Below are 143,608 nucleotides of genomic sequence, written 5' to 3' on the forward strand. Positions count from 1 at the left end.
ATTCCTGTTGAGACTATTTCCCATCATGCTTCTGGTGGAAATTTACGTAATCTTTTGTTTCTGCTCTGATCTTTAGTTTTTGAGTTTTCTATTTGACTTTGAAGAAAAGAGTGAGATTGAAACTCAGGTCCCTGGAGTGTAATGTTTGAAAAAGAGCTCCTTCTTTGATTGAGCCATGATTTCTAAGATGGGAAGCTGTGGTATTCAATTCAATCTTTGCACTTTGAGAGAAACCGTGTTGCTGTTGCACAATATGTCACAAAAGTTTGAAAATATAAGCAATGATTGAAACTGCTCGCACTTTCAGGTTAAAAAAAGACTTACATGTGGATACAAGCCATAATATTGCGACTTCTCAATACAACCAAATGTGACAGTAAACCAAAATAAAGGCCTGTGTAAAAGTGTTTGTCCCACATATACCAGCCGTTGGATATTTTGTACTCATTGACCGAAGTAGCCTCCATCATTTTCCTGCTCTTTATTCACAAACAAGCATTTCTTTGTTAGCAGCCTTTAAATCACACACCTTGTGGTTTTGCTGCTGCCTGGAAAAGTTGATGTGAGTTTCTAATTTGAGGATTATTCCAGGAGGCTTCTCCGCATCCTTTCCTTCTCATAACATCCTGAACAACACATGGACCCTCTGAGGCTGTAGAGTTTGACCTTTACATGTGTTTGGCAGCCGCCTCCCAGTGTGCAGCCCTCCCCTTTATGCTGTGTCACAGGTGAATAAGCAGACCTTACCACGCGATCATACTGTGCACAGGGCGATCAACAACACACTGCAGATACCAGTCATATCCCCCAAAGCTGAGCTGGTGGTTCACTGACTGACTTCATCAGCTATTTATTTTCTTATTTTTATACTTAAAGAGGCTAAAAAAAAACATAATAAAACCAAAGACGTCGTAACTTAAAATGCTGATAATGTAATGTTATTGATAGATGGACTGGTAGTGTTTAATTTACCACAACATTAGATCTAACAAGGTAGAAACTGAAAATGAATCATCAAGTATAAAAAAAAAACCCTGTGTCATCACAAATTGATGACGCATGCTGTTCAGTTTCAAGCATTTTGACAGCTTGGATCTCTTTCTTTAGCCGTATTCATATGCACTTCTTCAATCCTCCTGATCTGGTCGTTGACACATGCATCTCACAGGGAGACTAACCAAGTCCTGAGGCAGGATATGACTTCCCTTAAAAAAAAAAAAAGAATGATACGGAAGAGGCGGACAAAGCAACAGCTCACTCATATTTTCTGCATTAAAAAATACTCTGTCAGGAGAAACTATGGAGAGAGAGAATACCACAGTTTCATTGGACAGGATTGATTGATTATGACTTTACACTTTAAGACTTTTGAGAGAAAGCCCTCTCACATGAAGAGAGTAACATTAATTCCAATAAAACTGGATGGAAAATGGAAAATTACACATTAAGACATTTAGTGACAAATATGAGATTTTCTCTATTTACAAGACTACTAATAGATTCCTGTTGATTTTACTTCTGACTGTACTGGTGAATTTGACAAGACAAATAAGCAATGGGGCAGAGACAGAATCAGCTTGTGGACACAGCTGTCTTTAATCTTAGAGGTTTGTGTCATCTGTGGTAACTAAGGCTGTTTGCTGGGTTAGCATGACAAGCTACGGTTCCCAGGAGGTAAGCATTTCTTACACCGTGTCCCACAAGCAAACAAGCATCCAACTACAAATGAGCATCCAGTTAGGACATGATGAACTAAAGCCCTTGTGGTTGCAGTAGCTCGCTCGCATTTACATTTTCCTTGTTGTTGAAATCAAACGAGGAACGAAACATTGAATTCTAACAGTCAGGGTATATAACACGCTTTAACGGCATCGAAGGTCATATTTTAGTCTGACACTGGATTATTGTCTGGGAAATTGAAATCACATAAAAAGTCCTTTGGTGTTAATTAGTATTACTAATGTCTTACAAGCCTATTAGCATGTCTTTAACATTTTCCAATATTATGTATCAATCCTTTGACTGAAAACAGCTAGCAGTTACAAAAAACTGAAGCAGGACTATACACAGGAACATATTGGGAAACACATAGGAGCAACACAGTCCAGCAGAGAGGACATCAGTCTCTTGTCAGTGAGAGATATCACTAACAGTTTGACTTGGGAAACTGTCTGCATACTCCATATGTTCAAAAATGTAAAACTCCTTTAAACACAATCTTTTACTGGATAAGGCACAGAAGTCTAAATTTCCATTCGGTCTGTGGAGCTCTGCACATCTGCAACAGAGACTTTTAACAGTTTAATTAAAGAGAGTTGAAGCGCAGCAGGAAGTGAGCCATATTTGGTATGGTGCGTGCCGATAGAGAGCATGCCCTGCAGGGTAAATGAGGGAGCAGTTGTCTGACTTAGTTGGCAAAATCAATAAGCTGCACGTCACATTATTTTCCATAGAGTGACCACAGCAAAAGTTCATCTCCTCACTATATGAACACTTTGTTAGTGTCTGTTTTTACAGAGGTACTACAAATACAAATTCTGCAGCAACATAGTCCAGCTTCACTGTACTTTCTCTCTGTACTGTTTATTCTGGACTAGTGCAAATACTGTACAAAAACCTATTGAAGTAAGAACATTTGTAGGTGTTTTTCTGTCTGGTTTAAATGCTATAAATTATAATTTCCACATTAACAATTAACTGGGTCGTTTTACTGAAAATAATTGTCAGAATAAGAAATCAATGTGCATTTGTTTATAGACTAAGTGGTCAGGATGTTGAAACTACACAAAGTTGTGATGTTACAGCCTCATTGGACGCATAAAGCTTATCCTTGGTGCCTACGTTCAGTCCTAACCCAAATGAAATGACATTTGCTAATATCAACATGTGCACATTGGACATCTTCTACCTGGCTCTGATCAGCTGACTCTGGAGCTGACTGAAGTAAAATCTGTTAAAGGACCTGACATGGCTAATCACAGGTCAACTTAACTGGCCTGACAATTCAGTTCAACGGGCACACACACACACACACACACACACACACACACACACACACACACAATGTTAACAGTACAGAAAAAAAGGATCATAGCATTTTAAGAAGAGGAGGTTCACATTTTGAAACAGACAACACACAAAAAATGTGTCATTATGTTGCTTTCATAAGTATAGACGTCAAACTATATCTTTAAAATAGAATTTGGTTTGATGATGTAATTTAGGATGGACCTTGTCTTTGCTAACCTCCATGGGCCCCTCCATGCAGACGGGCCCCAGAAAGCTTTCCCCTTTCCTCTCGTTATGTACAGCCTTGCCTACATTACCTAGCGAGAGAACCGGCAGTTAGCTTAGCTTAGCTTAGCTTAGAGAGTGTAAGCAGGGAGAACAGCTAGCCTGATTCTGTCTGAAGGGTAAAACAAACATGCTTAGAAGCACCTCTCAAGCTCTCCAAGAACTTTAAAGTAAAGTAAAACTGATACCTGTGTGCTATACATTTGGCCTGATAAAACCTTCATAACCTCAGTTGTTACATCTAACTTAATAGATTGATAGATTTAAAGTATTTGAACGTTAGATAATCTTTTATTTATCCCCAAAGAGGTAACTTAAGTGTTGCAGCAACACGAAGACAGAAAATATACCGGTAGGGTAATAAAAATAAAAATAAGAAAAGTTAAATGAATGAAAATAACAGGTATTGCCTATATAACTGGTTACAAGTAAGTAAAACTAACTTTGAAAGACAATTTCAGACATGTTACGCAGTTGTTGACAGGTAAGTGACATGATTTATAGCAGGGAGGTTTGCATTATAATGACAAGTTAGAAGTGGCAGTTATGGGATAATTAAAAATACAACTAGAAATAATGAGCTATAAATGAAACATTATGTAGTACAGTGACATGATAAGCCAGCGTAACATTTGAACATGGAGTGTGAGTACAGACTGTGGCTCACTGCTGTCAAAGTCTGACAGCAGTAATAAATAATAGAGGTAAAAATAATTGATTAATTAATTCAGAACCTCTAAAGTTGTTTGATTTATGGTTTCTCATAGTAAGAAAAAGCTTCAGCAGTAGCAGTTTAGTGTCTATGTTAACATGCAGCTCCACACCACAGTGTTTGTCAGAATTCACTGACCCACTTCTGCACACATAGTGAAGAAATTATTGTACGGTGTGGGTGTGTCGTTTGGGAATGGAAAAAAAGAGTGTGTGAATCAAAACATGTAATGGAAGCAGAACCAGCAGGAAGGTTACATGCCATGCAAGTTAAAAATGAAATTGCGGATAATTTGTAGCAATGATACTCAGTTTTAATGGTGAAGAAAAAAAATGGTGCGCCAGTTTTAATAAGCAGCTCTGACCATGCTGGAGCTCAAATGAAGAGTAATCAGAGAGTAAATGCATGCATGAAAACTGACCTTGGACATGCTTCACCTTTGATGCTCACATTTCAGAGTTTGATTTGAATTTCAAAAATGCCACAAAAAAAGTAGAGCTGAGCTTATTAGAGAATAAGGTGATTAGTGATGAAGCTTGTTTTCTCTAATTTCTGTCACAGTCATTTGAATTACATCAGAGGCTGAAAAACACTCCAGCAGTAGCAGAGAGAGAATCATTTACCACATTTTCTACTCCACTGTGTGATTTATGATCACACTTCTCTCCGCTGCAGATTCGATTACCGATGCCCGGCCTGTTTGTGACAGATATTTCATTAAATTAGAGGAAGCGGTTAATTGTACAATAAAGGAAACAGAACACTCAACAAACGTTCATTATAAAACACTTATTTCAATGACCATGCCCCCTGTCTTTTCTCCTGAAGAATGTACCATGAGAGCAAAAATTTATGAGAGTGACTTGACAAAAACATGTTTGTTGTTTCTGATGTTGCTAAACTAGCTGAACTTTCCGCCGTTTTTGAGCTTTGTCTGCCATTTTCTGCTTTCCAGGGGATATGAATCCTCACAAATGTCAAATTTTGTAAAGGACAGACATTTTCAATCTCTAACTGTAAATAACCAAAACATTGAAGGCTTTTGTTGGTAGTCCAGATTATCTTCCACTTTTGATTAAATGCTAGTTAGTTAGCCTTCTTTGCTACTTTACATTTCGAAGCAAATTAAAAACCCAAATGCTGAATATAGTACATTAAAAATCTCTAATGGTACATAACTGCCACTACGATGGCTACTGATTGTAAGATAAGTTTACTATCTTAATGGGCATCAGAAGGAAAAAAAAAATGGGTGAGGCACTTTAATGGGGGGCCTTGGGCTCCTCTCAAAAACATATTCTTCACAGAGCAGATGTCATTTCATGCATTCCGATTCATTTTAACACAATTTTATGCTTTATTTCTGTCCATAGCACATTTTATAATTCTATTAAGATTAAAGTGTTTGTAGATTCAAATACAAGAAATATCAAAAAGCTAAGAGTATGTAAATTAAGTCAGTGATTAAATCAGAGGATCTCTTTATGCTTACATGCAATTTCAATTTCTGTTGATATTATAAAAACAATGAGTTAGTGGAGAGAAGTGTAGTCAAAGCACATTTTCCACCAATAAACCAAATTGAATCTTCCAGTTGTCCCAACGATCTGAGGCCTCTGTGTCAAAACTGTATTATGTTGAAATCAAGTTATCTATGTGGCATTGACTCTGCTAAGAAGCTCTCCACATAAATATTGAGGACAACATTTTATATAAACATTCAGATGTTTGTATAAAATATAAAAACACAAATGCAAATTTTGAAAAGCATATACTGGAGCCATGGCGGATGCATGCCGGCTGCCAAATAACTGACTTCAGCAAGCAGTGCTCAGCAACACTCGGTACCTTCGACCTTGAGCAGTCGTTTGCGGTCTCCAGAGTGAACTACACTCACATTCTCGTTTACAAGTTGTTAAATAACTCGTTCAGTTTACTGTTCACTTTAAATGCGTTCAGGCACAGTGCTCTGAAAAAATAGATTTTTTGATGTGGTGAAAAAGAGGGGATCCAAATGAATGATTTCAAAAAGTGGCTGCTGCTTGTTCCACCTGTATACAATGGATCTGACGCCCATGACTATCTTCCTCTTTTGGGGAAATGCTTCTAAGCTTTGTTTGCTAACGTCCCCTGCATATGTTTTTCATGTCTGCATTAGTTACATTATTTTAACAGCGGAGGTTGCCTCTTGGTTCTCACAAATGTTGAATTCTGTAAAGGACAGATGTCTGAAATCTCTAATGTTACATCAAACATTATAAGGATGAATGTAAATAAGCTAGGTTAACTTTTTTGCCACTATTTGAGTGTAAGAAAGGTATAGCCTTGTTAGCTAACTTACACTTTTCTTCATGCACATCAGAGAAACAAAGCCTACACTAACCAGTACAACGAGTCCTCCCAATGCTAAATGTTTTAAGGAGAGGACGTCTATCTCTACTGGCATATAACCAATGTGGCTTTTTCAGGGGAGCTTTGTTAACTTTCTTCCACCTTTAGAGCGGACGCCAGTTAGCCTTGTGTGCTAGCCCCGCTTTTGCTATCTCTCTTCAGCTGTCCAATCAGTAAAGGGCAAAAAGGCAAAAAACAAATTCTACTCCAGTTTTCATAATAATTTCTGTGATGCGTTGGTGTTTAGCTGCTTGAGATATGTTCGTTCTCAGTTTGTTTGACCATCTTTCCAGGATCTGTCAGATATTGAACTGTTCTGGTTCTTCATGCAGAACTCAAATGTTCAGTCAGTTTGTGTGTGAATGTCAACATTTGAAACACAGATTTCTGAAGATACACAAAGATATACATGCACCTTGCTCTTATCTTTAAATGATTGGACCCTTGCATGATCTTTCCAAGATAACCTTGAAGCCTGAGCGAGAAGTTGCATCATTGATATATTTAAATAAATGAGAACAGGGCATCATACCTCAAATACTTTGGGCGGGATTATTTTCTGGGCATTCCTTCCCGCTCTCCCATTATCACTACTGTCAGTGAGGCTTATCTCTGCCCGCCTGCCTCAGCAGCCCCAGATCAGACACATCCTCTGAGCAACCACGATGCATTGTTCTAATGAGGTTACAGCCTGAAGCAAAGTGATTTGTTTTGTAGACGTTATTATGGTGGCCTTTTGGGTGACCCCTTAATTTCATCAGTGAAGCACTATTAAACAGCAAAGGTCTTATGGGAAAATGGACCATGCTGAGGGACCTTTTGCCATCCTCAAAGTGCCAGTTGTGTAACCCTGCATACCAGAGAAACTTGTGTTTTTGTAAGTAATGTATCACACCATTAAATCATAATTAGAGCTTAAGATACCTTTGTTGAGTTTTGACAATTTGCTTTGTAAAAAGACACTCTCTGTTCACATTTTGGTTCTTCTTTGGTTCATGGTTCTGCTTTTTCAATGGCATGCCAAACTAGTTTTTACAAAAGTTTGTTGTTAAGGCAATGCAGAAGTGCATGAAACTGCAGTTCCTCTTTTTTACATTTTAACTTTTTTGGAGAAGCTGACTCAGGGAGAAATGCACAAAAATTCCAATGTACCTGTACTGTCCTGTACCTGTGCAAATGGCAATAAACATCTAATCTAATCTGATCTGGGGTGTCCACTTGAGTGCTAGCTCTAAAAGATCAAGTCCCATACAGTACCCATATTAACATGTAAGATTTGACAGCAGAAATAAACATGTTTACTGCCTGGTACTACAAAAAGATTTTGGTCTTATTAGTTAATGTCTTTATCGACACATTCTATGGGGGGTGAACTTATTTATAACTCACCCGTTTAGATGTTTTGAAGGATATAAATTGTGCATAATTAGTTGCATGACCGATTTGACTGTAGGCAACCGCGTTTGAGCGTTTTGTCAGGATGCTTAAGGCCCGCCTCAATTCCAACTCTCTGCAAGGCGTTAGGTTAAATTAATGTTTTATAGAGTCATCATTTCCAATATGGCAACCACCATGGATGGGCTTCAAAAAGCAGCCCTTCAAGGAGACGTCACTCAGACTTTTTACATGTTTATTAACTGCTGTTAGTTTAAAGGCACAGTGAAGGGATATTTTTTTTTTATGAAACCATTTTGTTTACCTCAAAGAGTTCCTTAGATCTTGTGGTTAGAAGAATGGGACAAACATACAGAAAATAAATTAACTCCAACTCCATAATGACATGGCTGTCCTAGGCAGCAGAGGCGAAGATATCCTGACTTTTACTTCAGGCTCAATCTCCAAAAAAAAAAAGATGTTCCTACACTTTCAATAATGTAAATACATCTTATTTCAATCAGTAGAGACCAGTGAATGAAGAGGAGATTATTTATTTAACACATTTGATAATAATATGATGATATGGCTTGACAGAAGATATTTGGCGCTTGGACTCTACGAGGGAGGTTTTGTGATGTATGGATGACTGCATAAAGCAGCAGCAGGATAAAACTGGACACTGGTGGTGGTAGCTGATGATTTGCTGAGCCCGGGTGGATGATGAATTCATATTTGGTGGGTTTGTGAAGATGTCATTTTCTTAACTTAATTTCTTCATGTGTGGATGTGAGTTAGAATAAAGTCATTAAAAAACCCCACATTTCTTACAGTCTTTTTATGCATGACAGGTGTTAGTGTCTCCCACCTGTAGAGGAAAGAAAGATGTGACGAAAGAGTAGTCAAGGCAACAATGAAAGAAATCTGCTCCTTTTGAGCCGTTAATTAAACAAATGTGAGTTATATATTGTAGCACAGCTGCATTTTCCCTCCATTGATTTTATTATAGCTTACAGATGTATTTAGTACACCTGTGCATCCTCACTTAAGATGCATTAAGGAACTGAGTCATCCTACATGACAGTGCACTGAGATTTTATTTCCAGGTCCCAGGCAGCAGGATGAAGAAAGGGAAAGGAAACAAGGAGGCACACAGCAAATGACCAGGTCATGATGGACGCACAAAGACACGCTCATATGTTCTGTCAGAAATCAAACACTCATTCTCTACTCCCTACATATTGAGTTCTCTGTAGTGGACTATAAAGTGCACAATTCAGCGCAATAAAAAAACATTTCGGACACTGCTCGCTGACCTGCAGGCCGCCGACAATGACGCCATTTCTGTAACACAACTAAATGTGCAGCTTAACACTAGCCAATGATCAATAATAACGGTCAAGTAACCATCAATTTCAGTGATAACTAATATTATAATAAGGTTATATTCACAAAACAGTTAAAAATACTAAATACATATGAAAACACTGAATTTTTAATAAGTAATAACACATATTTTTATTAATTGTGCTTTCAGACTCTGGTCTCGTGCCTGTCGTCATCATTATAAATAACTCACATTACTCAGTTGATAATCCTTTACTCTTTATTTAAACAGCTTCTAAATCAGTAGAAATGCCTCCAGTTATTCACTTTTTTGTGTTTCTGTGCTCACGCTCAAAAGCCCCTTTCTGCTTGCAAAGGCTTTAACTGCAATGCATGATGGTATAAAATGCTTGAATACTGACCCTCAGTTGTGCACTTCTTTTCGGAGTGCGTTGTGGGATAAAATGAGTGAGCTATATAGGGTATGATAATGCTCACTCAGAATTCGGACACCACTACAAAACAGTGTACTCTACATAGTGAGTAGTGTGTGATTTTGATAAAGCCAAAGTATTTTACTACAGATAACTTCTTTTCACTGTCATCATTTGAGAAATCACAATAAACACATAGCAGAAGTTTTAATTCATCACAATAAATAAGACAAATTGCTTTATGTAAACATGTTTTCCTACTTAGCATGTGTACATTTTAGCCATAATCTGATCTCACATGGCATATGTTTCTCATATCACACAGTCAGTTTCTCATATGGATTATGAGATGCATATATTACATACATAAAGAGTTCATGTTGAGTTTGACCAGATTTGAACAGGAAATGTTGATTTTAAACAACTTCTGTTTAATGTCTACAACTTCTGCATCTTTTAACTGTGAGACCTTACATTCAGTTTCTACTCTGTGGTGAGGACTGATGAGAGAGGACTTCCTACTGTGTGAAACTAGAAGTCACCTTTGACCTAAATTTCTTAGCCCAGCTGCGATTCTTTTTCTATCCCTAAACATTAGATTGACCCCTCCCTCCTCTCCCATCACCTTTATGCACTCTGTAAGTTTACAGTGAAGCAGAGCTACGATTATAGCTTGATTAGTCCATTTAATTGGTCTACTGTCCTTGTCCCAGCATACATGCACTAAGGGGAATCGATTTATTGATGGAAAAATCTCCTCTATGCTATGTGGCGATAAGTCCCCTTTCAGCTAGTTACTATTGGACCTTCTTTCAGTTGACTGTACGCACCTATACAGTTTGACTTCTGGGTCAAAGCCCCCACGCTGTGGAGTATTCACAGAACACCTGATCCACTTTGAGTCTGGTTTAGGTGTGCGACAAGAGTTCATCGATCTCCAACTACTTTATCTAGTTATGTTAGTCCGACTTTGAGAAATTCAGATTAGTAATATTTCAGTTGGACCAACATGTTTACACATAATTTAAAAGTCCAGTTTTAGTCGACGAACACAATAAATCCACTTTTTCTAGCTGCATGTAAATGCACTGTTGCTATCTGGACTTAGGCTTCAGAGCATTTGTGCAAGGCCTCGCTGACTGAGCAACACTTTTTTCCCCACAAGCCGTCAGAATAACCTCCCAGTGCTGGCCCCCTCCTCATGTATCTGACATCACGAGATGATACAGACTAGTGTACATATGCATGCACCTGTACTCTCTTTTAATAGTTACAAAGCACAGTTACTGCACTTGTTCACTTAATGCATTAGCACATTGTCTCATATGTTGCTCTTGGATTTGGGTGTTTTTTTTACTGTCATGTGTCCTTAGCTGTAATGCAACATCTCTTTTAAATATGCATGTTTTTTTTGTTTTTTTATGTGCCTGATTTGAGGAGAACAGTATGTTGCTCCCATGTGTGCTGTGTGTGTTTGTATTATGTATTGACAACAATTGTAATCTTAAGTTTTGAATCGCTGTTGGCAGGGGCGGGTCCAGTGGAGTGGCCACCCTTGAAATCTCATTGACCACTCCAGGTGCAACCCAAAAACTGTTATTGCCAATATCTTGTCTGGACATTTATTGGGACCAACACATTGGCAATTTATGTATTGTTGTAAGTTAGACAGTGTGCAGGAGTTTGTATTTATTTTTAAGCACTTTAAATTGTGAACATGTCTTCTTTATTTGTCATGAATGAATTAAGCTAAGAGGATATGTTGTGTGTGTGTGTGCACATCACACTTCAGTTTGAACACGCCCCTGACTGGAGGGAACAATTAGTGAGGGTTTTTTGTGTGCAAAAGTGCCAAGTATTAATGTCCGTTGAAGCGAGATAGATGCTGTTCTCTTGTCCTTTTGGAAAAAAGTATGAAAAACATTCTGTAAAACATCTACTGTATGTAAGTGAGAGAATCAGTGAAGCATCGTATTGAGTTTTTATGCCTCGTCACTTTCAGTCTGTTGACACTCTCCCATTCAATCTTTAAACACCACCATATCCCGTATGTGTTCTGTTTATGTTTTACTTCATGTGCCACCTTCGATTTTGTAGATCTCTCTGTTGTAGCCGACAGTGTTTGTGTGTATTTCAAGCCCCCTGTTTTCAACTCTGTTCTGTTTTTCCCCCAAAGTAAACAAACCAACTTCTTTCTGCTTTCTTGGATTGATATGATTTGAGTCAGTCCTCCAAAGCTTAGACCTTGAGTCTATTGACCAATCAGAATCAAGTGTTTTGAACTGCTGTGTAAAATCATTTTTAACTTTCTGTTGTCTCCCCTCTCCATTTGAAAGAAACTATTCAGCTGCCTGGTGTCACACATTCTGGACTGGATTGATACTTACAGCCTTTTTTTAAGTATCCTTATTAAATATGACTGAGTGTCGTCCTGTGAGCATTGCCTCAGGGCAGGACCTGGTGAAAGCTGGTGTCTGATTCTATGAAAAGCAGATGTGTACCGTTCATCCCAAATGTTTATACAAGAAAAGACTGTTATTCATTTGTGCACATATGACCCAAAGATGTTTCTGCATTTTTAGACAATTACCTGTCACTAGTGCACATTGAAAGAAACAAAAGTTTGCGTTCAGAAAAGTTTTCTATTCTAAATGATTAAGATTTGTTTTTTAAGTGTTAGTGATGTATGGTGGATTATTTTTTCAAAACGATCAGCATCTGTGTGAAACGATGTCGAGGAAGTTAAGATCTTTTTTTTGTTGATTTATACAAAGATATCGTGGGCGGCGTCCTTCAGTGAGCGTCCTCTCTGTGTGATCTCTGTCTCTCCGTGTCACAGTTGGATCAACGTTTTGTGAATGAGGCCGTACATTCTCAAAGAGCCAACAGCTGCTCTAAATAGAGATTTTAAAATAGACAATAGCGTCTATAAATACCCGCCAGATCTGCTCCATTTTGACTTTTGTGGAACTCCTCCATGCAGTGGCTCACTCTTCATTCCTGAACGTGGTCTGTTATTTATTTTTAGAGGCTTTGAGGATGATCTTTCACATGGGATCAGATTCTCCTGCTCACAGTGATAAGACTCAGCTCGGTCCTCACTTATCAAAGCCAACGAAAAGTTTCTAATAAGTTGTCAAAACAAAAACTGTAAGACTAGCAGTGAGAATGTGCTCTTATCAGGGTTTACTTTATTATAAACATTTAGGATACATTTCCACAAATCTAACCAAACCTACCATGAAGGTGTTCAGACAAACTCTGAAGTTGAAGTCATGATGGATTTATCAGCAGAAATGAGACTTCAAACCTGTCACGCTGAAGAATATTTTGCATTATAAAATGTTTTGTTCGGTGTAAATTTAAAAAGGGGGCTTCACAGTGGTGCAGTGGTCAGCCTGTTGCCTCACAATGAGGAGGTTCCTGATTGCTGGTTTGAATCCCTGTCGGACAGGTCCTCTCTGTGTGTTCCCCCCTTGCATGCTTGGGTTCTCTCCAGGTACTCTGGCTTCTCCCACAGTCCAAAGACATGCTGGTTAAGTTAGTTGGTGACTCTAAACTACCCGTAGGTGTGAATGTGAGTGTGGCTGGTTGTCTGTCTCTATATGTCAGCCCTGTGATTGACTGGAGATCAGGGTGTACCCCGCCTCTCGCCCAATGACAGCTGGGATCGGCCCCAGCCTCCCCCGCATGAAGATAATGGATGGATGGAATTTAAACAGAGTATTTTTGTAAACAGGGGCGTGTCCACATTTATTTTTGACTGGGGTGGCATTTTGAGTTTGTGTGCCCAAACACATTAATTCATAGCATTTACAAACCGCTTCCATTTCAACTAACCATATCAACATAATTGTAGCATACAGATTTTAAACTCCTGTGTTTTATATCTTCACTTAAAAAAGTAACAGTAAAGTAGCAACATAAAGCCTACATTTTGTGCATGTACGAAGTCACAATCTAAAATACTTAAAAAAAACTCCTGTCCAACTTTCAAAAATACATTTATTGACAACATTCTGGTACAGAAACAATGCCAAGAAATATTTATTTTAGCAGATGTTATGTTTAGAGAGTGTGCAGGAGTTTACTTGCAATGTTTTATGGACTCATTCTTCTCCTTATGAAAAAGATTAGCAAACTATATATTTTTTATTTTAATTACTAACAAAAGACACAGCCTTCACTTAAATGCAAAGATAAATAGTGTACCAGCAACAAGTTGCCACACAGCAAAAATAGTAGATTTCAACATAAGTCCCACTCCTGCCAATCATTGTGAAGGATTTGGGAGGGGCGTCTGGCACCGATTAGATTTCAAGAGGGGCTTGTGCCACCCCTGACTTCCCCTTTAGACACACCCCTGTGTGTAAACAAACATGTTTATATCTTGGGTGCAGCAGTAGCTCAGTCTGTAGGGACTTGGGTTGGGTAAAACATTTGAGTTTACAATTTTACATGAACAACATATCTTACATAACATAAGCCATCACTAAATACATGGCCTATAACTATATTAACCATGGTGACAAGGCTTCTCACAGGAAAATGTAAAACAGACATGTATCACCTACACTAATGTACGAATGTATGTGTCGCTGTCAGACGACCTTCTTAACATATTAAAATCTAAATATCATTATAACTCTACTGAACCTCTTTGGAATCATCTAAATCTTTTATAAAGACATAAATATGCAAGCATTACTGAAAACCACACTTTCACAAACTACTCTAACACCACAGCCCATAGATAACATGATCTCATTCTCTAACAGAGACTAATTTATAATGTATCAAAGATCTTTTTAAAGAGCGTCGTTTCACAGGAACGGGAGAAGCTGTGGAAAATCTAATGGTTCTGTAATCGTGTGATGCAGAGAGGAAGATGCTTCAGAGATTCTGCGTGCATCCATTTGTGCGGTTTCTGCAGAATGTAAGGATCATGTTAGCACTTAGTAATCGATATCTGTGAAGAATGGCTTTTTTTATTTGTTGTTTATTGTTTGTAATGGATGACCCTTTGCCGCTGGTGGTAAAAGTAAAGTTCGATGACATTTCTGACCCTTTTGTATATTTATTGTATATTTCAGTATTTACAGTATATTATTGTACACTGTAATAAATGTCTGTAGTTTTCACAGCATTATTACTGTATAATGACCAAATGCTTACTGTAGAACCTGTATACAGTATGTTGCTGTAGATTTGCAAAGCATCATGGTTAAAATTCATTGGCGGGTGAATTCTACAGTAAATATATTTTTACTGTGAATCACAATACAGTCATTTTGAGCGGGATTTTTTTCAGACAGAGGAGGACCCAACATCTTTATATCCTCTATAATGGCTACCTGAATGTTTACACACAGTTTTGTTGCAAGAGGTTACTGACAAGACTCCACACTTTCTTCAGCCTTTGACATCAGCAAGGTAAACTCATTATTTTGCAACTGTAACATTACCTTAGTTTAGCACAGTTGATACAATGAAACAAACAGAATGTCATATTCCCATTGTGTGTTCTCTGTTTTCTACATGCTACGTTTTCTACGTATAATGGTTTTATATATATTAATGGCTTGTATCGATGAACCAACTCCCAATAAGTGCATAACGGTAGCGGATTTGCGCTACATTTGGATGGAAACCCAGCTATAGTGTTGTTTACAAAATAAAATACATTTAGTGCCTATGTATATTCACATTTTAAATGTTGAAAGTTTAAATAAATGAGATGTTTTATGACAAAAACAGTGTCTTCATTTTACAGTACGTAATTACTTTATAGTTATTAATTTACATTATTAAAATTAATGCAGTAATGCTTGTTACAGTAGTCTACTATTTGCTGTGATAAAAAATACAGCACCATTTTACAGTAAGAACAATTACAGTACTGTGATTATTGCTGTAATAACAATTACAGTATTTTACAGGTACTGTGATTGAATATACAGTAAACATACTGTAGAATGTACTACAGCAACTTACTTGCTAATTGCTGCCAGTCAGTTACTGTACATTTCACAGTGTTCTTGTTACAGTGTATGGTAAGGCATGTATTGACATCGACTCACTCTGATATAGAGTTACTTATTACACAGACACAATACCTCACAGAAACTCAGGTGATAAAATGTGACTTCAGAAGAAAAACAAATATATATCAAACATGTTTAATACCACACACTTGAGGATTATTTGGATGGTGGAGAAATGCCCCAAATCAGGCCACTCCCCCATACCCAGATCGAAAAGGGAGGGGGGAAAGTCACGCCCAAAATCGGGCCTAAAATTGTCTAGTGTGTAGCCAGCCTAAGTGGACACCAATCCCTGGTGCAATACTGCACTTCTACAGAGTCTCATTGGAAGTTTTCAGGTGTATCTTCTTTCTTTCTTCGTTCTGGTGTGAGCTCATCACTGCCCCCTGAGGCCAAATGATGTAAAACAGCCACCAGTTTTATACGTATGGTGAGAACCAAAGTTGGATTACCCACAGTGGCCACAAGAGGCAACAGTGAGCCCATTCAAAAACATAAACGTACTATGACGAGCAAATGTAGAGTCAGCTTAACTATTTAGGTGTCAATCTTTTCTGTGTTCATTTCCCCCAGTGGGAGATCAACACACATTATGTTATGTTATCTTTTCTGGTTTTATTGTATGTTTTATGAAGGCCTTGTCACTCTTGGCAGATCACATTAAACTGTTGTTTTATGATACAATGAAACTGTTATATGGTCCTAAATACCACAAGATTATCTGCAATAAAGTTTACAGCCTGAGACTGGATGGTTAAGACATTCTCCGGAGTCAAGTAAAGAGTCACAAAAATGTTTGAATTACATGTAATCTGAAAGTGCTGTCTTTTAAGGAAACGCCATGTCGTCAGTGAGACTTTGGTAATGCTCTATCTCAGAGTCCACCTTAAAAATGTCAAACTGAGGGCCACTTTTGGATTTGTACCATAAGCACCAAATTACACATCACTCCTGGAAACCAAACATCTGGACAACAAAAGGCTTGGAGGAGTTTAAATTGAGGCAGCTGCGAGGAAACGCAGCAGACGGACGGATTTCTTCAACATGATTCCTGCTCTGGTGCTGTTGGCGTCTCTGCTGTCCGCAGTGGGGGCTCAGTCTCAGGACCACCACGACATGGGCTGGGTCAACGGGTACCGGCAGAGCTTCAACTTCCAGTGTCCCCATGGAGAGGTCCTCGTGGCTGCCAGGAGCTACTACAGCGAGGAGCATGGCATGGACCGCATGTGGTCATTTGAGTGTCAGCCCACACCTGAGGGTCTGGGGCAGCCGAGTGACTGCTGGTGGGACGACATCAGCCGAGCTGGGATGGAGTGGTGGGTCCTTTATTAAGTGATTTATTTACTGGTTTCTTTCATTCTTTGGACTTTCTTTGACTCTTTGTGATGCTCGCATTTGTAGGTTTTTGTCTATATTGACATTTTAAATACCAACTTGACTTGATTTTTTGGAATCAATTTCTGTCTTTTCTTTTCTTGTGTTGTTGCACAAAAATAGAAAGAATTCACTCTGATGAACTGTTTGTTCATCCTAAATCATTATTTAGTCTGCCTCAGTCTAGAGAGATTTAACCAATAATGATATGAATAAATGATGCTGTTTGCTCTATGACTACATAACTCAGAAATGCAGTGAAAGCCAATGAGCAAATCAATCATTCAGGAACATCTGAGTCACATTACACGTGTTCAGTCAATGTTGAATCTTACAGCATTTGTCTGCACCCTTTCTTTTTCTCTTCAGAGTAGCTGCACACATCTGGGTTAGTTAATTTTGTTCATCCAGGCCCAGATTAGCACTGAGAAGGACATTTGATTCAGATGTGAAAGCCACGTAGCAAACACATCTTTGGCCCATTTGTGGCTAATTGTACCAAACAACAAAAAAGAACACCGATAAAAGCTAAAAAAAAAAAAAAAAAATTATTTAAAAAAGGCCAAATTATTCACTCCAGGACATAATTTGACCACAAACACACGCTGGTAAATGTCACTATTAGCAGAAAACAAAGGCCCATACAAGGTCTGTGTAGAAGAAACTGTTGTATGAACAAAAGCACATGTGGTGTTGGCAGGTGTGTGATTACGTAAAATGTAACACCTCCAGTTCACATCTAGTGTAAAAAAAGATGACGCTTCAACCACCGGATGCACCAGCTGTTTGCATGGTCAAAGTTAACCTTATTATTAAATGTGTAGCAGGTGGAAATAAATTAAAAAAATCTAATATTTTGTGCCTGACAAGTTGTTCTCATGTGTAACTTCTGCATAGCTCATCAACCAAGCTAGATTAAACTTCCAAGCTAATGTTAGCCTGTAAACATCCTAGTTGGTGGACGGTATTGAACATGGATTATTGTCACACATTGACCCTTTGCTGTTTAATAAAAATGAAAATAGAGAAAAAATAAATTCTTAATTAATCCCTGAGAGGAAATGTAGTTTTGTGAACATGTTTTACAAATATAACAGGAATGTACTCATGCATGAACAGGATGCTAAAAACAGACGAGCACCTGAGCGGTTTGGGGTTTGGCGCCTTGCTCAAGGGCAGTGCACAGGAAGTGAACTGGAATCTCTCCAGGAACCAGACCAATTTCCTGACTTTAGTCTGTTTTGGGACTTGAACCTGGCGACGCTCCAGTCCTCAGCCCAAGTCACTACAGACTGAACTACTGCTGCTGACAATAGTAAAGAACAATAAACAATAATAAAAGACTTAATGATTTCACAAAAAGTACAACAATAAATGAGAAATGAGAACATTTCCAACCAAGAACATTTCTCTAATGAAGAAATGGTGCAGTTTGGACGTTAGATGCAACAAAACATGTTAATCTGTCTATACACTAGACGATTTTAGGCCCAATTTTGGGGCCAAGATGTGACCCCCCCCCCCCCCCCCAAACGATCGGAGGGCGTGGCCTGATTCGAGGCATGTTGCAAGCCATTATTTGGCGTCATGTTTGGGGGACATTCATGACCGACTGAAAACAGGAAACCCCTAACACATGACTAAAGTTTAAGCTTTGACTTTAAATTAACTTCAGTAAATCCCTACTTTTTTTCATTTTGAGGAAATACGTCTTCCTGCGCCCATGAAGCACCGCCTCACTGCAGAACAGACATACTTCAGCTCACAGTTCCTGGGGACATCACTAACTATAAAGATTCATCCAAAATCCAGGGCCAATGGCTCTTTAGAGAGAGATATCACATCCAATGTCAAGGCGCAGCATTTTCCTGAACTTCTGCACCATAAGGTTCACACAGTGGTATCTATTCCTCCCTCTGAAGAAACAAATTCTTGTCTCTAAATGTCCTACTACTACTGGCCTTTTTAACATGTAGCCACTTCATCTACTAATGCTACAAAATCACATAAACATGTTCTACCATTAACCAAGTGCACAGAAAGGTTGATCCATTTAAAGGATTTGGATCAAGCTTATATGAGAAAGTCTTGCAGCATAACTCCTCTGTGTAAAAATCAGCTGGAATCAAACAAGTTAAACAATCTGACTCTTCTGTATCTGCTTCAGTTGACTTTGCAGGTGAGAGAGTTTTGTTTTTCTCCACATCTATTTGGTGCTCGGCTCCACTGCACTTAGCTCAGAGACAAACACTGTGAATGCTCCATCACTGCCACGCCTGCCTCTTTAACATAGCTGTCTGTTTGAATTACACTGCTGAGGACATTACCCTGCAGGGAAACTACCCCCATTGGCTGAATGGCTGACTGTTGCCATGACAAGCGTCTACACATTGTGAAGCTCCTGCTGCCTGGGCCTGGTATCTGTTGTGGTGACAGGGAAGTCTAAGGGCCATAAACAAATGGCACTGTCATCAAACCTGTGTTTACTCAAACAATATCGATGCATTTTTCTTGGTCTATATGGTTTTATAATGACATCGATAGAGAATCCTGTGAACGTTATGTTTAAAAGCATAAAGGGGACTTGAGAGGACAAGGCTTATCTTAGATCTTTATAGAAAACTTCACCATTGTAAAATACTATAGATTTTTAATAACTCAATGAATCTTGTGTGTCTTTGCAGGACTTCAACTTGCACTCGAAACGGGCTGGTAGCAGGTGTACAAAGCAAGTACTTTGAATCTCTCCTGGACCGGGAATGGCAGTTTTACTGCTGCTACTACAAACGCCGCTGTCCCTACTCCTGCATGTAAGTTCTAACGGGACTTCAGACATTCATGAAAATATAATTTGTCACTTTTTCTGAGAGTTACTGTATATAAAAAGATAACTACTTTCATATCTGTCTGTTCAAAATGAAGCTGAGCCAGTGGACTGTTAACTTAGCGTAGCATTAAGACAGGAAATAAATGAGAATACGCCTTACAGCACATCTCAAGATAATTAGTTATTACCTAGATATTCTCTTTAGGTGAGTCTGTACACAAACAGATGAACAAAAATGACAACCTCCTGGTACTCTGCTTGTTATTTTCTAGACTTTTTCTTAGCTGTGAATTTGTAAGCAGAGACTCCAAGAGGTCACTGCTCTTAGTCAAAGGGTGTCTGGGAAAGTAGTTCTACGAGTAAACAAATGTAACTTAAGACATGATAAAGATAAGAAGGAATTACAATGTTAGTTTCCAATAACATCAGGCTAGTTAAACCCTGCGACACATACCAGCTACAAGTTAAGGTGCAAAGGTTCAGGTGCTGTGGATTTAATGTCTGAAATGAGAATGTTAGCTGGGCTAACGTCACATACCGTTGAGCATTAAGGCTGGTGAGCTAAAGCTTGTTTTTCAAATAAAAAAAACCCATTACATTGTTAAAAGAAAGAAAATGTTTTTATAATCAGTGTCATTGGCAATGCCAAAGTGCTAATTAAGGTTTGTTCTCTGGTTCTCCCCAAAGCAGACTGAGATTACATTTGGTAAATAAGACTAGCATAGCAGAAAATGTCAGACGGTCTTGACCTCTGTCTGTATGTGTTTTATTGAAAGTTTGAAACAGGAAATGAATCCAGAAACAAATAAGCATGCCAATTCTGCTTGTCACTATCTCCATCAGTTGTCAGTCACGAGTAAAACAATGAGCCTCAGGGGTGTTGGTACACAGATTTTTTTCACCTTTGGAAAATCCGGCTAGCTGCACCTTCATTCAATGTTTGTATCATGTTAAGCTAACCATCTCCACTCTTTAGCTTTATACTTCACTAAACCTGGAAAACAAGTATTTCCGTTAAGTATCATTCAAAGGGATATTGATCAATACTTGACTACCTAAAGCATGAGTGCATCTCTCTGCTCTCCACAGGAAAACCAATGACATTCCTGAACACCACAGAGAAGAGGCAGAGATGATTGTCCCCAGCTATGGATACTTCGTCCGAGGTGCCCAGACAACTTTCAGTGGAGTGCTAAGGTTTGCTCACAACATCTGTTTTATTCCTTCATAACTTTGTCATCCCATGAAGCATCCATTTGGACACAGAACCGATCCAAAAGTAGTTGAATTCCTCCCTGGGCTAAGTTGGACGAACAAGTCCTCATCCTACGGGAGCAGAATTTATTGCTTGTTGAGACCTTAAAGTTTGGTGATTTACGATCATTGAACTGACAGTATTTTGTGTTTTTGTTTCAGAGATCGACAGTGGAAGTACATCCTGTGCAGGTGGACAGACTTTGATTGTGATTTTGAAAATTTGTAGATCGTAAGCAGCACTTTTTCCCTCTCCATTTACAGTTTGAACTAAAACACATACTTACTCTTACATGTAAACAGAAACTGACTTAATAGATAAAAATGATACTTTTTTTTACTTGTGTATATAGATCAACAGGCACGTGTTATGAACCTGTAAAATGTTTTTCTAGCATGGAAAATATCTGCTCTGAAACTGTTAGAATAAACATGAACACAAAGGGTCTGCTGGGACTCCTTTGGACTCCATCAGACATATTGGAGAGCTAAAGTGTTTTCAATTAGTTGTGGTAGAAACTAGAAGTCTTTTGGCAGCATGTGTGAAAGTCTCTCTCCAAAGCAAACAATTATCCGAAGCCGTGTTCATGCTGGTGGAAAACACTGCGTCAGGCTGCGCTCCAAGATCTCTTCACGTGACGGCGCTGGCCGTGCAGAATGGTTCTCACCATCCACACGGTCATAAAAGCATCCAGTGTTGTGAGGTGTGACTGATGGGGATATTGTGTTGGAGTCAACACTTGGAACAATTGTGTATTTGTTGGAAGTAATGAGAAGCTCTTTCAGAATCACAGGGCTTTGCATGCAATGAAAAAAAAAAACTGCATCTGCTTTCAATTGATTTTGCTTCCATTCTTGATTATGTTTCTTCTTCAGTTATGCAATATAATGTACGGGAACTCATGTAACTACAACGTGTGAAAATGGGAATAAAACCATCCACCTCTTTTGATTATTGTCAGGTCATTTATTCAAAGATGTGTCGTGTGTAAAAACACAAAATATGGTTAGAATCAAAGTAAAGTGTATTAGTTTAAGCATAAAAAGGTTAAAGTCATCAAAGGACAAATTGGGAACAACAATAATCTAGCATTGTGAGAGTGTAATCCTTCCAAGAGCAGAGAGGATGAAATTACCCGTAAAGATATCAACAGCTTCTTTGAGATTAACTCGGTTGAAGTAAAACTCAACGGAGCTTTATATTGCCACAACACGCTGCGAGAAGGGTCTGACATCAGGGATTACTGTTTTCAACAGCTTATCAGGTTTTTATTCACAAAATGTAAAGGTATCACAAAGAGTTATAAACACATGTATCGCATGAAACTTCTAGGAATTATTACAAATTTAAATAGAATAGTATGAATGTAATAAAGAGAGTTGGAAAAAAATAACGATATCACTCTCATGTCTGCCCTTTCAGTTCAAGCTCTCAACAAGCAGCTAGACAATTCAGCTGTGAATGAAGACTTAAAGCAGGCGGAAACAACTTAACCTGTCCAAAAACTATTCTGAGGTGAAATAAAACCAGTTGTATGTCCCTACAACCAAAGTTTAGAGGAGAAAAAGATGTAGTTTTATACAGCATTATGCCTTCTATACAGTAGAATACTTTCAGAAAATCCAGAAAATAATAATTCAGTTCATATCCCTGCTGGTGACAACCTAGGAAGCCCCTAGTGAGTATGATATAACTATCTATGATGTATTCACTGGCGATCTGAGAGCAAAACCCAGGGAAGACAGAGGATTTCCCTGGTATGGCATAGTCTCAGTGGAGATTTCGAGGGTCGCAGCAGTTTCTTTCCAACTGTTTACCTTGTCCACTCTATCATGGTACAAAGAGGACACAACAAAAGAGGCATTCTTGCTCTCTCCACAACTCCACCGGTTCCTCCTCCTTTTCCACAGTCTAGGAAAACGGCACTTCCTTAACCTCCCGGCCATGTTTACCAGTTTCAACTTCGTGTTTGCTACTGATCAATCCACCCTTGTTGTTGCTGTCATTGAATAACACATTTTGCACAAGACAACACTAAAGACCTGCGACTTTGAAAATGTGTCTGTAACTTGCCTGTTAAATACCAGCATCCTTGCCAAATGTTCTTGTTTGCCCTCTGACCTCTTTCAAACATGCGTTGTGATAGTCTAAATTTCCCCATTTTTTTTCCCCAAAACTTTTTCCTATCAGACCTCTTCAGTAAAAATCCTGCTAGAAGTTGTGGTTAGATGACATGTTAATGCAACAGGTTCTATTAAGGGAATTCACTGGTGGGATCATAATGTAGCTGCTTCATACTCTTTGTATCGTAACATCGATAAAAAGGCAAAACCTGCCATGTTGTTCACATTTGACTTCTGACTTCTTATGTTATCCTTTTTAACGTTATGTCTTGCCTCATTTGCCACATCAATCCATCAATGGCCCAATCCCAATCTCTACTCTAATAACCCTCAAGGACTGTAGTGCCGTTAGATCTGCAGAACGTGAGTGCGTAATCCCACAGGGGCTTCAGATGATCTAAAAAATAAGTAATGGGACAGACTATCACCATTTCACATGTAACCTGAAAACAAAATACACCATTAAATAATCAGAAAAAAGCCCACCTCAAGTATAAATGATAAACTCTGCTACTTTTACCTCAACAAGTTTGTAATGAACATGCGGAGACACAGAAAGTGTGTAATTCCATCGGAGCCCACACACATTTGATGAGCGCCTCAACATCTGTAAGTCCAAGAGTGTGGAGTTTGGGATTCAGCCTTAATGAATTTGAAACTAGTTGTTGAAAGAAAGAAGAATTGTTTACTCAAGATCCATCCCACAAATGAACACTGGGCTTCTGGCAACAACAGTTTCTGTGTTAAATCAACTAATGCCATCCTCTTTGCAACCCCTGTCCCATTAATTCAACTAAGTAGATGCTTGGACCTGACCTTTATGTGTCTGACCTTATATGATAGGATTTGTCACAGTTATTGGAAATCAGTCCATAGCCTAACCCCATATTCCAAGCAATGTTTATACACTAACTAACTTCACGAGTCTTAAAAGCGTTAAGAAATGAGAGCAGATACTGAGCTGGAAGATCAAGTAAACTGGATGAAGGTTCTTGAAAAAGCTCCTTGGACCTTGAAGTGGAAACTTTTTTTCCTGATTAGGTGAGAGCTTGTGCAACAAACGTTTTCCAACTTTTCTACTTCATCACCAGACTTAATGTTCCTATGAACTTTGCCAAGTACTGAACGTGTTTTATTTCCTCCAAAAATCAGGTATGGGACTTCTAAATAACCAGTAACAGAGCAAAATGAGAAAAACATGTTGCCTAGCAGCCACTTTTGTCCTCATTCTTTCTTATTCCACGCTTCATGAACTGGCCACATTTCTTTACCAGATCGACCCTCCACAGTGCCGTTGTTACGTTCCCCAAGATGGCTAGGAGATGAGGGGAGTAACAATAAATTATAACCCAGGGGAAATAAAAAGGGACTAAATATAAGCAAAGTTTAAAAGGATTTATTAACAACTCTGAGGCTGAGGAGCAACACCTGGGGAGCACACACAGGAGAGAGAAAACAACAACAACACACACAAAACTACGGCACGTAACAGCCGTTAAACTATTTTCTGACTTAATGTCCTGAGCTGGGCAGAGGTCAGCCATCTTGAATAGAGCTGGGGACCGGGCCAGTAGCTTTCAGCACTGTTTGTTTATGGCAACTGCTGCTCCGAGGCACAGGGCCAAACAGCGCAGCGCGACACAGCTGTCCCCGGAGCCGGAGAACGGTGGCGAGCCACACGCCTGCGGGGGCCTCTTGGCCTCAGAGACCTGCTGTCCCTGTGGTGGAAAGCTGCTCACTGAGCTGGAGAAGACGAGGGGATATATATCGTCCTGCTTTACCTCTCCTCCCTGCCACACGTTTCATTACAGCTGGATGAAACGCAATCCTTTCAAAACAGTGTTCACACCGGCTGTAATTTGGAGTTTAAAGGAGGACCCGAAAAAGCGATTAAAGCTCCCCGCTGCAATCACTTTTGGGATCTGCAGTTAGCCACCGTATAATCAAGAGCTAAGTATACATCTATGGCAACAAGGCCCCGGATAAAAAAGGATTTAATTTTAGATGAAAACCTGCCACTGTTTTGAACAGAATGCACGAGATATCTGCCTGCACTGTCAGCAATTTTAAAAGCCCCTCAAAACCTGATGTCTATGTCAGGCCCACTGGCTTTATAATGAAAAATGTAATCCAAAATATCAGACTCGTGACTACCCTTTAAGGTGAATTGTAAATGAACTTCAGCTTGTGTAGCACTTTTCTAGTCTTCTGACTCTTTAACTTTATACACCACAGCTCACACACTGATGATAGAGGCTGCTATTTAAAGTGTCCATCAGAAGTTACTGATCCATTCATGCACACTCACAAGCCACCAACGAAGCAGCAGGATCAACTTGGGGTTAAGTGTCTTAAACCAAGGACACATCAACATGTGGCCGCAGCAGGAGGAGCTGACGGTCGAACCCCGGACCTTCCGGTTGAGAGACAGCCGACTGTACCGCTGATCCACAGCCGCACCCTGCAGACACTCAAGGTTCTGGAAAGTTTAACGACTCTTGTGTTGGTGTTGGTTACGTGTGTGTCCTGGCTCTCGCTGTTCCTCATCTTCTCTGATAATCTGCTGCACACAGCGCTTTAGTAGAGCAGAGCTATCAATCAGGTTGTTATTCCTCTTTTTATGGCATCAAATAACTTAGTCAAACTTCACTTCTCTGGAATATAAAACACCTGTGGCCTGTTGCCCCAGTCCACACTAAACCCTTCATTTAAACTAGTTAGGTTGGACTCAAGTTGTGTCATTGTTTGGTTGCTCAGATAACATTTTCTTTTCTACCCTCATGTTCTAAACTCCCCATCTGTGAACTCTTCTGTCTTGGTCCTATGTTAGTCTTTGTGTTTCCTGTTTTATTTTGAAAGTTCTTGTCTCCTGTGTGTCATACCCTGTATGGCTTCCTGCTTTTGTGTTTTTTCCCTCCTGTTTGTTTCAGTATGGAGTTTCAGTATACTGAACCCTCGTGGTCATTCAGTATGCATTTTTTGGGTCCCCCTCAGTATACTGAACATTTCAGTATGGACACTAACTTCCGGGTTTCATGCAGTATGGATCGGATGCGTGCTTTCAGGAAATGAATTGTATTTTACCACCCACAATGCTGTGCGAAATTAAACGTAAATCGTCACTTCACGTCCGCCTCCAAATCAAAACAAACGAGCGTGGATTAATTGAATTAAAGTCCCGACTGAAATCACTACTTTTAATTAACAACAGAAAATAAAACAAATGTCTGCATTATTATAAAACCTTCCCCCTCAATTTAAATAATGATTTCACTATTTAAATGTGTATTTATTGGTTTACTTTATATTCTGTATATTACTGTCTTTCATTTGTACTTTTCTTTATGTACTGTATGTGATTTAGTTATTTAATCTGTCTTTTACTTGTGATATTGTTTTGTTTACCTGACTGTATATGTGCATTACTCTTCTTGAATAACGCTAAACAAAAAAAACCCAAAAAAAACGAGTGAATGCGGCCGGTTCGGGAAACGTAAATGATGTCACTTCCTTACTGAATGAATCAGACGAAGTAGGAACAAATATCTGCCTACTGTGCGCGCCTACTGAATAGTAGGTACTAACAGTATACAGCACAGATAGTAGGTACTGCCTACTGCATACTGACAGATTGAGTAGGTACTTGGCAATTCGGATACAGCCATGTTTCACATTTTCAGCTCCTCTGCATAAAACCAGCCAGAGGAGACGTCGACGAGAGAGTCAAGGGGTGGTTACGGGAAGATGGACGACAAGTTTGAAAGAAGTGGTGCAAAGAAGCCAGGAAGGAAAATGACAAAGAGAGAGATGCATTTTCCAGTTTCAGTTAAGAAAGCGATAATGAAAGTCCACTCAGATGAAATAAAACTCAATTCAACAAAAAGATTGGGATTGTTGCCAGACAAGCATGAAGTCACTTGGTTGCACGACTAGCTTGGTGAAGTCCTTCTTGTCGATGTGCAGATTGATTGTTGTTGAATGCTCTTCAAAGACACAGTGTAAGAAGGCTCTGGGTGTTAAAGAGCTGGATGGGTACCAGGTGTCATGCATCCATTACGGGGGAGTCATTGACGGTGTGACTTATTGTTATGTAAGCCAGCAGGTTTAATGAATGTGACAGAGGTGCAGACAGCCACAGAATGAATTGTGTGAATGAGAGAGAGGTCCCAAGAAATCTGTAATGTTTCACTTTGACTCTGAATTCTTGCTGGATTGAGTATTTTTGCTGAGAGAGGCCTTCTCAGAGCCTTTGTTTGAAGAGCATAGTTAGAGAGGTAGGGGAGTTTAATGTAGTTTTGTTGTATTTGTTTAAAATATTTATTTATGTTATGGTTGAATTAGTAAAAAAAAATGTTACTATACATCCAGAGGTAGGCGGTAGTTCAACTCTATGGATGCCAACCACCTTTAAAGACCAATGAAGAAGACGATAACCAGCCTCTTACCATTGCCACTTCATTGTGTGAATGTTGCTGTTGGTTTGTCAGACATTTGCTATTTTTTTGTACCTGGATCTTTTGTTATTCCAGAATTTTGTATGAGTTTTTGCAACGATTCTTTGGTAACTACAATCCTTTTTGTTTGCTGCATCAGCCTGCCTATATATTTTTGTGCCATCATTCAGATCCAGTTTCCCTGTTAACCTACAGCTTGTGACATACTCTCATACTCTGGTCTTTGGCACATGTGCAATATAAAAATATTTACTGTATTGAATTCACTTTTTATTTATTTTACAAGACTATTACCAATTTATTTTTACACACAACATGTTCTTAAAGATACTATTATTTATGTTAAAGTGGATACATTTATTAAATGTCATGTTTTTAAGTAATTTCTTGAAGGAGATGCGCTCATTTACATACATGTTGTACAGCTGCTCACGGACAAATAACGGCATCAGATGACATTCTATATTAAAATATATTTAAAAAATCACATGTTGCACCAGTCAGTGAGGGCATACAGAAAATACTTTAGACAAAACTTCAAATATGTGAAAATAAGGGAAATGAAAGAACCTTTGCAGGAGAACATAAATAAATAACTTGCATTAGAGGGAACAAAAAAAACAGGCCTGCATTGAATCTTTTGCACAAACATATCTAAATAAACTCACATAGAGTCACAAAGCGATCTATCAGGAATGTGTGCTTTCATGCATTTGATCTGGTCGCTGAAATACATGCAAGTGCACATTCCTGAAGGGATTCGATGACACAAAGCTCTCTGCATCAAAAGTTGAGCCTGGTTTAACTCTGGCCGACCCTGCTCTGGTTTGGCACATTGCCCTGTGTTGGCATCTTGACAGAGTGGATCCGTTTGAATACATTAAGAGGGTAGAGTTTCCCTGTTTAAATTCAAGTGAAAAGTTGTGTTCCAGAGCCTTTAAAAAGAAGTGAGGGGAGATGTTCGGATGGGCAGGGACAGTTTGAGTGAGCAGCACAATGCAGAGTGACCCTGACCCGCCCCGGGGCTGCAAAGAGAGCTTGTTTATTTTAGGGAGCCTCTGCCCGCTCTCACTGCTCTCACTTGAGGACAAAAACAGCTGCCTCGTTTCATGTCAGACAACAAGAGGCTCCGAGCGGGGAAGACCCTCCACCACTCAGTGGGAAATAGTCTTTACTGCAGAACTGTACCTCAATTCTTAGAAGGCATGGTTTATGATCCTTTTGATACGAGAGTGTGCATAGACAATATAGAGAATGTGAAAAGCCGTTTTAAGAGTTTGTTCAATCAACATTTTTGTCACTCTGATTACTACCGCCATCTAATTACAATTAATGTGAATGGGCTGTTGTTTGTGGTGCTTATTAAAATGAGAAAGAATGTTTTGTCATCCATTTCATTCAACAATTTCTTAGATAGAACATGATTAAATCAAAGTCTTGTGACCAAACCTACCACACTAATCCTTCATCAAGTCCTAAAAACAGCAATACAATGAGCTCCAAGCGGGGTGGGCACTAACGTTGGCCAATCAGCAACATGGGCGAGACAAGCCCTGTAGTCAAGCAGTGTGCCAGAAACAAGGAGTAGAAATAACAACGATGGTGACAGTTTTAAACAAGAGATACAAGAGGCGCACACCGTCTTGATTTGACCCGACACAGAAGGCAGTTGTTTTTAAACTTTGTTTTTCACAACTATTTCAGTAACACCGGTATGTTGGCAGGACTGTGCACCTGGATCAAAGACAGTATAAAAAGGTGGATGACATGAGATGACAGATCCCCCGAAAGGGAAGCCAAAATACTATCTATCTGAAAACAAGATTCTGCAATCAATTTCATGTGACTTCATGCATCTCAAAGTTGTTTTAACTATTTGTACTTGTACAGCTATTTGTTTTCTAGAACAAAGGAAATCGTTTTTTCAGTTTGGAAAGTCTGTTGATTCTGCTTCAGTTGCACTCTGTAATGACTCTCGATAATGCCCTTAGAAACCGCCTCCCAGAGTGGGCGGGGCCGTCTCTCTTCCCCATGTGGCAGAGTTACAGGTTAAAGAGGGCGGGATTCACATCGGGGGGGAAAACATGTACGATACGTGTTTGAGCCCCTGAGTTAAACATCCTGAAGGAAGCACCGTCACGTCAGTGTGAACACAGAGCTGAGAACAAGAAACCCAGAGGAAGTTTGACTCACTGTCTTTGTAGGGAACACTTCACAATACATCAACATTGGGTTCATTTTCTGTATTAAAATTCAGAAGAGATTCAAAACACACCTTATTGATGGCCACCAACTTTATATTTCATTTCAAACATCTCTGCATCAGAAGCTGACACCCCACCTCAGTATGAACTTGAGCACATTTGGCAGCATGTCAGTACACTCTGTACGTCACTATTTGGTGGTTTGAGATCAACAAATACAAAAGACAAAAAGAAATACATGTGGAAACCCGCGGCTTGTTGGGCAGGGCGCAGGTTAATGATATGGGACGTGTCCTCTGTTGTTTTCTCTCTATCCTCCACATGAAGTTCTTTTTAGTCAGAAATGAGGACATGGTTTTATGAGTGTTTATCTGACGCCCTCGTTTTCATGATGACACTTGAAAGAAGAGTCTCCAATAATCACTCATGGTCCAACTCTCCAAACCATTCAGAAAAGACTCTTCAGCTGATGAGCTGTGAATAAATCCACTCTGCTTATCCAAGCAGAGTGGATTTTTTTATGAAGAGTACATAATTGTGTTGGAGTTAGTTTGAACAAAAAGCTGATGGGAATCCTCTTCTTCCTCAGCTGGTGGCTCTTGGGAGAGATTCTTTGCATCGAGGACTCGGCAGGAAGCTCTGCTCTCGTGTTTACACAGTCAACTCGTGTTCGAGCCCATGATGGTGTCAGATAATAGAAGCTGGTTGAGATTTAAAGACAAGAACAACAGCTTACCTACTCACTTTTTCCCCTCTGGGTCTTTGGAGCAGAGAAAAAAAGATTAGGATGTGATTTTGGAGGGGGTCCAAAGCATTGTGGGAATGAGAAGGAGTAAGGCGAGCCCAGCGACCTACTGGTTCCCATCCTCCCTTTTAGTTTTCTCACTTTCTCTGCTTGCACTGCACCTCCAGACAAAAGCATCATTATTGCTCTTGGATTCCTCTCTGGTGAAGTCTTGGTAGAATAAATTAGGCGTTTTATGGCCTGGGATGAAGAGGGCTGAATGAATGCATGACAAAGTAGGCCAGCGCCGGATGTTTCCAGCCATTCAGTCTCGTAGCGGGAAATCTTACACCACACTATTTCCAATAGCGGGTTTGTGCCTCTCATTAGCTGTGATTAGCTTGTGGCTGCATTTCCAGGAAGGCTGAGAACGATGACACAAAACGGTACCACAGAGAGCAGAGTCTTTTGTTTTTAAAAGGTGTCAGGCCTTATTCTGTGATTTTGTTGGATATCCCTGCAGGTGAAAGGTTAGAGCATTAAGTGTGAAAGCAGTACTGAGGCTTGTCAGCGTGTTTATCGCTCCGTTGGCATGAGGCCCAGGCAGAGACAAAAGCAGGGCTCCAACAATATTGTATTCCAGTAAACAGGCTCTTCTTCCCACAGCATCGAGCACGTGTCTCTGTTGAGTGGAGCCCAACAGTGACTCAGAGTTTAGGTACACTCCTGGAGTTTCACAGGATATAGAAAATACATCCCGAGGTACAGAGCAGGGCTCAGAGGGACATGCAGTAATATTCCTGATCGGGGTTTTCAGCTTTAAGAAAATAGAGTCAAACCTGTAAATCTTTTGAGGGAAGGAAGCCACTTTGACATCTTCAGGCGCACTCACTTGGACACAAGGATTGAGTTAAAATGCTTTAAATTGTTTTGGGATTATGTTTAAAAAAAAACCCCAGGAACAAACAAGGAAAAAGTGCAGACAGGTTTTAGACCATGCAGGCTCTTCCTCAGGGCCACTGGCTGTAAATAAATATCAACAGTGCATCTCTGTCTCCTTTCATTGAAGAAAAGTGAAGCCAAAATCCAAGTGGATTGCAATGCCAACACTGTGCTGGTGATATTATATGTGAATTGATTTAATGTGAGTCTTAATGTGAATGTTTGTATGTTTTCATGTTACTGAGCCTCCACAAAAGAGCCAAAATATGCGCAGAAGGCTGGTGGAACCTCGCGATTGACGTCACGCCTTTTCTGCTAACTGAAGCACACGTTTAAATTAGGAATCGGTCGGTCTAAAGCAGACATTCATGTTTATGGAAAGTTAAAGGACTGTATTGTTGGTTTTTACTTGACTTTTTCTCTCACCTTTCCTCCTCTACTCTACTAGTCCGGGTTGAGAGCGCTGTGAGGAGCAGCATTCGTCAACAGAGCTGTCAATCATGACGTTTCATCTGTTGTTGTTTTTGCATCAAATAGCTCATTAAAACAAAACGACTCATAAAGATGAACTCTTGACAGGCTCTGGATGTGACAAAAATGTGTTTGACGTGTATTTTAACTTCATAGTTTGACCCTGTTTAATGGAGGAGGCGGGGTTTATGAACTTTACTGCAGCCAGTCACCACGACCAAGAGAAATGGGAGAGGAGATGAGTGCTACTTACATCATCGTGTGGCCTCGAGGATGAATTACAACGACATGTAAATATATACAAGTGAGAAAAGTGGTATTTAGTATATAAGTATTACTGTCATTACCAAAGAGACTGCCATTTGAAATGACATGTGTTGTCATCTTAATGAATGAAATAACAATACAAGAGTGACCAGAAACTCACGTTAATAATACCTACATCTATCAAATGAGATCAGTGTTTCCCCATTTATCTGTAAAGGCACAAACACTGTGCATACAAAACTAAATGTTCAAGTCTGTGGCAGAGAACACAACTCAAAACATTTTAACACATTTTTATAGTTCTTTCCTTTTTAACGTCTGCAACCGCTTCATTAGTTGGACAAACAGTTCACTGTTTTTTAAACAAATGTTCAGACAGTAGTTATATTCAATTTGTGAACTTTTTTAACATTGCTTGTGTTCTTCACATTGTTGACAGGGGGAGCTGCAGCAGCCTCAGCACCCGGCCTCCCTCGCCCGTACATAGTCAGGCATTCCCCATTTCAGCTCCTTATAACGTGGGGTTTTTACGAGAGAATTTCCTCTCCATGATTCACCTTAAAGGGAACTCAGATGATGATGAGTACACATCAAAGCGGGAAATGTATTTGGAAAGATGGCAGCCCCATAAAAACACATGTATAAATTATATGGCAGCTTTGAATACAAATGCACCCAGTTAAGCAAATCAAACATGATCAAATAAAAAAGAAGAAAACACCTGTATGGTCAAAGAAAAAGCTCTCAGCCAAAACGCTGACTGAAATCTAATTCCAGCTGTATCACTGCAGACGCTTGTCAAACAACCGTAGGATGATAGTACAATACAAGCTGCACTGATAATAAAAAAACACAAGATGAATACAGGACAGGAGAATGGGCTTTGGTGTGTGACGTGCTTACAAAGAAAACTAAATCCTGTAAAGATTCCTCAGACAATGTAAGAGGTAAATGTCATGAAAATAAAGACGCGTCTTCATCTTTTTATGATGACTATTAACTCTTATTAATATAAATGTAATCTGTAAATTGCACACATAAAATCATCCATCCATTATCTATATCGCTTTTCCCATTCAGGGTCACGGGGGGCTGGAGCTGATTCAAGCTGTCATTGGTCGAGAGGCGGGTTACACCCTGGACTGGATGCCAGTCAATCACCGGGCTGACATACAGAGCCACGCTCACATTCACACCTACGTCCTTGGGTTTCATGAAAGGCACTATATAAATCTAAGTTATTATTATTACGGGAAATTTTAGAGTCAAGAATGAACCAATCCTAACATAAAATCTGAGAATTTAAAACGTCATATGTGAAACTTCTTCGGTACACTAATAAATATTTTCTCATCCTGCTAGTTTTATTGGTTTGTTTTTCTCCTGCAGCAGCCAAACAGCCAAACAGCGTGGTAGAAAATAGCTCACTCGATGTAGTAAAAACATTTTTGCTCTAAATACCTGTAAAATGTGGGTCACTGAGCCTGCCAGACTGCAAAGACCTGAAGGATAAGCAGTGTGTTGAGCTAAGCAGAGGCCTGAGTGAGCGCCATCATCCTCCTGTTAAGTTCTTTAACAAACTGTTTACTGCAAGAGTCCACCATGTTGGACAAGTATCCCTAGAATCATGCTCAAATTGTTTTTGTGCCACAGAAATGTCCTCTCACTTTGTTTGTGGATAAAGCAGTAATAATGTCCCCGTACAGGTGCACCCACATGTTCCCTGAATGTCTCCAGCTGGCACAGAGACTTTCCTCAGGCAGTGTGTGTAATGGAAAAGTACTCGAGCAGCAGAAAGGCCACAGAAAGCTTTCTCTCCCTATGTCTGGCCTTGGACACACAGAGAGAGAGAGAGAGAGTAGGACAATGAAAGATAAGGCTGTCTCCACTCGCTCTCTTCCTCAGCTGTGTTTGTCCTCAGACAGTCAGACACCTTTATCTCTCGGGAGTCTGGGTCGGACACAAAATCTCTCAGACTGCCTCTGAGCTCCAGAGCAGAGCCATTAGTGTAACATTACAGATAACAGATTACTAATCTAGAGCACAGAGACCAAGATTGGAAATCTGCTGTAAATGTGACACCTATGATACCCTTTTTTCTCCAATCCTCTATGTGTAATCTCTGTCTTTATGTTCTTTATACTGTAGGTGTATTTTTAGTGGGGTTTCCTGGCATTTATGTATATATTCTTTAATTATAAGTTATTTTTGGACCGTTTAAGTCCTTATTAGATAGAAGAGCTGGAGAGAGATAGGAAATGTTGGGAGAGAGTGGAACATAAAATGCAGCAAAGGGCCGAGATCAGACTCGAAGCCGCATCACTTTGTGACACTAAAGAGTGAAAAAAAGTGTAAAAATGAGTGGGAAAACTTCTGTTGTATTTTCTTTCTTATTGGGTCTTTTAAAAATATTATTTTATTGCTGTTATGCCTTTATTAGAATAAAGTGGATAGAGAAGGAGACTGGGATGAGAGAGTAGGGATGACGCCCGTCGTAGTGCCGAGGTTGAAGTCGAACCCGGGCCGCCCACTTTAAGGACTATAGCCTCTGTACAAGGGGCGCACAATATGACCGCAAGGCCATCTGCCCTGTTTGGTCTTAAATTTACTTCAGCAGTGTTGGATTGAAAGGTCATGGAGACATGATTCGTTTTTGTAACTAATCTATGTAGTCTTAATGGAAAAAAACAAAATAGTCAATTTTATATTTTAAGTAAAAATGTTCAGTCAAATCTACTTTGATAAATCAATACTTTTTATTGCAGGGCTATAAGGATATTCTCAAATTGACATTGATTGGAGATTAAACTTCAAGGTCGAACTCTACTCTTTAATAAACATGAGATCAATTTACGTCTTTATCCTTGGAAAATTTAATGTATACAGTCAACACCGAATTGCTTCAACTGCGAGAGGAAACAGATTCAGCAGCAAATAAACGACCAAACACCAAATGAGCAACCATGCGGGTAATATGGGCGCTGATCACTACTATTTTTCTGCTCTCAAACGCTGCAGGCTACGTTCACTCCGTCTCGTTTCAAGGTTAGAGAGTGAGGAGAACGGTGTCAACCATTCTGTGCGGCATGCATCAGTGCATCACGTGAGGTGTAGTAACCATGACAGATGTCTGAAACATGACATCTAAATGGATCATATATAAAACATATGGCAGTAGTTGTTTGGCTGACGTTGAGAAACCTGCAGGCTTCAAGTCAGAACGGGAAAACAGACGTAAAAGAACAATCCAGCTCCTATGATGAGGGGCTTTTTGGTAAGAATTTCCTCTCCATGATTCACCTTAAAGGGGACGCAGATGATGATGAGTACGCATCAAAGCGGGAAATGTATTTGGAAAGATGGCAGCCCCATAAAAGCACATGTATAAATTATATGGCAGCTATGAATACAAATGCACCCAGTTAAGCAAATCAAACATGATCAAATAAAAAAAAGAAAACGTCTGTCTTGTCAAAGAAAAAGCTCTCAGACAAAACGCTGACTGAAATCTAATTCCAGCTGTATCACTGCAGACGCTTGTCAAACAACCGTAGGATGATAGTACAATACAAGCTGCACTGATAATAAAAAAACACAAGATGAATGCAGGACAGGAGAATGGGCTTTGGTGTGTGACGTGCTTACAAAGAAAACTAAATCCTGTAAAGATTCCTCAGACAATGTAAGAGGTAAATGTCATGAAAATAAAGACGTGTGTCATAAGGTCCACAGGTCAGCTGGAGACAGAGCTCTGAATCTGACTGAATTGTTTATTACGGCTAACAGGTCTCCTGCTACAGCACACATGTGTCAGCCATGTAAACAGAGATATGGTGCCTTCATATGGGGTCGTGTTTACTGTATTCATGAGCAGAGACCGGACCCCTTTCTTATGGTTTTAGTGACAGTCGAAGTCGAAATGTTTCTGAAAGCCAGAAATGAGGTTCGAAAAAAATGTATTTGACTTTAACTTTAATTTCAAAGTTTGTCGTATGTCCCATCTGTTAACATGGAGGAGAACGGTTTAATGACCTACACTGCAGCCGGGCACTAGCTAGCGTTGGCTTCACTTTTTCGGGAGCTGTCATGTTGTCCATCTCCATATGTATTTGTAGGATTAGCTAGACAATTTTGATCAAACTAATTGTATTTATAAAAATGTCAAATATTCCTAAATTCTTCAGCTGTGATTGTCGCCAGACTCTGACAGCTTTACATTTCTCTCCTCTTTGCATTCACTTCAAAGCTCTGATTTTGCAAGAACACGTTTCACTGCTGAGTGTTATTTTCTTTTAACCCTTGAAACACAAGCCTAGAGAAGTGGTGTCCTGTTTTGAGTCATGATTGCCTTTGTCTCTGCACCAGAGAAGCTTACATTCAACCAGACAGTCTGTGCAGACAGGAGGAAATGACAGAGGAGTAAACCACTAAGTAGGAGGAAGTTGCAAAATGTGCAAAGCGAAAAAACAAACAGAGGTAGCTCTGTAGGTAAAGAGTATGAATGCAAAATGAAATAGATATTAAAGTTACCTGTTTAGTGCTATTAAAGTTATTGTGACGGCTGATTGGTGCAAACAAAAGTCCTCTAAGAGAAACACTGACAGGCTGCAAATAAGCTCTTACACAGCATTAATTAAAACGCTCTGCGATACCTGTCCATGTTCCTGCCAATTTCAACTGAGAATAAACATTTCACCTGCCTCATAGGAAGGGGAAACCATTCAAATGAGCTCTGTATGGGAAATTAAACAAGAAGGGAATGACAAACAGCTGGCAGCAACACTTGTTCTGTCTCTTTATGTGAAAAGACGACACTTTCTGGCAGCTGAGAGTGAAAATTGGGTCAGTAGCAAACAGTCAGGGGTTTGTGATTAAAGTTTACTTGAGGACCACACGGTAGTGTTGTCACGATACCAGAATTTTAAACTTTGATACGATAATAGTGAAAATCTAATGACATCGATACCTGTTTTGATACCATGGCAACAAAAATTGATGTAATCAGCACCCAATATTGGGAACTTTCTTCTTTTCAGTTATCAGAAATGGTAGGCAAGCTTCTACTCCACAATTGCAAACATCTAAGTTGCCAACAAATTTGTGCAATTTAGGCAGTGAGCAGGAGTTTACTTGCATCTTTTGACAGATGAATTCCTCTCCTGCGCACCGGTCTTATGAAACAATTGAGTGGTTTTTTAAAGCGTCTTTTTGATAGTATCGTTCATTAAAATAATTGATTGCATCGTTTAAATATAAAATCGAAAATTTTGACAACCTTACCACAAAGTCAAAGAAATTAGCAGAAAGAAATGCTAAAGTAGATTGCAGAGTATTTGTTCCAGTATTGCACAAAAGTTAATCCCACATTTTACCGAGCAATAAGAACGTTTTCTTTCATGAACAGTTGGCAGTGAATGCAACACTAAGTAACACAAAGTAAAGAAAACCTGATCTCAGATAAAGAGCTTCATTTTCAGCTGTATCTATAAGTCGCCCTCCTGGAACTCAGTGTAACTCTGACGGCAGGACAGCAGTGGTGAAACATATTTCTGACCAGTGTTTGATGTCAGGTCTGGTATGTGACACATGGATGGGTAACAAATGATGTGTCGCCCCCCTCCCCCCCTAAGGTCAGAGTCACTCAGAAAAAACAGAGTAGTACTATTACCATCGACCTACGGGCAGTTACACAAAGGCTGCCGCTGTAAGGTCGGTCATTGCCATCAGAGTGTCCGGGGAGCAGAGAGTTGTAATCCTTGTTTCTTTCTCTCTAAATGTTCACGCTTTCACACCTGAACAAAACTCCTGAAAACACTTTAAGGGGCATTGAGAAATGTTTCACTCCGACTTCATCCAAAGTTTCTCCTGCCAGCACCTTAAAGTATTTTTCTGCAGGAAGCCTGAGTGAGCTGATGTGAGAACACAGCAGGATATAATCAGGAGTATTCAGCTCGAGCGAGTGGGTGGGTGGGGGTGTGGGGTGGGGGTGTGGGGGGTGTGGGGGGTGTGGGGTGGGTGACGTTTATTCCCAGCGATGGATGCACAACCATAGACTGTCTGACACGCCACCGTTTCCATCTCTGTCCATATGATCAAACTGCTGCATTATGTTCTTGTTCATCCGTTTGTTCTTCTCTGCTCTTTTGTTGATGTTGTGATTCTGTCAAACTAAATAACATATCATTGATATAAAGGCAAAATATTCTCATTAGAGCGCTGTGTAGTGGACTTTTTTGTTGTTTTTTTGGCGACTCTCCTGCTTGGTCCCACATTTCTGCGGTGTTCTCTTTAAGTCACATCTTGCCTCATGAGACCCTCCACCCCTCCTCCCCCTCACACCAGGATGATGACCTGCTGTGAGGTGCATGTGTGAATAGCCTGATCAGGAGAATTTCAGGGGCAGTCCTCCTGATAATGAAATGATCTGGAAATCTTCTGGAGTGCACTTGTGAAAACGGCTTGTGACACCTGTGTGACTAAAAAGAAGGCCTGGGGCTGATTCATATACGCATTCTTGTGGTTTTTAATGTGAGGGGGGAAAAAAGCGCGAATATAAAACTGATAATAAAGCTGTCAGAACAACCTGAACGGCCTAATTTCCCCGAGGCTTTGAGGAAAAGAGCGCTTCATGACCTGAGATGAAAACAAATTCAAAATAGACAAAACCTAAACAAGACACAACAGGCTGCAACTGGAAGGGACGACAGGCTTGTTTGCATAAGTTATGAATGAGGCTGGGCCATACATACACTCTTGTTTCTAGTACTTTTGAATCTCAAAGTTATAAAGACGCAGCTTTTACTCAGTGGTGTCGGGGACAGAACTAAAGTTTACACTTGTACAGATTATGTAACCTCATGGTTCACACACTTTTGCATAAATCTGTGTTAAGAAGCTTTTTCTTTATTAACTGAAGTTCCAACACTGTGACAGCAAACGACTGATGGCTGACTTAACTTCACAAGATATACTGATAAATTAAAAATTGAATAAATGATGTTTCTCATGGAGGGGTGGGTTTTTTAGAGAACATTTTTTTCATTGTCTGACACTGGGAAATCCCCTCAACCCACCAAGAATCACTCTCTATATGTTTCTACACTCTGACCTTTTGTGGAGGATCAAATCGAAAAGAGAGTTTCCTGTCAGACACAAAAAGGAGAAGAAGAAGAAGAATAGTCATCTGATCTGAAAACTTTAAAGTATCTCAAGTCTTACATCTCTCACGTGGCCTGATGAAGAGCTTTAGACATTAGGTGATAAGTGACACCTACAACCTGAGCTATAATGTGATATGTGATGTGTCAACGCAGACAGGGTTAGCTAATCATCTCTGTGCTGATGTTAAACTAAAGTTATCTCTTCAATGACACATTTAATCCACGTATTGATATTAATCATTTATTTTGAACACATTGACAATCAGAAACTATGCAGTGATGAATAAATGCTAAAAATACATATATATACATATACATATATACCCACATATATTAAAATGATATTTTCACACAGACATTGAGACTTTTCATTTTGTTTCATTATATTTAAACCTCTCTTCCCTCCAAAAGTTTGCGACCCTCATAGCGCCTCCTGGAGATCACCAGGGGTCAGGACAAAGTGGGCTAGGATCATATGCTCATTGGTGGGTACTGACTTTTGTTTCTTTCAAGTTTATGTTTCTGATAAAAAATAAAGATAAAATGAGATGAACCAATTTAACACACGCAGGACATGATGATAAATATCATTTGGTTAGTAAAGTAAAAGCTGCTTCTAAATAAAAGTACATATTTAGAAAGTGCTGCACACACTTTTATAAAATCTAAGTCTGAGTCCAATACTGACCATTAAGGTATAGATATAATAAAGATCAGCCTATATGATTTAAATTTTAAAGGTAACAGGTGTCACAAAGTATCTCATAACTTTATTCAATGTTTAAAACAGAACAAGACAAATTATATTTTAGGAACAAGGAGGAAATAAAGCCTAGTATATTTATATTTTAATGAATAACAGACGACTGAAGTGGACGTACAAAACAATCTATTTTATGTCACCTCGTTTCCTGGAGTGAAATAGAACATATTGATGCATGTCCGCTTCGGGCTTCCATAATAAATCGATTAAACAAAACATATTTTTAGGGTGAGGCAATTAATTGAGTTCAATTTCAATTACAATTTTGGCTTCTCACGATCATGAAATCGAGATAATCGAGATTAAACGATTACTTTGCAGCATGACGTGTTGCGCTCGTTTGTCCAAAGGTTTCATGTGCGATAAATGTTTCAAACTATGTGTTGTTATATTTTGGTCACAAGAGTTCATCACCACTACCTGAAAAAAACACAATTAATGAATTCTTATTCATTTATTGTCTTTATTAAATATTAGTATTTTTATATATCTATATTTCTGTCACTTATTGTTTGTTTTTCAAGTGTTCAGTGTTGAAGTTTGATAAAAGCGTGTGATGCAGATGTTATAAAATCATCATAATAATCATATAATCATATAATAATCATGTTTAATAATCATGTTTAATAATCATGATCTCAACATTAATCAAAAATAATCGTGATTACGATTTGTTCCACAATCGAGCATCTCTATAAACCTTTCTTAAAAAGCGACACTGTGACTGTTGACTTTCTATTGTTTGTGCATGGCGCCCTCTTGTGGTTAATGTTATTCACGTACTTCCGCCAACGCTGACGCAAGTTCCGGTTGTGCAGCAGCCATTTTGTCTGTTCGGGCAAGTCTACCCTGACGGTAACGAACTGCAGTTCCACCTTAAGAAACAATTTAAAATGTTGCTGTAGCATTAATATTTCATCGTATCTATTGACCGATCGCTCTATACAATTTAAATCACAGTCTCAGCAGCCGAAGAGGACCCTCCTCTTGGAGATTAATCCATAATTGAGCGTGTAAAGCGCGGCTCTGCTGAGACATGTCGTGTGAAGAAAGCTACTTGGCCATCATACGCTACCTGACTGATGAACGGGAGCCTTACGCACCGGGGACTTCAGGAAACACCAAGAGGAAAATACGTAAAGCGGCCACCTGCTACGTTGTGAGGAGCGGGACTTTATTTTACCAGCGACGACTGAAGGGGCAGAATGACTTCACGGAGCTGGAGGTGGTGCTGCAGGACGAGCGGAGGAAGGACCTCATCAACGAGACACACATCACCGAGGACGGAGAACACCTGAACCAGCAGCTCACCTGGGACACCATCTCCCAGAAGTACTGGTGGAGAGGTAAGACACCGTAAACTGAGCGGACACGGTCAGTGTGAGTCGGTTAAATCAGCCGGTGTGAATAGAAAGCGTGGTGCCAAAATAAATACGCCATCCACCCGCCATAACACACAGTCACTGTGTCGCCACCTAGTGGTCATATGTGGAACTCTCTTATAGGATAGGATAATACTTTATTGATAATACTTTATTGATAATACTTTATTGATCCTCAGAGAGACAAGTAAGCTCAAAATACACATGAAACAGAATAGATAAGATAAGATAAATAAAAATAGGGGGTATATACAAGTACAAAATGAATGATGAAGTTAACTATGCAGGGAATTGAGAATTGAGACAGTATTTGCAGAGAATGACAAGATATTATTGATATCTTGATACCCTAAATTAAGGGTCATTGATATGACCCTTAATGTCTTTTCCTGTCTTAATTTATTGTCTTAATTCAGTTCACTTGAATGCACAACTATTCCCCTCATGTTCACTACAAGTCTGACAGAAACCCCCAAACCAGATCTACATACTCGTAAATCGTTTTTAATCTATTAATGTAAGAAATTCACAGGATCGTGTTTTCTCAAGTCTCAGTTCATGTTTCTTGGTCTCCTGTGACGGTAAAGATACGTATGATTATTATAACTACATATTTAGGTAATGATCTACATAATGATTATTACGCATGTATGACTATTATAAATACATATTTAGGTAATGATTATTACGTATGTATGATTATTTGATGCTTTGGAAATATTATATTTATGTCTATTATAGACATAAATATAACGCTTGTAAATTTAAATTGAATTATAATTGAATTGGTTAAAAAGAGATGCATATCATTGTTTTTGTTGATTTCATATAAATAGATGTTTATAAAAGTTGTGTTTCGGTCTGTAGAGTGACCATGTTAACTGGTGACTTTCAGCTGTAGTACTGTCTTTGTTTTATTGTAATCAAAAATAATAATCTTAATATCTAAAGTCTATGATAATGATCTCATATGTCTTAACAAACTAAAACAAAGAGGCTTTCATTATGACACTTTCCGTCACCAAGAGTTGTTGCTGTGACAACCAGAGACTCATTGCCCGCTGTGGGCCGCTCCATCACTCTGGCTTCTCTCCATTAGTCCATAGGATCCTGTTTGTGCATGTGTGTGTATATTTCAGCCTATGTGTGTGTTCATGACTTACAGAGTGTAAAAACTGAATTTCCCCTTGTGGGGATCAATAAATCTAAATCTAATCTAAAAATCTATTCAGCTGAAGGTCGCCAAATAACTTGGGTCACATTTTCAACCAAAACACCAGAATATATATATCTTTTTTTTTTTTTAGGAATAAAAATGTTTTTATGCAGACTGATACTTAACTGTAACTTTAGATGCAGATTCAAAAGAATCATTTTTAAAATGTTCACATTCACTGGGTGGAATAAAGAAAAACTAAAATTCTCTGTTAACATGCCATATATATATATATATAAATACATTTATATTTCAATATAATTAATTCATGTGCATATTGTGAACTACTGTGAATGGGATTGGTCTTAATTAGATTCTCTGATAGACAATTGATAATCATAAGGTTTCTGTTACTCAGATAAAACAAACCACATCAAGGTTATTTATTGACAATCAGAATTTCAATCAAACATTTTTGAATGTTGTCTGTCTCTTTGGGTCACGTGTGTTTTGTTTGTGTCGGCCTCAGGTATCCTGAAGAACGTGAAAGATCACATCAGAGAGTGTGTTCAGTGCCAGAGCAGACGAGGGGTCGATGACGGATCAGGAATCAGGCTGTTCTCCCGGCCGGGGAGACGCAAGGTCAACACGAATGATGAAGAGGGCGAGAGTGAGGAGGAAGAAGAAGCAGATGATGGTTTATTTCTCACTGACTCGTCAAGTCACCTGAGATCAAAGCTGGCCAAGATGGCCAAACACGAGCTGGTTTTTGTACGTGTCTCTGACATCATGTTTTAGTCTTTGTGGTTATGAAGGTGTGATACTTATCGCCCTGTGTTATGGTGTTGTGTTGAAGGGGAATTCCTGAATTGTGCTACACTTGTTAGAATAGTTTCAGTAGGTTGCTTCTGATAGTAGCTGCCAAAAAAAGGCTCCGACAGGCTCGGATTGCTTTTTGAAGTATTTGTCAACAAGTATTTATCTTTAATATTAAATGAGAAACAGGAGGAGGTCATTTAACCCTTCACAAACATGGGAGTTGCTGGTTTACAGCTGCAATGATCATCAGTTTGTTTGTGTTATTGTTTGACCTAAGTGTTTTAAATAGTAAGTTCTGGTCAAACACAAAATCTGATTAATAGAAACAAGAAACAAGCGAGCCAACCAAGCGAGGCAGCAGCAGACGAGCAACTCTTTTGTCCTCAGAGGTCAAGATGACATTTTTTTTTGCAATGGAGTCTGTCAGCGTGAAGAGCGATGTTACCGCCGTTTTCTGTGTTCAAACAGATCGTCTTAACATTCTCAGATTCTTATAATAATCAGTCACTGGCACAAAATACACACACTTTTAAGAGGCCTACTGAACACACACTCTATACACACAGTTGGTGCATTTTCTCTCAAAACTTTTTTTATACTGCAGACTTAAAAAAAGATGAAGGATCAATAAGATACTTTTGTTATTATTTAGTCATTTCAATCCCCAATATGTAAAGATAACAATACGGTTTAAAGATACTTAGATTAATCCTTTACTTGTCTTTGTTCTCTCCAGGTGGACAGTAAAGGTGAAGTAAATCAGTTCCTGCCTAAACACAGCCAAACCATGCTGGACAAACTGAACCAGCAGCGCCTCAGCAACCAGTTCTGTGACATCACTCTGCTGATCGAAGGCGAGGAGTACCGAGCACACAAAGCTGTTCTGGCGGCGTGCAGCGAGTACTTCAACGAGCTCTTCTTCGAGAAGGGCGCCGCCTCCACACATGAAGCGGTGGTCGACCTCTCAGGTGAGACTCTGCTGCTGCTGCTGCCGCTCTCTGATGACCACTTAATCACTACCTTAGAAATGCAAATCAAATCAATGAGTGGATCAGGAAAGTTGGGACGTCCATATTAAGAAAATGTTATTTAGGTCGATTGCATAATGTATTAAGTGTTTATTGTTTATTCAGCGTTGTTACCCTGAGATAACGAGATAAATAAGTGGAGATCTTAAGAAAACTACCAGAAATAACTCGTTAACAAAGTTAATAAGAATATAGAGATGCATGTCCTCTTAGTGCTTCAGTGATAGTTACTATTCAGATTTTATATTTGAGTTTTTTTCCTTGATTAAACGTGCTTCTCTTCCTCCAGGGTTCACCAAAGCAAGCTTCCTGCCACTGCTTGATTTTGCATACACGTCCATGCTCACCTTTAATTTCTGCGTGATGGCAGACATCGCCAACCTGGCGCGACATCTGCTGATGAACGAGGTCCTGCAGATTTGTGAGTCCGTGCACAAGCAGGTGGAGGCGCAGAAGCTGACGGTGTATCACAAAGGAGACGTGCACACGGTGGTGTCGAGCCAGCCGGCGGCTCAGGACGGCTCAAAGGACGAGTCTGCTCCCTACACGGTCACCATACAGAGCGACGGCCAGGCGGTGGTCACACAGGGCGGCGTGGCTGTGACAGGTGAACCGTTAGCTTTAGTGGAAGCTGCTGCTGCGGAGGCCTACATCCAGCAGCCGATGGCGGTAGTGACTGAAGCTGTGGAGGGAGACGCAGTGCAGCAGGTGGAGGCCGGACAGAGCGAAACAATGACTCTGATCGCTCACAGCGGACTAGCCGAGCCTGGAGAGACGGTCACTCTGATCTCAGCAGATGGAGCAGAGGGGGAGACGATGACCGTGGTCACTCACAGCGGACAGGCTGGAGCGAGCGAGTCCCTCGCCGTGGTGTCGGCCTGCCTCGCCATGGAGCAGCCGCAGGTCGCAGAAACGGCAGCCTTCGTTATAAATGTAGAGCCAGACAAAGTGAGCGCCTCAGAGGAGGTCAAAGCACCGTCTGAAGCAGCGACACCTCCTCAGGAGAACGCAGAGCCAACACCCACGCCCCAAAAACGTAGAAGAGGGCGACCAGCCAAGGTGAAGAAGGTGGAGGTGGAGGTGGAGGAGTTCTTGCCTCTGGACGAGGAGGATCCCTCTGCTGATGAAAGCCATGGAGACAAACTGGACATGACGTCAGATGAGCCGAACAGAAGACGACTCAGGCAGCGCTCCATAGCTGAGGGGGGGTACGCTCGTTTACACATGGGGCTGGAGGAAGAAGAGGAGGGGAAGAAAGGAGCAGTGTCACCCCGTGCCGCCACACCTAAGGTACAGAGTCACATCTAGAGCATCTTTCTTTTCTTTCTTTAAACCTAGTCCATCATTAAGTTGGTAAATGTGTCTTCTAAAAATGAAGCTTAAAGTGTTTGACAGCAGAAAGGATCCCTGCAAAGACAGGACTTCATGTCATGGTAACATCACTTCTTTCTCAAACTAAAGGTCGTTGTTACATCTCTCTCTTCAAGCCACATGACTGTTGACTAAAACAGCGATTTATCTGGCAGAACACGAGTTGCTGCTCAATCACTGCCTTCTGTCAGGTTTGTGTTTAGAGCTTCTTTTTTCTCAGTGGAGTCTGGTGTCTTTGAACAGCGACGCAAACGCTTTTTCTTGGTTCCTCTTTAATCCTTTTCACATTACAACAACCTAATGAAGCTCTGCCATCACCACGCCTTTGACTTTGACATTTAATCCATATATCCCAGTGTGTGGACTTACATTGCGTTACAGCAGGTGTTGTTTTTACGGCGCTTTTTCTCGCTGGCAGTGTTTACAACCTCAGTTTTCTCACCAGCGCTTATTGTTGCTAGGTTACTGAAGTTAACTTCCACTTTTCCCAGAGTGACTCTTAGATCTGTTTTTAAAGCTTCCTGTGTTAAATGTTTTACTTTTATTCAAGGAAGTGTCACTGAGAAAACCTGAAAGTAATGTAAATGAATGGCGTCTGGCATTAGCAGCAGCTCTGGACCTGGAAAATGTTCCATTGAAAGAAGAGTCAGGTTAGTTTCCTCTCCGCCATTGTTGTTGACAAGGCTGATATCAGAAGTCCCGCCCCCTTCTTGATTCTGATTAGATGGTGAGGGAGAAGTGACATTGACGAGCCCGGCGGTGTTCCAAAAAGTTGAACTTTTTTCAACTGAGAGCGCAGCGTCAAATAACAGCTGACACTGAGGGTGTTTTTGCACCCTGTGCGCTGAGCACTGAAGACGCTGAACTGCTTTGCCTTTGTATTGAATGTGGGCGGTTAGTGGACACGGGCTCTTCTGTGACAATTTTTACAATGACGGTGAGGCATGACTGACATAAAAGTCCAATCTTGAATCGGCAATGTAAAATGGGCTTTTGACCAAAAGGTTAATCTCTCGGGGGATCCTTTCTGTAATGCACACCTCAAACAACAACCTTAGCCTTTCACTGGCAAAAACAATCGCCTTTAGTGTCTGTGCTTTGGGGCACATTTACCTCGACTCTATACATTTCAGACACAACAGTCTCATCCTTAAGTTTTTGTACCTGCTAGTCACTTAGTCTCTTCATTATGTGAGATAGTGACCTTGATTGTGTGTTTTAGGTTGCTCAGAGGACAGGTAAGAGGGGAAGACCACCAAAGCAGCCCGTAGAGACACAAAGTGAAGGACAGTCAGTGTCTGAGTCAGGAGCAGAGCCGGACACCAGTGTGATGGAGAGCGAGGTGACAACAGAGCTCAGCACAGACGAGGCCGCGAGGAAGCCGGACGACGCGGAGACCGGGGAGAATAAAGATAAAACCTCTGCAGGGGGCGCTGTAGACGGAGAACACACCTGCTCAGAGTGCGGCATGTCCTTCCCCAGACGCTACTCTCTCATCATGCACACGCTAAAACACGAGAAGGCTCGAGGATACAAGTGCAGCGTAAGTGTGACCGTTTTGTACAACGTGTTCTTTTTGATTGGTCGTGTTGTAAATGTTGTGACCGGGCGTTTTTTTCTTTCTTGTAGCTGTGTAGCAAAGAGTTCCAGTACGCCGCCTCCCTCCGCGCTCACCTGGCGCGACACAAGCAGCAGAGCAGCCAGCGTCCCCCCGTCGTCAAACCCCCCGTGGAGCAGAGCCGCGAGGGGAAGGTGGACAGCGATCTGGACGAGAAGACGACGTCTCCTCACACGAAGAGAGAGTTTGTGTGCGACATCTGCGGGAAGACGTTACCCAAGCTGTACTCGCTGAGGATCCACATGTTGAACCACACGGGCGTCCGGCCTCACACCTGCAAAGTCTGCGGGAAGACGTTCGCCCACAAACACAGCCTGAAGATGCACCGAGCGCTGCACGACGTCACCAAACAGTTCCAGTGTCAGTACTGCAAGAAGTCTTTTATGAGCAAGCGGAGCATGGAGGAGCACACCAGCGTCCACACAGGTCAGTGCAAGTTCCCCTGAACACATCACTCTTTGTATTTGATGTCTAGACACACAGACGCTTCAGCTTTTGTTGGGTCAGATTTAGATTAGATTTAGTTTTCTCCTTCTGCTCCAATACAATGGAGGTTCATGGAACTATTTTTTGTGCTCAAATGACAGTGAAAAGTTAAATAGCTACAAAAGGCAATTATTCGGAACATTCTTTTTTGTTCATCATTTAATTGACAAGAAGCATCGTTTAAGGCTTAAGTGCTGTTCCCAACTCTCATAATGGTTGTGGAAACTGCAGTTTCTTCACGTCATGGTAAATTGACTTGAGCGTGTGAAGCACTTTTCTAGTCTTCTGACTTTTACAAGAGAAGAGAGAAGAGCTTTCACACCACAGGTCACACCTACACATTCACAAACTGATGGCAGAGTGTCCATCAGAAGTAACTAATCCCACTCATACACACTAACACGCTGCTGCCAAAGCAGCTTGAATAACTTGGGGTTAAGTGTCTTGCCCAATGACACATCGACATGTGGCTGTAGGAGCTGGGGATCGAACCCTCGACCTTCTGGTTCAGAGACGACCCACTCTACCAACTGAGCCACAGCTGCCCCACATGTCAGCAAAATATGAACCAGTATATTTTTGCTGACCAATACTGGTTAATATTTTCTGAAATCATGTAAACGTAATTATTCCTTACTTCAGTGTGTCTGTCGTCACTTTAGGACCACAATGTTAAAAATAGTCAAAGTACAGCTGGAAACAAAATGTCAGAAGAGCAGAGCTGCTGTGTGACAGAAAAAGGAAAAACTGACAGTGCAAAGAAAATGTTGCAGCTGAAAATCTCTGCGAGCACAACTAATGATGTCATTTATTTAACTTAAACAAATGAAAGTAAATTCAAAACTTGCTGGATTGCAGGAAAGCGAAATCATTTGAGTATGTTTGCTAAACGTACAGCTTTGTTTTCAAACTGTAAATCAAACCACGTGTCGAGCTGTTTTCATGACATGACATCCTTCAACAGGTGAATCAAAGTATCTCTGCAACACGTGCGGAACCACTTTCCATCGAGCCTCAGCTCTGAGCAAACACCTGAAGAAGCACCTGCCCAGACCTGACGTCCGCCCGTTCGCCTGCTCTCAGTGAGTCTCTGCAACATCTCCCTTTAAGGACTTCAAGATTCATGCTACAAGGCGTTAACTGTTCATTGTGTTCTCCCTGCAGCTGTGATAAGAGGTTCTTTGAAGCCAAAGACCTCCAGCAGCACATGAACAAACACATGGGTCTGAAGCCGTTCCAGTGTCAGGTGTGCGGGAAGTGCTACAGCTGGAAGAAGGACTGGTACTCCCACGTGAAGTCTCACAGCGTGGCCGAGCCCTTCAAGTAAGTCCACACACAACTCCAGTCTGTGCTGAGGTTAACAGCAGAGATCATTCAAAGCCTGTGGTGGTTTACAAGAAGCAGCCCGGAGGTTAGAGTTAAGTGAGGGACAGTCACACACACACACACACACACACACACACACACACTTTTCAAGCGAGCTACAGCAGATCTGTATTCTGATCAGGAGGAGAGAGCAGACGGAGGATAGATAGTTATTTATGTCACTGGTTTAGAATCGTTGAGAAATATGCTTCGTCCTTAACGATATGATCCCATTGTGATGTCTGAGCTGAGGCCACTGATGAGAAGGATTTGAGGTGGCAAGGGGGGGAGGAGGAGGGCTGCAACAACCAAGCTGACAAAACAAACAAACTGGCAGTGAAAGAGAGAACTGGTGGTGCGATGGGTAGTGCGTGCGTCCCATGTGTGGAGGCTGAGGTTCTCCAGGCCGGCGGCCCCGGGTTTCGGATGCGACCTTTGGCTCCTTTCCCACGTGTCAATCCCCCCACTCTCTCTTTCCCTGATTACCGTCTCTATCCACTGTCCTGTCTCTCTAATAGTGGCACAAAAAGGCCAAAAAAAAAAAAATTAGAAAGAGCGAGCATGTTTAAAATGTGACAGTGATGTTCAAGAAAGGCTGTGGTGAATTGTGGTTGGTTTGATAGTTAAAAGAGTAAATGCTGATTATCTCGGGAGTACTGCAGCAGGAAGGGACAGAGGGAGAGAGAAAGAGGAAGCAACATGAAGGAGAAACATGTTCAAATGTTTAAAATGAGGTTTTTTTTAATCACACTTCATATCCTCTTCACAATATTATCACAAAGCACATTTTTTTGTCTTATCATGCAGGCCTAAGAGAAAATTAGACTGCAGTATTAAATAATCAGATATTGATCATATGACTAGATATTTTGGTGTCTTTCAGTCCAAAACTGTTCTCTGCTCTCTAAATGACGAATCACTCAGATGAAACATGAAAAGTAAATCCATACATACAGACACACACATTGATATCCCTTTCTTTAAAGTTAGTACCCAGCACATCACTGTTTGAGTCCATCACTCTCGTGTTTCCTTTGTGTCCTTAAGGTGTAACGTGTTTCCTTTGTGTCCTTAAGGTGTAACGTGTGTGGAAAGGAGTTCTTTGAGAAGGCTCTGTTCAGGAGACACGTGAAGAAAGCCACGCACGGGAAGAAAGGCCGAGTGAAGCAGAACCTGGAGAGAGAGTGTGAGCAGTGTGGGAGGAAGTTCACTCAGCTCCGAGAGTACAGGCGACACCTCAACAACCACCAGGGTAAGACTCCTGAACACAGACTGTATGAGACCTGGAACCAGATCATTTCAGGTCCTTATAAAAATAATGTATTTAATTGAACCCTAATTTACAAAGTGGACATCCTGCACTATGGGAAAAGACATCAGGGATGTGATTCCTCCTAGGTTTTCTCTGGAATTCTGTGTTTTCCAAAAGAGGTGACCCATGTGAATCCAGGATATCTTTTAGAAAGCATTTTAAAAAAAGGGTTAATTAGCTGAGTCTATGTCGACCTGTGCACGTTCTTCAGAGTGTGATAAATGTTTCCTGCCAGCTCAGTCGTGCTAGTAAGTATGATCTGTTTCAGATATGCGCTCTGTTTTCGTTTGTCTTCTAAAAATCAGTGTTAAGTGTAGGCTGTACGAGTACGCTGTCACTGCTCTTTCTCACTCTCATGCTGGCGGGCCAGTGCGAGTGAGTTCCTAAGGTTATGTGGACGCTCTTTCACTTACTGTGATACCTCCCAAAAGACCTCTGGTCCAAACGTTGTGATTAAATCAAAACTTTTTGTGGCATTTGAGCGGCAGTGTGCGGGCATATCTTTGTCTCTGCTGTTTTTGTATGGCTCTGCACCCACAGTATGTGCAATACAGTAACACGCCCCTTTTTCTATTTCCTCACCAAGCAAGAATGAAATGATTTAGAAGTCCTCTTGGTCCTGTATGAATTCAGTCTGCCCCGACGCTCAGCAAGCTTCAAGGCTTACAAAGAGAACGAAATCACATCATGCAGCAGCATCATTTTCTGTCATCATGAACAAAACAGACAGCTGGTCAGCGCTGTGTCTGATCGGACGTAAATGCTCTGGAAAAAGGTATCGAAGACGGGGGTACAAACAGTGGTGAGGTCCCCCAATCCAAGCGTCCTACAGAGTAACAGCAGCGGGCTTTAGAGGGAGGAGACGAGCGCATTATGGAGAGGAGTGTACCAGAGGGGGCGAGCTGGGGGAGAGACGCGCAACCCGAGAAAAAGGAAATCCCCAGTTTAAAATGTAATGTTGGCGAAAAGAGGGAAATAAGAAGAAATAAATGTCAATGTTGAAATTCTATAGAATGCAGAGGCTGTGGATGTTCAGTTTTCTTTGGCTATAAAAAGGCAACAACAGCCTGTAGTTTAATCATGGTGTTACTCTTCCTTAACGATTAGAATATTGAATCAAATTAAAAAATAAATGCATGCCATTTATTTTTCTGTCATTTGAAACATGTAAACACATGTGGGGAAAAACGTGATCTTTATGCCTTCTTTTATTGTGCTTATGTCTCATCCTAAATACAATAACAGCAGCCTGTTGTGTGTAACACTGGTCTCCTGGATTAGCACGTTCCTTTCAAAGGTGTTAAATACAGACACCGTCACAATCACCGCAGTTCTTGTCAGGTTTGGTAAATCACAATGCGTGTACTAACTTAACTTGTTTGCATTTTCTCCTCCCAGTATTTTGCACGTTAGGGCAGAAACGCCCCATATTGAATATTCATTAAGTCAAACATACTAAATGGTCAATGCGTGTTGTTTTGCTCATTTGAAAGACGCAGTCCTCACTGCGCGCCGTTAGTAGATCAGATAACACTTTTTTTGCTGGTGGTATCAAGTTTGCACACGTTTTAAGACACGCAAACCTTTAGTAAATCTGGCCCTAAGTGTTAAGTTCCCACCTCGAAAAAAAACCCCTCAGCAGACGTGGTGAAGCCCACCACAAGCAGACGGTAACGAGCCTCTGAACTATAAGATAGAAGAGCCAGACTGATATGTTTGAACAGTGGAGGCAGAACCAGGCTGCATGAAGTCTTGTGTTTACAGAATCTTATTTATCTGATCTCTTTTTGTCTACCAGGAGTGAAACCGTTCGAGTGTCTGACTTGTGGCGTTGCCTGGGCCGACGCTCGCTCTCTCAAACGTCACGTCCGCACGCACACAGGGGAGCGGCCGTACGTGTGCCCCATGTGTCAGGAGGCCCACATCGATGCCCGCACTCTACGTAAACACATGGCCAAGTACCACGGAGACAACCTGCCCGGGAAGATCATGCTGGAGAAAGACACGCTGCAGTTCCACAACCAGGGCACGCAGGTGGAGCACGCCGTCAGCATCCTGGCGTCCGAGCTGCCCCCTGAGCTCCGCCCGGCCCAGCAGACGCCCGCAGAGGAGATCGAGACCGTGCTGATCACGGAGGAGACGGTGGAGGCCGTGGAGGCGGTGGAGGCCGTGCAGGCCGTGGATGCTGGAGCTGAAGGCTCGGTGGCGACGCTGTCGGATCAGGGCATCATGCAGGTGGTGAACTATGTCCTCGCCCAGCAGGCGCTCACAGGAACCAAACTGGAAGAAGGCCAAGAGGTGATCCAGACCATGGAGGTGGAGGTCGCTCACGTGGCCGAGGTGGAGTAACCATGACCTCCACACACAGACTGACCATAAAGTGTCTCACAGTCTGTATAAAATGTAACAGAATGTAAAAAGACAAATTATTTTTGAGAATGTAAATAATGTGAAGCATGAGAAAGAACTGTGCAGGAGAACGTCCTGCGTCTTATTGCTTTGTTCAGTGAGAAGATGAACTGAAATAAAGGTAGCAATGAAGTCACAACACTGTGGTCAAAGGAATCCATCAACTTATTGCTTTTAAAGGGCTTTATGATCTCATCAAAAGACGATTGATGACACACTTAATAACAATCAAATCGACTTTAAAAGGAACAATGGAAAAAGTTGATGCAACTCATAAAATATATTCACACACGTTCCTCACAGCACTTAAACAGGAAACATTTTGCCACTATGTTTTGGACTCAAATTTTAGCGATATTAACAGTGATCTGAGACTCATGGTGTTTCTTTAGACGGCTGGATATTTTGAGAATGTAAAGACAGGTTTTTAATTCTCAATCAGATCGCTGCAAACTTAATCCAGCGGGGCAAATCTGTCCAACTTTAAAATGCTGGAAATGAAAAAAACATGAATTCCACATTAAAAACAACATGAACAGCTCAGTCATGATTACAAAAGGAACAAATGTTTTATTTGTGAACTATTGAAGAATGTTTTTTGAGAAGGAAAAGTGCAATGTTGCCTAAGACAAAATTCATTCAAAATGAGCCTAACTAAGAAGACTTTCTTATTGAATTGTGAATACTCTATTTCTCCTTCACTACATCTCTACTTTGGTTGTTTAAGAGGTGCTACCATAGACTGTAACAAATAAGTGCATCTCATGGTGCCGCTGCATTGAATCATCAGCTGTGGTTGTTGGTTCTTTACTGCCCCTTTACAGCAAGTAAAACTGCTCTTCATTTGTCAGTTATTTTTAAATTATTGTCACTCCCGCTGTTCTGTTTGTAGGAGCTTTTTTCTCTACACTCAAAGTGAATTTATAACTTTTACTGGTTTATGTTATCAGAACAAATTCAACCTTTACATTAACTGTTCTAAAGAATATCATTGGACTACCAAAAGTGTTTAAATGTAGTTTCGTTCTCTGTCTGTGAAGTTGACTTGATGTAACTGAGGAGGGATTTCAGTGTAGCAGACTTCAATAATCACACACAAAGGAGTATTCACATGCAGTACAGCAAGTATGGATATTTATTTTAGATTTATATCAAAATACCCTTGATATATTGCAACATATTTACAACACATTGTACAAAAATAAGAAAATGCAGACTGTTTCTGCTTCCTAACGACGCTGGGTACGTTGTAAAAGACGGGCTGGTGGAGCGTGAACACACACACACACACACACAGACTTTATGCTCTCCTTTGAATGAACACTAACATTGTTTATGTGTAAAGCTACAAGACAATATTCACATCAGTTTCTCTAACAGGATGAAAATCATGCATTTTCTTTAGGGAGACTTTCAAATAAAAGAACTATACAAATTTATATACACTATATCAGAAGTTTTGGCCAGTCATCAAATGAAATAAACCTCTTCCAAAACACGGTTCATGATAATAAAAAAAAATACTTGAACAAGGCGCTCGCTGCAACAGCAAACACTGATATTCAACCACAAAGAAAAGGGACATCAGTCATTATATTTTAGTGTGAAACACTGGGTCAAGAGCATTAGGCCTATATATGGCTACATCAAATGAACGACCATCTGTCACTTAAACACACATACTTCACAACCTGACACACGACAACGCTGCGTTGGTCTCACAACAGACGTAAAAAAAAAAAAACACAAAGCAAAATATAGAAATGAAAGCAGAAAATCAAATTGCCCATCACTTGACATAATACTTCTGAGAGGAAATGTTTGAAATGTTTAAAATGTTTACAATCAACGCTGACTTCTGCCATTAATGAAAACCAGTGTAGTCGACTAACCTGAATACAACCAGAGCAGTGAAGCTGAAAGTCTGTCACGTTATTTTAAAAAAACACTTTGTAGCACACAAGAAGCCCGTTAAGCCCTGTCATGAAGGTTTGCAGTCATGCTTTACCGCAGGAATGAACTCAGAAACTGAAAGGAGGAACTGAACTGAAATCCTCAACATTTCTTAAGTGCTCTCAAGAAATCGAACATAATTAAAAGCACCTTTGAACCACAACAACAAAGAAAATAAGTGCACCATATGTGAATTTTGTTCTCAGCAGTATTTGCACTAGTACCATTATTTTTTAAATGAAATGTTCATACAGCAGGCGTGAAGTTTGAAACAAAGACTCCGCGAAGACGACGGCGGCGTTCTCACTCTCCTTCCTCCTTGATGCGCTGCTGTTTGTTACGGCGAGAATCCAGGTCGAAGGAGAAGTCGGACCACTCGTCACGCGGAGGGAAGGAGATGGTCTGGCGCAGGGTGAAGCGCACAGCGTCAATGACGCGTTCCCCCCGCGCCTCGGAGGAGCCCATGCTGACGGCGGAGGCCCCGCTGGTGGTGCGTACTATGTGGGGGGGTGGGGAAAAATCCATGGCCTGTCGGTGCTCCATGATGCCCTTCCAGATGATGTGCTGGAACTCCACGGGGATCTTCAGCCTGGACAGGTCCTAATGGTCATTACACAGGGGGGAGCGTTAGTATGCGCAGGGGGAGCCACTCTTCTCTCTAACCCATCATATGACTCGTGTTGGATAGGCAAGGGCTCACCTCCATGTTATAGTTCTCAATCTGGTAGATGTTGCTTAGGCCCTGTGCTGTGAAGTAATCCAAGCAGCCTGCGCAGCCCAGCCGTATGAGGAAGCTGTGAGGGGAGCAGAGAGCACGATCAGACTGATGTCCACTTTAACGGTCAAACAGGTGAGCTCACAGAACAAACTGACCACGGGGACTTTTTCACTGACTTAGTTTTCACAGGACAATTGTTTTTACTGCGAGTGGTAAAGAGACACAAGGTATTTGAGGCATGATACAAAATTACAGTTTAGTACAGTTCAGGGTCTGCACGGTTCCCAAATAATTGTATGATTTTCTGGACCTGATAGTTTGAGAATAGCCTTCAAAATGTATGACCAAATTCATCACCATGACAATAGATGTAAGAAGTGGTTCTACTGTGACGTCATCTGTTGGTCTGAGCTTCTGTTGTGAGAGCATCACATCAAACTGATGACTTGAAACTAGCTATTACGATAAGGAGCATATAAGGAAATGTTCACTGAGGTAATATATAATCATTAGTATATTTTAAATATGAATGACGAGGTATTGTTTTCTCAATAGTGTTCTTCTTTTTTTAATGCAAACAGAGTTGTTGCCCCCTGCTGGCCATTACAAAAAATGCACGTTACAATCGCTTCAGCTTTGACTTTTTTTTCTTCTTTTTTTTAAACAAAGAGGCTACTTTGGATTCTGAAACACAGTTTCTGGGTTTTCTGCTCTCACAGGTGAAAATGTTGCAACAGAAGATAAGAACATGCTGCATGCTGGTGGCTAAAGGAAGTCTCACATTTGATCAGGCACGTGTTGAGTTTAGTATTAAAGTGTAATCATTTCTTACTTAACATGACTGTTTCAAGGATAAGAAAAAAATGGGCAAAGAGCTCCTCCATTCTCAAAAGAACTCTAACGAGGTTATGACAAGCTCTGTATCTTAATGTTATTCTTTCCTAAACCTGCAATTATGGACCTGAACTTTCTAACATTGTTTGTGTGCATCTACTGCATTAGTCATTTTTTAGTTAATTTTACGTAAATGTAAGGTCATTTAGTTTTTTGGGGTCTATACTTGATCTGTAGTAAATAACTGTGTGACCGGTTTTAAATTAAATGTTTGCACATGCTAGTCAAACACAAGTTTCTGACTTTGGCATGCAAAGAGTAGACAACGTTTTCCCTTTTCCTACATAAGTGTAAAAACAAGCACTAGAAGTGTCCCACTGTGGATTGGTGAGGTACCTGGAGATGCTGCTGTCCATGGGGTATGGAGGAGGGGGGGTACAGTGGGAGGAAGGCACCAGGGGAAGCTGCTGCTGCAGTGCGTGTGTGGGACTCAGTGAACTCATGTCGTTCATGGGGATGTGAGTGCCCATCATAGGAGACACTGCAGAGACAAAAGCAGCTGCTGTGAGCCTTCTCTTACTGCTCTGAGATATACAGATTACGTAACGTCAACTGAAACAAATCTGAGAGGGAGGGGGGGACATGCAGAGGTTACTCTCAACATGACACATGATGCATCACAACAGGTCCTGCAGGACAGTCTCACAGGGATCACATTCTTACTGAGGAGGAAGCTTTCTGTCAGGGGGGACGAGAGGTGTTCAAGTCCCCCTCCTGCCTGCCCAGACACGTTGTCTCTACAAGTCTACTATCAGCCCAGAAGGGACGTGACGACGGGTGGAGGGGGGAGGAAGGAGGAAAGGGGGATGGTCTGAGTTAGACAGGAAGAAGAACAAAGGGGACACACTTACTGTCAGTTAGGCCTCCAGACATGCCGGACGGGGTGAGTGTGTTGCGCTGCTGGGGATTCATCAGCTGGCTGACGGAGGGCAGCTTGTTGACTTTTCCGTGAGTCGGGGAGCTGGAGCCGTAGGAGGGCTGAGACGGCATCGAAGTCCTGGTGAGGGAGAAAAGAGGGGACATTCAGGAGGATGAACGATAAAGACGTGGTCAGGGTGAACTTAAACTGAAGAGATCAAAAAGTATTCTGATTTAACACAGAAACTGAAAATAGCAGTTGAGTGAGTTACAGTCACTACATTGATTTTTAAATACTGAGGGGTTTCACCTGATACTAAGAAGACCCCCACTGATACATCAGTTGGGATATTAAGCTGCTGATAAAGGCCACAGAATGATCTGTACATGTTTTTATAAATATGCAAACTTATTTTTTACAGAAAATATAATACAGAAAAACAGAACAGCCCCACAGATTTGGGATTTCGGAGACCAAAGGGATACTAAATTTAGAGGGAAAATTCTCTGATTACAAATATGGAGGCAACTATAATGCATTTTTAACTTAAAAGAACATAGACCAATCTTATGTGGTCTGTGCAACTACTTTGCACTGATATGATGCATATGACAAGGGCACCAAGAAGGTTCCTTACTGAAAAAAAGTTCCTTTAATTCTATTTTACATCACAATTTGTCAAACAATTCTCTTCCCAACCATCATCTTCTCTGCTGTGATGCTCTGCAGTGTGATGCTCAGTAAACTAATGAAGCTGAGCGCTTTGTTGAACAAACTATCGGACAACATTTCTAAATCAAACAAAGCAATGTCTTCTTCGTTAGATTTTCTTTGAAAACGTTTTTTTTTTATCAGTATATATCAGTACTTATTATCTAAATATCTCTGATATGCTAATATTTGCAAATATTATTAGACAAACAATATATTGGTTGGGCTGGAGAAAACAATGCTTGTGTTGATTCACACTTGGTGTCAATATGCAGATTCTCCAGCAGAGGGTGCTCTGAGCCCACAGCTGGCTATACGCTCAGCATGGTCTGCACAGTCTCACAGTGGTCTGCACTTGAACTGTTTGAAAACATCAAATATTGTTGCACGTTCTTCAACTAAGTTATTTGTTCAAGAAACAACCTTTGGCACAAGTCAAGTAAAAAAATAAAAAAATAAAAAATGTAATTCCATCTCAGGTATTGAAAATATCTGCATCCAAATTGGTAATTTTTGATCATTTTTAACCTTCGAAATAATGATCAGTCTATCCTTCATCAGACTCTAAAACCGACCACACATTCTCTGATGATGAGTAGTTCATGAAAAGGACATGTTTCAAACAAAGAAAGCCATTTATTACGTACTGAAACAAAACAATGCAACAGCCACAAAAATAGAAATCTGTTTCAAACAGATCTGCTTTGTGCACATCTGCAGTTCAAACAAACTGTCCTGCAGTGATTTTATAAAACATGACCAGCATTAGCAAAAAAACATTTCTAAATAATCATTCAGTTTTTTCTTCTCCCACCAAAACATCCCAAAAATATAGATTTCATGAGTCCAGCTCTCATTGCGACGCAAAAGCACATTGACTGTAATAAGCTTCATCAGTCCACTTTCAGGCTTTGTTCCTTCGTTCAGCCGTCAGAAGAGGCTGAACAGCACAAACGTTTAACAAACGCACTCGATGCAGCAGATTACTGACAAGAATATAAAACAAAACAGGGATAGCCTGAACAACAGTTAGGCAACCCTGCAAAATATCTTTTTTTATTATGGACAGAATAAAGCATGCAAATCAGTCTTGAAGTTATCTGACAAAGGATTCATCCAGCATGTAGGGCTACAGCCTGCATGACTGCTTTTCCATGATGCTCTCAAAAACAGAAAGTTTCAGTGTCAAGTCCCCAGAATACCAGAAAAAGCAGAAAATGAGGAGATCAGAAAAATCAAAGTGGATAAAAGGAGACAGAGAGGAGTTCCGTGTAGCTCAGTACGAAGAGGAGGAGGAGGAGGAGGAGGTGGAGGAATGTGAGGCAGAGTTTCAGGAGGAGCTCCAGCGCCGCCTCTGCTCTCCTGCTGGTTCCATGAGCTGGCTACCAAGGCGGGTTTTTATCAGACTGTGAGGGAGGAACCAGAAAGAAGAGAGAGCAGAAATAAGGGCTCACTGAAAGAGGAGGAGAGACCCCGTGGAGGCCCAGACTGTCAGTAAGTAGAAGAAAAAAAACAGATGAAAAAGACCCACAGTAAGAAGTGAACAAAGTTGTTGTTTCCTAATAAATCAATCATATGCAATAATGCCACTGTCCAGAAGATGGCACTGTATGACCACAGGTCAGCAGTCTGGTGTTATTTTAAACTCATGTAGAGGAGGAAGAAAAGGCCTGAAACATTTACTGTTGACAGAACCTTTTATTTCAAAGTGTGAGGGAAACATTGGAGGAGTTGTTAATTACAGGAGAGAAGGATTTTTGGAAAATACACAGAAAACATGCATGAAAACCACAGAGGGGTATAAAAGAATTAAGCACCATGACGTGTCAATCACAGTTAGCCACACCTTAACAACCTTAACACATAACCTGCTTTATTGTCTTCTAAACCATAACATGGACCATCATTTAAAAAAGCGAACATCATGCTCTCAACTTAAACTAGTGTTTTCCAAAGTGATGAGGATAATGTTTCCTAAGTTACTACTTCAAGTTAGAAGTCAGGTCTGTTTTAGGTACACTACCAAACTATAAAGCTTCTTTCTGCAAACTGTGGAGTTGCCCCCTGCTGGTCATTATAAAGAATGCAGGCTGAGAACTTGTTCAGTGGCCTCTAACATTACAGTTGGTGATGAAAACCACAGACGGCATAAAATAAATCATAAAAAAGACTTCCTTAAATCATTCAGAATTAAAGAATTTTAAATCCAAAATGTTCAACAAATCCTCTAAAACCTTCGGTGCATCATTATTTAATTGAAATATCTGATTTTTACACGACTTTCACAAGGATTTTCTCTTTTTAAATATCATAATTTTGGCCCGACAGCGACAGGTCTGCAGCAACAAACAGAAATAAAGCAAAAACTAGCAAATGCAGCATGATCTCACAGTGCGTCTGTCTGCCAGTCTCCTAATGGGAAACCATAACATAAGCAGTAATTATCATCACAGGGCTGTCAAACTATCATTTACACCCATCACCTCTTTTCCATTGCTTATAGTGAAATGGGCGTGGACGAGGAAAAGAGTGTGTGAACATGTGCGTCGGAGACACTTTTAATTATGCTCAAGATAAATAGACGAGGCCGAGGCACGGATTTTGTTGGGTGCTGCTGTTGTGCAAACCCCTGGCAAAGCACCCAAAGGCGTAACCAGCAATCTTTTGGAAGCTTCTCCTTAACAAAGCATAGCCAGGTACATTTGTCACGTGTCATCGGGTCTGGCTCTTATCCCATGAGAAGAGAGGGGAAAAAAACAGCTCTGCTTGATGCAAGGCTCACCCTCTGAGTTACCAGCATTGAGCAAAGGCTGCTGGGAAAAACTAAACAAGAGCCATTTTAGGGCAATTATGATCAACCTTTCTTTGAAGGCAGCAATGCTTCAATGGCTGTAATAAATAGAATCAACAAATCTCATGCAAACCCTTTATCGGTGCAGCAACAAGTCAGTCATGTTAAGTCAAATCACTGCAGTTGATTCAAAACCAAAACAATTTGATTTAAGAAACGCTTCTCTGCAAACAAAGACAGAGGGTGATGTGAGGGTGAACCTCGCATGTGATGTAAGTCTGACTGAGAAACCAATGGCTTTCTTATGAAAGTAAACATGTACTCACTGTTTCTGAAGGAGATTCTGCTGCTGCTGCCTGTATGACTCTATAGTGTGCTGCGGCAGAAACTGCATGAGTTCCAAAGACTCCTTGATTTTTACCAAAATCTCATAAATTTCACGGCCTTTAATCTGTAAAAGAAACAGAAAAGAAAAGGAAGTGGTCAGTAAGCAGCTCGGACATATTCTTTAAACTGAACATAGTCATAACAAGGTCATGTCAGAAGTTAAAAACAGACTAGGACTTGTTTTAAAGGCATCTTTGGCATCATAGAGGGGAATCAAAAAGACATTTTTAAAAATAATTTGTGCATTTTATCGTACCGTGGAGTTTTGTTTTGATTTTTTCTGTCTATCTGTATTCCTATCTAAAGCTCCAAAACTAACTCAATTTGAGTTCAGAAACTCCTCCTGTAGTTTCATTTAAAAAAAAAAAAAAAAACAAGGACAAAGGTTGAAAGCAAATCCCTGAAACATTAAAGTGACACTTACAGGCAAACAAAAGACCTCCTCATCTGTAGATCTTCTCTTCTTGATGGCGGACATCTGAATGCCGTGGGAGACCTGGCGGAAGGCTGAAGAGAGAGAGAGGAACTTGTAAGTATTGTAGTTTAGTTGTGAAAGGTTAGTCTGAGGAGGAGGTAACCAAGCAGAATAGGAGGAAGGTTGCAGAAAGCGTGTTTGTGTTCGCTAAGCCTGAGGTGTTAGGGGGGTGCAGAGGTACACTGGCAGCATGTCAGCTAAGACCAAAGCTCGTCAGCCCACCACCAGCCCCAGCCCTACTTACGGCGCTTCGTACCGTCATTGCTCTTTGTGGCGTCCGTTACGTGCTGCTTGCGGATGCTGTCCTCGTCAGCCTTTCTGTCTCGGCCCGGGCAGGCGCAGATCCTAGCCTCAAAGCAGCGGCGGCCTAATACCTGACCACTAGGGGGAGACAGGGAACACACCGCAGGTCAGAAATAAGCCGACAACAGGTAACGAGTGAGGAGGATGATGTTTGATGTTGTCTCTTACTCTCTGGTTTCCAGGGTGACGATGATGAGTATGGGCCGTCTGTTCATACCACCCACGCAGCTCGAGTTGCACATAAAGTTGTACAAAATTGTGGTGAATTCTGTCCCGACCTGAGAGAGAAGCAACACACAGAGGATGAGTGATAAATAACAAACACAACACAGGCTTCTTTTTTAAACCAGGTTTCAGGACAGGAAATCAGAGACAATCAATCAGTTAGTGTAAATCCAGAGTTTAAAATAAGCCTTAATGATATTAATCATTTGGTGGCTATATTTATTTAGATATATTAGGTATCGGAGAGCATTTTGCACATTTTGAAGGCCAGGCTCTATTTTTGAATAAATACACAGATGTTTTGCTATTCAGAGGGAAAACTGACATAATTAAACTGACGACAAAAAAAGGCTTCCACCCAGCCAGCCCTGATGACAGATGCTATGCAAGACCTACATTTGACATCGAGAAGAAGGGGAAGCAAATTCTACCAGATCTGGCAACCTTTTACAAAACACTTTTCAAACAGTGACTTCACCCTTCTTACAAATCTAGCAGCAAATTGCACAATTGACACATTTCCCATCCTCTCAAACCTACGCCTTCCTGTGTTTGTTTTTCTACAATCAGTCCTAACTTAGACATTTCATATTGCTTTAAAGTGAATCTGTAATAAATGAAAGCGTTGCAAAACATCTTGTTTGTCTCATATGTTTGATAATTGAATTGTACATTTTTGTGTGCGTATTTGCCATGAAACCTACAATCTAACAGAAAATAAACAATGAGCACCAGGACTTTATCTTTCTGAGGGTCTTTAGGAGACATTGTTGCTGAGTGCCTGGACATGAGAGGCCGGGCTCTCTCAGAGTCTGTCACTGCTCTATCAGTCAGTGCATGCAGAGGTGCTGAGGTGCTGCTGACAGGGCATTGAGCTGGCCTCGCTCCATGATGACAGACAGCTCACCTGTGGAGGTTCGTAAGGAACTAATACGCTCTGCCTTCCAGTGATGGTGTCCTCCAAATACTGGGCGTGGTTATTTCCCTCCACACGGATCAAGTGGCTCGGAGGAGCGATCTGACCTGGAGGATAAAAGAGTGTAGTTCATAATGCTGTCAAAAAACAACGAGTAGAGAAGTGAAACATCGAGGAGAAATGAAAAATAACTGACCATCATTGAACTCGCGGCTGAGCTCGTGGTTTGGGCATCGCTTCACCACCTCGGTCACGTGTTCGGCTTTCTTGTAAACTGGCATGGCTCTGATAACAGCACCCTGAGGTGGCGTGGTCAGGACTTTGATCTGGATGGGACACGTCTTGGCAATTTGGCAGTACAACTTTTTCAGGTCTGTAGAGTACTGGAAAAAAAGAAAACACAAGACAAACAGATTTTAGAAAACTGTCCAAACAATTGTTTCTACACTTCAACAACTTTTTAAAAGATGGATGTGTGCAACACCTGTTGCCTGGACTCTGCACTTCTGGTCCCTCCTGAGGCAAAAAGAGGTTACAGACAAGACTGTGATTATGACCTACTTAAATAAACACACACACACACACACACACACACACAAGTTTTGGTGCTTCAAGTGTGTATTGGGCAAACCTCAAAGATGTCTCAGAGAGCCTCTGGGACTTCCGAGGAGCGCCATAAAATGGACCCCTCCAGCAGCAATTAAACTGGGCCTGGCTTTCATCTTCAAGGGAGGGGTGTTCTGCTAAAGCATCTGATGGCCACTCATCATACAGAGCTTCTGAAGAAAGCTGGCAAGCTAACACTACATAGGTTTGAGTGCCGATTAGAAATGAAAATGGCTCTGCTTTAGTTCTGAGAGCAGGAATGAAGGCGCTATCACGGCAGGTATACAAGGCGTCAAAATGTGATGGTTGCTCTCACACGCTGGCACATTGTCAAGTTTGTAAAGCAAGGAGTCATGAATAATGGATGTTCCCTGATCCCTGGCAATGTTAGAAGTGATAACCAGTAAGCATTAAGAAAGACTGAATTGTTACTAATAGGCATAACCCAACTGTGCAAACAAATCATTCAGATCAGTGCTGTGTAAGCACAGCTTTCAATCCTTCTCTGTGCAGGAGACGCTGGGTGGAGAAAAGGAGGGGGAACATTTTCCTGTCAGGTTCATTTCTGAGTGAAGAAAAGTGAACATTGTGAAAACCCGCTTGAGGCTCTGTTGGAGAACAATGCAACATAAAAAAAAATCCACCTCCATTTAGTGTGCTTCCAAAGAAAAGGCGCTCATCCCAGTGCCCGTCTGTGCTTACTTTAAATATTACACAAGCTTTGGCACGGACATTTTCTGCTCTGCTCCCCAGGCACAACCTCTCCTTTCATCAGGACAAACCCAGAACAGCACCTTCCCATCGCTCCTACTCATAATCTCACAAAACTACACCATGCATTTCACCCAGAGAGCCACGCATGAAAGGCGAGTTAATAATAACCCAAATACTCGTCTCCTTTCCTCAAGTGACCTCATTATGAACTGTACATGCTCAAGATGAACTGACACACAGTGCTGCGGATATTCACTGCTTCTTGGTATAAAATGTTAAAGCAGACAGTGAGGTTAAAAAGATAAAAGTAAATGTCAAGTGTTCTGGTTTGTGCATAAATACATCTAGTTAACATGACGGGAGCGCACTATTCCAGCTCTGGGACGTACGTCAACACAATACTGAACTGATTCTTCCCTCAAATCAAAGCAGCTTTCCAGAAGAAAAAAAAAGAGGAATGGTTGTCCCCTCGCTCCTAACCTGATACTCCCTGTACGCTTCTGTCAATCAGCTAAATGAGGTGGAGAAGTTGAGCAGAGAGACAGAAGTAAAAGAGAAAAAGAGCAGGAGATTATGAGGCAAAGAGAAAGAGAGACGAGCCGAGTAAGCGGTCAGTTTGTAGTGCTTGGAATAATTACAGGCTGCTGGGTTTGTGTAGCTGAAGGGGAAAAATCAGAGCAGTAAGATCTAATCAGAGATGTTTAAGAGAGAAAACCAAAGTTTGTTTAGATCATATCCACAATCTCATTCCTCCACACAAACACCAGGGAACCATCCCAGCCCTCCAGCTACAAACTTTGCGCACACAACTATGTGCTGCTGGAGCCGTGTTTGCTCAGAAGTGAGAGCAGAGGCTGCTGCTGCTGCCGACTGCTGAAAGCAGCGCCCTGCTAAAGCTAACAGTGTTCAGGGTGGAGGACAGCCAGTTGATGGATGGGATTCAGTGGCTAACACAGGGTGCGGTGCTCAGGTGTTAACATGTAATTATGAGCCTTTCATTGGTCACTGCCAAGGAACACACAGCGCACAATACAGAGCTGCTTAATCACGATCATTTGAAAGAAAAGTTTGCTAGAAACACATTTGACACATTTGCTTTCAATTGAGCATGTGGCAGAAAAGTAATGGGCGACCTTAAGACGCTGTTTATGACCTACTGCGACTGCTGCTGCAGGACAAACAAAACACACACATTGATTAACCTGCAGCTTGTAAACTGGTGTAATAATGAAAATATGTTCTTATAATAATCTAAGTGCATGCAACATACAATTTGTTCAGATGCTTCCACAGTACTGCAAGTGTTCATTTACTTTCTAACACACACACACACACACACACACACACACACACACACACACACACACACACACACACACACACACACACACACACACACACACACACACACACACACACACACACACACACACACACACACACACACACACACACTTCCCGTGCAGCGCAGGTTGAGGCAGGCCCACAGCTGTAGCGTTCTTTTCTCCCTGACAGGCGCTGCGGGCGCATGCAGAAGTCAAGTCCTGACAAACATCAGGTCTTAAACAAGCACTGTTTGGCGCCTCTGGTCTTGTCTTCTTCATACCTGACATGTCATGTCATGCCTAGAGCTTCTCCCAAACCTGTTTAATTCAACAATAATGCAAAGGAGTTTTTTTTCACTCCCTTCTTTTCTCTGAAGGAGAGGTGAAACACCTGCTTCATGCAAGAAAATGTGAAGTTTTACAAAACCTCTCTCCGTGCTTTATGTTTAAAAACAAAATAGTCTCCAGCATCAAACTTCAACCCCAAAATGATCTGAGTGGTGACACCTGTCCCAAGGCAAACCTGTACACTGTCATGTGGCATCATGTTAATGTAGCCAGCGCTTAAAGAGTTAAATATGTGTCTGTCACTCTACAGGTTAGCCATCGAACCCTTTTTTTCACCAGCAGGGCCAAACCAGTGGTTTACAAACTGTTTTCATACCCCTAAGAGGTTATTTCAGCCAAGTACTGTCAGCGTCTGATTTACTCAACAACATCTTGTTAAAACAAAATCACTTTTGATGCACTGCCGCTTTGCAACTTTTGGCTAATTTCTCTCTGCAAAGAAAGCCTGAAAACTGAGGAGAGTTTGAAATAAGCATTAAAAAGTATTTCGACAAATATTAATGTTTTTCTCCCTCTATGTTTTAAATTTTTTCTTCCACTTTTTCTTTCCAAATTTGACATGTGCACTTTTTAAAAACATTATAACTGCAGGTGATTGTCATGAAGCTGAAAGTTTACAGAAGTGGATCAGACTGCGGCCTGATATTTTTATAAACAAAAGTCTCAAGTGCCCTCTGCTGATCGTTTAGGTTTGCATTTGGGTATTGGTGCATAAAGATTGGTCTAAATAAAGAAGGCGACCTTGGACATGAAAATAAAAATAATAATTTTTAGGAGAAAGGAAGAAAAGAGAATTCCTTCACTCTGAATTACAGAAGCTTCTTCTTGTGAAATTATTTCAACATGTTTGCTCTAACTTTTCTTCCAAGAATTTTTTAAAGCTGCAAGATTGTTTGTGTAACTCCACGGTTCACTCATCAAACAACGTTTTTTTTGTGTGTGTGAGAAAGATTGTTTCTGAGAGCTTCCAACAAACTCCACGAGGATTTGTTAAGTTCTGATCCAAGAAAAACTCTTCTCCTGCTGATGACAGACTAATGTCGTTCTTTTTGTTTTTATACGACTCGAGCACAACGCTTGTTTTCTGTTTTGTTGCTGCAGGGGTCTTTAAGGTGTTGTTTGTTAAAAAAAAAAGAATCTTGTAACCTAAACTGAGAATGGGCTTTCAGTGTGAATTATGGAGAAATCCCAGAGCACATATCATGAAAAAAAAACCTTTTCAACTCTTGCCTTTAAACATTTTTTCCCTCTACCTTTCCCATCTGTAGCTCTCAGGGCTTGTCTCTCTGTGCTGGGCGAGTCGTGACAAGCTTCTTGACACAAACAAGTCTCGGCCCCATCTCGTGAGGCGTGGGACGGGCCCGCAGATGTTCCAGGGACAAGCTGTGTCTTGCAGCCTTTCGCTAGAACACTCTTCTCTTTGAGCATTCGGGAGGGCTCTCCTCCTCCTCCTCCTCCGGCGCAATGTGAGATGCAACCATCAAGCTTAACTCTCTCAAAAAGACAGGACCCTCTCCAAGAGCCCAGGGTTCAGGAAAGAGGCACACAGTATTTACACAAGTATTATCTACAGGCCCTCAATCCATTACTGTAATCCCCCCTAGCTCTCTAGCGTCCCACTGATAGCCCACTGTGACATTCCTCTCCTTTTGACTGCTATACCTGGTGGCAGCTAATACACACAGCAAACACCACGAATCTTCAGCCCTCACAATAGTTGCATCAGTTGACAACAATAGCCACTTCTTTTGCCACACTCCATTAATTTAGCAAAGCAAAGAAGATAAAACATCTCCAACATGTGTATTGGCTTGACCTGGCGGAGTGTTTTTGTTCTTACAACATAATAAACGGGGGAACACCATGGAGACTGCAAGAGTGCCAACAAGGAAACTGTGTGGGTGCAATTCTGGGAAATGCTGTGTGTGTGTGTGTGTGTGTGTGTGTGTGTGTGTGTGTGTGTGTGTGTGTGTGTGTGTGTGTTTCACAGTCATCCTAGACAGGAAGAGGTTAAGGTGTGGGTTAGGGATTAGGTGTGTCTCCATAAGAACAGTCATCAAAAAGCACAGTACACAGTCCTCTAAGTCCCATGGAAGATCCCGCAGGGCTTCACAAAAAAGGGGGGGCATTAGCAGGCCTTTGCTCAGAGCAAAGCTGCCGTGGTGACATCTTCGGTGGCTCGTTGCCATCCGTCCGTCAGTCCGGCAGTCAAGCTATTGGGCAGAGATTATGGGAGCTTTACCCATGATCTCCTGAGATCAGGTGAGGGAGCCTCCTCAGTGATGGGAACAAAAACTATAATCACAGCTGGAGAATGACCCTCTCTCTCTCTCTCTCTCTCTCTATCTCTCTCTCTCCCTCGCTCTCTCCCTCTCTCTCCCTCTCCCTCTCTCTCTCTTGCTGTGAAGATCAGTGAAGCCAAATTGTGACATAAGAAATAAATTCATGGGTTTAACATTTCTAATTTCTTCACAGATAATTTCAAATGTTTTTTGAAACTCTGTCAGGTGTTGTTCAAGTTCTGAACTACCTCAAAAGCTTTAAAGAAAACTACAATTACTTCAAAATGCTTTAGCAATAGTCTTCAGACCTCTCCTCTCCCCATGACAGACATCCCTATGCAGACTACTATATTCAACCCACGCAATACAAGGACTGTTGAGGGGGCGTCTGATTTATTTTAGAAGAGGTTTTGTAAAAATGAAAAGTTAAGACATATCTATTCACTTTTTTACTTATAAGGATTTAACTGAATTTTCTTCAACTTTTTCAATTCATGTTGTTACAGTTTCCTATTTAGAAGCTATTCTTATTCCTCAATATTTTCGTTTTTACTTTGATTTATTTTCAGCTTCCTATGCAAATATAAAGGTGCCTCTGAGAAAGTCAGTAATAGCAAACTGAGTATAAACGGCTCCTTGTTGTTTATTTTGAGCTAATTATGACTTAAATTGGTAAATATAAAGTGAAGGTGTCAGGGGAAGATAATAAGATAGCCATCTACTCCTTTTGAACGTTAAGTCAGACCCATCAAACCAGTCTTGCGTCATGTGTTATGACTGCGGGACACATTGTCTGTTGCACTACATGTGTGTCTATGATGCAGATGTGTCCTAATGGGGCGTGCCTCTCCCAAAACCACACTCTTAACCTGTTGCACAGCAGACAAACACTTTTGTTTTTTGGGACTGTGAAAATGAGAGGGGTGAGTGAGGCACTGTGGGAATTGGGTAACTGTCACAGTCCCACAGTTGGCGTGGCCAAGGAATAAGGTGAGAAATGGCCCAGCACTCCCTGAGTTCAGCCTGTTTACTTGGAGCGTTAAAGTCGCTGCGTTAAGCCCGGCAGGTTTTACAACGGTCACATTCGACACATTTAACAAGAACCACATGTGAGGACTGTTTACGATCGATCTTTAACCGAGGATCAAAATGTGTCACCCCTTTTCTATTTGAAGAAATGACTGGAAGTGTTCTTAGTGATGTAGGTCCTTTATGTACAAAGAAATCATGTCAGATGAGTCAGTGATCATGATATAGGCTTTAATTCAATTTTGAACATCTTTCTTTTCTCTTGAAATGACTTCCTTTCTTCTGCTTTTTTTATATACACTGTCCTGGTATCTGTTTCCATTAAAAAGTGTTACATATCTCACCTGCTTTTATTATTTTTCTATCTTGTAGTAGCACTTTGAAGGGGATTATTTTAGAGGGCTGTATAAATTAGATTAATTAGTTTTATGAATGTAATGTAAATGTAATCAGGACGTCAAAACATTACCTTAAAAAAGGCGTCACACATACAAGGACACAACCTGTACGTCACTTACCTGGTGACGCGACTGTCACCTACTGTACGACGTCCGCTAGGGTGCATTAAAAGACTGAGTTTGTGTGGTTTGTGGTTACAGTGTCAGCACACAGCAGTGCAGATCAGACACATAAACAAGAGAGCAGGTGGGGCTCTGATGCAACAGCTGTCCCTCAGCCCTGTCATGTGTAATGACAGAGCAGGAGGAGCTGGTTGTGTAGCTTTTACGGCGCGTCACATGGTCACATCGAGCTGCTCAGGACATCACCACACCTGGACCAACTGTTAAAGCTGTTTACCTCTGTCATCAAGTCAAAGTCAACAAAGTGCGGGTGAACTTTGGCAAAGTTGTGAGTCAGCTGGAGTTTGAATATAATTAACATGAATGTGTCACCGGGAGCTATAAGTAAAGGTATAGTTGAGGAATATGAATGAGTAGTTTAATAAAGAACACATTTGAAGGATAAGAGAAAAAGAGGTTTAAGTGGGTTTCTCGTCTGGTGACAGTCTGTGTAGTGAGCTCATTCCCTTCAGCTTCACTTCTTTCATCAGGTGATGCCTCAGTGAGAAATGCCTGGGGTTTAGTCATGATTTGAAGCTATACATCTCAAGTGACATTCCTCCCTGCCAGATATAGTTGTGCAACGCAGGACTTTCAAATAAAGTGCACTTCAATCTGCCTAAAGCACAGATTGTCAGATAAGGAGTTCATGGAAGAAGTTTCTCTTTAACCTCTGCTCTGACAGACGAATCACTGATTCACATGCTGACCTGTTCTGATGACAGCCAGTGCATAAATGTGTCTCTGTGAGTCAATATTTATAGTGACAAGCATTTCACATGCTCATGAGAAACATAAGAAAGAGTGTAGCTAATGATATGTAGTTTTTATCATCCAGTGGGAAACACTGAGGTCACAGAATAAAGAAACCTCAGGCAACTGCCCAAAATATTCACCTTTGCCCTGTTGCTTTGTATCGATTAAACAGATAAGTTTTAACATATTAATTGATTGATGAGCACAGAGCCAACATATTATTATGCTTATTTAGATTAGATTTAGCAATTAGCCAAGGACATATTATGGTTATGCATCTTTTGATCCAACTAATGTACTATATTTTAATGTTACAGCTGTGAAACAACATCATTTTATTTGTGTTTTTATTTATTCTGCATCTTTGCCTTTATTTATAGTACAGCTAAAGAGAGACCGAGAAATGTGGGGGGAGGAGAGAGCGATGTAGACGTGCATCTAAGGGCCAAGCCTGTGTTCAAACTGTGGCTGTAACTTCTGTACACGGGGCAGCCGCTCTATGGACTGAGCTAAACTAGCGCCCCAGGACGATGTTTAAAGATCAATATCAATCGTAACTTTTCCTGTGTTCATGTTGGTACAGATTCACCACTTAACAGAGGTTGAGTGCCAACATGGCAGCATCGCCTACTGCTACTTAAAGTGAGGAGTTTTTTTTCAGGCTGCTCAGTGGATTTAAGTGTTTCTGCTCTGCAGCTTCCGACTGTAAGTAAGAATGATTCATTTAGCTCAGCATCTTAAAGGAGTGAATTGTGATGATTATTCTTCAAGTTGCTGAAGAGATTTAATTTCTATGCCACACTTTCCAGCTATAGTTGATGTATTCCGTTTGAAAGTTTGACTCTTTACCATCCAGTGGAGTATGTCGATTACCTATTGATGTTAAAGTGTGAGGCCGCTTTGAAAAGTTTGAGTTTTTTAGTAAAAAAAATACTCTCTAATTAAATATTCTATTGTTACACAGGCAGGGTGAAGCCACAATGTCTCTTCTAACATCATGCAGTAAAAGATCTTCTGCAAACACAGCTTAACCATTAGCGACCGCACGGCCTGCACAAACGTCTCTGATGAATGAGGATCTTACCGTCCAGGTGGCAGACTTTGCTGTACTTGACTGCTGGAAGGACACATCAAAGGTGTGGGGCCCGGCATAATCTGTGTTAGAGGGGATGGCCGGTGAGGGAGACATGGCATCAAAGGTGGAGCTGGGCTGGGCGTAGGGTGACGGGGCTGTCACGTTGTTCTGCGCGTGGTCGTTGTTGTAGGGGCTGGTGGAGGTCGAGCCGCCATTCTGAATGTTCTGATCCATGCTGTTCAGGAGCCCCAGGTTTGTATACTGGGACTGGAGACGAAAGGGGGGGGGGGGGGTAACAACAAAGGAATGTAATTAGTGAAGTTATTATAAATTGAAGACTCTTTAAAGTGAGAGAAAGGGAAAAAGTTAGAAATGAGGGAAAATCTTGACGTCACTTTTGAGAGGCGGGTTGTCATCTGCCAGATTTATTTGCAAACACACTGAGGAATTTGGCTTGAAATGACACAAGACTCAGTTTGTATAGTAACCCATGACACCACATAGTTCTGGTAAACTACTGATGATCAACCTTTAACATCAGATGCATGTTCAAAGATTTTAGTTTAAATTCCTCCCATGAGTCTGGAAAAGTGTTGAAAGAATACATATATTTATAAGAGCACACAAAGCTAATCACAGGATATTGCTTGTCAAGTGATGAGTGCAGGTGTTGAGGGCTGACATGACTTGAAGAAAGCATGCTTAGGGAAGAGGAGATCTTGTTTCCCAATAAAAAGAGGTATAACATAGTAACTTAAACCATGATGTGTTTATGGTCTGTCTCCTCTCTGAACAAATATGTTAACACGCCTCAGATCCTTCTCTCAGTTATTTAATGGCTGCAGTCAAGCCTTCATTTTGGATAAATACTTGCAATAAATTTAACTGTTTTCCAAACTGATCCTCTATTTTCACTGCCACGACTATTCAGACAGGAGGAAGGGACTTATAATATACATACATCTATAAACAAGATGGAGAGTACACCTGGGTCGTAGCCAGCCCCTTCCTGCTTGCTCTGCTTGCCATTCACCCCATTCCTTTCCATTTATAAATGGCACATTCCTGGACGAGGTGCCTTGGCTCTCGCTCTTTAGACAGTCATTAATCTCTCCAGGGCCTCTTGTTTATTCCAAGCACGGCTGACCACAGCTGTCCAGCTCACACCCAGAGTGCTGCCAGGTGTTAAGTGTGCGCTGGATGACCAACAAAACACAGACTAAATATGCTCTGTATCTCTGCATCAATGTCGTGACTTGTGAGGCAATGCTGCTGTCTTATTTCACACAGCTCCACACACACCTTCACAACCGGCAGACTACCACAGTCAGACAGACACACCTGAGAGAGGTCATCCGAGTCAACCTCAGCATACTTGTGAAACAGTGCCACAGGGTAGCTCACAGCCTGATGAGGGTCAGTGTATGTGCAGCACAAGGCTGTTGCTTAACCCTCCGGATATAATGACACCAGGGCTTATAGGAGCTTGTCTGGAGAACAATGATGCTGGGCATGCAGGTGTTAGGAGACAAGTGCTTTGTGAATGGAGCACACAGACACAGGCACACACACACACACACTCAGAAGGAAAGATAACTCCACTATGGTGGAGACCCTCCAGCCTTTAGCAGAGAGGCTTCCCCAAACACACTCCTCACAATGGACTAATTACACACATAATTATAAAGATTTAAACCCAATTGGCCGAAGCGTGGACCTGCACATCTGATTTCATGGAAGTAAAATTTGGAGGGTTCACACAGGAGATACTTATTCTGAAACCAAAATTTGCAAATCAGCTGATGAAGAGTATAATTTAGATTCCAGTAAATAACATCTGCATACGACTCATCCTATATAGATGTAGTATACTTGCTATTAATTTTAAATGGCTAAGCTCTGATTTATTAATTTTTATGATTCACAAATGCAAAAAGAAAATGAATGTGAAGGACCTTACTTAAATGAAATACATTTACAGCCACTCTTAATTACAAAAGGGGCATAAATACATAAATGTAGGAGTAACCAATGATTCCGTAAAAAGATGATTTACACATCTCTCTCTATGTTGTTCGCCAAAAACTATTAGATTAACAAATATGTTTTTATGTGAAACTGCTCTATTCAGTATTTTCATCCTGGTCTAAAAATACACAGAGCAACTAGAAACAAGCGAAGCTAACGCCAGCAGCTTAGCTTAAAACCCCTCCAGACATGATTTATCTGCACAAGAGCATTGAAAAAATCCAGATATTTAATATTAAACTGGTATATTTAATATAGCTCTGAGAACATTGCATTCCCTTTTTAGCACCAAATGGTGTCGTGTGCCATTGTCAAGCTAAAAGTTGCACCAATAAGTTTATCTTTGCAGCTGTAAGGCTGATGCCAAGGGGCGGCTACAATACATTCACAATGCTCACAAAGTTGATTTGTTGAAGAGGGCAAAATAATTATTGTATTGGATAAAACTAAGGTACCTGCATACACCTAATCCTGCATTTTAGGCTGTACTGGAGGCATTTCTTCAAATGATATCTGTATCCAAAGAACTCTACAAACAGATGTCACTAAAAAAGTTTAGAAGTAAATCAGTTGCTCAAGACGTTTCATTCATCAGTTTTAATCCTCCATGACTTTTAAATGTTATAGGGAAGAAAATCTGTATCCTTATTTTGCATGGTAACTACCAGGCTGACACAATCTCCTGTTTGGTCAGTATTTTCCCGTATATGAGGAGTCACCATCATGATATCATACTTATTCTTTTGAACTGTGTTGTAATTGACTGCAGTGTCACTGAGGCGCTCAGCCGTTCAGGGATGACACAGCCTCCCCCTGATGCTGGCAGCTGTAAAAGGTTGATGTGACAGGCACTAATTATCAAAGTTAAATCTTTATTCCAAAGAAAAGGTCGAAGCTGGCTAGGGACCAAAAACAGATAAAAGCAGGGACATAAAGCCATAGAGTACAGGGTCCTGGATAATGCTTCTCTTGGTCTAAATGAATTAAGGATAAAGCCAGATAGTGTGACCTAAACTCATCATGTTTGAATGTTAAATTGCCTGGAAGTCGTACATCAGCCCTGGGTGAGGGAGTTTAAGGCCCTTCTCCTCGTTTCCTTTCATCAGATCTTATTCCACTATAATACAGCTACCATTTAATAACCACTTTAGCTGCTCTTAAAAATTCCTCCTGTTTATAGCCGAGCCTGTGTTTAGGCCTTTAGGATGTCAGGCTGCTAAGCAGGAACACGGTAAATCAGCAGCCTTGACATCCTCAACAGCCTTTAATAAAGTTTTGGAAAGGGATCACCGTCTGGTTGAGGCCTTCGAGCCCTTTTCTTTGTCTGAGCTAAATGCTGGGGTAAGCAGTTCTGGCCAACAGGAAAAGGAGGCCGTTGACGTTAAGAGTGATGGCCTGTATATCACATATCATAGATAGTTCAAATGCATATGGCAGCACTAATTCACGAGCTGTAGCTGATGCCAACAGCTTGGCATTTGGAATGACATTTGCAGTTTCAAAATACTTCTTGTGCTGTAGTTATAGTTAGGCCAATGGGATGATAAATTAACTATCATGTCTTATCAGCAGATTTAACAGGTATTATTGGGTTCATATATTAACATACATTACATATATGTGCCACTTTCTGATGCTTGTTGAGTGTGCTTAAAAAAAATAAACTCAACCCTGCAAGAAAAATGAACACCAGGACTAGTTTCTGATTAGTGATTTACTTGTCATAGGGCGCCAAAGAATGATGTCTGCAGTAATCTTGCCCTGCTGCAAATTAAATAGTCCCTCCTTTGACAACCAGAAATGCCACACGGTTGCATGACAAATAAAAACTGAAACATTGCTGGAAGTTTTTTCTTATTTTTGTGTCATGCAAATGAAATGCTGTTCCACTGTTGAGAACTGTAATAGTAATACAAAATACCAATATTCAGTCTTTCCTTGAAAGCTTGTCATAGTAAATTTGATAAAAAATTGTTTTTTGTAAAAAATTTAGCCTAGTTCTCAAATTGAACACAAAGAAGACCTTGATCACTTAACACATAGAGAGTGCAGTTGCTGCAACATGAGGTGGTCCCAAAGTGTAAGCACTGATAAATCCAGAGCTTGGACGACCACTAGATGACAGGAACCAGAGCAGACCCGGCCTGAGGGGGGAATAACTCTCATTCCAGGCTCTCTGGTGACCTGCTCTGTGTACCCTGGGCAGGCATATAAAAGCATCTTGGGGACTGTGATGAGTGACCACAGGGGAGGGAGGCATTAAAGGCTCAAGAGGGTTCGGGGGGGGGGGGGGGGGGGGGGGGGTTGAGGTGGGGCTGGGGTGGGGGGGGGGTCTATCTACACCTTATACCTGCTGGGGTGGGCAGAGCAGGTGATTGTATCTACATCAACACACCATTAAAGCAATTACGATCCTGGACTAAACAGCGGCAGCAGAAGCCGCATTCTAATGGCGGCTGCAGCTCCCAGGAGACTGGGGGACGGGGGAACCTGATACCTCACACACGGGAGGGATTGAGCCGGACACCACTTAAAGACCCCCTGCTCAACACCTTAAAAGACAGTGACCTGACACTACTGCTATCTGCAACCTGCAATCTGACAATCTATCACCGCTCACTTGCTCGGCTTAAAGTTTGAATGCAGAATTTGGTCTGAAAACACTAAAACACAAAAAGGCCTGCTCAACAGTTCACTAAAATATCAAACAAAAGAAACAAATGACTTCCTGTGTAAAGGGATGAAATTGCAATCCTAAAACTAAAACATATATACTACATTGATTACATTTTAAGAAAAAAGACAGTTATCATTTGCTTCAGGTAGAAAAACTTTTAAAAAAAGTTTCCTGATTAAAAACATTAGAAGAAAAGTACTAAATAACAAACTTCTTTCATATTAAATTCTCTTAAAGAACTTTGAAGAGTTTATTAAGTTCATCGAGCTCAGCAAACACTGATCCATTAATCATGAAGCTTGCACTTTCATTGTGAGAAATGGTATTACAAGCTCTGGCTGTTAAACTTCCAGTGTAAATTGATGCATTGTTTTTTTTCCAAGTGGTTGGTTTTTGTGTTTGAAAGATGAAAAATGTAATGTTTATGTTGATGAAGGCAAACGATAACTCCAGTTCCTAAAGCATCCTCAACGCGTCTCATCAACTGAGGCACAAAACACTAGAAGTAAAAAAAGGTGATGTAATTATTTCATTTGACTTTAAATTCCAAATTTGTTCCTTTTCTTTTTTCATTAACTGAACAGAAAAGTTGCAACGGCAGAAAATGTAAATAGTCTTCTGGAAGTTGGCTTCAAGCTTTGAACAGCAATCAGAGTCAAAGTAAAAAAAATCAACTGACAATCTTTAGGCCCAGACAGAAAGCAGCCATTTTACAAGGACAAACAGCATTGAAAAGAGATTCTCCAGGTGTTTACATTCCCCTGCTCTCAGGTCTGCCACACGCACACAGGTGTGCATGCAAACACACACATACCGACTACTGCGAAACCCTCTTATCAGCACATATTCTATCTATGCTAAATGTAGGTTGATTAAACGCACAAATTATATATATATATTTTTAAACTTATTACTTTCCATTAATTAGAATTAAAAGCAAATAATTCAAATGAAGTGAACACTTTGATTCCTTTAGAATTTATACTTAAATTTTAAGTCCCTGAACTGAAGGCCCTGTACTCTTACGTGACATTTTATAAGTCCTATGGAGCTCTGTTGGGATGTAAGTAAAGGAATGGGTGCGATGGCTGATGCCCCATCAGTAGTTCCCTCCGTTGGTCTTACCTCGCTGTAAGATGTGGTGGTCCCCGTCTCCAGGTACAACATGTTGGCGCTGAGGTTGAGCAGAGCTGCTGCTGTTTGCTCCACTGGCTCCAGGATTCCACAAATCACTTTTTCTCACTCTAAGGGAGTGATGTGGAAGACAGACGCAAAGTGGACAACAAGAAGCTTCTATAGGAATCTATGGGATGTCATATATACCGGGAAGAAAGGGGAGGGGTCTAAGTAGTACCTGTCCAAAACTCTTGAGTCCACACCCATCTCCAGGAGAAGCTACCTCTCCCTGCCCTGCCTTTGAAGCTCTGCGGGATTCCTCTGAGGTATGAGTTAAGTAGAGAATTACTATTTTGTGTTGTCAAGAGCTGTGCGGCGTATCGAGCTCAAGGAAAAATTAGAGATGCTTAAATCACGTGCGTGGCATTTTCTCAACTTTCCCTGACAACACAAGAAATGAAAATCCAGATAAAGTAATGAACAATGAATAAAGAAATGTTCTACTTTAACATTTCCATCTTAATGACACTCCCCTGACATCATTTTAAGATATTCAAAAGGCAAATTCTATAAATGGGGATGATAATAAAAAGAAAAGACCTCCAAATGAATGCATGCAGGTAAAATCCACAAGGTCAGCAAGGCCCAGAGTCAGAAGAGCAGTCTGGGGTTTGGGGGTAATCCTACAGTAACTAGTTAGCATAAGAATCACTCCCTTGAGCTATCTGAATGCAGAGGCCTCCAGAGAAACAATGTGACTCCCGTAGATAGCTTGTATCTATCAGAGATGACTGATGTAGATCTGTTTGAGAAACATGTGTTGTGGCTCAGGTAATGTTAATTGTGCTAACACCAGCCGGCTGCTTCTCCGAGAAGGTGACAGCTCCATTAAACTTGTTCCCATTAATCGGGAAACAATTCTTTGCGTTTAGTTTCTTTTCCTTATTTCAACATGGTTATCAAAACTTCTGCCCGGTATTTTTTTTTGCAAAGAAAAATCCAAATTAACAGTTAACAGTGTTGAATGAGTTGGGAAAAAGGATGCCATTGTCGTATATATCTTAATATCTTGCAGATAATGAGGTTTAAATTGAAGTTATTAAATGTCTTGTATTTCTATCCCCTGACAAGCACAAAATACATTTGGTAGAAAAAACACTGACTTAGAAAAGTCCATCTGATGTTGGACCATCAGTGTCTGATTAACTCAACAACAACCCTGTAACCAAAGGACACTTTATGAGGACAGCCCTTCAAAAAGGACACAACACCTGGAAAGGTTTTTTTTTTTTTTTTAAAGCTGTAAAAAAATTGTTTCTCTTACTGAGGTCAATTTCTTGGAGGATTTTTCTTTATTTCCAAAAATGAACCACACAAATAATAACCTAAAAAAACATTAAGTCCAGGGTGATTGCAATGGACATTTTACAGCATTTTAGTATTTTGAGAATTACACAGGACTAAAATGTATTTTGTCAATATGTAATAATATCAAGTTACCCTTAAAGCTCTCTTTAGGGATAGAATGCTCTTATTTAGGATACAATGACTCATCATTTGAAAGTGAAAGTGGATCAGAATGTTTACCACTTTATCTACTATGAGAAATATAGAGATAATCCTGCAGATGCAACTAAACACTTGCTGGACTGTCAGAAGACTGCCTGGTCAAAAGGAGGCAAATCAATTCTCTTAGCACAGAGCCAAGGGGGCTCAAACTCCTGCCCTGTGGTCAGAATGATTTGAAAGCTGTCTGAAAACTTAAACTATGACCTAAAGTCAGTGTCTCCAATCAGCAGACACACCCGGTTCAGGCCCCGGGGCTACAAGCCCACAGGTCAACCTGCCACAAAGGCAAATCAACACTTTAAAGAGCCCCGATTCAATTGCCTCCCAAGGGACAGAGGCGTCAGCGTAGACCTGGCCAAACCCTCTGAGCGTGATAATTAGTTTAGCTAAACAAACTTCTAATTATGCTAAAACAACATTGGCATCTGAAAAGGAGTTAGAGTACTGAGTGTTGGGGTGAGGCTGTAGTAAAATATAAACGGTGGCTGTAATCAGGCATGACAAGACAACCTCTTATTGCCTTTAAATGCATTGAAATCAGGCTGCAATAAACTGCAGGGGGCTTAAAAATAAAAAATATATCTTAAAGTTTTTAATATGACATTATTTTCTCATGTTATAATACAGCTAAATAAAACCAATCATAACACAAAAGGCCAATTTATGTCTCTGGAATACGAGTTTAGACACAGTTCAGGAGTAACACTTTGTCCAACCATCCTAATCTGAGGCAGAGAGAGCAGTCTTATCTCTGTTAACTTCATCACCTCTGATGCTACAGCGGTGAGAAACGGAGGAGAGAATCAGACCAGGCAGCAGCTAAAGAGCTGCAGATCCAGTGGGTCAAACAAAAGAGGCTCTACTAAAGTTTTTCCCTTTAAAGGGTCTGTTCCTTAAGTCAGCTAGATTAGTTTAGTATCAGGTGTCAGGCTGCAGGAGCTACTAGTGCACGGACACCTGCTCGGAAAACAGTCAGACGCAAGAAGTCAATGGAAGCAGAGAGAGAGCATCACCTGGGTGGCGATAGTTAACAAACACACAATAAACTAAATCCTGAAACACTCCTGTTTCAAAAGTCAAACGATGCTTTTGGTTAAAATTGTATACTGGACTATTTAAGTTGACCTGCATTTAATAATACATTCAGATGATTTCAGGAGCTGCAACAGTGAATTCTTAAATCATTAGGCACCAACTATTGTTTACAAGTGATAATTAAGATTTAATTCATTTGAAGAAGACTCTGATTAAAGCTATTCAAATGTAAACCTTTTCTATATTTTATTGTTTTACCTCCTCTTTGACAGTGAACTCAGTATCTACGGGTTTGGGGTCACACCATACTTTTTAGGATTTTCTCTTGAGTGTTTTTTTGTTTTGTTTTTGTAAAAACTGAATTACATTCTTCAATTACAACTTGTCAAATAATCAAGAAAATATTGTACAAACTAACTGATATTGGTAAAGGTAGTTTGCTGTTTCTGCTGCTGTACTAAGGTTATAATTCTGTTCTACAACATCAAGAGGAAATGTTGAACTGCATCTACTGAGTTACACATTTTTTTAAATCTTTTAGAAAACCAGGGCAACTTACTCTGCATGTGTACAGCAGGGACTTAGTTTTACTTCTAGTATCTGAACCATAGGTTCTGCATTCATTAAGTCCATAAGAAGTATTTTCCCATCAGCAGCAGATATCTGGATGCATAGAGGACATGGCTGAGTGGTTAAACACAGGAAGAATACATCATGTGTACGATGTTCCTCAGATGGCAGGAAGCACAGGTTAAAGCTAGTATTATTAGAGGACAATAGGGATTCAACCTTTTCTTAGTTTAATGTTTAAATTACAGATATAAGGATTTTTTTTCCAGGCCTGTCAATAATAAACATTTCAATGAAGAGAAGTTTTCAGTGGAAAGTAAATAGAAACAGGTGTGTTTCCTTTCTGGTGTTTTCAGTCTCACTGCATGTCTGCTTGCCAATGTCTCTTCAAACACCAGACATGCAACAGTGGATTTAGAAAAAACTCTGTTATTGTTTTTTTGTTACATGCTAAAAAATCTTTTTTTTCTGTGATTGGTCTAAAATCCCCAGGTTTACATATGCAGTACAAACACTTAAGCATAAAGGAGCTTTTCTACCTTATTTATTGACTGAGTTTAGTTCATTGGAGTTTCGAAAGTCTTGTTAATATTTAAATAAAGTATAAAGTATTCAACCAGGATGTGATTGTTATTATAAGGTCATTCAGGATATGAAAGAAAAGCATTAATTTCTCATTAAATGTCTTACTTATTCTAAATCAAAGTATCCAACATTTACTCAGGCCAACAAATGCCTTTTTGAAAACTTGAGGGATACCTTTTACTGTCTTTCCAACTGACTCAGGCATGTAAAAAAAAGAAGAAAGTGAAACTGAATTATAATCTCACATAATAATTGTAATCAATGTGAATAACTCATGTTTTACAAAAGACATTTATGGGATTACTGCTGGATGATTTATTCACGCACTCTCTCTCAAAGGGTGTGACCTACATGTTTTTCCGTTGAATCTGGCGGGATATAAAAACTGCTGTATGAAAGTACAGATAAAGCCTGGTCTACGCTGTAAGAAAGATGTAAGAAAAAAATACAAGAGATGAGGGCGATGGGGGCTCATGCTGCAGCATCCCCACATCCACAGTCAGACAAGGTCTCACACTGACTCACAGACTCAAACGTTATTCAAGCGGACCGTAGCAAGCGTTCGTTCCTGGGTGCTACACCTTTAAAAACACTTCTTAAAGTGCTGGAGGCAAACTGGTGGAGCATGAACACATAAAAGAAGAGCTTAATATGATTGCTTACTTCAGATTCAAAACAGTACTGGTCTCTTAACTTAATAATAGGTCAAGATTAAAGTTGCGCTTCTTGTTACTCAACTTTAAAACTAAAAGTAAAACTAGTGTCAAAGAGATACGGCTACCTACATGTATAAAGGGAGAGATGGGGTTATTGTCTTTTTTCACATAAGGGGGATACTAAGAGAAAAAATAACTGCTTTAAAATACTAAAGAGGAAACATTTGAGTCCTCTATAATGTAAATATTGCACCACATCTGAGAGAATCCTATCATGATGGATTTAAATTCTGTTAAACTTTAGAAAGAGTAGAGAAAACTGATCAGCTACTTGGTCATTTAACCAGGGGACAATCAAACTCGAGACACACGAGCTTTGGTGAAAAAAAAAAAAAAAAGAAGCAGAATCCAAACACAAACATGTAACCAGATCTCTAGGAAGCCGTGTGTGTTGATGGAGCTACTCTGTGCTGTAAAGTTACTTAAACTCTTTCCTGTGGCTGAAACAACCTGTGTCCCGCTGCTCCACACTGCGTCCTCCACGCACAGCTGATCAGAGCTTTATCTGGGTGTAAAATCAGCTGTTTGGGGTAGGATATTGCATTACTCCTGCCACTATTTCTGCTACATTCCTTCATGTTATTCTACCCTCTGCTTGCTTCCCCCTCCCCTCCCCGCCCTGTTGCCACCCCCCACCTTCACATAGAGGAGACACGTACTGATAGATGAGAGCTGGGACCTCTGCTAGAGAGGCAGGTGCTGCGTTAAATTGTTGCCCTGCAGCTACAGAAAAAAAAATCCAGCAGAAAAAGGAATTTCTGATTAAACATAAACCCAACACAATACAAATAAGTCCCCCGGGGCACTAAACAGTGAGCTGCATTCTAATGACTCATGAAAGAGGCACACCTCCACATGGGTGGAGGACGAGGGGGAAGGTGGGGCGAGGTTGGTGTTGCCCACCATCTTTGTTCATCAAAACAGACACTTGAATAGGTAATAACGATCAGGGCTTGGTGATTGGCGAGATGCCATTGCAGCGAGGTCTAAGCCCCACGCGGATGCTGCATGAGTTGCTGGCGTGCCAATCAGCGCACCACGCCCCTCTTTGGTGGAGAGGAAAGTGGGTGGTGGTGGGGGTGGGACCATTAATCACCAGTTCAAGAGAGCACAGGCCCCCTTGGGGGATGCAAAGGGTAACATTACTCAGCTCCTTGAACACAATTTTTATTTGCTATTTTTTTCCACTCTGGCTGGACAACAGCATTCCTGCACTGGGAGGGGAACATGCACATCATCTCTCAGCAGCAGGGCTGGCAGAGATCTGTCCCTCACTGCAGGTCAGAGGGAAAGGAGTTGACACGGTGTATTGATTTACACCAATATATCACCTTATGTTTTTACAGTGCTTTATTTGACTATATGTTGAGTGTCTTTTCTAGGTTATCACAAGAAGCAAGCTCACACTCATCTCTGAATTGTGCGTTCAATTATTTGAGAAAAACAAAAAATGAAACTTTCATTAGATCAAATCCATCATCTGCCATGTGACACTTTGCATTCTACCATCAACAGACTCTGAGAGCTTCTCGTCTCACGAGAGGCCACCCAGGTCAAGCACAGCTCAGTCTGAATGAGATAATATCATTACCTTACAGACAACATCTCGGAATAAAAAACAGATAACCCGGCCTCATTCTCTGCCTGTCAATCTACTCCATCATTTTCACAGTTAACTGTCCTGGGGAAATTCCATTGTTAATAAGAGAATTGAAAGTACAGGGTGTATTGTGAAACTTATGGAATTTACAGCTGGAAGTCCCATTTAGTCAGAATGAAAGTCATCTCAGATGGTACGGTTATAGTCAGGCACACCTTATTGCAGATAACTGGCAGACTTAAATGTGTAGGTAGTAGATGTACTGCTGTTTATCCGTCCAACAATAAGCTGTGATAACTTCATCAAGTCTTTGAGCTCGAGCTAAATCTACTAACACTGATTTAGCAATAAAGTCTTTTTTTTTAATGGACTTGATTTTGGCCTTAAAACTAACTTCTCTGTTGTGCAACCCCCTATATTTTTTGGAGATCTATTATTACATTTAATCACATTATTTATTCAATCAAAGTTTGTGCTTTTATTTTGCTGATTTCTGCTAATTATAAATGAGACTGATTTTCATATTGTTAATTGCACTGCTTGCTGAAAAATTACAATACTGCAAATTTAAGATTTGTATTCCTCTGAACTGAATTGATCAGAGGGAAATTGGAGCAGTTTGCTTTTTGACCTAATTTGTGTCATTGAAACATCTTTGTTGTTTCTGACAGCATTAAATAATCTTCAGTTACTATTTTTACTAAGGTCATTTCATCAGTAACATCAACCCATACAGAAAAAATATACCGCCCATTTTACTAGTAAAAAGTATTTTTGTAAACATTAATGTTTACTTGTTGTGAACAATGAAAACAAAAATATCAAAACTAAAAGTAGTCGTTTTTTTTAACAGCAAACCTACGTACTTACAGAAAGGCTCTCATCTGGCTCGTGCATGGTTATGCAGTCCATACTGATCTGAATAGTGTTTCCTGTGGACCCATCAGTTGGACTGTCGGTGAAGTTGAGTTCAATGGGCTGGACTGAATGAATGGCAGACCTGAAACACAGGAGACAGGCAAAACTAAAAAATAATCACCTTAGACTGTGGATGGTTTTTTGTGTTTATTTTTTTTTTGTTGTCTTTGATTGTAGAATTCACTTACTGGTCCAGCATGTCAAACAGTTGGTTGAATACATCTTGGCTGAAGTAGTCGGATGTCTGTGCTGACTGATTCTGGGACATAGCTGCGAGAAACGAGCTCTCTCTCCAGGACAAACGAGACGAAGAGTCCCTGAGTCTGCGGGGAGGCAAAATCAACCGCAATTATTGTCATTTTACTTCTTATATTTCAAATAAGTAATAGTTAATGTAGTGGTGGATTTTGTTTCTTTTAAATAAGGCACAACAATTTTATACGGCCGTTTTAACAGTTGCAATGTCAGCAAACATTCAACATTTGTGGATGTGCAGGGCTGAGAGTTGGCCACCCAGCCAGTGTAGAAAAAAGAGGAGGAGGAGTCCCGCTGGCAGCCATTCATGAAAAGCACTTCCATTGTGAAGAAGTCAGCCTGCATAATACTGAATATTTGTACTACACATAATGGTGATTATGCACCATTCAGACAGAGGCACTTTGACCTGCTCCCTTGAAACATTACACCTGCTTCAGAGCTCGGCCTGCCATTGTTCCTGCTGAAGTGGCGCACGCAGGAGTCTGAGACAGGCGGAATTCCCCCCACAGACTATATGATAGCACTGCTGCAACTTCTGGTATGTGTACAGCTGGACAGACTTGTGGGGGGGAAGGTGGTGGAGACGGGCGTATAATCTGAAGCTGGCACTATTTTAGGGTTTGGAATTCCCCAGCTCTGTGTGATGAATGATATTAATACCTGACTTACAAACACAGGCATATCTAATGAAGCAAATAATTTTACTTGTGCAGCAGGCAGACATGAGGGAGTGGAGCATTGAAAGCAATGACAAATAAGGTTTTAGATTATTTTACATCTTTTGTACCTGTTTATTACAAATCAAGCATACATGATTAGCCTCCAATGATCTTATATTTTACTAGATTATTTTATAGTGTTTAATTTGCGCTTTATTATCTGAATCTATTTTTGTCATTTATTTCCTCCCTTTTAATCATAGCTTCTGAGTTTCCTCAGTTAATCAATTCCTGTTTTTATTTAGCACTATGCTATGAATAGCAGCTGATCACTTTTATTGATTTTCTATCTATGCATAGGACTACAGGCTTCATTTTTACTGTAAGAAAAGTGCTTTACAAATAAAGTATAACTGAAGGAATAATAAACACACACTGAAACAAGCTGAGGGCACTCAAAACTCACAAACGTTGAAGGAGAAGCAGAAAATGTGCAGAATATTGCCATTGATAACCTGTGAGAGTTAATTGGTGATTAGACTCGTTGTGACGTCATGTAATAACTCAGCTAGATACACGCACAAGCTAGCCTTATTAACTAGTTTTTGAGAAGTAAATAATATATCCTTGTGACATTTTGGGACGCTAGCAACTTTAAGAAACAAAACTAATATATCTATGTCTATCTACAAATAACTTTTTTACGGTAAGTAAAGTAGAGCCGAAGACGAGATTTAATCGACACAGGCTAACTACCGTTACTAGGCATGCAATATTAGTATAACAGTAATAGCTAATATTAATGATAGCCTTAATCCGCCCTGACTTGGATTCACTCTTGTGTGAACTAAATTATTTTTACCTGCTGGAGTTCATTAAGCACACAAACTATTCATGAGCCATAAAAATATGTTACCTGTTCCTGTTTGCCTTCAAGTCCCGTGCTCATTGTCATGTCAACAAAAGTCTCGCGGGAACATACGTCAGATAACGGTGGTGGCTGTTTTTGTATTTAGAAAATTAAATTAATTATATTAATTACTTCCTATAAAATGTTAATAAAAAAAAAAACAGCACGCGAATCATCAAACAGAGACCAACCTTTTCTTGTTGTCTGTCACTGAAATATGGTAAAATCATAATAATATTTGGTACAATATTTTAGATAGATCTAGCCTGCTCCCTAATAACCAGCTTGTCTTTTGAAATAAATTGACTTGCTAAAACGGAAAAGTTTTGTGAATAGCCCACAAAACATTTCTTATACATCTTCAAATTCAATTTACTTTAATTTTATTAGAGTGTTTAAGCTATTCATTTCTTTTGCCCAATAAAAGTATTCAAAATTCAAAACTATAAAAGAGGAGAATTTCAGGAGAAAGACATCAGTATGAATCAAAACTAGAAAAAATGGATCACAGTCACTAAAAAAATGGACAACAGAACATGGTGTATCATTAAAATAACATAGTATCTATTGCTTTACCTCAATAAAACTATTTTAAATGAGGGCTTAAATTTGACTCCACATAAAGCTGTTCAACTGTCACCTCGTTAACTAACCAAAAGAGTTTTGAACTTTGTCTCACTGCATTGTCTGTTGACCCGTGAGAATAAAGAATAGAATCACAAAACTTGTGCACCAGGTTCAACATGAACTGCCATCCAAGTTTATTTAAATGTTATAGTATGTTATTAAGTCCTTTGTAACATCTCCTGATGTCCTGTGCTCGTATTGTTAACAAGAGGAATAAACAAATGAACAAAGAAAACTTTTTTTCTACTTTAATCTTAATCTAGTAGGCTGTAGAAGACTTTTTCTTGCTTAGACATTATTAGATTTGACTCATCCAACAGCATAATGGAGAGTGGAAAATCTGAATTAATTAATTTTTTTACAAGGTTCACATTGATGTATAAAGGAACTTGTAGATGTTTTTTTATAAACTGTCCAGATAGGTGGCTTTACCCCTGTTCTGGCTGTTGTTTGTCTGCTTTCTGGTGTCTGGTTACAGAGTTTTTCAGTTAGCCTGAGGCAAAGGCTGTTCAGCATCCACTTAAAGTCATGCAGCGCCTCCAGACGAGACTGGGGCAAAGGTCAGCACTAAACAGGGATGGCCATTGTCTCCTGGCAGGTTGGGCACACCGACCGATGAAAATGCAATCAAAACAAACAGCCCAGCCGATCGGGGCCCTTCTCCTGTGTCCTTATTAATCACTTGTTCAAAGGCCTAAGACCTTCTCCTCCTCATCTGTCAGCCCAGGCTGGAAGAGGGACATGACTGCAAAACAATAGAAAGCCCAAAAGTTTGTCCCCCTCTTATACCCTTACTTTTATAGAAGTGAAACAGTCTGAAGTCAAATCCTCTGGGGCAAAAAGAAAGGCACAAATTCCTCTGAGGTTTGGAATGCAAAGAAGCCAAGAGAGGAGGATAATTAGTGGACCAAAACAATACCTTTACACCTTAAAACTTAATAAAATCCAGAAACCATACAACATTAATACTACAAAAACTGCCCCTGCTCAAAATGGATCAAGACACCGCTTGGATGTTTCATTTAAAAGCATCACATAGTCATCTTTAAGCCTGTGGTGTGATTTTCAAGGTCCAACAAATGAATGTATGTTTGCCCAAGAGGCTGAACTTTATGTTTGACCAAAGAGCAAACTGGATGTGGACCGAAGATAAAAAGAAACAGACTTTCAAATACATTGAAGGACTCTTTAACATCACATTAAGTGGAAAAAGAAACAAGGAACATTATGGCTCTGAAGACAAATGAAGGGAAAAGGACATGGTGTAAGAAGATGCATTAAATAATGTGCACGATATCCAGTAAGTATTTGATTGCACGGTTGACCCAGATAAAGTGCGGGAAGATGTAAGCTATACATCTAATTATCAGGGCAAAACAGTGATCTGAATATTTAGAAAACAACACTGGATTGGATTACTATCGTTTGAATGAAAATTTTAAGAATTGGTACGTGTATCTGATCATAAATCAACCTAACAGTAATTAAAAATGATACCTTCAGTAATAATATACAATAGATAGATAGATGATAGATAGATAGATAGATAGATGATAGATAGATAGATAGATAGATAGATGGATAGATAGATAATTGCTTGCTACTGGTGGCACTTTACATTTTTAAATCATCAATCACTTTAAATCAATTTTCTTATTTCAATTTTTGTTCTGTTTGATGTTGGAATATATTTTTTATAACCTGAATACGCTTTTATGTCATCGGTCTACAATCGCATTTCAGTGGTCGTTACCTTATTACTATTTTTGTAAGTTACCTCTTTAGATCCTGTCTTTAGTCTCAGCAGTATCCTGATTGGATCCTTTAATGTTTGGATTTATTTTCTGGTGTATAACCTGTGTCAATAATGAACTGAACTACCTTGAACTACATATATGATCTCAGATGCCAAAGAAGTAACACAATGCTCTGACATAATGTTATCATCATGACTTTGATAATGGTTAAAAAGCCGTGTTTGTCCGAGTACATAGTGTACAAGATTAAATATTTTTCTGAAAATGAATAAAACGCATCTCATGTGGTTTTGTCAGCCTAAAATCGAAACGTCTTAAAGGCATCTTTCAAATCATAACCTACTGTTTTATTGGACTGTAAGAGTCAGAAGAATAAATCCAAGGCCATTAGGGTGTCATGTAATGCGTCTGCCACCTCGGCCCTGATGGCCCTTTATGTGCATTGTTGCCATAAGTAAGCGTCATTTATAAATACATGAAGACAGAGCAGCAGCTGAGGATCCAGGCAGACACAACTGTTCTCAGGTCACTTTGGACCTCCAGACACTTTCAGTCTGAGTTCACACAGGTCAAACAGAGAGGAGGGAGATTCCCAGCGCGTTTAATAAGTTCAGCAGAACGGCTGAATATACAGCTGTGATACCACATGTTAAATCAATGCAATGTCTTTGTCAAGCTGAATACTCTGTCTCAGTTATTCAATGTCTTTTAATTACATGATTATAAAATCACAAGGCATCAGATAAACTATAAAGGCAAAACTTATGAAGCAAATCCTTCGTTTATACATCATGTGTGTACTTACCGATGGAAGGCAAACTCTGGGTAATACTGCACGGCTGTGTAGGGAGAATTCATGTTGTCATGCCAAACTTCACTTTGCTGAGATCTTCAAAATAATCAGCTTGTCATAAAGACACACGTATCAACAGCTGTGCACGAGAATTAACAATGAAAATAAAAAATAAGTTCTAAATATAAATAAATAAAGGCCTGGATTAAAGTGCCTGAGGGTACAGTGCAGAGTGGAGAAAGTTTGAGAGATGTTTTGAATTTAGGTATTCTTTCTTAGGCTAGCCTACAAATAGGCGGGGCTTGTGCCAGCTCTCTGACCAATCCCCAGCTACAGCTGTACAAGACATCACTCACTCTCAGTTGCTAGGATATAGATATCAAGCAACTACATTTGACCCTGCACCTCCCCAACCACCCACACAACAAACACAGCTAGCTGGCCACCATGCTGAAAAGCTCAGCCCTGTGTTCCTCTAGGCATTTCTGATATTCTTACCCAGAATTCCCCAGTGGGTTTAGTGGTTCAAGGCACATCTGTTGCGTCACGCTTCTTAATCAAATAGAAGGCTAAACACGACCATAAATAAACTGTGAATGCCGAGGATGGTTGATTTGGTGCCGATACAGCAAAAGATGCAGTCAGTTAAACAACAAAAATCACCAGGATGTTTGATTTAAAGAAGGTGAAACATGTCAGACGTCTAATGAAACGTTTGTGTCGGCTTATTGATGTTAACGTTGGCTGTTAACAGAAAATAACCCTCCTATATCCTCTTTAAGCTTTAAAGAGAGAGATAAAGACCCACGTGACAAAACAGCCCGTTTAAAACCCTTTACAGTAGCTCACATAAACTCTTATTTCAGCACGCACACATATCGTGCTAACATCTTAGCGCATACTTCCAATTCAATATCCGACTCTTCCTCTCATCCGAGTACTGTGACACTGTAAACCTATAGGTCTTGTGTGGTTTTCAGAGATGAACCGCAGATGAATCAGAGGTTTAAAAATAAGAGGAAGGGTCACAGCCGGGGGAATGATAATAAATAGATGTGGTGTATCCAGGGAACACAAACCTCTAAGCTGCTCCCTTGTACTTTTAATAAAGACATACAGCCTCTCTCTCCCCGCTGACTGCCTGCGGTTGCACCTATGAGAGAGGCCGTAGTGATACAGCAGACGGGCACACTGTGGGCCAACAGGGTGACGTGATGATGTGTTCACACAGCTGTTACATTAGAGATGTACTCTACATGAGTACAGTTATTTGCTATCAAACAAGATTCCCAAATAAAGATTTTCAGACTCAGCCAATACATGCTAAACAGACCTGAATTGATCCTACACAGATGTTATTAAGCATTTACTTTAAGTTTAAGTTATGCTTTACACTTGTGTGAATCCATATTGTTTTAAGGATATACATCATTTTATCTGTACTATACAGAGTATCAATTTGTGTTCTTTCTTACTCAGCACTTTTTGGTGTATGCACCAGGCAAGACATTCTGATGACACTAAATAGGAGTCAACTTTTGGTCCAGTCTACCGGTCCGATTTAAACATACATTGGGCTGACACGTCATTACGGCAACGTATTTGCAACCTTGGATGAAACAGAGGAAAAGTTACATTTTCATTTGTGTTCCTTTCCATGAAAATGATTTGAAAAGGTGCCACATATGTTGGTTATTGACAACTGCCCTTAGATTTAGGCAAAAACACTTATTGGTCACACGTAACCATTAAGAAGAAGAAGCAGAAGAAGAAGAAGAAGAAGAAGAAATGTGTTTTGACCATTGTGTCCGGTAAGTGCACAGTGGCCATTTTCAAGTCAATCAGCAACCCTCGGATGTTGAATAATGAAGCCAAAGCAGATGTGCAAAAAAACTTCAATTCATCATGTGTCCAGTTGAGGCTGGCTTTAGTTTAACAGAACAGAAGGACAAACTGTTAAAAAAAAAAATATTTATTCTTAAACGTGTATTGAACAGGACTTCAAAATACGACGGAGGATTAGGGCTACGTTAAAAAAAAAAAAAAAATACAATTTTGAGATTAAACTCTTAAATTTACGAGAATATACAAGATTAAATTTGTAAATCACTTTAAATTAGGCTATTTAAAGTATGATTCTGAAAGGTTGAAGTCTATCAAAAGAGCAGCTATCCGCCTGTGCGGAAATGATGAAAGGAGAAGCCTTAAAGCCACAAAAGACACAGTTTCCCTCCGAGTCAGTGTGGGTCTTTCTTCGGAAAAGCCCTGGTTTCTTGCAGTATCTTTTCAGGGTCCTGATATTTTATGACAATGTGAAGATGATGCGCTAAAAGAAAAGCATGTGTAGTTTCATATCTGCACAAGTAAAGCCCCAACCATAGACTGTAAATATTATATCACAACTAATCAGATATTTTTTGTCTGTTTTTACCGACTACACAAGGAAGTAGTATATTTCCTCATTTATTTACTAATGTATGCTACAACTGCACAAGATGCTCCACGTTTGTCATTTTCAAACAGGCGGCTGCTGCTCTTCTGATATAACTATACACTAAAATAACGACATTAATCTCGTAAATGTATGACTTTATTCTCGTAAATTTACGAGTTTAATCTCAAAATTCTAGAATTTATTTTTTTCTTTAATGTGGCCCTAATCCTACATCATAAATACACAAGTTCATAAAGCTAAAAATCTGCCACTTTTTTTTTCACAGCATGAATATTAAACATGATGTCAACTGCACTGTGACTGTCAGACTGTCTAAGTAACTGCTCCCCAAGGTCACAGCAGTTGTTGCTAATCAGCTTGATCTCTTTAATAAGATCCCAATTGGAAAATAAAAGTCCAACACATTAAGTCACTTTTGTCACTTGTAAAAGTTGAGCATGATTATTATGTTATTCCTAAAGCAATTTCCCTCCAATAATGCTTTTACACTACATCTTTGTCTGTGTCCCCCTCTCGATATAACAAGGACAAACTGACCTCAAGATGTCATTAAATCTGATATTTACGACGACATCTGAAACCCTTACATCATTAATTACTCTAAGACACAGGCGTTGGGAACCAGTCACCAAACCCCTATTACTTCATTTGACATGTATGTGTGTGTTTATGAGTTGACAGCTACGTCAGTGACATCTCTGGCACTGTCCTCAGTAGGAGTGCGCTTATGTCTAACGTGGTTATTATCCTCGAAAGGCTCCGATTTGAAAGCGATAAGCTCGCTTTAATCTGCAATTGTATCTGCAGTCAAAACCAGAGATGGCGACCAGCCTGTGTGACGGAACGGCCTGATATCTCCTTAATTCATTGTTGTGTATTCATTGTTCTGATTCCTGATAGAATTATGAGACCCCATTCACACAGCCTTATTAATGCCAAGAGTTTACATACGGGATGCCAGAGAGCAGTTGTCAGAGCAGCTGATGAAGCAGCTCCCACGTTTGCTGCACCATGAAGAGATGTGTTATCAGTGTCAGTCACATACACCACCCTGCAGCCAATCGCTCTCACACAGTGAGGGGGTTATGTGGTGGGCATACTTGTGTGCGTCTGTGTGTATATTCCAGTTGGTGACTAATGTAGGGGAAATCCAGATGAGTCAAAACTGCCAGTGTCCGGTGCAGTGTCTGAGAGGTGATAATTTACAGCCTATGCACTAAACTGCCCAGCAACTTGACATTGTTCATAACATCCCTATAGGGGAAAACACTGACATGATGTCAAGTGGACAAATGATCAAATATCATGTTTAAATAAAACAACAAAATAGATCTAAACATTTTAAAAACTTATATAAATTCAGTTCCTGGGAGCATGGAATATTTTACGCTTCAGTCCTGCTCTTTCATAAAGGCGCTAAAGTTAAAGCGCCAATATGAGCTGTCACATGTGACCAGTAAAACCTGAACTGCCATTGACTGATTCACTATTTACGGTAATATCCAGACTCCCAGACAATTACTGATGCTTTCCCACGGTGTGATTCAACTTTTTGTGTGTGTCTTTTGTCACAGTGACTTTTACACCTCATATTGGGTCGTTGTCACGTTGGGAAAATCAATTTTGCCTGCAGCAACATAAAGGCAGTGAGCCAAAATTGGATAACACTCCTGTAGAACTAGCTTCAGTGGGAACCTCTTTTTTTTATGTTTACAGATGTCATGAGCTGTTATGAGTAATAATTTTGATTTGTTGGAATTTGTAAATAACAAAAAATACTGATAAACAGTTAAAATGTTTTTTTAAACAATAAATACATGTTGACCACTTGAAATTACAAACTTGTATTTAGTTTAGTAATTTAAAAAAAAACAAGTTTAAATCAAATGCATGCTTTAATGTGGGATGTTTGAGGTTTTAACATGTAAATCTAAAGATACAATGAACAGATTAATAAAATGCATGGTTTAAGGTTAATGTCGGCTGACTCATTAATCAAAGGAGTCATTGTTTTTAACTCCATTTAGCATGGAAGCCCTAAGCTGAAATACATCCATACAAGGCTGACTCAGGGAACCCCGGAAGTCACATACACACCAAAGCCAAAAAAGCTGTTTTTTCATCATAAATCAACATATTTACGTCCTGGTACAAAAAATGAAAAAGGTCTGATTAGTCATCGTCATCATGGGCACACACTGTACGGGGGGTGAATTTTTTTTTAAACAGCTCAGTTTTGATTTTATGAACAATATGTGTTAACATAGTTAGGCACATGGCTGAAGTGATTGACAGGTTGGCGTGATGTAACGGTTCATCAAGAGGCTTAAAACCCGCCTCAGCCTCAGTTATCAGTGTGTTAGGTTGACTGAAAGTTAGGTTGAATCAGGATTTCCAGAATGGCGGCTGCTGCCGATGAGCCTCTACAACCCCCTGCAGTAACAGATGGCTGACGTCGCTCAGGCTTCATTCATTCATATATACAGTCTATGGTCCAGACATTATGTTGTTTCTAGTTCATGTTATTCATCATTATAGTGATTTCCTGTTTTATTTTGTTACCTTGTCTCGGTCCTCTAAATCCTGCTCCTCGTTTGTCCCACCTTGTATGTCAGCTACGCCCTAATTGAACCCACCTGTGTCTCGTTATCCCCTGAATGACTGTTTATCACCTTCTGACCTCCCTTATGGTCCTACTTCATTGTGTTTTCTGTCATGTTACTTCAGCCTAGTGATTTTTCCTTGTGCGTTACATGTGTATGATTACTGCTTGTTTCTTGACCCTACCTTTGCATGATCCTCTGGATTTGTTTGCTTGTTTGATTGGATTTTGTCTGTACAAAACTGGCCTGTTTAAATACATGCCTGATTTTAGTCTTTCTTTTGGATCCACTGTGTGTACTTTGTGTCAATGACCACTTAGGGGTTCAGTAATTTAGAGTCTAGATAGAGTCTTCAGATTACATTTAGGCTATTCTATTGGTTGTTAATACCAAAAACTGATAGGTTGCTAGATGGCTATTTCTTCACCAAAACAGAAATGTATGAATATATTAAGGGATTTTAGACCTAAGCAGAGGACTATCAAAAGGAGGACAGTGTTAAAGTGGCAGTGAGAAAACAGAAGCTTCTGTACAGCATATAGATTCGGCCAGGGAATCCAGACTACACAAAGCATGAAACCATGGATTAAAAAGTACTCCGGTTCAAACGAGTACAACTGGAATCACTTTGTTTTTCTTTCCAAGGGAACAGAAATCCCAGCACCGACTAGAGCGGAGCACTTTTAGTAAACACAATCAAAGCTTCCCACCAACCAGTCCCAGATCTGAGAGGCAGACAACCAATGAACCACGAACCATCAATCACAGTAATCCAACACTAAACCTGTCTTTGCTGTCTTTTGATGTCAGTCAACATCACCCATGGCACAGTGTTAGCGTAGCACGGTGTAATTTCAAAGTCCCATTGGGGAGAAGAAGTGTAACGGGGGCTTATTACCACATAATGACATTAATAATTGACTTTGTTGTATTCAAGTGGTTCATATTTATATTAAGTAAATGCTTCATCATTAGGAAGATAAAGGTAAAATGTAATTATCTGTAATCCATGATCACCAGAGATTAATTAGGATGCTTAACTTAAATAAAGATGCACTGCTACTGAACACCTTTATGTTTTACTTACCCACAATGTTCAGTAGGCGGTCATTTTACACTCAAATGAAGGGATGGATGCTTAATGCTGTTATTGTTGTACAGTTTTCTCAGTCGTATGACAACACCCACTGCCCCCCTTTCCGAATGTGTATATTAACCTGCATTAAAATTTTAAAGAAACCCTTACAGAGATCAAAATTAAACCCATACAATAAAACACTAAAGCCTGAACCAAGAACATTTAAATTAACCCGGGAAGGAATAAGAATAGAAACGTCGAAACAATTTCAATCAGAATTTCAATTAAACGTTGGTAATCTTACAATCATTTGCATCTGTTCCTCACTGATTACAGATACAATGAAAAGCGAAATTGTCAGGGATATAAAGCTACATTTCAGGTGAAAACATGATATCTGATAACCCATTAGATACCATCAGACAAAAACTCATATTAGATTTTAATCACTTCTTAGTTTATACTTCCTTTATCTAAGTGCCTGCCTTTAGTGTATTCAGTAAAAATGTTAATGCTAGGATTCAACCACTAGCACAACCGTTTGCTCGGTTTTTACACCTTTCAAACAGATAATACAACATTTCAAACAATTCATCTACTTTGATGCAAATCTTTTAGGCAGGTTTTAATGCCTTTCGAATAATATTAAACAAGCCAATCAAATTGTAATGTTAAAACTCAACCAACTCCTAGCTAACATTACCATTAGCTACTACCAAACTATAGCATAAAGCCACTTTCTTCTTCCAGTTAGCAATGTTTCTATATGCTACTATGCTACGTATTTCCTAAGTTATTTAAATCAAAGTATATAAAAGTACTTTGGCGTTAGCTTTCAAGCACTTCCTGGCTAACACAACCATTTGCTAGGTTCTTACTTCCTGCTAACCGGACGCCAGCCAAATAGAAGTGAAAATCAGTTCAGAAGCTTTTTCCAGTCAGGTGACCCGAGGCTTCATTCTGATTGGTAGTTTCCTCAGACACTCCCACTTTCATTGGCAGCCAATTAGTGTTATTTTAATATTTTTCCTCCAATGTGATTGGTCAACTGATAATGTCTGTCACATTAAGCTGTTTTCTTCCAATTAACTTTATTAACAGAGCACTATGAATACAGATGTGTTACTATTACTCTTGCCCTATTATGTATCAAACTGAGAGACCAGTGAAAAAACTTTAGCAATAAAGATTGTAGAGATGCTAAGAAACTATTATCATCGCCTAACATATGTGACCGTCTTTTCAAACTAAAGTAAAGTAGATTACTTTTCCAAAGTTTAAATAGCTTCTACTGTGATGCTAATTCTGTTCGTTATTGGTACTTGCCATTATGTCCCTCTGGCTTTTCACCTTTTTATGTCTTTTCAGCTGCTTATAAATCTGGAAGCTGTTTTATCAGTAATACCCAGCAATGTATACTTTAATATAGCATTTGCGCCTCCCACTCTGTGACACCTGAGGAAAATAGCAGCTGTGTCAATATGGGCAATAGTTTCTAGGCAAACGATTTATTAGTATTATGGTGATCATCCTCTTAATTGAGGGCAGGGATTAGATGAGGAAGCTGTCCGGACTCAGGAGCAGGGGTGTTGATATTTTACACTGAAAGAGCAGGTGTTCCTGGGACCTGCTTCAGCACTTCTGTAAGGTAATACAATCTTTCATATTCTAACTTTCAGAAATATAGATGATGATGTAAAAGTTGTGGAGCGGTGTTTAGCAACCACACGGCCCGTATCCCAGCAACAGGTTGACAAGTGTGATTGGTCTGCCCCTCAACCCATTAAAAAGCATGTATGCGTAGGACATAATGATGCCTGGGGGCGGCTCAAAGACACATTACCCCCCATCCATGAGCTTACACTCGTCCACATGTAATCTAAGCGAGGGGTTGAAGTGTCCTTTGTCACTGGATACGCTTTAAAAATAAAACACCCTGTCGATGTTCTGGGATGCTTGAATGAAAGTGGATATTTCAGAGGCATTTCTCAGAGTCCCTGATGAGCAGATGGATATAGTTCATCGGTAACATACCAAAGCCGTCTAACAATTACATGTCTGACATGCTGTGCATCGTGATGCTAGAACAAAAAAGTCCCCAAATACCACAAAACTGGGACATTTTCTCTTTTGTACAGAAGAAAAAGAATTCATAAGAATTCATAAGCCTCGATGCATGAGGGAATATGCTGCTGGCCCAACAGCAGGAGAACCGCCTTTTTAGATTGGAGCTGATTTCACCATTTCATTCCTAACATGAGTCAAACAGCACCACCTCCAACATCAACATAACTAAATGTCTTTGGACAAATTAAAATTCTACTTTCATCCCAGAAGTCAACTTTAACCTTTAGGTTGTAGATGCTTTGAATAATGATTTTTCTTATGACTCAGGATGTGTTGACCTGAGTCTGTTATCACTCTGTGTTTTTCATGTCTGTAACTTGTTTGGCCAGGACACTTTTGTGAATGAGATTTTTAATCTCAATTTGGTTCTACTGGTTAAGTAAGAAACAAACAAACAAAAACACTGATTTCTATTCAAACATCATCACAGATTCCAATAGCTCCACTTTGACTGGGCTTCCGATGTTATATTGAAGAGGCGATTTTCATAAAAAGGAATTTCCCTCTCAATTGTCACCCTTCAAAATGCTCATTTCTTTGACTTAACTTCAACAAGTCACTATGTATCCATTACTTTGCTCAAACTCAGACAAATCAAAACCTCAGTGTTGTTGGGCTGTAGTTTCAAGTTGACATAACATTAATGTCATTTTGACCAGCTGAAAATCTAATGAATTCTATCATCAACTTCATTGTCTGGTTTTGTTATCAGCAGTTTAATTATACTTTTACTACAATTTTATAAAGTTGTTCTTTTACTACAAGTATCTAAAAATAAAACGATTTAAAGATAGAATTCTGACTGGTCAAATTTCAATTATTACAGGTAACACATCAGTTTAGGATTTATTTGAGATATCAAAATCTTAATTTCAGGTTTCTAAGGTCACATTTATATTAACATTATTCATAAACTCTTAACGTTTATTAAATATACTGGTGAAAATTATATTCACAACAGTTATTTTTATTAACTAGTACAATGACTTTGTAAGGTGTGTCCTTATAAATACAATTACTATAATTACAATAATATAAATACAGTCATTTGTTGATATCAGCTACTTGTCATACTGACAAAAATGTTGGATTTCAGAAACTGTAATCAAAATCATCTAAAAATCTTTTTAAACTAAACGACATAAATACTTAAAAAAGTAACTTTGGAAATGTTACTATAAAAAGTGTAACATCAGATATGAAGCTTTGCCTTTCAGATATCTAACACTGGATTGATACACGTCTAATTTCAATGTCTGATTTCTACAAATTCTCTCACAATAAGAAGGAGAAAGGTTTCTTGGTGCTCATTTCACTCTTCACTCATAAGTCATAGTCAATAAACCAACCATGACCCTCAGCAGTCAACAATGACCTTGAACTAATAACTTTTTTGGGTGACCTATTTCTAAGGTTACCTCATCTTAAGCCTAATCCGTTTCACTAATTGAAAGGCTTAGAGCATTTACATTGCGATGACCACATATGAAAGTTGATCCAGGAGGCAGCAGGAAGGGAATGTTAGCTGTGTCAGGTAGACCAGGTTCCTGCCAGATAACGTCACACGTCAATCTCTGTTAATGGTGTGTGATTGTACATCTATTTAGCTACCAATGCAGCTGTGTGAGCTTGTGTGAAACACACATGGCAACTCACTGAAGGCCAGTGCTGCTCTTCTCATCTTACTCTATAGCTGTACATGATGTCTGAATCTGTCTCCAAATGATGCCAGGAACTGCTGAAGGCCTTCACAGCAGCAGGGGGTGTGATGTTTTCAGGACAAAGATGCCTAGCAGAGACAAAGGAACATGTGATCTTTTATTTAATTGTGCATTTTTTTTCAGAGACAGCGCAATATTTTTGTGTACTGTATCAGGGCTGCTTTTGTTTTGTGTTGACCTAAACCAAGGATTGGGGGTTGTTTTCAAACACTCTAAATCTTTCTGAGTTTCTTTAGTTTGTTAGGATGGAATTCATCTTCCTTAATGTAGATTTACCAAACCAACACATCTTAGACAGATATTCTAATTACACTTGTGCTGACAGGGTATGTTAAGGTTTCTCTGAAAGAAAGGGATTTGAAATGACTAAGAATTTCCCAAAATTCAGTGTGCAAGAATGTAAGAAAAGAAGTTAATAACATTTTGTTAGGTGAATTCATTCAGTACATTACAGGGACGATGATCCCAAGGCTCTTTATTTAGTGGTCGTATTGTGTTTGTTGTTCAGGCTGCCTCCACACTACAATTTAAGGGCCTTGCACCCAAGATATTTACGTCTCTGTCGCATTTTAGCCTTCAATCTAAAAGTCGCAAAGGCTTAATGGGGGACGAAGTGATCCCACCTCTGTACTGTCTTCAGAGGGAGTAACGGAGGTGTTACAGGTAGCAAGAAAATATGAGCTGAGCCAGCGGGGGAGCACAGCGCTGTGTGTTGGTGCACGTCTGACTGTGTGTGGATGTGGAACCCCAAAACGCAATCTAAATTCACTGACTGGGACAAGAATATTATGCCATTGCAGAATCAATATGAATGTACAAAGACGTCATGACGGCACTTTTGAGAAAACACAGTCTGAAAAGGGCTTTTGATGCAGGCCCCATTGCTGCTGGTCCTCAGTCATATTGGAAAAGAATTGATCATAAAAATATGTATTTAAAATGTTAAACTCAAATGAATCCCCTGTCAAGTACACAAAACTGTTTAGCTTGCATTAAGGTGAAAGAATGATTACACTGGCGATCTGCATCTGTTAAGTTCATAAGCGTTGGTGTCAGCTTCATCCCCACATCACCTTTACGTCACATAACTAAAGGGGAGTATGAGTCACTTGGCAGCCGGTGTGAGTGACACCTGGCTCAGCACTGACACAGAGTCCAGACACCTACATTAACCCCTTCAGGAGACAAGCCCTAACCACAAAACACAATAATCCATTTTCACTTGAATTAGGAGATATTCCACAGTATTTTGTTTCAACAACGGTGACGAACAACTTCATGAGGGCTGCTCAGGCGGGCACCTACCTGCTTGTGTGATCAGTGCAGGTCACCGATCAGGTAATAGATAAATGAATATATTCAATCACACCAATTTTCTTTGGAAACATGATTTTTCATCTGTTGAGGCACATTCCATGGTGTTGAAAGACGCACTGATGAAATGTCTAATTGTACCATGAGCTCTACATGTGGGTTTGCGGTCAAATTAAAGTGTCCATATTTGGAGGTTTGAAAATATGGTCACTCTAGGCTAACATGTTTAGTACATTCCTCCAGAAAATGACAGTAAGGCTGAAAAGCCTAATGCTTGTATGATTTAAAGTTTTGTTTTAATGATTAATAAAGTACTGCATCACTGTTAAACTCTTGGCAGAACAGGTGAGCAAGCAAATTCTCCAAAAATATATCACCCATCTATGCAGCCGTTGCATAATAAAAACAGCAACCTTACTCAGCGTATTTGACATTGTTCTGGTCTGATCCTGTGTGCAACACGATCCTGCTTGTTTTAATTTTTATTAATGATTCATTATGTAAACAAGGCGGTGAAGCAGGGGATTGCCACTGTAAAAGTGAAACTGCCCCAAAACACATGAATTATAAATTTGGATTATTTGCATAGTATTCCTAACAGACAAGCCACTTGTAGCAGAAGCCACTTGTGGAAAACAATGACAGTCTTGTTTGCTGATTGCCTCTGCAAATAAGAAAACACCTCAGAAAGATACAGAGAAAAACACAGTGCACGCCGGAAAACACTCCAAATAACATGAACTGTTTTCAACAAATCAAAACTATCTTGCTCTACACCAGGAAACCAGACAAAACGAAGTAAACCAGAGATGTTAGATACTGTCAAGTCACTGTTGAAATTCCTGGGAAAATTTGAATCTTGCATGTTATCTTTTAATCACAAAGTCACAAAAAAACACACAAGCACATCAGATTCACAAGGAACAGTATGACACATACTATTGTTGCCTTGGGTGTTTGTTTTTGCTTTGTAACACAAGAAGTCAGTATTAACCAAGCAGGAAAATAACAGGGCTGAAAAACAAATCCGTTCTTAAGACTCCAGAAGGCGGGCCGGGAAGGTTGCAGGACAGGTTTGTTGAGCCTCAGGGGCCCGAGGATCCCAATCGGCTCCTGCACTCTCCTCACTCTCAGCTCTTACAGTACGGCTCTTTACTTCTACACAAGTAACACAAAGCATTTTAAATAATCCTGACAGACGCTCGTATGCAGCTAAGCTGTGACCCCCACAGACCTCAGGGTAACGCCACTCTCGCTAAGTCTAAGAAAAACCCAACCTGACGACAAATCTCTGAACTTTCACTTATAAAGCAAACACATCGAGTTGACAGTGAATTGAAATGAAGGTGTGTCCAATCAATGAAGCGTGATATCTACAGGATAGATGGAATTTAAGCATCTATTATTCCTCTGGTTTTTCTTAGGAAAAAATCATGGAAGAGTGGAAAATGTGATGAATATGTCATCACTCAGCTTTTCCATGTAATCTACTGGAGCAAAATTGCTCCTTTTCAGCCCCACCCATCCTGACAGCTAAGTCCTTTGTTGCACACACACCCGCACACACACACACACAAATACACACAGACAAGCAAGCTGCTCACACGCCCTCAGGTGGTCTGTACAGAAGTGCAGGATGGCAGAGAGATCAACTGTGGGGTGAACTCGGACAAATAGTTCAAGTGCCAAAATTACTGTAAGGTGATTCTGCGAAGGCATTGCCATTGAATGCCACACACGCAAATACACACATGGACAGACACACACACCCCCACGTACACACACAGAGGCGTCATCACACCTCTTCTCCCTCTGTCAGTATTAGTCACTGGGAATCATCTCACAAAGAAAAGAGGCTTATCTTTCACCATGCGAGGCCATTCAAAACACCACACTATCCCACTTATCAAAACAATTTTGAAAAGGCTTGAATAGATTTCAGCGATGCCAGGAAGCGCAGAAATGTAGCCGATGTCTTTTCAGGCTCAGTTCAGATCATGTTGAAGTGACCAGGGAACGTCTGTGACCAATCAGCACTCTGCGCCCGAGTCAGGATTGTGTGCACTGCAACACAGCAGGAAACACCTTGTGTCTCATGGCATCAGTGCTGGAATGTAAACTGTCCCTACACACGGACTTCACCCCGTCAGCGCTGTCTCACCAACAGAAAGGAGTCATAGTGACACCAGCAGGCTCAAAATAAAACCCTTTTAAAGAGGATCAACAGACTGTTTGTAAGAAGTGGCTGTGGCCTCTGTGACCCAAAAGTGAAGCCAAGCAGCACTCCTTCTAATGGCCACCAGAGGGCAACTCCAAAGGTTGCAATAAGAAGACCAGTTGTATAGAAAACTTAGAGTAATGAGCCCACTTCTTACAAAGTTTATTACCTTATTAAACAGTTTCCTAACAATCGTATTGTCTGAATCGTTTCTTATCAAAACAGAAGTTACACAGGTGCAATACACAGCAGTTATTTAGAAAATTATGGTAAAGCTTAGAATAACAATGTTTTGTGTACTTGTAGACACGCTGAAGGATTGACTGTTATGTCTTCAGCAGGGGCAATCTGTTAAAGGTTTTTTTTTATGTTTTTTGGGGGGGATTTTTTTCCTTTATTGAGACAACAGTAGATGTGGATCATGACATCGAGGAGAGAGAGTGGAGAATGACAAGTGGGATAAAAGCCGCAGGTCAAACTTAAACCCTTTCTGCCAGCTTGGAGGGCAATGACCTCTCTACCTTGGGCGCAACCTAACGGCTAGGCCATTAGCGCCTCATTGTTTAAAGCTTGTTTTTCAAAATTTCAATTCCTTAGATCCCGACTGATGTAGAATTTTTTGAGACCAATGATGATACCAATTGTAGAGGTTAAAGTTGACAGCCTTACAAAAATGGTGTCAGCTTTGTCAGCTGGAATGAAGATAGTTTTTTTTACTTAGGTTTTTGCACTAAAAAGGCTGCTTGTATGTATTTAACAATGTCACCAATTTTGGTGCCGACCACAGCTGTGAGGCTACATGTGCTGATAGTGTCTGAGAGGATTGTAAACTATGGTGTTGGAGTTACCACTGCCGGACAAATTACATGTTGACATCAAGTCTACATATGATTACACATTGTTTTCTGCATCTTAGGTTCTTTTTTAAAAGATTATCCAAACTGGCACAAATCAGAAAACTTACCGTACCAATGTTTGGGATTTTTGACCCAATAATATCAGCAGATATGACTCATGTTTGGGCTTCACATTTGACATCAATGTTACTGTTGCAAGTCGTTAGCAGATCATTTGTTTTTGTCAACTCTAGGTGGGTCACTTCTGACGATGGTCAAGGTGGCTTCAAACTGGTTTTTACAAACCAATGGGTGATACCACCAGGATACATCCATGAGTTATATAAATTCTACAGTAGGTAGCCTACTCAATAACCTGGATCATCCAATGAGCAGTGGGAGCATGCAGACATAGTCTAATTTTTCTCCTTCCCTGTCTGTCACAGCTCCAGCTGTGGTTCTCTTCAAGTCGAACACAGGCTGCATCTCATCGGTACGTGCCTCCTGATCTTATAAATCAGACCCCTGAAGGCTGCGGCCATACGAGCCGTGACAAACGAATACTGGTTTGCGCCTTGTACGAGCTTCATGTTGAGAAAATATTTACTGTGCATGTAAAGTACGTCCAGGGTGGCAGCCAGCTCACGTCTAGTGAAGGTTAGCAACGGTGCAGCATCTGGTGAAACTGTAGCCCACAGCTGTCGCCGGCCTGACATCTCCTTGCTCTTAAATTTATCTCCCACCACAGGGACATGTGCGTACGACATGCCAGCCATATCAAGGACATATTTTCAAACTGTTGGGAGGTTGCTGGGGACACAGTGGCTGACACAAGAAGCCCCGGGGGCCGCATTGCTGGGCGGAGGGGGTCAGAGAGACGGGAGAGCAGGGGTGCTCACTTAGCGTCAAGCCATCACATTCCTCCCTCTTGTGCCGGAGGTCAGGCTGGGGGACAGTTAGAGGAGCGCTGTCTTTAACCAGAGCTCACAGTGACATCTTAACCTCACTCATAAACTGCTCCACTCGCTGAGGAAACAGGCCCTTGAGGCAGAAATGGCCACCGCTCAGACCAGTGTGATTAACATTCTTAGAGGTTAATAACACTATTTTGACTTATGGCTCATGTGTGGTATGTTTTTGTGCTTTTGGACCGTAGTTTGGCATGGTTTGTTGTTTGTGAGTGTTTTTATATTATAAACTGACTGAACAAAATGTGCGTTACGAATTTAAAAAGCATCCAAGCAGCAATACATGGTACACTCTACTCTTTAAATAGTAATTTTCAGAATCGAAATGTTTAAAAAAATGCAACAAAATGGCTTGAAGAGTCAAAAGTCAATGGTACATCTGTTCTGGTGTAAGGGTTTGAAGCTAATGGGAAGTAATCTTGTGTGTCACTCTGACCACAAATCCACAGCTTTGTCTCCTTGGTGACAGGACAATACCAACATATCTTGTGACAAATACAGTATTTATACAGTAAAAGTTGGATTAAATACAGCTGTAAGACTCCTTACACAACTGGCAGAACACTGGGTATCTCACTGCGGAGGAATGGACTGATGACATGATTAAGATTTCATCATATGAACAGATGTTAGGAAGAATGAACGCTGGGGGGGAAGGGCAACATGGGGTCATCTGGCTGCATTTCAGACTATCGTTACAATCGAATGATAATGTGAATGACTGTATATTTTTAATGACAGAGGCTGTATCTTATGCTAAATGTGTCCTGTACTGTTTCTGCAACAAGAAATGCTGCATAGCTTCAACATGTTCAAAAATGACATCATCAAATTGTCATCAAAATGGTCTCTGTCTTTCATAAGTTATTGGGTTATAATTGATTATGCATTAGCATGAAGTACCTCTTTACTGTTGTAGTAGTGGAGCTTATGTAAACTCGTACTCTTACAGGTCACGTTTTACAGTATTTGTATCTGTTTTAAATGTCAGATATTAGAACACTTGTGGCACAGATTTAGAGGAATTATATATACTGTACATCACTTCCTTTGAAAAGTTGAGTATTATTATGTGTTCAAAAAAGAACAAAAAGCTCAAATTTGTACCTCGGGTATCTTTCTAAAGCACGGCAATCAAACAGCAAAAATATTTCTGAGCTCAAGATAAAAAATGAAAACTTAGCAAACTTAATAAATATCAACGGGCAAGTTCCAGACTCTGCAGACTTTTTCTCTTTATTTTTTTTCTTTGGGTTTTCTGATGCATTGCTGTCAATAAGCTGCTATTACTTCCTTTGTCAAAGTGTATTTTAATAAAGGTGCTGTATAAAAACCTTAAGAAGTATTATCTGGCAAAAATATCTCACAGAGTTTAATGCAGAAAGTACAGAACATAAACTCACCAGAGAGGTCACAGGTTTAATCACTGATACATGACATATATTTCATATACTGTATGTATTTTGCAGCATGTCTTCACGCTCAGAAGACTGTATTTTGGCACTGAGATAGACTGTTTAATAGTAAACCTTAAACCTAAGTAAATGGAATTCATGGTTGATTTAAGTTATTGTCTTACTTTGTAAATCCTAATTTGCACATAAATCAATCATTTTTTTTCCCCGTAGCAATGAAATATCATCATGGGCGTCAGATTGCAGACAGCTATGATGTGTATGTGTAAGAGGATTTCAAAACGAATGTGCTCTCAGTATATGTGTGTGTATGTGTGTCTGCACACTCTCATGGCTGCAGCATTTCCAGCAGCTTGTCATCAGTGCTTAGTCTCTCGACCGCTGACCGTCTGCCCAGCGTCTGATGGCAGCATCTGAACACAAGGAGCTGGGTGAGTGACATGAAAACACAGATTCACTCTCATTTACAGTCTGACATGGGGAATATGGCAGCCTGAGAAATCACCATGGAGGCAGTGAACAGATCTGTCTAATGTTGAATGCATGCCAGTGTGGTGATTCTCATTAGTTACACAAGCAGCGTGTTTGGACTGGCAGCAAACTTTCACACTTTCTAATCAGACTGCGCTCTGTGGTTAGAGCTTGATTTAAGTTATAGTAGTAGACAGAGCCTGAAAACCAAGGAATATTTATTTGTGTACACTTTAATAAGTCATTTAGACAGTAACATTAGCTGACACTTCCTCTGTCGGGGCTTCAAATGTTGATTAAGCTACTGTTAGCATCCTTTTAAATCAATTATTTACACCAGCCATCTTTAACAAGTTACCATCCTCTTGGGTCTAACACAAGCGCAATTTGCAAACGAGGCCTCACATCCTTCCCTGCAGCAGCTTTAAGGCCTAATGTTATCATATTACACAATCTAATTTGTGTCTTAGCAAAATGTCTAAAAGCATCTCTGTTGAATAAGTAGAGTCAGTGTCGGACCTCTACTCTCTACTCTTGGATTACTCTCAGATTTTGGGACATGTGCTAATGTTTTCCTCTGGCCTAACGAGTGGCCTTTTCCAATTCTGTTCAGCTGCCACTGTATAGTAAACGCAAAAATGCCCCAAAATAATCTTCAATGAACATAATAACCTAAATATATTATGCATTACATTAAAGCACTCTGGACCTAGTATGCCGTATTACACTCTGAGTGTAATTTTCTACTTGCAAACAATGGCTATAATAATGTATGGGTTATGTAGAACAACTGCCTACCAATGCAAAACTTTGCAGAGGAATATTAAAACGAACACTCTTTCGATCAGAAAGCTGATCATTTGCTGGTAATTTGCTGGTAATTGCTTTGTTGAAACCCATCTTGGTGGTCAAGGTGATATTTAAAGTAAGAATAAACAAATAAACCTCTCAGGTGATATTCTACTTTGCTTAAGTTTATAAAGAGACATGCTTACTTGAGTCTGTTCAAAAACACTCAAAAGTATGTTACAGTATGAACTCTCACATTTTCAAACATTTGAAATACATCCACTTTCCCTGGGTTCATGTTATTTGAGTTTTAAAAACTTCCTTTAGTGAGAAGTGCCTTGATTGAATGTCCTTACATACAAACTGTTGTTGTTGTTGCTGTTTTGCTTTTACTGTACACATAAATATGAAGGCGAGGAGTCAGATAAAGGTTGCACATTTCTTGAATGTCCCTGTTGTTTTCCATACTAAGAAATCAGGGTGTGTTCTGGGCTGTAACATTCTGCATGGTTTGGAGGGTTAGTGGATTTGACAGTTCTCCAAGTGTCCCATCGCCCAGAGTTCAGCGAACTCGCTCCAGACACAACAGTGACAGCTGGGGGAGGGATAAATAAAACAGTGTCTCTATCTCCATTACAAGACAGCAATCCAGACAACAACCCAGTAGCCTGTGTTTGTGCGTGCTAACACATCCACACACAGCACACACACACACATGCACACGTTTCCTCACACGTTCACTGCTTCACACTTACTGTATTCACTGCTGCGAGGGCAACAGATGGAAAAAGCAGAGAGGCGAGAAGAAGGGGAAAGCGTCCGCAGAATAGAATAAATGTTGTTGGACTTGGCCCGTTAGCAACCAGCATGCCTCTGACAGGTGTAACATGTTTACCAAACAAACAAGCAACACACATGTCAGAGAAATGAAAATGGCGACTGGAGGTTGCATGACCTGTGAAAAGAAGCTGGTATCTGAGCTGGCATATCTACGAGGGCTTTGAAGGTATTTCAGTGAGACGAGAAGACTGCGTGCCACACCAGGATTGCAAGAGTGTCTCGCAGAATTTGTCTTATGTTACTCGCCCCGAGCATCCCAGGCAGCTCTGGTTGTTAGCCGGGGCCGTGCGGGGTCACAGGCGCTGATGGGCAGTTTTTAAGACTCTCACTTTCCCGATCACATTCCACTGCGGGGCAAAATCATCTCACATCACAATCAGGCAAAATAAGCACTTGGACCTGTCGAGTGGGACATGTAGGAGACTTCCGATTGGAGTTTCTGTGACCTTGACCTCAAACAGGAAACTTGTTCTACACTGTTTTCAACAGGCCTCAAATGAACTATCATACTTTTTACAGTTTTCATACAGTTTATAGCTCATCTTGTGTTTTTTAAATCAAGACTTAACACTCGATCAGCGCTTCTCATCTAACTCTTTCTTTGACCTCAGTGCATTAAACATAGTCACACACCAAAAACACTAGAGGTATGAGTACTACGAGTTGTAGTCGAGTCACCAAACCCAAAGTCTGAGTACGACCTTGATTCTGGTTCTGAATGGTCAGTTTTTTTTTTTTTTACCAGAGAAGTAGGCGATTTTACAGCACCCACACACCTTTAGGGATCCTGAAAGCAACTCTTACTGATCAAGACGGAATATGGATATTCTAAGATTGAAGGTTTAACGATTGTGATACTTTTAGATTCCTAAGATACACCACTACAATAACAGTTCAATATTAGAAATGATTAGAATTAAGCGGGTTTGGATAAAAAACCCACTGAAAGTAAATGTAAGTGTTTAAAGCGTGGACTCTGCTCATAAAGTAGTTTCAAGGTTATTGAGGATTTCAGGAGGTAAAATTAGAAAAGCAAACTAATCGAAGACTTTCTGGGGAGGACCTGAAGGAACACTGTGAATCTGAATGGACAATAACAAACTCAACCTAATTCAAGTGTTTGAATGGAAGAGTCTTAAAAGGTATTGTAGTCTGTTACCTGTTGAGAAGTGGAAATCAAAGTACATTCTTTTTGTGCAGCACAAATTGTATTTTGGACAAATATTACATTGACTTAGGACCAACTTTTAGTTGATATCTCACATTTATCTGCAAAAGCTGAATATTTTATTTGAATACCAAGGGGCCTCTAAGGGTGAATTTACACCCAAGCCACTTGGCCATCTCTGGTGCGCTTTGTCGGAACTCTGGTGCTGCCAAAAGAACCAAACTCTGGTCCGCTTAAAAACTGGCGTCTCAGTTTGCGTCCAGTGCACCAGAGTTTGGATGGTTGTAGGTGAGAACCAATCCAGACCAAACAAGGGAAGTGAACCAAAATGCAGTGTATTGTTGGTTGAATTTGGCCGTGTGTTAAATGTTAAATAGGTTTTCTGAGAGTGGCTAACGGGAGTATTGCTAACAACACAAGCCTTCAGTTCTCCTTGCAGGCAAACATCCACACACCTGTGCTAAATGTGGCTGCACATCGCTCGGACGATATTAAACTTTGACTTGTCTTGCTTAGTGATGTTTTCTTATTAGTTAAAACAGAAGCTGCCTCTGCAACAACATGATTGACATAAATACAGACCAATCAGTGTTGCAAGCATGGTGTATGGTTTGGGTTGGTTAAGATCGGGACATGAACTGTTTAAAACTGGGACATTTGAGTGTTTTATAGATAGTTATGGGGACTCAGGACAGTCCTGGTCAAATCAGGACGTATGGTCACTCTACTCTAAGGCAATAAAAAAGCGAGTCACCCTACTGGAAGACAGGTAGGATTATCAAAAGTAAAATCTTTATGTTAGAACTATCATCTACATTTTGGAAGTAGATTGGCATTTTCCTGAGACTCTTCTTTTGTTCAAATCTGTTTGCATGTTTATCTTTTGCTCTCTCTTTTATACTATAAAAAAAGCTCAAACTATGGATCGCTCTGGAAGTTTTCTTAATGATGAGTGTAAAAACATTTAACTCTGTCTGATTACATATGAAGCTGAAAAAAAGTAAGGGAAACTCATCGAGGACCTTTTTGTTGTTGCAGGTTTTTAAGCCGTTTACTCCGGCTGGTTTTCTCTGTCAGATGTGCAGAGTGGTGTCAGTCCATCGCCGCAAACTGCCAGTTGATCAGTTTGATGTTCTGCTGGTGGAAAATAATTGGAGTGAAGTGAAGCCATATTATCTAGCCGGAGGCGCTAACTTACCTTTAGAGAAAGGAATGCAATCATTAGCTTTGAAAGTCATTTATCTTCAGAGTCCATGTGCTTCTCTCTGACAAAGCTGTGGTTCACGTTAACTGTACTGAGCTGTGAGACGAGAACTGAGAGAGATGAAAAAACAGTGTCAGCACTCAGATTTAGATGATTTAGACATTAAATGTGACATGCCTTAATCATCATTTATTTCATTAAAGTTTTTGGCAAGGATGTGTCTTCTTTGGGCCTTACAATAAACACATTTTAGAATGCTTTCACTCTCTTTTTTTTTGTAATGTTCTGATGGAGTTGATTTGCTCTAGTGGTCATACAGCTCTCAGTCTAAGCCTTTCTGTCTTTTAAATTCAAATGTTAGATGTTTTATTTTGTTTTGGTAAAGATTAAAGAATAAAGGAACAAAATGCATCACAAGCAGCTCTCTTATTGGCATTGACCACTGAACACTATGAAGCTCACCTTAACAACTTCTTCTTTCCATACCGTCTGTTGAACGTTTGTTTATGTTTCTTCTGATTCACTTTAGGATAAGGCACTTCCGATGAATAGAAGTAAAACACAGAGACAAAACACTAGGATGATATGTACGCTGATGTTTGTTCAAATAAAGAACAGATTGTCAAACTGATCAAATTATTTTAGATGTAACTGGAGAAGAAATTAAATTGGTCCCTTGTGTAAATATGTGTAAAGTAATTCTTGGTTGTAGTTTAGGTGACACTATTTTTAAAAAGCATGTGTTTGGCTCATCTTTAAGTGGACAAAGGCTGAATCTCTCGCTGGTACACAAGTTAAATATCAAAGTTAACGTTCATTGATGTTAACATTACAGTAAAGTTGCCAAATCAACCAGAAGTAAACCCTTATAGATTGAACCTTCGACTTCTTTAGTTTATAAAAGTGTTTGTTTTAGGGCTGTCAAAATCAAATATATAATATAATTTATGGCATTTTTATTTCATATTTGAAATTCCATTCTTTTGCATTTCAAAATAGTTTTGTTATATGTTTATTTTGAATTTCAGTACTGTCTTAAGCTAAGGGGACTTTACTTCCTGTTTGGATACAAGCCAGTTTTTATTTTGAAATAAAAATAAGTAACCCGGGAAGATCGAAGGTTACATTAACTTAACAACAGGGAAAGGAATTCTTTATGGATCAAAAATGTAAATGAAAACCTGCTAACAGCAAGTGTAAAAATGAGTCCACAAGGTGGGTATTACTTTTGTTATCCAGCCGTCTGGGAGTTCTTTTAAGTGAAATGAGCCATTCAAAGGTGCAGCGGGGTCATTGTTTTCCATCACTGTGACTAACAGGAGATGCTGCAGTGGCTCAGCTATACGGTGTCCTTAAAGGAACAAAATAGCTCATGATTAATGGGATGGAAAACAATGCATTAACTTCAGACCTTAATTGCATCATGATTAAATGATTATGGCTGACAGCCTTGGTTTTGTTTTTCTTTTTTTACAAAGAATGTGAACTTTGTTTGTGCTTACAACGAATGACCAGATCTAAAGATATGTCAGCTTACTTTGAGAGGAGGCAGATAAACTCTTAATATTAGGATGCAAACATTCATAATGTATTCCTTCTAAAAAGCACTAGATTGAATGGATGTATTTTCCAGTATGACACATTGCTAATACAGTGAAATCACATTTGGAGACAAAACATCGACAGTCAGAGCTGAACATTACAGGAGGAAGAGTGACGTCACATGGGCAGAGAAATAAATCAAGGCAACCTACATCTAAAGAAGAACTGTGGACAGCACTGGAACAAGTCAGGAATAAAACACCAGAAGATTATTGGTTAAACTTCAAGTTAGTTTCTCAAAAAGAGATCAAGATTTACGAAGTGCAAAGGGAAATCGCTTAACACTCACCTTTCCTGCTGAAGCCATTTGGTCGGGAAATGTTACGTGCATATTTCCTCTATTATCTGGGTGTACAAGGTTATCAAAGCTTTGTAAAAAAAAAAAGCTAGTGGTGGCCTAAGACTTTTGCTTTGTAGTACATAGTAATGGTCTTTAAATACCGCTGCGATGTGGTGAAGAGCTTGTTAAGTCGACAAAAACACCAGCCAATGAGGTGTCTACAACGGAAACTGCTCTGAACTCTGGCAGAGCCGATGTATCCGAGTACTTCATCAGGTAGAGAATGCATTTTGTGATTAAGGAAGCCTTCTTTGTAAAGAAACTCAGATTTAACACAGCAGGGAGTTAGAAGGTGCTCAACAAATGTTGAGACATCTTAAGGTCTGAGGGAAGATGATTATCAGTGTTAATTAAATCTGTAAATATATTGTCCCCTTCTTTAGGTCCTTAACAACTCTTTATTATTAACCTGGTTAATGAAGAAAATCTACAGTTAGAAACTGTAAGTGAGCATTGTGGACTCGTACATCCAACAATTATCTGCAGAAAGATTCTCAGATCAAGAAACTCCTCCACAAATTCCTCAATTATTTCTAATAAGTGTGCATAATAACCGCTCTAACATTTTGTGCCTGTGTGTCAGTGCCGTCTCTGAAGGGAATCTTGAATGGTACAGACTGTACGTGCAACGTTCAGAGCAAATTAGAGCTCCAATTCAGATGAAGCACCTCCAGGGCTGAACATAATGATCTGTAATGCTGCAAAAAGAGCATCTGAGGACAGAGCTGGGGTGTACACAACAACACACCCACACTGCTTCTGCTCTCCTGCACGCACTCCTGCACCTTCACTGGCCTTCGTTTTAAACTTTTTATCTGTGCATTAAGAGCAAGTCACAACACATGTACATATTAAGTGAAGTGATGCTATTAACTTCTCATGAAAAGTGTCCACAGAAAACAAGAGAACAGTTCAGAGTCCATTTCAAACATGTCAACTTTATCACTCAAGCACAAAACAACATGATCACAAACAAGTCCTTCATTATTTCAATGCTTTGCAACATGACACTCTTTATAAAGAACTTCACTGTCATGCTACAGCTCTGTGTTTTGGGAACCTGCTTCACCTGCAGCTCAGGTGAAGTCGTGTGAAGGAGAAAGAAAACGATAACAGGTACACAAGTGAAACTAAAACAAGATAAACACACAAAGTTTGTTGATTTTTTTGCAAATAAAAAATCTTGAGACCGTGAAGCAAAGCTCCTCCTGACTGATAACTTGATGGACGCTCATTTATCTGGCAGCTAATCCTGTTTTCTGAACATCTTTTTACGACCTGCAGAGCTAAAATATGGATGATCGCTCCAGGCACACAGGCAGAGCTTGATCCAGGATTAGAGACACGTCCTCATTCTGAGGAGGAAACATGTTAACCCCTTCAGACCCTAAGGTTATGACACACGATACTAAAGGTGCTGAACTTAAACATATTCGTTACCTCGTGGAATAACAGCTGCAAGTACTGCTGGGACACTTGACCTCGTTTCCTGAACAGAAACAAACCTGAGAAGTGACTGGAAACTGTGGCTTAGTTTGACTGCAGTCACTTGTGTTTGTCACCCAGGAGAAGATGTGCAACTTCACAACATTACTACATTTTCTTCTGGGGTATTTTATCTTTGAATCAGTCTATTGTGATTGTTATATTCCTGTTTGTTGCAACCTGCCGGGGGCCTTCAGATCTAAATGAGCAGTCTCTCTCACTGAAGAATGTTTACACCCTGTTATTTTCTATTAGCATGCTCTGCCCCAATCAAACAAACAAACAAACCCTTCAAGAGTGATTCAAGGAGACGGTTACTGCACGACACCAACTGTTACTTTTTAAATTTTCCATATGTTTGTTTTTCCCTCCTTCCTCCTCAATGTTGCATTCTTTGGTCAAAAGTTACACTAACAATAACAACATTATAGTTATGAATCCTTAAAAAATGGATTTGGGGTGCTGGTAGCTTAGTGGTTAGTGCAAGCGCTCCATGTACAGACGCTATAGTCCTCAAGCCGGAGGCCCGGATTTGTATCCGCCTGTGCCCCCATTAGATCCTCGGGGTGGGGCCCTTCTGGTCGTTCTAAGGACGAGGCTCAAGACTTAAGGTGACCTTGCTTTTGGCGTCTTCTCCTCTTCTTCTTTTAATCCTCTTTTGTTATCTTTAATTTAATTATAACCATTATTCCAGGTGTCATTTTACTGCTTTTATTCTTTTATTCAATCTTTTAATTGTACTGCTTTTACTTGACATTGACCTTTTCAGAACTGTTGTCTATATATTTTTTTTATCCATATGCATTTATTCTTTTAGATCTCTTGATCATGTATTTGCCTTTTGTTTGAGTTTTGTAGACTTGTCTCTGTCTGGCCTGACTATTGATGTTTAATATGTTTTATTCCTGAGTTCCTGCCTTTGCTTCGTGTCAGACCACTTTGTAAACATCTGTTTTAAAGTTATTATTACAAAAGGTATTATAAGGTCAAACAGGGTTGTGCAGATCAGTACATATTACAACTGCAGCTGAACGTGAGAAGATCTTGTTGAATTGAAGCTAGAAGAAGGTTGAATAAAGTCCTGTTCACACATTCATATCTGACAAATTATAGAACATATCTGACAAATGTTTCAGGTAGCAAGTCATGAAGTAAAAAAATACACAGAGGAAGTGATTAGTGTTTACAACATTTACAGAACAAAGGACAAAACAACAGCGTCGGGCTCTATGCTGCGTTCACACATTGTTCTCTCTACAGCTTCTTGTGGAAATATAACTGGGGAGCTGGCAGGTTGAAGTGGGTAAAGTGGGGGTGAAAATGTATTTATGAAATCATCTTAAAATTTTGGGGACACTTTCTGGAGTTTAGTGCGTGCGTGTGAGGACAGAGTAATGTGACTGTAGCTCCATGTGGAAGGCAACTGGATGTAGCTGCTAGCTAGAAACAAGTGTAGCATCCTTAGTTAAAGTTTCAGTCAAAATGTGCTCTTCATTGCCTCAGCCGGTATTTACAAGTTGTTGAGGCATGTCAGGCTATAGGAGGACAGTCTGAGCTGGGCCTTCAATACAGAGGATGTTTTTGTCAGGTAAGGATCTTTGAAGAGTGAGCCTGCCGGCTGTGTTGTTATTGGTGCTGTGTTTACATGGACAGAACGGCTGACTCCTCCCCTTGTGTATAAAAGCTGTTTTAGTCAAGGACTAGAGAAAAGAAGAACATACTCACTGATTATTTAAGATGTCACGTAAGTGCTTTTAGATCTCGGCCATTCTGAGGGAAGCTACAAGCTAACTAAACGTGCTAACATTAGCCTGCTAACACAACAAATGCAGGCCAAAGGAAATTGCAGCTCGAGCCAAGGACAGTTTTGTCTGCCACTTGAGCTTAATGGTGTTTAATTATGGTGCGTTCCATTTGATAACTCCTCGGTGTGACCGTGAGTGAAGAGCGGTTGGAGGTGTGCCGAGAAGCGGAGGGAATCAGTATGGCGAAGGTGCATTTTTTTCTTCCACTTTAGTCATTAACGTTTAAAAAAATAACCGTCCTGACCCTTGGTATGGTTCAGATTCAATCCTGAACCCTTGATTCATCTTTCAGTAACTGCACTTCTGCTTCATATTTTTTTATCAGGTCAGAGGATTAAAACTGAGGGAGAAAGCGCACAAAAAGAGAAACAGTGCATAGGAATCTGCATGAATAATCTGCATATTTCATGCAGCTAAAAAGGAAAAAAAAGGAGACGCAAATATGTGAGGGTTTAGTTTCTCGTGTGTGACAGCCTCACAAGACAAACAGACGATACCAAAGCAGAGTGACACGCAGTAAACACACAAATCCAGGGGAAATTCCAACACTGTAAGCACTGTAAAAATACACGAGCAATGATAAAACTAAACTGACAAATGTGCCCCCATGCTCCAGTGAATCTCTAAGGGGCTGAACGGCATGGGAATGAGCTTTTAACAGAGGAACGGGGGAGGAAGAAAGGAGTCCCATTGCGAAAGAGTTGAATTACCATATCACTGAGGAGCAAATACAAAGCTCCTTGAGAGCAGCGGGGGATCCGTCACCCAGTGAAGAGCGGTGTTGAAATGTGGATATTTCTGAGTGCTCAGACACCACACACTGGTAATAAGCAGCGAGGGAGATCACACGCTTGTTTAAAGCTCACACAGAACACCCCCGAGAATCCAGGCTGCCATGTGACACAAACCTAAATCAGGAGAAATCTTTTGGTCAATCCTTGTAGAATCTGAATAAACTCTGTAAACAAACTCATGAACATGAATTCAAGACGCAACAAAGCTTGGATAAAAAAAATGCACAGGAGCTAGAAGCCAATGTTTCCCCGAGCCATGCAGTATCCCAGCTTGTTCTGGTTCCCGAGGAAAGACATGACGCCGACGTAAGCGTCGATGAGGATGTTCTGATTCAGAACCAGGACGCCGTTAGCTTTCCCCGGAACGGGCTTCACGGCGTGGACTTCCTGCGCTGCGTCTCTGAGCTGCTCCCGAAACTTCTGGATCTGTGAACGTCAAGGTGGGAGGATCAGAAACCCATCAGAAATATATATTCCCATTTACTGCTCTACTGATTCATTCCCTGGTTGCTATCATCCACTTTCACATGTGAGCCCCCTGACATTTTATGGACTAGTCGGGACATTCAGGTCTGAAAATGTCAAACATGTTCCTCAAAGGAGACGTGCTGTCATAACTCTAAATAAACTGTTCGGGAAAATAAATATCACCACACCGTGTACAAAGCCAGACGTACACTGTGCGACATCAGGACCGATTTAAACTTCATTTTTGATTTACATGATTGATTGTGAAGTCCACATTACCGTCCATCTGTGTGTGCTGCAAATGACATGAGCTGCTAAACTGTTTTTCGTTGTTTTTATAGCAATGACAATAAAGATATATTCGATTCTATTCATTTCAGCTCGATTGTTTCATTTTGAATGCAGTGTATAGGTGGGTGGTAGACATGATTTTGCCAAAACAATCACTGACAAAGCTTGGTGGTGAATTTTATGTTATATTCCTGCTGTGTTCACATATCGGCTCATTTAGACTTCACACTGAAATATTATTAGGTGACTGGCAGGAAAAATTTGGGGTTAAGTCGCAGTGGGAAATTCTGCCATTCGAGTTATCACATGATTCTTATCCTAATTTTTTTTCCATGTGTAAAACAACAAAAGACATATTTGAGGTAAGAGCCATACAGGTGAGCACTAATTCTCTTCATAAAATTATGTAAAATAAATTTTACATTTGAGTCCCAGTGTTTTCTCCAGGCTTTTCCTGCACTTTCTTTCTAAATCTGATCAAGACATTACAGCTTAATTCACCTTCAGATATCTCTGTTTAAGGAGAACATTTCACAATATTTGTCCCGTTTACAATTAGAGGATTCTGCAGCATGTGCTATTATCTGAGTTGTCAGCTTATCAGGTTGATGGTCGACACTTTAGACCATAATTTAAAGCTTTAACACAAGTTACCCATCTGCTTTCCTCATTCTAAAGTCTTAAATAAGGATTGTTTTTGCACACTGACATTGTCACGTCATAATTACTTTACATTCTTAGTTAATGTTTTCCGGCTCTTTGCACATGTTTGAAGTATCAGGTGTCAGTCAATGTTTGTGTGCAGTCATAGAAAAGATTTACACACATACTCTTGGTTTTGAGTGAAACAGCATGTGTGACGTGTTTTAAACATTTCAAAATGTGTGCCACTGCTGAAATAACAAAGTACACAACACTTTGATTCTTTTCTCCTCCTCATGCTGAGTCATCCGTTGGCTTCTGAACTTCTCGGTTATGTCGAAAGTCGTTTTGCAAAGATGCCATATTCTAGTCAGAAACCTACTTCACAATAAGTCCAAACCAAAAATATAAAAAGCAGTGTGGGTGCTGATGTTTATTATTATTAATAATAATAACTGATAACTGTGAAGCAGTCAGAAGAGTCTCATGAAGTGTCAGACTGACAGATTACACATCATATTATCTGAGGCATGATTCCAGGAAACCTTCACCGTGTGGTGACTCATCTGACCACACGTTGAGTGTCTCTATGATTCCTACAGTACACACCTCCACCTGGATTAGTCATTAAACAATCCAATCCAATCACTTATTTCATCAGTTACATTCTGACAAGTTAAAGATCACTTCACTCTGATTAAAAAAGACTCCTGCAGCTGTTCCCTTGTTTGAGATCACACTCATATTTTTAACATTTTTCACTGGGAATGGTCCCAATGCTTTCAATGGTGAGGTTTGTGTTACACTGCAAAAAGTCAGAAAATGAAGCAAATATTACTAAATTATAAAATAAGCAAAAATGGATATGACAAGTGTTCATGGTTTTGTTCTGGTTGTCAGCAGGTAAACATTTCAGTGTTGTGTGATGTAAGAGTGACATTAAAACAATCACATACTCAGAAGGATGTAACGATAAGAGGCAAACTGACACCAAACTGCAGTGAAGAAAACTTTAACTATGCATTTTACCTTTTAGGTAAATTCTATATTGTGATGTATCATCAAGATTGTCTTGCAATAAATCACTGTATTCTGATATTGTCGTTATCACAGCCAGATACCTCACATGGTATGAGATGGTGTCATATCGTATTGTACTTAACGTCGTAATGTATTGTACTGTATGGTGAGTTACCCTGAAAATGTATTTTCTTTACATGCACTGTAAGATTTTTTCTCATAGTCCACTGCACAGCTCCTACATTGCACCTTTTGCACCTTTTGTGTTTTTTATTTTTAATATTTTACATTTTTAAATTCTATTTTATATATTGTAATATCTTCTTATACTGTAGTATTTTTTAAGTTGTTGCTAGTTCTGCTTTATTTCCTTGTTAATTGTTTAGCACCAATACACCAAGTCAAATTCCTTGTATGTGTAAATGTACTTGGCAATAAAACCCGATTCTGATTCTGATTCTGATGAATTGAAACAAAGTTTTAAACTTTAGTGCATTCAGTCTGTTGTTGTTGTCAGACGTTTAAAAACTAATGTTTATATATGTAATCATAGTTTTATGAATGAAGGTGAACCTGTAACCATTCATCGTCACTCCATGGGTGAAGTTGGCCTTTACTTCCCAGTCGATAGAAAGAGGAAGAGTGTGTGTACAGCGGGAGACGACGCACCCACAGGTGTGGTTAGTTTAGTATAATGGCTGCTGACCTGAGGGAGATAATCACGAGGTTACAGGTTCACTGACATGAATCAAAACCAGACTCTTCATGTAGCTGCTGGCTGTTCTCTACTGAGACCCTTTTCACCCTCATAACAGTTGAGGAAGAAATATTAAATAATCAAAACTGTTAATGAAGTAAAATGAACAAGTTGTGAGGAGAGAAAGGAAATATTTTTTTGGTGTGGTTAGGGTGAACTGATCCTTTAAACAATGCGTTACTGCTGTCGTTGATTGATGAACTTACGTCACAGAGAGCAGTAAATGTGTCACTGGTGTTCCTCACAGGGTGATAGGTGAAGGTGATGAAGGGGAAGTCTGTGGTGAAGGGGTTCCACCTGGAGGTGAAGGAGGGCTCTCTCAGTCGGTCCCAGAAGACCCGCACCCCCTCCCCCTCTCTCCTACACACAAGCACAAATAATAAAGTGTCACTTTACATTGAATTCATTGCTGTGAAAAAACGCTTGATGTCACAGTTCATGTTGTCACCAGAAGTCAAAGATCACTTACTGCTTCCTTTAAGTTTTGTTTTCACTGTGAATATTACACAAATAAAGGCACACATACTTGACAAATCTAGAAAAGCTAAAACTTAAGGCGTATAAATGTTTTCTCCTGTAGCTCTTATCTTACACATCATGTAGAATAAGGAATGCTAACACTGTAAGACATCACGTAAAAAGAGACAAATCCAAGATAGCAGACAAAGTCACAGACATTATTATTTCAATGTTTAATTGGACGTATTCACTATGTCAACAAACAAGTGGAAAAGAACGTAGAGGGGAGCAGAAAAAGACTCTGAAGCATCTGGATTAAATGCCTGACATCGCTCACTGGTCACATTATGTAAATGTAATCCTACCCGCCATGTTGCTAAAGGTAAATTAATTAGGGTTCATTTTTCAGAATATGACTCACTGGATCATCATCGGCTCATCCCAACTTCATGTGTAAATTTTACTAGGAGTGGCCGCAAAAAGTCTTTAAAAGGTTGAGTTGAAAAATTCATCCATTTTCATTCTAAAAAAAAAAAGTTGGGAAATTCTCATGAATATGTGGAAATTGAATAACTATCCTCTTCAATGTGTGTCTTATTAATGTACAAAATTTGGCAAGAGGACACAACTTGACAAGAACATTAAAAAACGCCATGACCTATACCTAACTGGACATCACCAGTTTGATCACAATGGAAATGTAAGAGCATTTCTTGTCATTAAAAGACTTTGTACCTTAACAAGCTTGTTCTAGGACAATCATCGTATCCACCTAGATAAAGAAGAGTCGTTCAGGTCTGGTAATTCATCCTGTCGTTCTGTGACTGTATGTTGGAAATAAATCTAATACTTAACTGGTGGCATAATCAAGAAATTCAGAGTCCAATCTGCAAATTTAAATAGCACACAGGGCTTTCTTTCTCTAACCAGTAGACCGTTAAAATGTCAGCAAATATCGATCCATTTCAAATTGATACATGTTAGAGTTGAGCAGCAACTTAATCCGTGTTTGGCACATGATTGGAGCGGCAGTAGCTCAGTCTGTAGGGGCTTGGGTTGGGAACCAGAGGGTCTCCGGCTCAAGGCCTGGTGCTAAATGCTGATTGGCTTTCACCACACAGCGTTAAGCAGATTAGTGGCTCAAGTTGAAATGTTTGATCTTCAAAGGATTGTAGGTTTCACTTCTATAAAGATATCCGTTTACAGGGACAAATAAAACGTCATAAGAATACCATTGATGGGAGTTGGTATGTCATTAGTGCAGATAACATTCAGCCTGTTTTGTTTTCCACAAGGACCGTTTCACCTGTATACAGCAAAGCCTGCTGATACGTAACTGGTCAATACAGCTTGAACTACAAATGGAAACTAGAACACTTCACACGCTGAACATCACGACCCGTGTATCAAGACTGCTGCACAATTTGAGTGTTTCTTACTACAGTAATTGTGTGCACAGATAAAGAAAGCTAGATTCCTTGCACCTCCATGGACCATTAAATAAAACAACGTAAAGATATTAAAAACAGAAACGACTCTAATCTGTCCTCTGGGCAAATATTTAATGTTAGAGCAATCTCATGTTTACATGGCTTAGAGGTAATCTTCGGAGGGTTCATCTTATTCTTTCTTTTCCTTTTAGCTTTTTTTGAGTCATTTTAGAGTAAATACTGAAGGTTTAATGAAATTGCCCTGGGGAAATATCATTCATCAGTGTGATGAAACCTCAGAAGACTGAGAGCAAACAGACACCAAACACTCACAGATCCCATCTTTGAACTGATGTTGGTGTTGATCTACAAGATGAGGAGACCCTTACAACTCTTTATTTACTGTTCGCCCATCAAGTTTAATCTGAGGCTCTCATAGCTTCAGGACTGTAAGATCTGGGGGCCATACAGTATCTATGTTACTGTTCAAAAAGTAAAAGGTCAACGAGAGTTCAACACGACTCTCTCTGGATCTCTTTTCAACCTTCCTGCAGAATGTTTGGATCTACCTAAACTCAAACATCACACGTACATGCCATAGTTGTATTTTCTTTTCTTTAAATAAAAAAACCCAACTCAAAATCCCCTTCTTTCCAGCTTCTCCGTTGAATTCGCTGCTGTAATTTGTGTGTTGGTCGTGAAAGTGTGTGTAAAATCAAAGGGTACTCCACTATGGAGTATGGAGACTGATGGACTACTGATTAACACTGTCAAGCTTTTCTTAGCAGCTAATGTAGCCTCAAAATGCTAAATAGTGAAGTGGGCTGTTGAGTTGATTTCATTCTTACTCAACCACCAAAATGTATTTCACGTCTTTAACATCAAACTATGCAGACTCACATGACATCACTTGAGGCAATCACCTTAAGACAGCAGACAGCTCCTGCTTATAAACTCTTTTCACATATTAGGTAATACCTCACAACACTAATCTGCTGTAAAATTTAAGTCAGGTCGGTCACACTTTGCTCTGGGAAATGGTGATAAAGTATTTTTTTTCCGACTAAACAGAATATGTACTGGTTAAACAGGAATATAACTGAAGTATTAATAAAATACAAAACACTACGTGGCTACACTCCTCCACAACAAAACAGATATTTTGTTTTCAAACTAAATGCTTCATCTCATGCATGCAACCTTGTACAAAGCAGCCAATGCGCACCTAAAAAACAGTTTAACCTCAGGATTATTTGTATCTCTAATGATGAGTGCAGTATGAATTTACTGATGCATGCACTGGGTAAGGAAGCTTCTGCAAGAATCCTTAGAAGTCCTTTCACTTGTGCTTCATCAAAATGCTTCCCATTAGACTGTATGACTAACTACATATTATTCTGGCCTGACAGGTCTTTGTTATTTAAATGTGATTAAAACAGACTTTGGATTCATTTCATGGTAGAGTTTAGGTACAGCTACATTCTCATCCTCTTCTCTTTGTCACCTGTTTAACAAAGCAGGTAAACACCTCCCTGATAAACCATGATTCAAAACAGTAGCTGGTCCAACCTGCAGTGACAGGTTCTTCTTAATCCCACATAATGACACTCATGGTGGAACACAAAGAATATTGTTACAGGGCTTTAATTACTTTACAAAACACAGGAGAAGTCAGGTGGAGATAATTGATATCAACAATCAACACTCACTCAGCGGTTCAGTTTGACCTTATTAACATGTGAACTCAGCAGTTGTCTACAAACAAAGGCGCAGTATTAAAAAGAGGAGTCAGAGTCAGTGTCAGTGTCGTTATCAAATATTTTAAAAATCATTTACACAAAAAAGTGAATCAATTTACTGGAATGAAAAACAAAAGCCTGTAATCCTCCTTGTGAGTAAAACTGATTCAGAACCAGAGACGAGTGTCGAGATTTCATCGTCACCGTAGTCATAGTGCATTTTAAATCACTGCGTTATGATTTAAACCTTAGCCCCTTTCACACCTCAACTTCGGATATTTTCCAGATTATTTTAGGACACTCATGTCCTGAAATGTTCCAGGAGTTGCCTTTCTCATACGTACCTCACAGCGGGTGTTTTAGTGTGTTGATTGCCCTCTCACGACTTGAAATATTCTTTTCTTTTGTTTTACTTTAAGTTTTATTTTATTGATTTTTACATTTTTGGTTAAGGATTGAGTTCAGTTCCTGTGCAAATCTCACTATTCACTCAGACTTCACCTGGAGTTTCTCCGGCCAGACCCCTAGTATTTTTTCCACAGTAAGTCCGAGTGAGCTGATGTGAGAACGCTGCAGGAAATTATCTGCAGAATTCACCTCGAGCAAATGGTGGGGAGTGACGTTTATATCCTGTTACTGCTGCACCGTGCATAGACTGTATGTGCAAGACCGCTACGATCTCTGTGCACTTAATTAAAAGGCTGCATTACGTCAGTACGTTGTGCTCCGCCCCTTTGGTAGTGTGATTCTTTGGACTACACACAGCATTGATACAAAGGCAAATATCCTCATTATAGCATTGTATAGCAGACTCTGTTTCTTCGGCCGCTACTGCCGCGTGTGTTTTTTCCACATCACGTCTTACCTCAGGAGACCCACTGCCCCCCCCTCCCGTCTGACAGGGATAGTCTCCAGCTGGGAGGAGCTTGTGTGAGCAGCCAGGTCAGGAGAATCTCTGCAGCAGTCCTCCTGATATTCTCTCGATATTTTCAGGAGTGCATGTGTGAAAAAGGCTTTGAGGATGTTTCTCCTGCGATTCAGACAAACAGTAGAAAACAAAATACTGACAACTGAGGCCAACAATAAAGAGTATTCAGCAGTAAAACTCTGCTCAACATGAAAAACATCACCACTGTGAATGTTCCAGACTATTACCAGCTGTGCTGAAATATCAGTTCACCTCAACTCACACAACTTTTTTCTAGGAGGCTGGCAACTAAAGTCTGTGTCAAGTTGTGCATTTTGTGGTCACACATGCAGCCCCTCTTGGACAATGTCGGGACATTATCAAGAGTGCAGTGCATGAGTAAATAGGGTCATTCAAACGAGGTGACGCCCTTTTGTATTCAGTTATAAAATCACAGCAAGGATTCTCAGACGACAACAGCACAAGGTTATGAAGTCATGTAACCACCGTCTGGTTAAAAAGTGATGTGGCAGTCATCACAAAGCAGAAAGTGTCAGAGGTGTCAACAGACTGGAGCTGCCCTGCCCTGCCTTAAAGGGATATGGGGTTCATCTGCGAGCTGCAGGTGGAGGAAGACGACTGTTGCATCCACCGAACAGCGACAAACAATGAGGCTTTCTGACTGCAAAAGTGAAGCACTGACATTGTTCTCATATCGCCAAAAAGTATCGACAGTATATTAGTATTTAGGTTGGACTTTTTTTAAAGCATTGAAAACATGTCGTGAAAGCGATCAAGTCTGCAATGGAGTACAGCCTGGCTTCATGCTGGTGCTCCAGCTGTTTTTTCTCAACAAAGGGGCCGAGCTGACTGGAATCTTCTGTGGTACAGTCCTTATTGACAAGTGCCTCAAACCTCCTTTATCATCCCCCTTCTTCCCTTCCATCACTGTAACATTAGATAGTTTGTTGTTATTTTGAGACTGGATTTGCAAAGTTTACACCCTGCCATGCTGTTGCTCATGCATTTCACTGTGCACACCAATGCAGCTCAAAGATCTAAAGTGAGCTGCCAAGCCCCCTGAATAGATCATGTCATCATTTGGTAGACATCATCTCACCCTATTGAGAGAATTTTCTATGACTTGACACTAAACCCACAAATTACTCCTTATTGCCTTCCTTCATTCTGACTGATTGTAGAAAACACTTTCAAGAGGCAACTTGCTGAACACTTTAAAACATAAAGGTTATGAAATTGAGCTTGTTATGGCACTCAAACATCCTGTTTCGGTGTTACTGTGATTCTGTCAACAGCTGTAACTACTGTTGGTGGAATTAGAGGTGTGCAAGTTTGTGCAACAGTCTCATCTATGATGTACCTGTGCTGCTTTTTTTACAAAAAAAAAAAAGTAAAAGAAGAACCCTAAATGAGGATGCAGGCGATTTCCCAACAGTGTTCTGATTTTCTTAATGATCTGTCACTCTGATTTCACCACACGCCTTGTGCAAGAACACTTCCTGCCAAACAGAATTAAACACCTGAGGCTAAACAATAGCGCTGTAGCTGTTGATATGTCACCGTCCCAGGGAGGGGCTGCATCATAATGCAATCATCCAGCCCTGTTTACACAAGTGCTTTCAAATGACAATGCTGCCGCTGCTGAACATTTTGTGCCTCCTCCAGAGCAAATGTTGTGCAGGGAGGAAAGGGGGAGGATAGAAAAAAAAAATCTTACAAAAGCAAAGCCCCGGTTAAAAGACTGATTATATTTCAGCAGGAGCAAATAAGGATGGCGGGTTTACATTTGTACACATTGCCCTTTGTAAGAGCACACAGCTATTGCTCTAGTATAAATGGGGATATAAAAAAGCTTTGGTAAATTCCACAGGTAAGCTATCACTGGGAGAGGGACCAGCCCAAACAGGTAGAGCAGGGCTGGGCTTTGCAGCCAGAGGCCTTGGAAGTCTTCACTGTGTTTATGTGGCAGAGCTGGGGTTTGGACTTTCACTCTGCCTCTCACGTTGAAAAGTGTCAAAGTACAGGAATGGTGAAAGCAGGCTACCCCCCTTTTGTCCTTCACATCTTTCTCAAAAACGAAGCCAAACTCACAAACACTTTCAGAAAGAGTCCACACTGAGGGAATCCACCTTCTACTGACTTTCCAAGTGGAGCTCCACTTAATCCACCGTGTTTACACAAAAATGCACACATGCACGAGAGTAACACTGTTTTCTGAGCTTAAAGGCAAGTGACGAAAAATTCCTCCCCGGGCTTTCAATTGCTCTGGCTTCATAAATCAACACACAAGATAAATATCAAGCCCAGCTCCAGTTGACATGGCAAGTGTCCCACATTGTCTCGGAGCGAACAAACAAATCTGGTCCGATTGCTCAATAGAGCCTGCAGGTTTGTCAGCCATCCATACATGTATCCATCCAACAAGGTTTCATACAGCATGTGAAAGGACTAAAGGAGAGGGAAAAGGTGGAGTGACAAAGGAAAACACAAAGAGTTGAACCAACCTGTAAAAAAAAAGCTTTCAAAACATGTTTTCATTTTTCATGAAAAAGCTGCTCCTGTGAACCTTAAAGCCCAGAACGTACGGCCATGTTTCTGTAGATGTCATGATGCAAAAGCTGTGATGTCGTAGCTGCAGGCTCTTGGCAAAGATATTTCCACCTTGGAAAAAAGCAAAGGCCAGAAGCTGTAATCTGCTTCAAAGGTGTACAGATTTTAAACAGCAGGCCCCGAACATTATACATGTATCAGTGCATTATTCATTTACACTGTGCACTCCAGAAGCAGCGGGTGAACACTGCTTACTGTTTGGTATTAAAACAGGATTCAAGCCACACGTAGAAAACAATATGGAAGAACACACTGTTTCTGTTTCAATTTGCAAAACAGTAAAACCAGATGCACGATTGAGAAAAGCACATTCACATTGAATTGATTGTTTGAACTGAGAAACGACATTGTTTTTAATTATATGTCAATTATTAATATATGTATAACTATTTGAATTTAATGCGGAAATGCATAAAAAAAAAATCAACAAAAGACTGGAAAAGTGGTGAAATGCTATAAAAAACACCATGTAGAAAATCTCACAATGAATAAGGTTAAGTGTCAACATGTTGGTTAAATGATGGGGGATGTAAAACAGCAGAGGCTGAGTCGATGCTTTTATCGTCTGCAGTTAGATAATATCAGTTAAAAATCTCTGTTCACAAGGGACAAGGAATAAGAACTGATATATTTTATATGTTTTCTGTGTGAATTTAAGTTAAAAATGGAATTTTAGTTTTTGAAAGCATCACATTTTCTTTGTTGTACATTTTACACAACATCCCAAAAAATGGTAGAGCTGTCAGCAAATATCTTTTTTTTTTCCTTCACAGCATCACATATGTTCAAATCCTGCCCAACAGATTGCAACAGATGTCTGAATTTATAAGTAAAAGAACTTTTGATTTGTGTCAATTTGGCGCCCCCTGTGGACAAAGTGGTATGTCTTATTGTTTGTGCTGATTTTGTTCTGAACGTGTTCAGGCATTTTGTACAATATTTATTTTAGACAAAAAGTCTCATCCTGTTCATCTTTGCCGTCAAAAGAATCACTCACTTTGAATGTAACAAGACAGTTTCTTCAGCATGCTGCACCAACACCAGGGCAGTGGTTACAGGCAACAACAAAAAAATCACATTAAAGAAATGATCTTGTAGCTGATGTTCTTATTTGCTTTTGCAGCTCCAACAGTCATCCATATTTATTTTTGTCTATTTCAAAACCAAAACTCCTCACAGGAGCTTCAGTTCAAGGTGCTATGTTGATGTTGTTGATGAGGAAGAGGGATGTCCCATCTGTTTTTATACTGCATGCAAAGTAGGTACCTTGTAAAGGCAGCTGCAGTGCAAAGTAATAAAAAGAAAAACTGAATTGGAAGGCAGAGGTATTCATTAAGAACATCTGGGTCTAATGAGAAACATACTCAAGCTGTGGTATAGGGAATGTAGGATCCATTTTTAGTTAAGAGAGAGAAAAATGAAAACATCCCATTTTTAAAAATGACTTTCATAACCTTTCCCCCGGTGCACAACTCTCCACTGTAGTGCCATTCTTCTCTCTCTCTGGGGCGTTTATTTAAAAGTGATAGTTATGTCACTTTATTCTGCACAAACAGAAACAGCTCTAACCAACATTTTCAGAGGAGTAGATGAAGCATTAACATTGTTTTCATCTCATGTAGGGTGATGAATTGCACATAAAAATCCCCAAATTTGCAACTTATGCATTTCTGTTACCACTGCAGAAACGTTTATCCCAAAGTTTTACACTTCCTGACCTGCATCCTCAGTAAAATGCAGTTCTTCAACATATGTTATGATTGATGATGATGATGATGAACTTAGCCTTGTATGATTTAGTTCAAGACTATCATCCTGTCTGTGTAAATCCTTCTTCTCCAGATTGTTCATTTTCAACTCGCCTGCCTCACAGCTTAATGAATTCATCCTCTAATGAGGTTCCCCTGAGCACATTATGCTGATGATTTCTGTAATAGCTACAATGAACTGACTGCCCTCTGCTGTCTGAATGTGAAAGCTGCTTTGGTTGGTATAGGTGTGGTCAGAGAGACTGCAGAATGAGAAGGGGCGTATTTCTCTAAGAGCTACTGCAAAGACTGTCTGAAATGACAGCTCTATTGATCTTTACATTAAAACAACTGTCAAGATGAATCATTAGCAAGCTTCTACTGGCAACATACGGAGGATATTCTGCTAAATAAAACTTTAAAAATGTTAAGTAGTTGGAGACAGGAGCTAAAGAAGGCATCACTCCCTCTGAAGCCTGATTCAGAAAAAGAGAAAAACTTCATGTGATCAGATGAGAAACAGAGGAATGAAGGCCTGGGATTATTTACAAGCTCCATAAATAAATATATATTTCACTACAACAGTTACTGAAGCAACCTCTAGTGGGGTTTCTTTAAACCTCTCCACACCCAACTCTTTCAGACAGGAATAAAAAAATAGATGATGTGCTGGGTAATTAGTTTGTCTAGACAGTTTGGAAAGAAGGCACTTAAAACACATCTTTCCCAACAGATGCAGAATATACGTTTTCATGGGTGCACCTAGAGGATGTGCGATGAAAACAAAATCATCAGGACTAAAAATACTGACACTCCCTCAACACTTTCTGTTGGCATCATCAAGGTTTTTTTGGGGAGGCTGATGGAGCACAGACGCCAAACACGATGCTCCATAGAGGGAGGTTGGTATTCTTTGTTCTGGGTTCTCATAGTAATGCGGTCAAATGTTCATGAAAGTGCTTTTAGGCCCAATCGCACTAAGCACACTTCATCCCAAAAGTCCAGTTCGTTTGACGAGTGTGAGTGCTCTGTGCCATGCTCAGGCACGGTACACTTCCTTGGCCCTTGTGGGGTTAGAAGAGGCTTGCTTCGAGTGTAAGCACACGGGTCCACGACGTGGACAGCCATTATTATCGAGAAATCCCGCACTGTAATGGCTGTAACTGACTAAAATGACTCAAAATAAGGCACAGAGTCAGTAAAGCAGCTCTCATGTTCTCTATGTGGTTCCCCAAGTGTGGATTTCTTTTTCTTTTTTTCTTTTAGTTCCTCTGTCTTGTAAACTCAGGACGCTTCATAATAACTCCATTAGTAAATCCATTCATGTGTTGTATTACGACGTTATGTACGAGAGGTAACCGTGCTCAGGACCGGTTAGTCCTGGAGCAGTGTGAGTGCAGGCCAGCAGTGGGGAATAGGGAGGCGGGGACAATCGTGCTTTAACAGAGAAAGTGTTTTGTCAGAATGCTGTTGACTCAAAGGAGTTTTATACTGTTTCTCTAATAAGGTCTACATTTAGTTTAAAGAAGAAGAATGTTACAGAGTTTGTTTTTAGCGACATTGTGAATGATGTTCTATAATTAACCAAAATCTGACACAAAATGTAATAAAATTAAAAACAGATTTACTGTATTTGAACAGGTGTTTCTTTGTGATGCATGATGACATGCTCACAGACTTTAAAGTGTCTGTATGAACTGTCTACAGGTTGTCATACAGTTTATTTTACATCACTGCCTGCATGAACAGTCCTGCTGTAACGTTGTGTTCTTTTCTCTCTAAATTCTCGTCAGTGTTTCTGAAGGTTCGACTTCAATACATTTAACATGCTGAACATCCTCCAGCCTCTTGTCCGTGTATAATTATTTCAGGAGGAGGGGAATTGCTTTTCTGATGCAACTCTGAAGGTGTCCAATTTGATGCAGCGTGTTCATGTGACGGACTTTTTTAGCAGCACAGACTCACACACTCAGTCGCAGAATCATCCATGACAACATCAAACAGATGAAGAAATGTGATGTGACTCGCTCCTGCATGAACTGTCTGTACTGAGGATGTACACTGACATCAAGTGGTCACATCTCAACAGTCAGCTGTGGACTGTTTCCTCACTCACGGGGATGTGAACCCAAGAACAAAGACAAAGAGAAACACAGCTGATAGGTGATGAATATAAACTAGTGTAGAGAAGGTAATTAATGTATACAAAGTAATGTTATTTTATTTTCAGTGTGAAATGATCTGAACAAATGTAGTATTTCATTGCTGTCTGGATGTGCTCATTTCACAAAAGATCTCTTTAATATCTAATCTTTGTATTCTCTACAAGTTCTGAAGTGTGCAGTCTTAGGGCACACTCACACTAGGTCCAGTCCCCCTCTGGCCTGCACTCCAGTATCCTCCCGTAAGTATAATAGGGATCGATTATGTGTCATGTCCATGTTGCGTACACCTTATAGAATTAGATTGAGGTTTTAAGGAATGTGCTTTTAATATTTCACGCAGAGAGTGAGAAGATGATCTCAGTACCTCTCTCCTATATATCGATAAATATAAAAGCTATAAACTATCATTTTAAAAGCTAGTATGAGAACTGAAACCAGAGCTAAGCTACACTGGTGTGGACAGGGTCAACGACCGACACAGATACACCTCAGTTTAAAAGTTTATTTTTTCTCCTTTCCCTTACAGCCATTCCATTGTCAAACATTTTAGTTTTAGTTTATTAAATTATGACAATTCGATGAAATACAGCAACAGAAAGTGGTGAGATCTACACCATGTGGTTATCAGGATGCTGCAGACAAAATACAAACACACATTATCTTTGAAATCTAAAAAGAAAGAGTAAAGTTTAGTTCCTGTTTTCTCAAAGAGTTCCTTCTGCAGGGTAACAACAATTGGTCAGGAGGTTAAGAAACATCGTACGAGAGAAAAGGACTTCTTTATGGTGAGGTGAACAGAGAAAATACTTCAAATATAATGCACACTTTAGCCCGTTTACATTGACAATACACTGCAGTGCAGCTTTTGAGTTATATCCATTCTTTCTCCATCCGAGCCTTTGTTAGGTTACTAAAATGTGAACTGCTGCTGTCTACACTCAGTGGTTCATTGCTCAGCTTTCATGTCTGTCTAGCTTCTCCAATCAGGGGTCTGATTAAATACCCACTATTGATATGCACATCATACAGCCCTTCTTAAAAAAGTCTGAACTATCCCTTTGAAGAGGCTGTATTTTCCATGTGGAGTTGTTGGAGACAAGAAACAGAGCCAAGATGAAGGTAAATATTGACTTAAAATGAGACTCCAAACAATGCTAATGTTGTTTCCTGACTGTCCGCTGTGCTGATAAGCTGCTGTTTTTTTTTTTATAATTATACATACCTATCCAATGGATTAAAATATGTTAGCAATTATTTCCACTACTATGTGCCTCCAAAAGTCTCTAAAAGTCCTTAAAGGCGGCTTTTGGAAAAACAGGGTTGACTAAAAAGGTCAGGGGTTACTGAAACAGAATTATAAATCAACATGTCAGCCTGATCTTTAAGTCTTTCCTCTCAAAGTAAATGTTCAGATGTGGAGAAAAGTTCCTACGATTGCAGTGTTGTGGAGGATTAATTTTCATACTTACTCTACTGTAGATCCATTTCTGCCAAAAATAAGACGGAATGACCTAGACTAAAAGAAGACACCTCCTGAGGGAGAGACGGAGGGGAAGACAAGGAGAAATAAGGAGGAGGGAGCCATGAAGATGAAGACAGAGAGAGGAAGTGTTTGAGGCTCCAGTCTTTCTCATTTCAAACCGTCTCTTTACTGTCGGACTCCCGGGTGGCTTTCAAGAGCGTTTTATGTATAATTCAACGTAATGTGCAGAGATAAAGCCTCCAATAAAGGCAGCGCTCTCTAAGCTCTTCACAGCACATTACGTTTTATTCATCAAATTAGTTTTAGTTGGTTTGGTATCCCCTGAGCCGTCTTTAAAAGGTTTAGATGAAAGGACTACATTAATTTTGCCACTAATCAGTTAAGCGACAGCTCCAAGTGACAGCTCTGCACTCCTTAACCCAAAAAACTCTTCCACACACTCGTCTGCCTGCCACGTCTGTTTCAGCTCGCCTCCTCTACGTGTCCCCGGTTGCTCCCTGCACGATCATCTGCATGTATCCCCCCGACCGCACCGCACGTCTGATGCTGCCCTTAGCATCGTCTCACGCCTTTCACCGACAACTCAAATCAACTTCGATACGTTTCAGTAAATCATGCATACTCTTTGCGATCTTTGAAATCGGTTGAAAAGGCTGCATGCTTGAATTTTTCATAACTTTTTTCAAAATCTTCTCAAAACTTGAGGACGTGTCGTGAGATGAAACACATGACTCCACGTTATGAAGTGATTAGCATTAGAAAGTGAGTCATGTTTTTGTGTTAATCCACTGCTGAAAGGGATTTTTTTGAGGGGGGGAGGAAGTTCCTATTTGTGAAGCAAATTAGAGCACAGAGCAGATTATAAGGGCTAATATTTGTAATAGTCAAAGTAAGGCTTTATTTTTAATTAGTGACTAAATGATACAAAGAGCTATTCTTAAGTAGACTTACTGAAAATGACTAAAAATGAGTCAAAGCCCCGGAGATCAAAGGCTCTCTCCTTAACACTACAATAGACGTTGAACCCGTTTCTTTTTAGTTAAAAAAAGTTTCCTGGTTATCGTTTCCCAAAGCTGCAAGTTTTGTTGGACAGAGTGTACTTGAAGTTCTTTGTTGAAGGACTAATCGAGGGCTGATGAGGACACACTTACTGAAGAATGGAGTGTTTCGGGAAGCTGAAGGTGCCGTGGGAGATGCGGTCCACAAAGTTCAGAGGGATTCTCTGGATCTGCTCACAGTTGAACATGACAAAGTCGTACTTGCAGACCAGGAGAGAGCTGTTTGTGATGAGGACGAGACGCTCCTTTTCATTGTTCCAGTGGTCCACCCTGAAACAGGAAGACAATAAGTGTGTTAGACTTACAGAGGAAAATGTTACGTTTATTTCAAGTTTAAGAGAAGATGTGTACGCATCACGGGGAAATGTTCACAGGTACAGAGTAAGAAATGTGCCAAATGCAGAAAAAAGAAAAAAAGAAAAAGGTCTGCACACTGTTCAGCTACCAAAAGGGCAGTTTTATTTAACCAGAGCAACGTCTCGATCTACAAGGACTGAGGAAGATCTTGAAGATCCAAAAAGTTGCCCTGGTTAATAAAATTGAGCTGAACAGTGTTATTAAATTTATTTCAAATTTAAGACAATAAGAGTTTAATGGCTCGATCAATTTTAAACAAAGTTTCTCTAAGAAACATTTTAACAGCTTTTTTCACCGCAAAGGGACTTGGGGGAAAAACAGCCAATTGGAGCGTCTGAGACTCCAAGCACTTTTCCTCCACTTCTAATGTCACAGACGCACACCTGAAAATTTCCCGAAAATGTCAGGACAGGCTGCTCCTGAAATATTCCACAGTTGCCTCTCACAGCGTCTTCCCTCCGACCGGGGAAGGTGGTCTCTGGAGGCAGGACATGTGCGACACGTTATTGGACATATCCCCACTATCTTCTACAAGGAAGAGAAGAACATACTGGGAGCTCACCAGTTGAGTGACATGACCTTCATTACCCCCTGACTTTACCGTCTGACTTCACGCAGACATTTTGAGTGGGGAGCTGGTAAGGAAAAAGTCGGGCTAAAGTGGGTGTTATAGATAAGGCTGTTGAGTTCACACATGCAGCTCACCCTGAAATGTTCAGGAGTTTTGTGTATGTGTGAGTATACAGCACATTGTGACTTGTCTGGTACCTTTGATTACTACTTCAGAACTGATATCCTGTTTGTTTTTGCTTAGGATATGTGCCAATCTAATTCTTGGCCAAGAACAGTTGCCAAGATACTAGTGGTGACTACCATCCAAGAACAGTCTTTCTTCTTCTATCTTCTATAAAAATGTATAGAGAAAATCCTTCGTTACACTAACATGCTCACAAATCAAGTCCACATTAATGCACAACCTGTGACGAGGGGCTTGTGTTGACTTTGATTGTTTACAAGGACTTTGGGTAAAACAGGATGAAAAGTCGCACAACTCAAGGCCCCTCATTTTGCTTTTTGACATCTTCTGTGCCGACTTAATGTAAACCCGTTGTAGTAAAATATTTTTCACGTGTACTTCCTGTTTTTTTTTGTGTGTGTGGTTGTGTGTACGTGTGCGTGTGTGTACGTGTTAGGAGGAGAAGTTCTGGTGTTATTGTTCTGCAGGAGGTTAACTAAAGTTAATACAAAAAACATGTTAAGCAGAGCTGCTCAATAATGTAATGTAAAAGCGTCACAATTTCCAAAGATGCCCTTTGGCTAAGATCATACAATATGCATGCAAGCATTTCTAACTAACTCAGTTTTTACCACCAAAAAGATGTAGAGGACATACAATTAACAGCACCAGCTTTAAAGAAACAAGCTAAAGTCTTACTTTCTCTTCATTAAAATGTCAGTCTTACTAACTAAAGTAAAACAAAAAAAGCCCTGTATCACGTGAACTAACTCCCTTCATCACTGTGCACAACTGATTCATGGCAGCAGGGAATCTCCCCGAGTTGAGGTCTTTCTAAAGACTTGACACGCCGCGTTCCAAGTCCAAATGAAATTGCTTCATCGATTTGAGGCCAGAAAATGATTAAGAGTCATGGGAATAGTAGTGAAGATCTTTGACTGTGAATGAACGTTATCCTTGACCTTAGCAGAGGCAGTGCAGACTGTTACAGAGACTCAGCATCTGACACTGTGCTGGTGTCAGCTTGAAGCATCACCACAGGGTTACTCAGAGGATGACACAGGAAACTGAGGCCTGAGCTGAAGTCCCTTTGTAGAAACATTGAAGGATTCTCAAACCAAAAACAACACACACACACACTGACACAGTCTCCTCATGTTTTGAATCCAATTTGATAAATGTTAGACTTTAAAAACTACATTTTTTTCTTATTCAGTTCTGTGCTATTAGTTAGATCCAATGTCAATAAAAGGGCTAAATACCAAACATATTCTCATTACACAAACATGGACGCCCTGTGCACACCACTGTCAGTCCTTATATCTTGGTGCAGGTGAACATCATCTTGACAGCAAATGAGGAGATTCACCGCACACGAGAAACCTGAATGACTTCTTATTTTTATTAAATTATATTCTCATATTATATAAAACAAAACAATAAAAATGTTCTTGTTATGTTAATGCCTCACATTTTATAACGTGTTAGTAAAGACAAGTGGCTGTACAGTATATTGTATTTAACGCTTCTTCTGTGTTATTTTTCAAAGCCTGAAATTATGGTCTCAATAAACTCAGGCTATATATATATATATATTTATTTATATTTGGAGGCTTGGTGGAGCCATCACTTAAATATATTACGGTCAATGCACACAGATATATGACACTTGAATTTTAACATTTCGGAAAAAAAAAACGTTTTTGTGCTTTCTTGACAATTGTTAAATGAGATAATGGACAAAATTCTCATGTCTGTATTCAAATAGGTTGCTGCAGGCAGCAGTCAATTAGTGTAGCTTAGCATTAAGATGGAGGCAGGAGGAAACAGCTAGTTTCTCTTTTATCTAAATGAAATGGACAACAAATTGTGTTGGCACATCTTACTGTCATATATTACTTAAAACATTATTATGCATATGTTTAATGTGTTGTGTTATTTTTCAAGCACAGGACAAAGCTAACTAGTGCTACTTTACCTTCATATTTACTGCACAGACATAAGAGTAGTATTATTTTTCTGTACTCACATTGTTTAACCTTTTTTTTACACCTGCTGGCTCTTTAGTCATAGAAAGCATGAAGACATGAATTGGCATCATAATCATCCCAGAATAACTCTCAGCAAACAGAGATAATGAACAAGATGACCTTCAGTTACCTTTTGTGTTTTTATTTACAATCCACTGCTGCTGAAAACGTCTCACTCATTATTCTATACTGGAGAATACCAGTTAAAATCCATTCATGTATGGTAAACACTATCTCAGAAAATGCATAAACAAAAAGAATAACAAGTCATGAAGTCAAGGAGAAACACAGAAAACAAACAGGGAAGCATCAAAACATTTCAAATAGATTCCATTAGATCATCTTATGCTTTCTAAATCTAGTTAAAATCCTCCTCGGCAAAGCCACATTTGAGGAATTTCTCGTGCTTTTCTGACATTAGTCACCATCCTCCCTTTGGGAAAGGCAGCAGCGTCACTGAATTACCATATAATGCACTCTTTCTGTTGCAAGAAATCCAACATTCAGTCCAAATGTAGGACAAACGTTACCGTGTGTTGTACAGAGCTGCATAAACGGGATGTATTATTCATCCTCACATGGCCAGCCTTTTAAATGTTTCCTGAAAGCTTTTTTACAGGACTGATACAACCTGACATCTGCAAGTGCACGCGGTAAATGTCCTGCAGTCACTTCATTTTGCTCCGTGTTCGAGGCACTTAAATCTCTACCTCTGCTTTGACTTCAACGAGATCGTCTTTGGAGGTTGGGATTTGTAAGAACACTGATATATCTATTTTAATGAGCACATCTGTATGTTATGAACTAGGGGCCTGCATTATTATATATAATATTTAGATATGTAGACTTTAAAACACTAATCTCCCTATAGGCGTACTCTTACAGTTCTACAGTACATATGTTAACCATGGATTATGAATGATAAACTCATAATACTGTAAACTCAAAGTACATATATACACATCATCAATCTCCGGGGTGAATTTTGTAACTCAGGTTACATTTCAGTGGTTTCTTTTCTATAATCCAACTAACAGAATCTCAGGATCCTTTGTTGTAGTATCTGGCCTGGAAATGGGAAATGAATAGAGCAAGGCAACAATCTGTTTTATTGTCTTACTGAATGAATACAGTGATTTGACTAGAATAGTGCTTCTCAACTGGTAGAGCCTCAGGACCCGCCAACAACTTTTAAACAAGAAATCCTCACCCAAATTTCTAAAAAATCTTCAGAAATCCTCAAAAACTCAGATTTATTTAATAAAAAAATGGTGCTGATTAGACCACAGATGGAAGAAAACTAGACAGAACAAAGAGACTTTCTTTCTCTTTTTTTAAAGCACATCAGAGACCTTTTGCAACATTGTTATTTCCACGCACACATTGGCGACCCACCAGTTGAGAACTTATGGACTTCAGGATGTGAGCGATTAGCTGACGAACTGCGTCTCCATCGCTAGTCAGCAACAGAAGAACTAGTCAGTTTAACTAACTATATATAATGCACTACTACCCGAATGTAAACCAGCACAGTGAAGGGATAGTTGATCACAGCGCTGAGCAGTTAGGCAGTAGTTTGATCTCTAGACGATGGAGATAAAGTTGTGTGTAGACTGCGTGAGGTTAAACTGGTATTTCCACCTGAGCAATGTGTAACCGGCACAAGAATGTGGACATTAGCCTGAAAGAGGACTGACGGCTTGCACTGTTAGCACTGACTCTGTGTTTATCCATGTTCAATAAATTGTGCTAACAATTGAGTATTTCTTTTTTAACTTTTGACTAGTCGACTAGTCTAAACCTGTCCTCAGTTACTCGTACTCGTATAAAAAAGGTGTTCAAGGGTTATTACAGTTGTAAAAATGTTCAATACTTTTATTCTTATTCAATGCTTTTATGGATAATACAATTTAAAAAAAGATACAATCTCTGTTAGTTTTATGAATGATAGAACTGAAAAATACTGAGCTTTTATAAAGTATATCTATCTTGTAAGTGAGGCGCACAGGAGAGGAATGAATCCACCAAAAATTGCAGGCAAACTCCTGAACACTGGTACTGAAACGCTGCCAATGATTTTGTGCAATTTAGACAGTTTGCGGGACTATGCCTGCAACTTTTGATAATTAAAAACAAGACGTTACCCAATCCTGGGTGTCTACAGACCGCTATTTGTTGCCATGGTCATGTATGACTATAATCAGATTTTTACTAGTATCATATCGAAGATTGACATTCTGGCATCGTGACAACCTTTATGGGAGTGAAAGACTAAATTCTTAATGAAGCTTTGAGGCCAGTTAAATGTAATGACTGTGTATACTGTGTCATCAGTAATTCATTATCTGTTAAAACAACCGTTACAGCGGCTTCATAGTTATTATTGTTGACAAAGCAATATAAAACACAGGTAATAATTCACCAAAATCAGCTTTAACGCACTAGATATTTATACAAACCATGTATCAAGTGTATAAATATTTCTTACAAATGTAGGTTGGGATGGGTGTTACAAGGTTTTCACTGGGCAGACAATACACTGTCAACACAAACATGAAGCGGTGTAACAGAACATGGAATCATGAACTCACTCTGCCATCAGCCAAATGCTGCGAACGCCGCCATCCAACTCTTTATCCACCAGAGCTTCAACGTCTTTGATGGCCTGATTCAGAGTGCCAGGCTGAGGAGACAGAAATGCACGCGTGTCACTTTCTAATTTTCCATTGTGACAATCACAATGTGTGCACAGAGAGCTTAAGGGGTAATCTTTGAGGCAGATGTGCAGCTGGGACTTGTACTCCAACAAAATGTCAGCGCGTCCGTGTGTCAAACAAAATAACAATAAACGGAAAACATGAAGCCTCAGCGTGTTTAAAAAAAAATGACTGAGAATGAAGAAAGCTGAGTGTGCAGCTTCTGGGTGTAAATCTGAAAAACTCACGTATTTAAAGCAACAGCTTCAGAGCATATTACTCTCTCCACACACCAAATATATGTTTTTCTTTTCCATATATGCAATTACATTTATAACATGTGACATGCAATTTTGTGTCTTATTTTTTTAAATGACAGATTGGAGAAATGTTGAAGATAAGAAGTTCATCGTGAGAGCTCCTGCCGGTCTTCTGAGCCCGATGCTAAACTGCCCGGCAACATGGAACTCGTGATTGACTTCCCATTGCAATCCAATAAACACTTCTTTTGGGGATGCTGATAATACTCTTTGTTTTAATGACATTGTGTCAGTAAAGTGATATTTTAGCCATGTTTACAACAGTAATTTGGAGGAACGTAACGATTCACTCAACCCGCGATACGATTCTCTCACGATTTATTTTACAAAATGAGACTGTAGACAAATGATGACTGGATCAGATTCCTTTAGGGGCTGTAAACCTGCTTGTCAGTGTGGTTTGACCTTTTAATGTTTTTTCTATAGTAGCTTCTCTTTGTGGTGTGGATTAATGCTGCATCATGTTGGTTGTGTTGTTTGTCTAGTTCCCTGTCTTCTTACAGTATTTGCACACAGTTTTCGTCTCGTCTGTTATCTTCTCACTTCTTTCATTTCTGTCTTGGGGAAGCCAAAATGCTTCCACACCTCCGATTTATGGTGAGTGCTGACACTCATCATATTATTGCGATTCATTTTTCAGAGTACTGATGTGAACCTTGACACCTTTGAATTGATTTATCTTACGATTAATCTTTACATCCCTAGTCATATTTAACTTTGCATTTGCATTTGATGTAAATTCTTGCACACACAAGATGAGCAAATAATAAGAACCTGAAAAAGACAAAGAAGAAGAACTGATATTTAACAGAATAAAGGTTGTTAGGGCTCTCATGCTGCTTTTTATTATCTCAAGCATATCTTTGGCATTCATGTAGTTAATCAAACAATATTTACTGTCATGCAATTTCCTCTTAATTTAAAGGCAGAAAAGTACACTGATCTATCAGCAATCATCTCATTTCAGACTTTAAATCTACTCCAATGAAGCCTTCAGTCAACACCTCTTAGGCTCAGTCATGACACTATCTGTTTATCTGTATATATTGACCACTCTAATTAAATAAGTGTGTACCACTCTGTACAGAGTATAAGGTATTGGAGAGTGTTCAGTTTTTTCTCAAGTACTAAAAGCATAACAATGTCCCCACACTGTCTGTTGCAAGCCAAAGTCTTGAAATTGAAATGTTCCTTAAGTTATTTATATTTATATTTTATATTTTTTGATTATTCAAATAAGTCATTAGATAGGAGAGCCGTTTAACTGCTATCATTGTTCTCCACATACATCAGTGAACCGTCATAATGTCAGAAAGAGTTTAAAGTAGTCGTTGGTCCAAGTAGACCTTTTTAAAAGCTAATTAATAGATAACAATGTATCACATATCATGAACTCACTTTAATCAGACCTGGATTACATTTTATTTAATCCAGGTCTTTAATAAAACATGTCAACTTGCCAAGTGTATGTTTGATAAAAATGTATTTATGTTTGATTTGAGACCTGCTGTGGAAGAGTAGGTGGAAAATTACTACTAAGGAACTAACAATCGGCAAATGCTAAGCTAACAGTTATGTTGAATACAGAATAGCAGTTCAGTTTTGCTGTTTTCACACTAGCAGAAATCTCCTGAAAAGAATAGAAAGAATATTTCCAGGAGGAGCTGCATGTGTGAACGCAAACAGCCACATTTTTTGCTCAGACTTCACCTGGAGTTTCTCCTGTCAGACACCTAGGATTTTTTCCGCATAAAGTCCGAGTGGGCTGATGTGAGAACGCAGCAGGATATTCTCCGGAGAATTCACCTCAACCCAATAGCATGGGGAGTGACGATTGTATACTGTGACTGCTGCACGGTGCATAGACTGTCTACACACGAACACTACGATATCTGTGCACGCAAATGAACGGCCGCATTGTGTTTTCTGTCCTCCAGTATGTTCTTCTCTGCTATTTTGTTGATGTTGTCATTCCGTTGCACTACACATAGCATTGATATAAAGGCAAATATTGTCATTATAGCGTAATTATCGAGATATTATCCGGAATGCATAGGCAAAAACGGCTTTTGAAACAACAAAACTAAAAAAACTATCAAGGCACTTTAAAGAGGAAGCAATTAAAGGTGATACCTACTGAAACATGACAGTAAGAAATGTATCTTTTAATGTTAATTATTATTTTGTTCTGGTCGCATTATTTGATAAGGGGTAGAGTAACCCTCTGCTATCGTTTTGCGCTGTAATAGCATTTTTCAACAAGGTGGCACTTCAGAACAGAACCCCACTACGACCCCAGGTAGATTTCAACAAGTTTTTTAACAGACCAATGTTACAAGCGACACCATCAAATCGTGGCTGTAAAAATCCTCTCCGTGTCAATGGCTACTGTAAAAGTATTTTACCCTCAGCACGAAGAACCTCTTCATCCTAAACTGGTTCAAAGGTGACACCACAGAGCTGGCTCCATGCTGGGGGATGGAGGGGGTCACTGCGACCTCAGGCGGCCGCTCCTCCGTGTCCTCTGAGCGGACAGCAGGCTGTGTGTCTTCCGGTCCATCAGAAGTGGAGTCGAGCTGCTTCTGCTGCTCCTCACCTGGCACTGCTTCCTCCTTAACATCTGCCATGCTTCACAACAACAATTATATGTAGCCTAAGTGAAAAAAAAGAAACTTATTTCAGTACATTATTACTCGACCTGTCAGTCTCTCACGTCTCTCACTCAGGCTGTTCACGTCTTTCACAGAATCGAAACTTAAGTCGCTCAACAAATATTGACCCGGCAGAGTTGGTCAACCATTCAAAGTGTTGTTGATAACAAGGAATTTCTTACCTCTAATTATCACAGGTAGAAACTGGTTGAAAGGTAGACAAAGAGACAGCAGCAACAGGTGCATAACTTCCTTCTTCCGTATTGTGTTTGTTTTGAAGGGCGTAGTTTGCAGCAGCGAGGAAGAGGCTGCTGCTGCTGCTGCATCTTTTTCAGCATCGCTCAGAGGTCTTGTCAAGTGACCTGATGTAAATAAACAGCGACAAAACTAAATAAATATTTATAATGAGTAGCCTACTATGAGACTGCGTGAGAAGGGCTTTAACTCTTTCCACCTGCCCACATAAAGTGCTCATTCACTCCCAGTAAGTGTGTGCCACTTGTTAAGAGGTGCATTGACAGATTTAACTGTTAGGAGGCCTTGGGCTCAAAAGTCACCCCACCTTACTTTACTCTTATTTTTTGGGTGTGTTTTAAAAAATTTTTTTTTTTAAATTAGCTTCAAATAAGAACATGCACAATATGAGACAAAATAAAGCCACTCTGAGCCAAAATAAAGTGTCCAAATGAGATTTTGCCACACAGCATCTCCAAAACATCATAGTATAACTAGATGACACACTAGATGAATCAGAGTCCCTGGAGACACTACCATATTTTTCTGGCAGGTAACTAACATTGCCAAGGACCAAAGTACACACACTTTTAGACTCATTATGCCTGTTTTTCCTATATTAAAAAAGAAGATATCTAAACCAGAATAAATATTGTCCCTTTGAACTAAGATAGATAAATAACAAAAAAGTATTTCGCTAATCCACATATTTTATAATAAAGA

At 40.0% G+C, this 143,608-nt stretch overlaps 4 protein-coding genes and 1 long non-coding RNA gene across 10 annotated transcripts; 2 read left to right on the top strand and 3 right to left on the bottom strand.

The window, feature by feature from the left end:
* The first annotated feature begins 16,535 nt into the window (after window positions 1–16,535).
* Window positions 16,536–21,980, top strand: dpt (dermatopontin). Its single transcript, XM_061030518.1, has 4 exons — window positions 16,536–16,891; window positions 19,634–19,759; window positions 20,866–20,973; window positions 21,193–21,980. Exons 1-4 carry the CDS (start codon window positions 16,620–16,622, stop codon window positions 21,257–21,259), a joined length of 573 nt encoding a protein of 190 aa, XP_060886501.1. The 5' UTR covers window positions 16,536–16,619; the 3' UTR covers window positions 21,260–21,980.
* Window positions 21,981–40,946: 18,966 nt separating this feature from the next.
* Window positions 40,947–53,224, top strand: zbtb11 (zinc finger and BTB domain containing 11). The gene is made up of 10 exons (XM_061030519.1): window positions 40,947–41,485; window positions 43,207–43,448; window positions 44,233–44,464; window positions 44,814–45,814; window positions 47,118–47,438; window positions 47,525–47,939; window positions 48,964–49,081; window positions 49,164–49,322; window positions 50,441–50,616; window positions 52,475–53,224. The coding sequence occupies exons 1-10, from the start codon at window positions 41,176–41,178 to the stop codon at window positions 53,023–53,025; spliced, it is 3,525 nt and encodes a 1,174-aa protein (XP_060886502.1). The 5' UTR covers window positions 40,947–41,175; the 3' UTR covers window positions 53,026–53,224.
* A 962-nt stretch (window positions 53,225–54,186) lies between these two features.
* On the bottom strand, window positions 54,187–90,067 carry tp63 (tumor protein p63). Of its 6 annotated transcripts, none has more exons than XM_061030520.1 (14): window positions 89,843–90,064; window positions 85,015–85,149; window positions 84,779–84,908; window positions 72,022–72,279; window positions 63,514–63,700; window positions 63,309–63,424; window positions 62,345–62,454; window positions 62,118–62,254; window positions 61,823–61,905; window positions 61,338–61,462; window positions 57,502–57,647; window positions 56,987–57,131; window positions 55,739–55,832; window positions 54,187–55,638 (listed from the first exon to the last, which is right to left on the bottom strand). In XM_061030520.1, exons 1-14 carry the CDS (start codon window positions 89,893–89,895, stop codon window positions 55,342–55,344), a joined length of 2,016 nt encoding a protein of 671 aa, XP_060886503.1. In that variant the 5' UTR covers window positions 89,896–90,064; the 3' UTR covers window positions 54,187–55,341. The 6 variants fall into 6 exon arrangements, with proteins under 6 accessions (XP_060886503.1, XP_060886504.1, XP_060886505.1 ...); XM_061030521.1 differs by having other exon boundaries at window positions 62,130–62,254; window positions 89,843–90,063; XM_061030525.1 differs by lacking the exon at window positions 56,987–57,131 and having other exon boundaries at window positions 55,499–55,638; window positions 89,843–90,065.
* Window positions 90,068–107,992: 17,925 nt separating this feature from the next.
* LOC132956925 (uncharacterized) lies at window positions 107,993–111,308 on the bottom strand. The gene is made up of 2 exons (XR_009666182.1): window positions 111,032–111,308; window positions 107,993–109,012 (listed from the first exon to the last, which is right to left on the bottom strand). It is a non-coding gene; the product is annotated as an uncharacterized LOC132956925 (long non-coding RNA).
* Window positions 111,309–114,782: 3,474 nt separating this feature from the next.
* Window positions 114,783–142,987, bottom strand: tprg1 (tumor protein p63 regulated 1). The gene is made up of 6 exons (XM_061030556.1): window positions 142,834–142,987; window positions 142,406–142,653; window positions 139,576–139,667; window positions 133,955–134,131; window positions 120,448–120,601; window positions 114,783–117,489 (listed from the first exon to the last, which is right to left on the bottom strand). Exons 2-6 carry the CDS (start codon window positions 142,625–142,627, stop codon window positions 117,295–117,297), a joined length of 840 nt encoding a protein of 279 aa, XP_060886539.1. The 5' UTR covers window positions 142,628–142,653; window positions 142,834–142,987; the 3' UTR covers window positions 114,783–117,294.
* Between the last annotated feature and the right edge of the window lie 621 nt (window positions 142,988–143,608).

The sequence above is a fragment of the Labrus mixtus genome, chromosome 3 (assembly GCF_963584025.1).
Source record: "Labrus mixtus chromosome 3, fLabMix1.1, whole genome shotgun sequence".
NCBI lineage: Eukaryota > Metazoa > Chordata > Actinopteri > Labriformes > Labridae > Labrus > Labrus mixtus.

Coding starts and splice junctions, on each gene's coding strand:
- dpt (XM_061030518.1), top strand. CDS start 16,620: ATGATTCCTGCTCTGGTGCTGTTGGCGTCTCTGCTGTCCGCAGTGGGG. Junction 19,760..20,865: donor CGCTGTCCCTACTCCTGCAT/GTAAGTTCTAAC, acceptor TGCTCTCCACAG/GAAAACCAATGACATTCCTG. Junction 20,974..21,192: donor ACTTTCAGTGGAGTGCTAAG/GTTTGCTCACAA, acceptor TTTTTGTTTCAG/AGATCGACAGTGGAAGTACA.
- zbtb11 (XM_061030519.1), top strand. CDS start 41,176: ATGTCGTGTGAAGAAAGCTACTTGGCCATCATACGCTACCTGACTGAT. Junction 47,940..48,963: donor GCACACCAGCGTCCACACAG/GTCAGTGCAAGT, acceptor ATCCTTCAACAG/GTGAATCAAAGTATCTCTGC. Junction 49,323..50,440: donor AGCGTGGCCGAGCCCTTCAA/GTAAGTCCACAC, acceptor TGTGTCCTTAAG/GTGTAACGTGTGTGGAAAGG.
- tp63 (XM_061030520.1), bottom strand. CDS start 89,895: ATGAATTCTCCCTACACAGCCGTGCAGTATTACCCAGAGTTTGCCTTC. Junction 61,463..61,822: donor AGGAGGTCTTTTGTTTGCCT/GTAAGTGTCACT, acceptor TTTCTTTTACAG/ATTAAAGGCCGTGAAATTTA. Junction 57,132..57,501: donor GTCTGGAGGCCTAACTGACA/GTAAGTGTGTCC, acceptor TTGTCTCTGCAG/TGTCTCCTATGATGGGCACT.
- tprg1 (XM_061030556.1), bottom strand. CDS start 142,627: ATGGCAGATGTTAAGGAGGAAGCAGTGCCAGGTGAGGAGCAGCAGAAG. Junction 120,602..133,954: donor CCGAAACACTCCATTCTTCA/GTAAGTGTGTCC, acceptor GCTTGTGTGTAG/GAGAGAGGGGGAGGGGGTGC. Junction 117,490..120,447: donor CATTTACTGCTCTCTGTGAC/GTAAGTTCATCA, acceptor TGACGTTCACAG/ATCCAGAAGTTTCGGGAGCA.